The following is a 121,609-nucleotide window of genomic DNA, read 5'->3' on the forward strand; positions in this document are numbered from 1 at the left end:
GTTCAATCTGCGATCCCGCAAGCCACGTGGTGCTGCCAGGAAAAAAAAAAAGTCAAGGCTTAGAAATTTGATCCTTAGCTAGCAGTGTGACTTGGGGCAAGTTACTTAACTTCTCTGAACCTAAATTTCCTCATCTGTTGGATAGGAATAATAGTCCCTACCCTTAGAGGACTGTGGTGAGAATTTAATGTCATCACGCATATAAAAGTCCTCAGTAGGGCTTCCCTGGTGGCACAGTGGTTGAGAGGCCGCCTGCAGATACAGGGGACACGGGTTCGTGCCCTGGTCCGGGAAGATCCCACATGCCGCGGAGCAGCTGGGCCCGTGAGCCGTGGCCGCTGAGCCTGCGCGTCCGGTAAATGCCTAGCATATTGTAAACCCTCCTTAGACGTTACCTGTTATTTTCATGAGAATGGGGAGCCACAAACATGAGAGGGCTTTCCCTACTTATTTTATTTTATTTATTTATAAATATTTATTTATTTATTTGGCTGCTCCAGGTCTTAGTTGCGGCACGCGGGATCTTCAGTTGCAGCATGTGAACTCTTAGTTGTGGCATGGGGGAATCTTAATTCCCCAACCAAGGATCGAACCTGCAGTGGAAGCGTGGAGTCTTAGCCACTGGGGAAGTCCCTCCCTACCTATTTTAATTTTTCATCTTTGTACGCCTTTCACATAGTAGGTGCTTAGGGAAAGCTGGTTGGTTGTTGGAGGCCTTGCTGCCTTTGGGAGGCATCAAGAGATGATTAACCCCCAATTCAGGGTAGTCATTACCTTTGGGTGATAGATTTAGAAAGATGTCAAAAGTTGATGGCAATAATGATCTGTGGAACAATGATGAGGGTTCTTGTACTGCTACTCTTTTTTTTTTTTTTTTTTTAAACCTGGGCCCGTGGCAGTGAAAGCACTGGGTCCTAACCACTGAATGCCGGGGAATTCTCAGTACTGTTACTCTTTATATATTACATATATTTTATAAATATCTTATTTTACTCAATATTTTTAAAGTTGTTTTAAAACATTAATTTATTTTTGGCTGTGTTGGGTCTTAGTTGCAGCACGTGGGATTTTTCGCTGTGGTGCGCGGGCTTCTCTCTAGTTGTGGCACGAGGGCTCCAGAGTGCATGGGCTCAGTAGTTACGGCACGTGGCCTTAGTTGCCTCGTGGCATGTGGGATCTTAGTTCCCTGCCCAGGGATCAAACCCACGTCCCCTGCATTGGAAGGCAGATTCTTAACCACTGAACCACCAGGGAAGTCCCATATTTTACTCAATATTTTTAAAATCTTAAAAGGGAAAATAATATTTCAAAAAGCAATAAAGCAAGTAATTACATTGTGGTGATCGCAAATATCCACCTATTCAAGAAATAAAAAATAAAAACAGTTCTAACGAGCATCTGGGTAACTGTGAAAAGGGACAACGTTACGTCTGGATTTTAAAATCTGCCGAGGGATGTTTAGATTGGTACACTATTTTAGAAAACTAGCAAGATCTACTCAAGTTGAGCACGTGTTCTATGACTCGGTAATTCCGATTCTTGTTATATAGCACCAGTTCTGCAAACATCCGTGCACCAAAAAAAGGTGTGCAAGAATAATGCTAGCATTATTATTTGATGAACCAAATGTTCCTCAGCAGTATAATGGGTAGATAAATTGTAGTGTAATGGGATACTTTACAACAATGAAAGTGAATGGGTTACTGCTACACAGAGCATAGATTATATCTGGATCTCAGATATAATATCAAGTAAAAGAAGACAAACACAAAAAAGTACATGCTATACCATTCCATTTATATAAAGTTTGAGACAAGCAACCTCATTTATCATGTTGGAAATCAGGGGTTAGTGATACCCTTTGGGCAGGAGGGAGTGGTAATGATGGGGAGGGTTTCTGGAGTGTTGCTAATGCTCTATTTCTTGAGCTGGGTGGTGGTTACAGGGTTGTATTCATGTCGTGATAATTCACCAAGCTATACAGGTCTGATTTGCATACTTTTATGTATATTATACAGAAAAGGTTTAGTTAAAGCTATCTTTTTAAAAATCTGAAAATTGAAAAATAAGTGTTACGTAGCAAATGATGTGAACTGAGTTTCCCTGGTGGCGCAGTGGTGGAGAATCTGCCTGCCAATGCAGGGGACACGGGTTCGAGCCCTGGTCTGGGAAGATCCCACATGCCGCGGAGCAACTGGGCCCGTGAGCCACAACTACTGAGCCTGCCCATCTGGAGCCTGTGCTCCGCAACAAGAGAGGCCGCAACAGTGAGAGGCCCGCGCACCGCGATGAAGAGTGGCCCCCGCTCACTGAAACTAGAGAAAGCCCTCGCACAGAAACGAAGACCCAACACAGCCAAATAAATAAAATAAATTTATTTTAAAAAATTGTATTATAGGGACTTCCCTGGTGGTCCAGTGGTTAAGACTCCACTCTCCCAATGCAGGGGGGGGCCTGGTTTCGATCCCTGGTCAGGAAACTAGATCCCACATGCTGCAATGAAGGGCCCACATGCGGCAACGAAGATCGTGCGTGCCGCAACTAAGACCAGTGCAGCCAAATAAATAAATAAAAATCTTTTTTAAAACTGTATTATAATTTTCTCTTTAGTTTTGCTAAATTTGTCTTTATGTTCCTCTAGAAGGCTTGGGTAGGGCACAGGGAGTGACTCAAAAGATACAGACAAGAAATAGAAGTGTAGCTCCCCAATCATGTGTAGGGGTAGGGAAGAAATTTGCAAAGGAACAAGGTAGGCTAATAGGGAAGCTATTTGGATGATGGAAACATTAGGTAAATTGAGGGAAAAGGCTGGGGTGGAGAGTGGAGAGGAGCACTTTCTAATGCCTGCTCAGGGTTAGGGAGGGCGGGTGAGAGGAAGGAAGACTCAGTCTGAGGTTCAGAGAGGAGCAACAGTAAACTAATGGGGGCAGTTGGTGAAGGGACATGAAAGATAGAATGACCCCAAATCCCTGAATCTGCAGGATTTGACTCCTATGGGGAGATGAGTCATCTGCTCTTGAAAGCATTGCGTTGACTCATGCGTCTGCAAGGTGAGATGGGCCCGAGGGTTGGGAGGGGCAGGGCAGGGACAGGTGTCAGGGACTGAGGTCTGGGTCTGGGGTTCTGGTGGAGGGTGAAGGGGTAGAGGGGTGCAGGGCTTGTTCCTGGGCTCTAGAGGACATCTCTACTTGGGGATATGATTAGGTCCTGGCTGGGGGGGGTGTTGCTGAGCAGGACATGGCCTTTCTGAGAGGAGGGTGGATATTGGGGTCGCCGTGGGAAAAGGGAGCGATTGAGGCCCTAAATGCTGGACAGAGCAGTTTGGCCTGTACATGCAGCTTCTGGGTAGAACCTGAAGTGTACGGACTCAGGTCTTCCTACGCTGGGGCCACTTTTTCTTTTACTGTGAAATACAGAAGGTGGAGAGCATGCTCTGGTGTGTCCCACCCATGGGTGGAGGGATGTAGGTGTGAACGTCTGGCTTGGGGGCACGTCTCCTCTCTGTGAATGTGTTTGCCGTATGTCGCTGAGTGAGTGTGTCTGGACTGTGCATTTCTGTGCTGCGTGTGGGCCGATGGAGGGTCTGTTTTGTGGGTCTATGTAAGCGTGTCTGAGTTGTTCAACTTAGTGTGTCTGTGAGAGAGAGTTGTAGGTCTGAGCTGTGTGAGTGTCTTCGTTGTGGGGTCTGGGTGTCTGAGTGGTGAGTGGGTGATTGGGTAAGGGACAGGGGTGCCCTTGCTGCTGGTACTGGGTGCCCATAATGGGTACATGGCCGGTTCAGTTGTGGTGCCTTTCTTTGTGGCTTTAGGGAAAGGTCTGAGTGATGATGACTCCTAGACTGCTGTCCCTGAGTGAATGACCTCTCATTGAGTAATAATTAACTTGGCCCCACCGTGAGAAGAATCCAAACTGTGGTGGTGAGGGGGGTGGGGCCTGGTTGGGACAGGCCTCATTGCTGGAGAAAGGAGGAGACCTGAAAGGGGGTCCTATAGGCATGTGTGTTGTTATCATTCCCTCCTGCCCACCCTGCAGGTCAGTGACCTTGACCTGAGTGATATTCAAAATATTTAACAAACAGTGAGGCACAGACATTGACTAATCAGAATAGACACAAGCCATGCACTGAATGGAGCAGCCCCGGAAGCCGTGGCTATGTCAAGCGTTGCCCTCTAGCTGCTGGACATGGGGATGGATTCCAGGAGAAGGGCCGGCACAGAGGGGCAGGGGAGCTCCAGGCAGTGGCTATGAGCCAACTGTCATGGAAGTGTGTTTCAGACTTTAACAGCTGGTGTGGCAACTAAGCCTCCGTCTGCTCCGGTTTCCAAGCAGCCTCCAGGCCAGCCCTAATTGCCCTTGCCCCCTTCCATTGGGAGAACTGTGGACTAGACTCCTCTGTCGCTGAAGGAATGGGGGAAGTGAATGATCCCAAACTGAAGAAATTCCTGTAACCTGTCTGTTTCAATTTGGAAATGGGCTGCTTCATTTTCCTTATTGGCTATAATTGGCAGTTCTCACTGAGGTGAGAGGGAGGCCGGGGCAGGAGCTGAAGGAGGGGTCAGCAGGGGATTTGAAGACAGGGAGAGACACTCCCTACCCCCTAAGATAAAGGCAAGGACATGAGAGGGTCCTGAACTGACACTGCCCCCTGAACTCAGACCCACGTGAAATAAATCTCACCCCCAGAAATGAAATCATCATCCCACTCTGAAAAATTAAAATTCTAGTTTCCTGAGGTCTGGCTTCTGTGCCACTTATAGTTCCTTCCTCTTGGGCTCCCACTGACAGGGGCAGGGTGGCTCGGGAGGTGAACGGGTCCCTTCCACATGTACAAATTACAGTGACAGGCTCCAAGTGTATCACACCTTTTATTACAAAACCCAATAACTTAAGTCAGTTCTGTACAAAGTCAATAGGACTCCTGGCCCAATGAGCAGTCAAAACCAACCCCGTCCCAGGAAGGGATAGGAGTCTTGGCCCAGAGGCTCTGGGACCACCAAGGGCTGGCCAGACAGCTGGAGCACTGTGTCCAAACCAAGGAAGGCCAAGATGGGGTTGGGCTGAGTGAGGGCCCCATAGCCCACCTGGCTGGGCCGGGACCAGCTGCTCATGGGAAGCCTCTGGGAGCACCGGGTCACCCAGGGAACAACCAGGCCGAATCAGTGCTGCCAGCCTCCACCCAGTCTCTGCTTGAGCTGGAGCAGGTCACCTCAGCAAAAGCATGTCTTCGAGGAGGCCAGCGATGTCAACGTCTCCAATGACAGGGTGAAAGAACAGGTCTCCAAGCAGGCTGGGTGGAACGGACTTGAGGGTGGAGGCCGTGAGGAGGACACGAGCCAGGCGGCTTTGGCCTGCTGGGCACCAGGGCTCCAGGACCTCCCACAGGGCCTGGTGCGCCTCCTGCTGCAGGTGCCCGATGTGGGAGGAGGCGTGGAGGCCTGGCACGTCTGCGGGCAGAGAAGGCACAGATGGCTGGTGAGTAGCCTACTCTGACACCACGGGGCAAGACTGGCCCAAGACTGGAGGCCACCGGCTTGGCCTTTGAGGCCCCATTACTACCTCCTTCATTTATTTATTTATCACTTCATTTTTCCATCCTTTATGGAGAGGCAGTATAGAGCAATGGTTAAGACCCAGGCTGCCTGAGTTTGAATCCCACACTGCCACTTATTAACTGTGTGACCTTGGACAAAGTTACTCAACCTCTGTGCCTCGGTTTCCTTATTGGTAAAATTGGGATAAATAATAATACCTATCTCCTAGGCTTGTTATGAGGTTTAAATGAGCTAGTATATGTAAAAGTCTTAGAACTGGACCTAACATATGGTAAGTTAATATGAGTATTCACTATGATTATAATGAATTATAATAATGCATTCTACGAGGGCCTTTGGTGAGGAATTCTCATCTAGATGCTCTCCAGATTACAAAGAACACTTCCTCTATCCGTTGCTCTCCCAGCTGAAGTTTATGGGGACTCCTCCCTCTCCTCCCCCACACCCCTTCATCTTTATTCCTCTTCTCTATGTGGTCTTTCTGAACCCACAGAGTTTCACCTTCAGAACTTCCCCATGCAGTCCGCTCGTGAAGGCGTGACTGGGGCACAGCTGTGTCTGCCCACCCTCCCTTTCCCCACTCCCACCTTCCCTGAGGGTCAGGGCAATTTCTTAGGCAGAGTGGCAAGGACTAGATACTGATATGAATAGACCTGAGTCCCCATTCTTGCTCTGCCCCTACCTGGCTGTGTGGCTTTCACCAAGTCAATTAGCCTCTCTGAGCCTCTTTTGTGAGATGACTATTTGGTGATAATCAGGACCCAAAGTGATCACAGATGTCAAGCCCTTAGAAGGCGCTGTCCCTGGCTGGGCCCTGCCCCCCCTCCAGCCTTGGCCCATCCAGGAATGTCTGGGAGCTCACCAGGGTTGAAGAGGATGGTCCCTTTCAGGTAGGCATATTCTTTGGGGCCCAGCTCCAGACTCCAGAAGGACTCCAGGCAGCACTGAAGCCACTGCACTGCAGCCAGTGAGGGCTGGGGCCGATCCAACACCTGGCCATGGCCTGCACCGCTGGTGGGCTCCTCCAGCAGGATCTTCTTGAGTATGCTGGGAACTGGGAGCTCAGCCACTTCGAAGGTCACAGTGTCTTGGGCCAACCCAAGCAGGAAGAGGGGGCCCCAGCAGCACCGCAGCAGCTGTCGCCGATCCTGGGGGGGCAGCTGGCAGAAGGACGGCAGGTTCCTGAGGAAGGCCAACGTCTTGGCCAGAACATCCAAGGCCTCCCGGCAGGTGCGATGGGGAGTACACAGCCGGACGGGCCGGTGCTGCCTGCACAGGCAGCGGCCACGGGCTGGGGGCACAGAGGGCCAGTCCCTGACGCTGGGGCTCAGAAGTGCATACAGAATGGTTGGGCGGCCTGCAGCACCCTGGCATGGGCAGGTCCCTGGCTGGCTGGAGCTCATGGTTGCGGATCTGTTCCTCCTTCCTCCAGGCTTTCCCGCCCCCTGCTTTGTGCTGTGGGTGCTATTTATATCCACAAATGGGGGAGGAAGGGGGGAACCGCCCAACAACCTTGACTCCAGAAGTCATGTTCATTGAAAAAAAAAAAGAAACTCACACTGACCCTGGCAGGACCGGTGGGGAAGTGGCGGGGGAGGGAGGCCTGGAAGCTCCACGTGGCCCTGATATCACTTCAGTCAATGAAGCAGCGGGTGCAGGGCACAGGGTCACCTGCCTGCTGGCCCTGCTGCCCCTTATCAGATGATTCAAGTGGATAAACAGGGTCATTAACCCAGGCTGTACCAGGGCACCAAGGCCTCAGGTGCACAATCAGCAGGTGGCCATGGCAGATGGCCCTATTTGTGCCTGCAGGACTCTCGCTCAGCTAGGAAGCCAGCCCCAGAGCTGGACAAGCCTTGAATACAAGGCCCAGCCTGGAAGCGCCTTATCGCTCACTTGTTTGCCTAACCTTGGGGCCCTACTCCTGTTGTTGGTGAGGAATAGGCTTCGGGGAAGGGAGCCAGGATCCTGGGGGGCTGGGAGGACTTTGCCCACTGTGCAGTCTAGGAGGCTGCCTTCCTCTTCCTCCAGTTCTGGGGGGCCCTGCACGAATAAGGTCCTTAAGAGCTCTTTCTCCCCAGCCTGGATTCCTGGAGCTCCTGAGGGGCCATATCTGCTGAGAAGCCCTTGCAGAATGACAATGAAATACTGCTGTTTACTGAGCACCTACTATGTGCCAGGCACTTCCCACTCTAATATTCAGAGCTTCCTTATGAGGCACGATTCTTACTTTTTGAGACTCAAAGAGGTAAAGTGACTTGCCCAAGTTCACACCACTAAGAAGAGACAGAGCCCACACCAGTCTGACTCCAAAGTCCTTGCTTTTTCCCCTGGACCCACTGCCCCAGTTGTGCAGCCAGAGCTGGTGACTACCTGGGCCCCTGCCTTGCTGCTGCTTCCTGGTCTGCAGATGTTGCCCATTTATGATCTGGGCAGAAACGTTGCTCTGCCACCAACCATATGGCTCCCCTGTCCCAGGCATCTGTCTCAGATGCTGGGGCATGGGTTGTGAGAGCTCGTGGGAAGTTCCTTGGCTGCGTTATGTCTGTAGACCTTGGCAAGCCCAGGCTGGCAACCCTTCTGCTAACACACTATTGGGCAGCCATCACCATCCCTGGCATCTGTTCCTGGCTCTATCACTTTTCAGTTATGTGACTGTGGGCTGAACCCCAAATCTCTGTGGGCCTCAGAAGCTTCATCCGGGACAACGCCTGCTTGCAGCGATGCTGTGAGGACAAAGTGAGATCCTACGTGTTGAATTCCAAGCAGTTTCTGGCATACAGTAGGAGGACTTTGCTCCCCCTTCCCTCTGACTAAGGAACTAAGGCAAACAGGCCCCAGCAGACACGCACGCATCTTTCATGCAATTACAATTGCATAATAATCTTCATTCTTACGTTTATAAAGTTCCTTTAATGCCCTTTTATCTTACTGGGTCTTCACAACATCCCGTGGAAGGAGAGTCTACAGTCAGACTGTCTGGGTCTAAATTCTTCTTCATCACTTAACTGAGAGACCTTGGGCAAGTCTCTTTATATTTCTGCGCTTCAGTTTTCTCATCTTTAAAAGGGTAGTAAGAAAGCCCACGCATGAGTATTGGTTTTATGGGGCATGAAGCCGATACAATTTTGTAGGGCCTTCATTAAGAATAGAAAATCAGGTGTGAAAGTGAACATTTAATAAATGATAAAACAAATCAGTACAAAGTACAAACATCACAAACCCAGGAGAATAACAAAGTACTTTTACTGATCAATTGCCTGACAATATTTGCCTACATATTTTAGCTGCACACTCTTTGCTCTCCTCTTCACATGTTAATGATATTTATTTTGAAACTGACGCAAACACCGAAAGGTTGCAGGTACAGTACAGGGAACTTTTTTTTTACCTTGAACGCTTTGGAAGTAAATTGCCAACCTGAGCCCCATCACCCCCAAATACTTTAATGTGTAAATCCTACAAACAAGGACATTTTCCTACATAACCACAACATAATCATCAACATCAGGAAATTAACATTGAATAAAACCAGGAAGTTAACATCTAATCTCATTGAACATCAGGAAATTAATATCTAATCTCTAGTTTTCGCCTTTAATGCTCCAGTGAAATCATTATAGTAAAAGGGCTCAGTCCAGAATCACACATTGCATTTCTTCGCCATGTCACTCTAGCCCCTACTGGTCAGGAAAACTATCCTTAGTCTGTCCTTGCCTTTCACAACCTTGAAACTTTTGAAGAGTTGTTATTTTGTCTCATGGCTTTCAATTGGAGTTTGTCTGTGGCTTTCTTGTGATTAGACTGTCCCTGGAAGTGATGTTGTGTTCTTGATACACCCTGATATATCAGGGAGGACACATTTCCATTTGTCCCAGGGTTCACTTGGTCACTTGATGAAGGGGATTTCTGTCAGACTCTTCTGTATACCAGTTACTCTTTCCCCCTTTTTAATGAATCAGTATTTCTTTCTTTTTTTAATATATATATATTTATTTACTTATTTGGCTGCCCTGGGTCTTAGTTGTGGTACGCGGGATCTCTGTTGCCGCTCATGCGGGATCTTCCTTGCGGCATGCAGGATCTTTAGTTGCAGCATGTGGGATCTAGTTCCCTGACCACGGATCGAACCTGGGCCCCTTGCATTGGGAGCGAGGAGTCTTAGCCACTGGACCACCAGGGAAGTCCCTGAATCAGTATTTCTTGAGGAGGCACTTTGAAACTATGTAAACATTCCTCCTCATACATTGAATGTACTTGTGTGTGTTTGTATTTAACTATGAATTCGTGGTCTCCTATTTTATTCAGTGGCTTGTAGTCGTTACTATCGTTATTTATTTTGATGCTCAGATTGTCACAGACTTGGCCGATGGGATCCCCTTCAAGCTGGAGTCTATGTCCTTTTGACATGCCCCCATTACTCTTTGAACATCCTTTGTTTCCTAGTATATGAAGATATCACTTTTCCAGCCCCTGGAATCAACTAGTACTACGCGTAGCTCTGATTTAATCTTTTAGTAGAGAATAGTATTTAAAAACCATGATCTGGGGGCTTCCCTGGTGGCGCAGTGGTTGAGAGTCCGCCTGTCGACGCAGGGGACACGGGTTCGTGCCCCGGTCCGGGAAGATCCCACATGCCGCGGAGCGGCTGGGCCCGTGAGCCATGGCCGCTGAGCCTGCACGTCCGGAGCCTGTGCTCCGCAACGGGAGAGGCCACAACAGTGAGAGGCCCGCGTACCGCAAAAAAACCCAAAAAAAACAAAACAAAAAAACCCACCATGATCTGGGTACCAGAATCATATTTAGAAACGAAGATCTATTAATCGTTATTACGGTGCCACTGCTTCCCAGCCCTCCCAGAATTAGGGAATGTACACACACACACACACACACACACACACACCTTTATACCTATGTTTATTTACACATACTGAAAAACATGAGTTCATACTATTACCTGTAATATTAATCCACTATAATGGGATTCATTCTAGTTTTCGCCCTTTCTATATTATACCTCTCTTCTCTGACATTGAGAAATCTGGTTTTCATTATTTTTAACTTATTTACTCATTGGATCAAGCCTCCATTTGTAACCAATCTGCCGTCTCCGCCACAACCCTCTCTGCTCTAAGATGCCTTCCTCTCCCCACTTGGGCTCTGATACCTCGGGTCAGGTTGCCCCCTCCCACTCATGGACTTCTTCACCCTGCTGGGCCTGTCCCTCTATGCCAGGTCGCTGCTCTTTGAGGACACCCTCCTGCCCCTGCTGAGGCCACCGTGGTGCCCTCTTTCACTGGTGTGTGCTTTTCCCTTGTTCCTTTCTACCCAATAGTTTTAGGATGGACATTTTCAGGAAGACAAAGGAAGAGAAGGAGGTAGAGCTGTCAATGATTTTTAAAAATAAATTTCTACAGTGAGAATAGAGAGATGATTCTGTCTTTCCTCTTGCAATGTTAATTTTTTTAAGTTTTATTCTTGATAGTAAGGAGATGTAAAACATGCCCTTTCACACATAGATATATTGGGTTGGCCAAAAAGTTCATCTGGGTTTTTCCATAACATCTTACAGAAAAACCCAAATGAACTTTTTGGCCAACCCAGTATTTGCTACCTGTAGTACTGCTTGGAGGTTTGTAATCAGAATTTTTATAAATTCTACATTGTGTAATGCTTATTGGAAAAGAAAAACATGCATGGAACATTTATAATTGCATATGCTGCCTATTCCTTATAGGAGGGAACTTCCTTTTAGAGTTGGTGTCAATATGAAATGACAACTTAGTGATGAATGATCGAAAGAATTTTGCACAGATTTGCTTCTTGCTCCATACAAATCCTTGTTTCTCCTCCACCACCCGCATACTTCCAGGTGCCTTGGGAATAATTTATATTGGGAAGAAGGATAGAGTGGAAAAAAACAGTGATCTTGACCAGTTGTAGTTTAAATTTTTATTTTTTGCAAATTAAAAAGAAAAAAATATACATGTATTTGACCCTAAGAAGACATTGCTGGGACCTAAGAAGACATTGCTGCCTTGGAAGGGCCCATGCAAACGCAAGGTCCTGGAATTTGAGCTTCATTAGTTTCACAGCAAACCTGCTTCTAATAATGCGTTTCTTAGGTGCTGTGAGAACATAAAGTGCCTGGCACAGCAAGTGCTCTGTAAAAGAGGACAATTGTTATTGTTATTGTTGATGCTTTCACCCTTGTTTCCTAGAGGAAGAGGTTGAGGAAGAAGTTGAGGAAGAGGAGACCCAGAGGAGGGAGGAGAACCCTCACTGGGGGTCATGGAAAAGCTGGGCTGGAAGTTGGGATCCTGGGTTTTAAGTCTTGCTTTTTTTTGCGCTGTGAGCAACTGTGTTTTCTGAGCCCTGTGTGTGGTCTGAAGGCCAGGGTCAGCCCTGGAGGCCCTGGAGGGTGAGGAAAGGCCTCAGCTGGGATCTCCACAGCCTGGAGCCTGACTGGGGCCATTCACTCAGAGGGGTAGGAGGCCTCTTGGGGGAAGATGGTCCATCAGCTGCCCTCTATCTGAAGGGAGAGACACAGGTCAACCCTTAGGAGTCTCCAGTCTCAAGAGGAAGACACAGCTCTAGGAACCCCAGACCTAATTGGGGTGGCACAGGCCAGGCCCCAGAGACCCTAGTCTGATAGAGGAGATAAGCCTGGCTCTTGGGGGTCTTCAGTGTGATGGGGAGACACAGGCCAGCCCTGAGGAGGCCTCATTCTGAGGAGGGAGAGACAGCCCTGTTCCCAGTAGCTCTAACAGGGGAGCGTCGGTGGGGGGCGGGAACCCTACAGTGGAGCCATGGGGCTGAGTAGCTTGAATTTGGAAGCCTTTCTGGAGGAAAAGGTCATGACAACACTCTCTCATCTGTACAGCACTCTATGGTTTACAAAGTGCTTTCCCAATAATTATCTCATTTAATCGTCATGTGACAATGGGACGAAGGTGTTACTATTCAAACAGGGACAACAACCATCATCATTCTGAACAGTGACATTTACTGAGCACTTACTGCCCAGTGTCAGGCATTGGGCTGGGCATCATCTGTAAATTAAAGGGCGCCCCGCAAGGCAATGTGGGTGAAAGTGCTTTGCAGTCCTATGACCACGGTGCACACGTATGCTCTTGCTCTGTACAGAGGCCTGACTACTTGAGGATGCAGCTGGGAAACCCTGGGCAGCAGAGGGCCTGGGTTAAGGACTGGAACTGGGAGGCAGGGTCAGGACTAGATGCCTTTTCATACTCTGAACACGTCATGCAACTTTGTGCCTCCAAGCTGTTCCCTGTGCCTGGGATGTCTTTCTGTTACCCTTTCTGTTTGGTAAGTTCCTGGTCACCCTTTATGGTCTAGCACAGGCTTCACAGTTTTTCCCTCTCCACCTCTTTGGCAGAACAATTTGCTCGCTCCCTGAGTTCCCAGGTCATCAGGTTCACCCCCCAAATAGAGAACTTAGCACACGGTGGTGTAATCACACACTTACCTGCTGTTGATGGTGTTCAAATATAGATGGGGTCAGACTAGGGGAGGCTGACTTATCACCAAGAGGCCTTCCTGGGCAATGTTTATTATTTCAGTGAATTTACCAGGGCTCAAGATCAGGCCTAGGTCTCTCAGCGGGGAGTCACATCAAACAAGCACCTGGGTCTGATTTATAAAATCAGAATGCCAGTTCAGGGAGGCGGAACTCTGAGATAAGAAGTGGGTAAGTGTGTGGGCGCTGGAGTCAGGCTGCGTGGGTTTGAATCCTGGCTCTACCCTTTCAGCTGTGTGGCCTTGGGCACATGACTTCATTTCTCTGGCCCTGTTTTCTCCTCCCCTAAATGGAGATAACAACATAGGAGCATTATGTTAAGTCAAATAATGTTTATAAAGTGTTTGGTACGGTACTGGGCACTTAAATTTTACCAATAAATTTTACCAATATTTATTGAAAAGTTCTATAATGAGAGTCAACAGTAACAGGCACAGACCATTTATTCATTCCCCAAATATTTATTGAGGTTCTACATTTGAGGCTCTGAGCTGAATGCTCGGATGAATCAGACGGTTTCTATCTTTCTTGAAGTTTATATTCCAGGGAAAGGGGATGGATATAGAACCAAAATTCTTTCTTTCTTTTTAAAAATATTTATTTATTTGGCTGTGCTGGGTCTTAGTTGCGGCATGTGAACTCTTAGTTGTGGCATGCATGTAGGATCTAGTTCCCTAACCAGGGATCGAACCCGTGCCCCCTGCATTGGGAGCACGGAGTCTTAGCCGTTGGACCACCAGGGAAGTCCCTAGAACCAAAATTTCTTAACTGTATATTTCAATTGTGATAAGTAATTACACAGGATGAGCACAAGTTACTTTGAAAGCAAAAATCATGGAGATGGAGACTTAATCTGTATATCAAGGTCAGTAAAGACCTCACAGAGGAAGTGGCATTTGGGTTGAGACTTGATGGGTGAAAAGGAGTTGCTGGTAGAGGCCTAGGAACTAGGACAGGGCATCTGAGGAAGTAAAAGTGGCCAGTGAGGAGGGAGCCTGGTGTGTGAAGGGGAGTGTGTGGGACAAGATGAGACTGGACAGGTGGGCAGGGCCCTGATGTTGCTGCTCCTCGGAGGCCATGGTTGGGAGCTTGGAATCTATCCTGAATGCAATGGCAATAGGGCTAATTTTTTTTTTTTTTTTTTTGCGGTATGCGGGCCTCTCACTGTTGTGGCCTCTCCCGTTGCGGAGCACAGGCTCCGGACGCGCAGGCTCAGCGGCCGTGGCTCACGGGCCCAGCCACTCCGTGGCATGTGGGATCTTCCCGGACCGGGGAACGAACCCATGTCCCCCGCATCGGCAGGCAGACTCTCAACCACTGCGCCACCAGGGAAGCCCTAATAGGGCTAATTTTAAGCAAGGGAATAACAAAACCTGGCTTATCCTTAAGAGCAATTGCTCTGGCTGCTGGGTGGAGGATGGATTACAAAGTGACAAGAAAGGAGGTAAGGAGACCAGAGAGGAAGCTGTCGGAGTAGATGTCAAGCAAGAGATGATGCTGGTTTAGACTGGAGTAGTAACAGCATCTTGCTTCACACAGCAAGGTGAGGAGACAGAATCAAGGTATATTTTGGAGGGAGAGCTAACAGGACTTACTAATGGATTAGATGAGGTCAGATTTTGGCTCGTCCAAATGCATAGATGAGTGGAGGTTTGGGCTTTTGCAAATTGGTGCTTGAAGGGGCCATTTAGCTCAGTGGGGAAGACTTTGGGAGGAATTTGTGTGTGTGTGTGTGTGTGAGCATCAGTGTTGGCCATGTTGGTTTTTTAAAATAAAAATAATTCTTGAATATAATAGAATATCTATTAAGAATTCAAATTTCAGATTGTCTCATAAAGTTATAAATTTTTTATTGTGTTAAAATATACGTAACATTACACTTACCACTTTAACCATTTTTAGGTCTATAGTTCAGTGGCATTAAGTACATTTACATTGTTGTGCAACCGTCACCACCATCCATCACCAGCCATGTGAGTTCTGAGATATCTGTTAATCGACCCAAGTGGGGCTCTCCAGGAGCTCAGGAGAGGCCTGGGCCAGAGGCATCATGCAGTCACCTACAATGCCGCGGGCAACTAAGCCTGCGTGCCGCAACTACTGAGCACACATGCCACAACTAGAGAGAAGTCTGCGCACCACAAAGAAGAGCCTGCGCGCCACAACGAAAGATCCTGCATGCCTCAACAAAGATCCCGTGTACTAAGGGATCTTAGCACTAAGACCCAATGCAGCCAGCCAAATTAAAAAAAAAAAAAAAGAGAGATCACCTACAGACAAAGTATAGATAGAGGAAAAGAGGAGGGGATAAAGGACAGAGCCCCCAACAGTTATAAATCTGAGTAAGTCAGGACACTGAGAAAGAGTGTTAGTGAGGTGGGAAGAAAACCAGGTAAGTGTGGTGACATGGAAGCTCTATGAGTGTGCTAGGGCTGCCATAACAGACTATTACAGACTGAGTGATAAACAACAGAAATTTATTTTCTTACAGTTCTCAGGGCTGGAAGTCCAAGATCAAGGTGTTGGCAGGTTTGCTTTCTCCTGAGGCTTTTCTCTTTGGCTTGCTGATAGCTGCCTCATATGGCCTTTCCTCTGCTTGCTTATGAGTCCCTGGGGTATCTTCCTCTTCTCGTAAGGACACTAGTTATATTGGATTAGGGCCCCACCCTTACGAACTCCCTTAACCTTCATTACCTCTTTAAGTAGCCCTATCTCCAAAAGCAGTCACACTGGGAGTTAAGGTTTCAACATAGGAATTTGGGAGAAATACAGTTCTGTCCATAACAGAAGCCTAAGGAAAAAGAAAATTATTTCCAGAAGAAAGAAGGGGTCAACTGTGTCAAATGCAGGTAAGTCAAGTAAAGCAATAGTGGTCCACTGGCTTTGGCAATAAGTAGGTCATTGTAACCTTGGTCAGAGTATTAAAAAAAGACTAATTAGAGTAAATAAAAAAGAGATGGAAGGTGAGGAAGTGGAGAAACAAGCAATCTTTTCAAATTTTGCTGCGAAAGAGAACTGAAAATTGGGGTGGTAGGAGGAGAAGGTGGGGTCATAGAATAGTAAAAAAAGAAGTGACAGGCTTCCCTGGTGGTGCAGCGGTTAAGAATCCGCCTGCCAATGCTGGGGACACGGGTTTGAGCCCTGGTCCAGGAAGATTCCACATGCCACGGAGCAATTAAGCCCGTGCGCCACAACTACTGAGCCTGTGCGCCACAACTACTGAAGCCCGCGCACCACAACTACTGAAGCCCGCGCATCTAGAGCCCATGCTCTGTAACAATAGAAGCCACTGCAATGAGAAGCACATACACCTCAACGAAGAGTAGCCCCCACTCGCCACAACTAGAGAAAGCCCATGCGCAGCAACGAAGACCCAACGCAGCCAAAAGTAAATACATAAATAAATTTATTTAAAAAAAAAAGTGACATTGAATTGCGTTTATAAGTTGAAAGGGATGATCCAGAAGAAAGAAGATTGTGATGCAGGAGATTTAGAAAAGGATAATAAGAGTAGAATCCCTGAAAAGACTAAGATGATGAAATTCAATACAAAAGTAAAGTGGTTGGCCTTAGATGGCTGGGACCCGTCCCGCACATTAATTGAAGTGAACGTTGAATAAAGCACTCATCACATAATTTGCAGGGACCAGTTTAAAATGACAATGTGGAGTCTCTTGTTCAAAAATTATTGAGAATTTAAGAGGACTTCCCTGGCAGTCCAGCGGTTAAGACTCCACGCTTCCACTGCGGGGGGCAGGGGTTGGATCCCTGGCCGGGAAACTAGATCCCGCATGCCCCGGGGCCAAAAAAAAAAATTTTCAGGACTTCAGCAGAAGAGCATTAACCCAAGCACAGAGCACCTTATACGCTCGGGGACCCTTCAAATTTGTATGGAGTATGCGATGATGCCGGAGGTGGGCTGACATTCGGGCAAGTCCCTTCTCCTTTCTGGGCCTCAATTGACTCATTGAAGGGTTAGAAGAGATGACTAAGAACACTTTCCACTTCACTGTTCTACAAGCTGGGAGGTCATTCCCATAGGAACAAAGTTCGTGCCTTTTTAGCTTCCAATCCCGCCGGAGTTGGGCCTAGGGCTTTCTGGAAGGCTCCATAAAAAGCGTCTGGTGACCATAGCAACTCACCCCAAACTCAGGAGCCCTCGTCTCCGCCCACAGCTTCACTGACGAGCTCTTTGATTGGCTTAGCAAGTTGACCAATGGCCGGCGAAGCGGGCTGTTTGCCTCGCGGTCAATGGCTGCAGGCCGGAAGAGAGGCGGGAAGAGAGAACTAGCAGGCGGGCCTGGGCGGCGGGGCGTGTGCGTGTTTCCGGCTCCGCTGCGGAAGGCCGAGGACTAGAGCTGCTGGACCGGGCGCGACCCTAAGGACCGGAGAGCGCGGGACGCGTGTGCGGAGCTCAGATTTCGGAGCGTGGCTAGCGGCCGGCACGATGGGTGGAGAGCAGGAGGAGGATCGGTTCGACGGCATGTTGCTGGCCATGGCGCAGCAGCACGAGGGCGGCGTGCAGGAGGTAACGGCCCGTGCGGCGTTGGCTCGGCCTGGCCCACCCGGGATGCCCCAGCCACGCTCTCTCCGCCCTTCTCTGCCTTCAAGGGCCGAGATACACCGCTGGGCCTCGCGAGCTTTGGGATTCCCCCCCGCATTCTTACTGCACTCCAGCTTCCGGCCTGGCCTCCTTGCCTCAAGTCTTGCACTCGTATCAGTCATGGGACCCCGGGGCCCCTCAGTAGTTCCTGTCTTAGCAGCTCCGGCGTCCCTGCACCCGCCCCTGAAAAGACCCAGAGTCTTGGGATCTCTCCCCGCCCCCACGCTTTTTCTCCCACATACTTCTGGCCCCGTTTCTTTTCTGCTGGCCGCTCCCGAAGAGCATCCTTTAGGATGAACTGTTCTAGACATTGAGATTTGCATGTACCAAGACTTGGAACGAGCGGAAGAATGTGTGCGGTGTGTGGGGGTGGGGTGGTGATGTTAACACGTGGTCTTTTTAGGGCTTGAATGAGGGAATAGGAGACCTGTGTTCACAATTGTTCTACACCACCTATCATCTTGAGACCGTTCCACGTCTCCAGGCCTCAGTTTCTTTCTTTGAGACAGAGCTACGAATCCTTATTTCCTGAACTTGTAGGAGAGCAGTCTTGAAGTGAAGGACAGTGAGGAATTCTCAGTAATCAGGCTTGAACATTCAACAAGTATCTGTTGAGTGATTGATGTGTACAAGAACATAATTCATGCGTAGTGACCAGACCCAATAACACGTAGTGCATGAAGGATAAAAACCAACTAGTCGAGATTCTAGAGTTGGTTGTTTTGAACCATGGAAAGTTCAAAAGGTAGAAAAGCCTATCAAAATCAGTCTTTCTATAAAGAAACTGAAGGAACTAGCCCAAGATCATCCAAAAGTGTCCTGACCTAGAGGGGACCAGAATCCTTAGGCCAGTGTGTGCTTTCCACAGACCATTTCTGATTCTGTGTCTCTCTGGGGACAAGTTTTCATGGAGCTTTCCATTCCCATTCTCTCATTTAGGTGCCTGTGGTGACCAAGGACTCCTAAGCCCTTTGAGGTGGGAAGAGTGCTATTAATTTGGAGATGTGAAAGGCTCCCATCCCCCACCCCCCTAAATTGTTGACACAGTTGGATTTGGGAGTGAGTTCGTTTTTGAGTGAATTGAAAAAGTGTCTAGAAGCAGGAATTGAAGCCATTGAGATAAATTCTAGCATCAGATTTAGAACCACTCACTTGGGCAAATAAAAGGGCTTAGTTGGCGTGAAGGCTTCAAGGTTACTGCGCGGAGCTGAAGTGCTGGCCACGCAGGCCCTGAGGGCCCGCGGTCCCAGCAGAGTCTCCGTGGTGCACTCTATGGTGTCTGGAGGTTGTGATCCTACTGATGATGAGCAGGCCACTGGGCTGGAGAGGGAGGTCATGCTGGCTGCACGCAGGGACTAGACCCGTACAATATGCTCGCCCCAAAGGCAGCCTCAGGTACCAAGGAAGACCCTAATTTAGTCCCCTCCATCACCAATAAGTGGATAGTGGGCTGCATCTGTGAAGAAGACAACAGTGCTGTCATCTGGTTCTGGCTGCATAAAGGCGAGGCCCAGCGATGCCCTAGCTGTGGAACCCATTAGACGCTGGTGCCCCACCAGCTGGCCCACTGAGCCCCTGCACTAACTCACTCAAAATGTAATGTAAAGTTTCTTCTTTCCAATAAAGACTAGCCATTACATTGGCTTCTCCTCCAAAAAAAAAAAAAAAGGAGGCTTAGTTATATGTGCTAATCTTAGGTCACTACTAGGTCTTTTCATTCAGCAAAAATTTTATTGAGCATGTGCTCTGAGTCAGATCTGGTGCTAGGCATTGGGGCTGTAGACAAAGTCATGGTTCACAGTGCCTGCTTGTGAGGAGTTCACTCTCCCGCAGAGGGTCTCTTGCTCTGGGCGAGACACTGCTAAGCACCTCACCTCCATTACCTCCTTTGGTCCTCACAGAGGATCCTCACTTATGTCCCTAGAAATAGGTCCTGCTGCTGGTTCTGTTTTGTGGAGTTAAGAAACTTTCCCAAGGCCACAGAGCTAATGTGTATCAGTCTGATACCCAGACCAATGCTCTTAAATGACTTGGCTGCACTGATAACCCAGCCAGAGTTAGTTGGTCTTAACCTTCTTTGTTTTTTTTTTCTTTTGCGGTACGCGGGCCTCTCACTGTTGTGGCCTCTCCCGTTGCGGAGCACAGGCTCCGGACGCGCAGGCTCAGCGGCCATGGCTCACGGGCCCAACCACTCCGCGGCATGTGGGATCCTCCCGGACCGGGGCACGAACCCATGTCCCCTGCATCGGCAGGCGGACTCTTCAACCACTGTGCCACCAGGGAAGCCCCTTTAACCTTCTTTGAAGTGGCTTCATTTGTTCCCCTCCTCCTAGCTCTGCCCTAGTAACTCAGCCAGTGCCACTCTGGATGGGCTTTTTATTTTGTGGAGAGGAAAGCTGGATCCCAGGTGTTTCAAGCCCTGGATGCAGAGGAGTGTCCAATATCCTCAGGCTGCTTCTAGCACCACAAAAAATGTGGAACACATATACACATGCACACAAGAAATGAGAAATCTGCCTTTCAGGTGATCTAGGTAAGGTTAGGCTAGGCTTCCTGGCAGAAGTGACTAAGTCAGGGCCTGTTTTCTCAGTGGGGAGGCTCGGGGTGAAACAGTCCAGTCCCAAGTTCCCTTCTAGACTAAGAAAGTTAGCTTCTGAGTAGGTGAGGGGCTCCCAATATGGCATCTCTACAGCTTTGGTCTTTGTCTTCTTTCAGCTCGTGAACACTTTCTTCAGCTTCCTTCGACGCAAAACAGACTTTTTCGTTGGAGGAGAAGAGGGGATGGCAGAGAAGGTGAGTGTTGGGGACCACTGTCCCTTGGGCAGCTCTGTTTCTCCAGAAGAAGAGCTTACTTGGCCTTCCTTTGGCATAATAATAACCTATAGCAGAAGTAAAATGCCAAGGGCAAAGAGTTGGGGAAGGGAAGCGAGCTGTCATTTATTGAAGCCCTTCTCCTTGCCAAGTGCTTATCTGCCCTATCCCCATGGTCCTCTAGAAGTTTGAGAGGGGCAGATGTTACTATCCCCATTTACAAGTGAGGAAATTGGTCTGAGTTATGGGAGAGCCAGGGTTGTCCAAATATTTGAGCTGAGTTATGGGAGACCCAGGATTGGAGCCAGAGTCTGTTGTAAAACTGCCTTCTGCCCCTGACACCATGCTTTTTGGTTCCTTTTCCATTGAGGTTTTATCTAATTACCTAGCTGGGAGATGAGAGTAGGCAAATGTTAGAAATTGAGCTTAGAAGACAGAGATATAGGAAAACTCAAAGCCGGCTATCCCAGTCTTCCCAGATGCTGTAAGCAAAAGTTCAAGGATTTGAGAATTGCAGGGTTTAAAAAAAATTTTTTTTTTAATTGAAATAGTTGATTTACAATCTTGTGTTAGTTTTCAGGTGTACAGAAAAGTGAGTCAGATATACACACACACACACACACATACAGATATATATATATATATATATATACTTTTTCAGATTCTTTTCCATTATAGGTTATTACAAGATACTGAATATAGTTCTCTGTGCTATACAGTAGGTCCGTTTTTTTTTTTTTTTTTTTTTGAGGTACGTGGGCCTCTCACCGTTGTGGCCTCTCCCGTTGCGGAGCACAGGCTCTGGATGCGCAGGCTCAGCGGCCATGGCTCACGGGCCCAGCCGCTCCGCGGCATGTGGGATCTTCCCGGACCGGGGCACGAACCCGTGTCCCCTGCATCGGCAGGCGGACTCTCAACCACTGCGCCACCAGGGAAGCCCCAGGTCCTTGTTTTTTATCTGTTTTATATACAGCAGTGTGTTAATCCCAAACTCCTGGATTATCCCTCTTCCCCTTTCCCCTTTGGTAACCATAAGTTTATTTTCTGTGTCCGTGAGTCTATTTCTGTTTTGTAAATAAATTCATTTGTATCACTTTTTAAGATTCCACATATGAGTGATATCATATGATATTTATCTTTCTCTGACTAACTTCAGTTAGTGTGATAATCTCTAGGTCCATCCATGGTGTTGCAAATGGCATTATTTCATTCTTTTTTATGGCTGAGTAATATTCCTGTGTGTGTGTGTGTGTGTGTGTGTGTGTGTCTGTGTGTGTGTGTCTGTGTGTGTGTGTGTGTGTGTGTGTGTCTGTGTGTGTACACCACATCTTCTTTATCCATTCCTCTGTTGAGGGACATTTAGCTTGCTTCCATGTCTTGGCTATTGTAAACAGTTCTGCAGTGAACATTGGGGTGCATGTATCCTTGAAGACCATGTTTTTCTCTGGATATATGCCCAGGAGTGGGATTGTAGGATCATATGGTAGCTCTATTTTTAGTTTTTTAAGGAACCTCCATACTGTTCTCCATAGTGGCTGTATCAATTTGCATTTCCACCAGCAGTGTAGGAGGGTTCCCTTTTCTCCACACCCTCTCCAGCATTTATTATTTGTAGACATTTTGATGATGGCCATCCTGACTGATGTGAGGTGATTCCTGAGAATTGTGTTTTGTGGTATGGGTTCTGATACCTTGAACATCTTCTAATTCCTTAGGTTGTGATTATGTTTTTGAAGATTGGTGAATGATGTCACCTCACTGAACCGTGATTTTTATAACCTTGATATTTGTTTTCACTTAAATTTAAGAGACATAATAACAAGAAGGAGATATTTTGCAAACTGCTTTCTGTGGCTTCAGGGTTCTAACAAGCTGAAATGCTTGATAATGTGCCTTGATGGTCTGAGGCTACTCTGTTATAGACACTTTGGCCTGGTGTAGGAGTCCTGGGTTCTTGGTCTAGCTGTGTGGCCTGGTTGATTTGCCACCAATTCTCTGGTCCTTTTAATCTTCACATCTGTAAAATGGAAGAAGGAGGACTCACTGACCTGTAGGGCCCTTTGTGGCTCAAATACTCTTTCTGTATTAGCACTAGCACCTCCCATTTTTCTGTGGGCCACGACCTTGTAATATGTGCATTCATTCATTTGTAAACTAATGTTTATTGAGCACTAAACACTTTGCCTGTGTTAGCCACTATGACAGAGCCTTCAGGATTATAGAGGTGAATACAGACAATGGTCTTTGATTTCATGGATCTCACAGTGTAGCCCCCTTACAAACCGCCCCCCCCAAAAAAAAAGACAATGAAGAAGTGATGGGTGTTAGGGCGGAAGTCCTGGGAGCATAAAATGGGGACTAACCTAGGTTGGGGGCTCAAGGAAGACTTGATGAGAAAGAGGTGCCTGAGGTGTGAAGGATGAGTAAGATAGCAGGCAGAAGGGAGAGAGATGAATAATATTGAGAAGTGGTGTCTCAGGTGTCACGGGATGATGGTGTCACTGCTGTGTACTGGATGTCTGCTGGTCCCTCTTAGACCTCGTTATGCTCCTTGGCTCTTTGTTCCCTTAGAGTCAGCTCTTTCCCAGGAGGTTGGTCCAACTCTCAGGCAGGCAGAAATCTGTCTAGCCTTCCTGCCTGGTCTCCATTTGTAACACCAGTAACTTCTTTGTATTGGGGACCTACTGTGCACCAGGCCACCAGATGCATCGTTTCCAAGTGCGTTGGTTAAGAACATGTTCTCTGGAGCTATAGGCAGATGTGAATGGATCCTGGTCTCCCCCTCTTCCTGCTTGACAGCTGTGTGGTGTTGGGTGAATCACTTTCTGAGCCTCATTTTTCTTCCCTGGAAGAGGGGATAATCTTTCCCTCACAGGGCTGTTTTAAGGATAAAAAGAGGTCATATAGTGTGGCTGGCACATGAGGATAGAAGTTCACAGACCCTTTTTTTGGACCTCTTGGGACCAGATGTGTTTTGGCATTTAGAATTCATTGGATTTTAGGAGGCAATACAGTGCATATGTTGTACATTACGTACAGTACCCCAGTCCAGGGGTTGGAGCAGCATCATGTAATGAAACATTAATATTTCTACAGAGAAATGTGTATCAATATTTGTACCAAGTGGGAGATATGACTCCCACTGTAAATGACTGTAAATACTTTCATGCTACAAACTTAGAGAAATACAAAAATACTTTTAGTTTTTATAGCTTTGGGGCTAGGCATTATGGATTCGGATAAAGCCATAATGATCTAATCAGTATGTTATTGACATAGGAAGAGACGAATGGACTAGTGAAGCAGAATAGAGAATCCAGAAAAAGTCTAGCACGTATGAGGATTTAAGATGTGTCCCATAAGGTAGGTAATTCAGTTCAGTAGGCAAAGGACGATTTAATAATTCATGCTGCTACAACTGGCTACTGGTAAAAAAGCAAAACGTGTACCATACTGTACCATCTGTTTTACTCATATCTAAAAATAAATTGCAGATCAAGAAGAGCTTAGTAAGGAAAGCTGGGAAACTATGTATAACCTTGTGTGGAGGAGACCTTGCAAGGATAGAAACCTGGAAACTACAGAATAAAAGGTAGCTGTTTGCTTCTTCAAACATAGAACACATGTGTGGCAAAAGAGACGTAATGACATACGAAGTCAGTTGAAAAACAATAGATCTGGAAAAGATGCATTGCAGAGGACATAAAATTTAATAGCCAACTTAATATGCAGGTACTCTTGTAAATTGACAAGAAAAGGATAAACAGAAAAACGGGCAGTTCCATGAAGAACATGTGAAAAGATGCTTAAATTCAGTAGTAATCAAGGAAATGTAGGAGAAAGGAACAGTGAGATGCCCTTTTTTTTCTGGTCAAACTGACAAAAATATTTTTTTAAAAATTGCTTACAGGGATGTGGAAAAAAGGGTACTCTTCAGACATTGCTGGTAAAAGTGAATTATCATAGCTGTTTAAAAACTTTTTATTATAAAAGATGCTCAACATCACTAATCATTAGAGAAAGTCAAATGAAAATCACAAACGAGATGTCGTCACCTCACACCCATTAGGATGGCTTCTATCAAAACCCCAGAAAACACCAAGTGTTGGCAAGGATGTGGAGAAATTGGAACTCTGGTGCACTGTTGGTGGGAATGTAAAATGGTGCAGCTGCTGTGGAAAACTGTATGGCGGTTCCTCAAAAAATTAAAAATAGGGCTTCCTTGGTGGCGCAGTGGTTGAGAGTCCGCCTGCCGATGCAGGGGACGCGGGTTCGTGCCCCAGTCCGGGAGGATCCCACATGCCGCGGAGCAGCTGGGCCCGTGGACCGTGGCTGCTGGGCCTGTGCATCCGGAGCCTGTGCTCCGCGGCGGGAGAGGCCACAGCAGTGAGAGGCCCGCGTACAGCCAAAAAAAAAAAAAAAAATTAAAAATAGAACTATCATATGATCCAGCAATCCCACTTCTGGGTGTATACCCCCCCAGATTGAGAGCAGGGTCTTGAAGAGAGATTTGTACGCCCATAGCAACACTGTTCATGATAGCCAAGAAGTGGAAGCAACCCAAGCGTTCATTGATGGATGAATAAACAAAATGTCATATATACACATAATATTATTCAGCCTTTTAAAGGAAGACAGATAAGAGCACATATTGAATGATTCCATTTATATGAAGTTCTAGAACAGGAGTGTGTCTTCTCCCTCAGATGTGTCCCCCCGCCCTATGGTCAGGTTCAGGACCTCATGCCTTTGGGTTTAGCTTAAATTTCCCTCTGGGGTCTCCCGGCCAGGCTGGTGGGAACCACCCTTTGCTCCCCTATCGCCCAGCCTAGGTCAGGGAGCGCTGTGTTCAGGTATGCCCACTTAGCAGTCTGGGGCTGTTTTTTAGAACTGGCCCAACCCTCCTTACCGCTTCCCCACTCTGCTGGTCTGTGGTTCCCAAAGATGTGTCCAGTGACAGAAGCTTGGCTCTGACAGCCTGCCAGTTGGTACTCCTGCGTAGGCTACGTGCTCCCAGCGATCTCTACCTGGGGCTGGGCCTGGGTAAAGCTGGTGGGAGGAGACTGGGAGGAGGGGGTCAGAGGCTGCTGTGATTGGCCTTGACTGTGCCTGGTGGTTCAGCTCTGCCCTCATCTAACCTCCAGGAGCTAGGAAAGAACAGGACGGAATGGGACGTAACATGATTCACTGGAGCTGGAAGAGGGGATGGCTCCACTCCTGCCTCCCCTTGGCCACTCATTGGCAGATGGCTGGAGTTCAAGGTCCTGATTAGGGACTTGGGACCAAGGCCCTGTGGTGGAACAGCCTCTGCTGACGTAATTGTGCCATGACTGAGCCCTTCTGTTGAAGCAGAATGGCCTTCAGGTGGCTCATTTCTTTCTTACACCTCATTTTGTTAACCCATTTGGTTTGGGCGTTCTTTTGGTACCGTTTAACCTTGAAGAGTGTGGAGCTACTGCAGTGTGGTGTGAGGTTGGAAGTTTGAGGGTAAGAGGAGGGACTGGCCTCAAATGGATGAGAGGCCACAGGGCATTTGGCAGAACCCAGATCTGGGAGCCCATGGCTGACTCCAGTGACCCTGAGCCCCACGTGATTCCCCTCAGCTCTTGCAGATCCCTTTCTCCCTCCAGCTATGGCTCAGAGATTCTTGAAAGATGGTTTGTTGACCGCTGATCGTGTGGGGGGTGCCCTATGAGGCCTCCTCCAGGTGTGTGGGTTGACACAGAGTTGGGTTTCCTAAGTTGGGTAAATTCCTGAGCCTGCCAGAGGTGAAGAGGTGAAATTCAAGAGACACTTGAGCTGGTCCTGGAGGATGAGTAGGAGTTTGCCAGGCAACCTGGGAATTGGGGCAAGGATACTATAGGCAAAGAATAGCTATGTAAGACTGCTTTTAGAAATAATAAGATAGAAGCACAGAGAGATGACCTCAGGGTCACACAGGTAGGAGTAGACCAGGATCTCAAATGTAGGTGTGACTCTCACGTATGCACGAGAATTGGCCAGGAGGGCTTGTTAAAAATACAGATTGCTGGGTCATATCCCCAGAATTTCTGATGCAGTAGGTCTAGAGTGGGGCCTGAGACTTAGCATTTCTAACAAATTCTGGGTGACGCTGTTGCTGTGGGTCAGGGGAGCACACTCTGAGAGCAGCTGGTGTAAAACATGAGGTAGAACCATTTCTCCCATTGTATTTTCATAGCAGAGAAGGTGCTTCTCCCCACCTTCCACCAGCTGACACTGAGTTAGCCTCAGCCAGGTGACACATGTCATGAGAGCTGATGAAACTGGGGCTTAGAAAGTGTCAAAGTTGTTTACTTGTTCAAGGCCACAGAGCCAGACAGGTGGCAACAGTATTGGGGTTGCTGTTGGGCAACAGGAGGAGCCGCTAGCAGGATGTGCGTTGGAAGCATCCTGGGAAGGTTTCATGGGAGAGGTAGGATTTGAAATGGATAGCTTGCAGGCTGAGGAGAGGAGGAGACTACCTTTTCCCTTAAGAAAGGTCTCTGGCCTGAGAGCTGGGGAAAAGCTTCTCAGAGGGGCTGAGGCTGGAGCTCTGCTTCTAACAGCTTCACTCCACAATGAAGGACTTTTCAGAGCACTTATCGTTTGGTCTGCACAACGTCCCTGTGAGGTAGGGACTCATCCTTGCTGATAAGGAATCTGAAGCCCTTAACAGGTTAAGTAATTTGCCAAAAATACAACAGCTAGTGCGTGACAAAGCCTGGATCAGAATGCAGGCTGTCCAGCTTCAGTGTTGGGTCTTAGTCCCTGGACTGCCTTGTTTTTTTTAAAGTGGTCGCTGTTTGTTGAAGCAGATTCTTTGCAGGTATTCTTACTACAACTCAATGGTATAGGTGTGTATTAAATCCCATTTTGTAGATGTGGAAACTGAGGTTCTGAGTGCAGTGCCTTGCCCAGGCACTTAGCAAATAGAGATAGGACTGGCCTCACGTCTTGGGACATGTCCCGTCCCCTGATGCCTCATTGCCTTCTCTTCCTTCCTCAGCTTATCACACAGACCTTCAACCACCACAACCAGCTGGCACAGAAGGCCAGGCGGGAGAAGAGAGCTCAGCAGGAGACTGAGCGGCGGGAGAAAGCGGAGCGGGCAGCCAGGCTGGCCAAGGAGGCCAAGTCAGAGACCTCTGGGCCCCAGATCAAGGAACTGACTGATGAGGAGGCCGAGAGGCTGCAGCTGGAAATTGACCAAGTAGGAGTGGGCTTCTTTCCCCTGCCCCCCTGATCCCCATTGGCACTAGAAGTGGGTGCCCTCTTGCCAAATGTTTTGCCCTTTGCCACAGAAAAAGGATGCAGAGAGTCATGAAGCCCAGCTCAAGAACGGCAGTCTCGGCTCACCAGGGAAGCAGGTGAGATGGACTAGGGCTGCTCAGGACTAGCAGGGGGCTTGGGAACTTCTGGGGACTCTTCAGCCTTTCCGTTTCTCTGGAAAGCCTTCCCCTTCCCCACCCCACCCCTCCTTAGCTTTGGGAATCCTCCCCATACTTCAAGATTCCACACTGGACCAAAGTGGGTTAAAAAAAAAAAACCCACTGGCTTTAAGCCTTGGCAGGAAAGCCCAAGAGCCAGGGAGGGCAGTGCCTGTACAGGCACCATTTGGGTGGGCTTGGGTCTGTGGGCCCAGCCTGGCCCTTCATGGTGGATTACTCTGACACACCTGGGGCATGTTCCCCTCAGGGCTCCTCCCATTGACTTGAGTCCAGCTTCCCAGATAATCCTTGGGGCACTCATTTGGCTTTGCAGAAGTTCTGGTCTGAGACTAGGGTCTCAACCCTAGAGACACGGAAAAAGGTTGATCATTTGTCAGCCTGGTTTTATTTTAGAACAGCCCTGCTGATGGCCACCTCATGACCTGTTCTGTGCTGGGCTTTCTTCCTAAGTCTTTTGGCTTGAACTGCCAGCTGGGTGGGTCCCGTGGGTCCATCTCTGACTGTCACCGTCCCCCAGCTGTCACACGGTCTAGCAGTCTGAGCTCAGCCAGAGATCAGAACAGGTTTTACCTCTGGCTCCTAGTGGGCCGTGGACTGGGCAGGGACCAGGTCTGTACTGTTCTGTGGCTGTATGCCCAGTGCCAGCCCTGGGCCTGGCCCAGTGGGGTTCAGTCTAGGTCTGTCAAGTAAGTAGCTGAGCACCCCATCTGTGAGCAGGAGGCTGAGGAGGCTGAGGAGGAGGAGGACGAGAAGGACAAAGGGAAGCTGAAGCCCAATTTCGGCAATGGGGCGGACCTGCCCAGTTACCGCTGGACCCAGACCCTGTCGGAGCTGGACGTGAGTGCAGGGGCTGGGGCTGAGGTGAGGGAGCCAGCCCGGGGCCCCTCCTGACTGCTCCTGCCCCGTGCAGCTGGCAGTGCCCTTCCCCGTGAACTTCCGGCTGAAGGGGAAGGACGTGGTGGTGGACATCCAGCGGAGGCGCCTCCGGGTGGGGCTCAAGGGGCAGCCGGCGATCGTGGACGGGGAGCTTTACAACGAGGTGAAGGTGGAGGAGAGCTCGTGGCTCATCGAGGACGGCAAGGTGGTGACGGTGCATCTGGAGAAGGTGCGAGAAGCCCCGTCTCCTGGCCTGTGTTGTGACTTAGGGAGGGGGGCTGCTCATGAACTCGGAGACTGTGCTGGGGGCCTGATGGACATACCTTTTTTAATCCCCACAACGAGACTTTTAAAGTAGGTCTGTCTAGTTTTAGAGTCAGGAAAAGGGTAGCTCAGAGATTTGCCCAGGCTTTTGCTTCTAGGAGGAGGTGGAGTTGGGATCAGAAGTGTCCTTAGTCCCAAAGCCTTTTCCTTTCCATTAGGTTTGTACATGCATTCAATTCAACAAATACTTGAACACCTACTACGTGCCAGAGACTGTTCTAAGCACTGGAGAGAGAACAGTGAACAACACGTAGAAAACTGTGCCCTGAGGAAGCCTATGTTCCCTCCCTTACACCCTCAGAGAGCTGGGATTACAGACACCAGTAAATGAATGTGGTCTCTGTAAAGTGCTAGGGGTCCAAGGAAGCCCTCCATGGTACATACCACCTGACCCCGCCTACCTGACTGGCCTTGGCTGCCTCTGTGCCCTTGCACTTCCTCCCACCTGGAATGTCCTTCCCTGCTTTTTAATGTGGTTTACTGCATGTCCTTAAAGGCCTAGCCCATCCATGTATTGCTCTGACCTCTCCCTCCATGCTGGATGAATATCTCCCTCTGTACTTTTTTTTGGGTATAAATTTATTTAATTTATTTATTATTTTTTGGCTGCGCTGGGTCTTCGTTACTGCACGTGGGCCTTCTCTAGTTGCGGCCAGTGGGGGCCACTCTTCATTGCGGTGCGCGGGCTTCTCACTGCAGTGGCTTCTCTCGTTGCGGAGCACGGGCCCTAGGCGCCCGGCCTTCAGTAGTTGTGGCGCATGGGCTTAGTTGCTCCGGGGCATGTGGATCTTCCCGGACCAGGGATCGAACCCGTGTCCCCTGCATTGGCAGGCGGATTCTTAACCACTGTGCCACCAGGGAAGTCCTCCCTCTGTACTTTATTCTTTCCGTTATCATGCTGATTTGTGACTGTCTCCGTGTCTGTCTCCCCCGGCCACTGGGGAGGGCAGAGGTCTTGTTCATTTGCACCCTAGGTCCCAGTACAGGCCTTCGCAGGTCCCCAGTGCAGGATGTGGATGGGAGAGAGTTTGGTTCTGGAAGGGTTGGGTGGTGGTTCCCAGGGCACAGAGCAAGCCACCACCCATCCCCCGGTGGTCCTCTTCTTCCTCTCAGATCAACAAGATGGAGTGGTGGAGCCGTTTGGTGTCCAGTGACCCCGAGATCAATACCAAGAAGATCAATCCTGAGAACTCCAAGGTGAGCCCTGGCCAGTTGGAGGAGCTTCGGTTGGGAGGTGAGGGGCCTAGGTGGCCCCAGAGCTTCACCCATCCCTGTCAATGCCTGCCCCCCAGCTGTCAGACCTGGACAGTGAGACCCGCAGCATGGTGGAGAAGATGATGTACGACCAGAGACAGAAGTCCATGGGGCTGCCCACCTCAGATGAGCAGAAGAAACAGGAGATTCTGAAGAAGTGAGCAACTGAGAGATGGGGGTTTGGGGAAGGTGTCTGGGGCTTGGATCTGGGTGACAGCAATGAGTGTGTACTGAGCGGAACACAGGAGCTGCCCTGCCCCTTCCAGGATGAGCCAGCCAAGTTTATGGCTTTATAGCCTTGGCTTGCCTCCCGTAATCACTTGGTGAGGTCATCTTGAGGGCAAGGCCACCTCAGGGTAGGAAGGGGTAACAGGCGGTCATTGTCACCGACAGAAAAACAGTGCCAGTGTTGGCACCTCAGCTTTCAGCCTCAGGTCCTCAAATGGGCCTTAGAGAGAGTCCTTGGGGCCTGGCTCCAAGTTGCTCAGCGTTCTGAAGAGTTTAGACCTCATGTGGGGAGCTAAGAGAAAGGGACTAATTTGGGGGAGAGGGATGGCCTGTTTCACCTTCGTCCTACTTTCCCTCCCCAGGTTCATGGATCAGCATCCAGAGATGGACTTTTCCAAGGCCAAGTTCAACTAGCCCGTGTTTGCCCCCCTGAACTCTTGGGGCTGAACTCCCAGCTACCCACCTTCCTTTCCCACCCTTCCCTGGGACTTCTGGGCCTCAGGGCTGGGGCAGGCATGGGGCTGACCCACACACAGGTCTGAGGGCATCATGGGAAAAGGGCTGGGGCCTTGGGGGTGTCTTGTTTCATTTGGCCTGCTGTTACACATTAAAACTATTTACCCAATTCCACCTGTGTCCTCTCTTCCCTCTGGCCTTTCCCTGGGGGACAGGCCTCTTATGGCTGCTGCTGGGATCTGGGGGCTTGTCTTCTAGCCCAGGTTCTGCCATGTGATCAAGGGCAAGTCCTTGACCCTCCCTGGGGCTCAGTTTCTCATTACTTAAATGGAGGATTTAAACAAGGCTTTTAGTCTGTGTATGATTCTGAGCAAAAGTGGCCAAAGGGACCAGAACATATGTCAGATTCTCACAGGGGCCCATGACTCAGCAAAGTTTAAGACCAGCCCGGCTTGATTCCATTTTCACCTCTAAGACAATTTCCCACAGCAATGGGTCTGTCCTCTAGCCCTGGAGCAAGAGTTTCTACAACTACACTCTTATTTCCCAGGGGCAGAGGGCAGCAAAGGCTGGGGAGCCGCCCAGGCCTCAGATTGGCTGTGTGTGTGGTGGGGATCTGGCCGGGAAGGCAGGGTGAAGCCCAGTGGAGCCTATTGTGTGTCTCTGACCTGGACCTCTGCAGATTGTAGGGCTTCACAGTGAGCCACCGAGGGAGTGCCAGGGCTGGAGAGGTGTTCCCTTCGGTCCACATCCAGCCACCAGAGCTGACCCTTTGGTGGGAGAGTACAGGTCACAGCGCAGGGTGCCACAGAGGTCATGGTTACAGCAAGAATGTCTAGGTTGGCTTGGCCAGGGTGCTACGCTCTGTGGGCCGTGGGTGACCCCTGAATTTCTGGAACACAGCATGTCTGTCCTTTTGGCATTTCAGAATAGCTTGTTAAAGATTTAAAGAAGGTATGCAGTGTTTGGCTTTGTCTGTTTACCAAACTTATAAACCCTCTTTTCTGGGAATGCCAGTAGTAGTTCCCAAGGCTAAGCTTGGAAAATTGTGCTCTCGGGCCAAGGCTAAGATGGAAGGACTGTGGCATCACTCTCCTACTCTGTCCAGCAATATCCCTGGGCTTCAGTACCCTGTGGTCATTTTTTCTTTTCTTTCTTTATTGGATGCATTGGGTCTTCGTTGCTGCACGTGGGCTTTCTCTAGTTTCGGTGCGCGGGCTTCTCATTGCGGTGGCTTCTCTTCCTGCTTAGCACAGGCTCTAGGCATGTAGGCTTCAGTAGTTGTGGTGTGCGGGCTTAGTTGCTCTGTGGCATGTGGGATCTTCCCCGACCAGGGCTCGAACCCATGTCCCCTGCATTGGCAGGCAGACTCTTAACCACTGCGCCACTAGGGAAGTCCCACGGTCATTTTCTTCTTTTTTTGGCCATGCCATGTGGCATGGCATATGAGATCTTAGTTCCCCGACTAGGGATCGAACTCATGCCCCCTGCAGTAGAAATGCAGAATCCTAACCACTGACCACCAGGGAATTCCCGGCCTGTGGTCATTTTCAATCGCAGAGGCCTTGACCTGGAAGAGACAGCAGAGCCTAAGGAAAGGGGCCAGTTTTATCACTGGTACTGGACCCTGTGGTCATGGCCACAAGGGACCATCCTGTGTGTCCAATGAACAGACAAGTACAGTTTGTCCAGTCACTTTCCAAAGGGTGCCCATGAGGGCAATAGAAGGTCGGGGGTGGGGGCGCTGCAGGTGAAGTGGGGCAGTGAGGGATCCTGGACACCTAGCTTATCATCAGTCAAGACTGGGCTGCTGGGCCTGCTCCGGTCTCACTGAGAGAACAAACACACCCCTGTGTGTGAGGAGTAGCCAAGTAAGGTCCTTCTGAACCCAGCTGGGCTCTGATGTCCAAACAGGGGGAGCCTGCTTCTACCCCAAGCAGGTCAGCTTGCCAGCTTGGGGGCACAACTGCCAAGAGGCCAGCTTCCGGATACAGAGCCACAGTTACTAGCTGCATGACCCAGTAAATTCCTTGACACCTCTGAGCGCCAGCACCTGTGAAAGAATGACCCGCACTCCTGGGAGTGCTGAGCAGACACCCGTGACCCTGAGTGCTGCCCGCACCAGGGGGAGGTGGAGGGAGCAGCAGGTCTGAGGTGGGGTGGGCTGACACGTGCTCCGGGATTTGCGGAAACTGCAGGGATGGCCAGAAGCAGGCCAGCCTACAGGCAGTGAATTGGGGCAACAGAGGGAGTCCAGGCAGGCCTGCCTAGAAGGACCTCTCAACAATGACAGAAACCACTTGGTCAACCCTTCTCAGGCACAGACACTGTGACTGGCTCTATCTCCTAGAACTCACCGTGAGCCTGAGAGATGGGCATCACTGCTCTCAGTTTAGCCTTCTGACCTCAACCCCACGACACTAAGCCAGGCTGGATGCTCTATGCTGTCTCCTGCTCCGGGCAGCAGTCAGGCAAATGGGACGGAAAGGACAGTATCACGGTCAAGATGAGCAGACAGATGTCTATTAAGTTTTGTACTATAGTCACGTTAGCAGGTAGAACATCAGCCGAGAACCTAACTGCTCAACAGGACGTAACGTGGATCGGGCGCTGCCCACAGAATTCCCGAGGCCCTGCCTGCCCCCAAACCCAATCCATTTAAGACAAGCTTCTTTTACCTGTTACCTTCCCTCCCAGCTGTCCTGGGGAGGGGGAGGTTTGCATGATTGGTTATGGAGTGTATGTTACAGGGGGAGCATGTTATGGGGGCAGAGTCAGGATCCAGTTCCAGAAATTAACCCCTCAGTCTTCGCTTTCCATGACCTAGGCTTCCTGAAGACTGTGGGCAGGAAGGAACAGGCCCAGGCAGGGGTCAGGCCAGTGGAGGACCCGGGGGATGTGGGGCACCGTGGCCCAGTGAAATGCATGTGGTCCAGGAACCAGTCAGCCAAGGCAGGAGGAGCCAGAGTGGGCACTGCTTCTGGGCTCATGGCCTCCCTCCCACAAAGAGGGTTCTGGTCTCTCTCTTCATGCAGTAGATGTGCTTCTCTCAGAAGGGGTTGCGGCCCCTGGGCCCAGTGCGGGTTAGCAGTAGACCTGGAGCAGGGGTGCCCCTGAAGAGTCTGTGTCGGTGCCCTGGAAGGATGAGTCGTGGCTGGCTTGGTATCCTGAGGGGAAAGGGAGCAGGAAACAGAGGCTCAGAGATGGGGAGGGGCTCATGCAAGTCCCTCAGGCAGGGAGAAACCTGTTGAGAAGGAGCAGAGGGGGACTCGAGCCTGGGTCGGTCTGATCCTGGCTGGGTGATCCACTCAGTTTCTTGACCTCTCTGAACCCCAGTCTCGCTCTCTGAAGGGTAATGACCCTGCTCCCAGGGCTTGTAAAAGCCAAGAGGATAGCAGTAGAAACCACACATGGTGCCTTCTCAGCACCAATGGATGGCCCCCCTCACCCGCCCTCCACTTTCCTCTCCAGTGACCTGGGTTTAGATGCAGGTTCTGGGCACCTGCCCCCCTCCCCTCTGGTTCAGGGGTATCCCCCTGAATCTCTCCCAGCTGAACCTTTAAGCCAGTTTGCAGGACTGGGATGGGGTATAAGGCTGCTCAGGCTTCTCGTCCCTTTCTGATCCCATCCTCACCCACCCCAGGAGGAAGCTGGGAGAGGGACAGGTGGGGGGCTGCTAGGGCAGTCCCCTCTCCTCTCCACACTTTCATGTCAGGACCAAACCTGGGGCTCCATAAGGCCTCAGCTTCCTGGCGATGGCATCTGCGGTCGTCTCCTGGGAGATCTGCACTGTGAGTTCTAGGGAGGGAACATGAAGGGGCAGTGGTCATTATCACATCCTTTCAACCCTATTCCCCACTTCTGCCCCCAGCCCATTGAGAGAGCGGCCATTCACCCCTGGGCTGGGCTAGGGAAACGATGTTTAAAACAAAGACGCAGAGAGAGAGAGAGAGAGAGAGAGAGAATGTGTGTGTGTGTGTCTGTTGGTCTGTCTGTGCAGGGATGAGTGGGTGGATAGGGGTTTTGGTTAGGCCAGGCCAGGTCAGAGGTCCAAATTCGCATGGGTTCCTGGGTCCTTTTAACTAGGCTAGCTGGTTGGGCCTGAAAGCTACTCTGGCAGGTGGCGGCAGGGGACAAAGAACCTGTTAGGGGATGTAGAAGAGTGGAGAAAAAGGAGGAGGAAGAGCTGGGACCGGCTGAGGGGGGACCCACAGTGGCCAAAGACCCCAGTGCAACCCTCCCTGTCCAGAGCCTCCTCTACTCTGCCCCTCAGCCCTGTGGGGCCCCACCTACCATCCTGGCTGAGCCCTGAGCCCACCATGGTCTCATGGCCACTGTCAGGGGCAGGGGCAGCAGAGGCAGCCACCCTGGTTGAGCGCCCCTCTGTGGTCTGCGGGCGGGCACGGCTCTTTCGGGTACTGATGCGAATGATGCCGCGTACCAGGCGGCCCTCAGCGTCCTGCTCATCCAGGTGGTAGTCCTGGGTGATGCTGCTGATAAGGTCCGATATCTTACTGGTCTTCTCCAGGAACACAGTGTCTGAGGTGCACTTGGCCAGCTCGTCGATCTGGTGTACGCTGAACAGCTCTGTCAGCTTCTTGAAGATGAGCACATCGATCTCTCGGCTGGACATGGAGCCACTGCCTATCTCGGGCAGGTCCAGGTCCGACTCGTGGAAGGAGTAGTACTCCTCAGAGCCTCGGGGACTGCTGGCAAGGGTGCTGGGCAGGCTGTGCCGCGTGGGTGGGGGGTCGGCCAGTGGCTCCTTGCAGCAGGAGTCCGCGTCCAGGGCTGGGGAGGTGGTGCTGCGGTAGGGATACACAGGAATGCCTTTGAGCTTGACATCAGGGTAGCTGAAGCTGCTCCCCATGGCCGACTTGAGCCGATGGCCGTCCCGCCGGCTGGGAGGGGCACGGTCAGGGCTGGGGGGCACTCCGTTGTGCTCCTTGACCCAGCTGGCTTCAGCAGCCCCTTCAGGGGAGTCCCCAGCGGGCAAGCAGGGGCTGCAGCCCCGCACACAGGCTCCACAGCGCTGGAGGCAATCCCGGCAGCGGCGGAAGCAGAAGGCAGCCCGGCACCAGTCCCACACCCAGGGTCGCCAGAGCAGGCAGCAGGCTGGGGGCTCAGCAGCCTGCTCAGCAGAGCCAGAGATGAAGGTAAGGCTCTCGGGTCCATGGTGGCCGGGGTCCTTGGGGTCTGGCCTACGGGTGCGGCGGCTCGGTGGGGCCCAGGATGGCTCGTCATATGTCTCCAGGCATAGCTCCGTTGGCCGCTCCCAGGGTCCCAAGCGTGGGGGCCCAGATGATGGGCGGGGGTGTCCAGGGCGAGGCATGGCTCACCGCATGGTTTGCCGTAGCCAGGCACCTGTGGGGGAGAGGCCAGGAAGGAGTCAGGATCAGAGGTCAGCGGTGAGCTCCTGCGCTATGACCTGAGGAGCTTCAGACTTCTGGTTTCTGAGAGCTCTGTGATGTGGATGGGCCCAAGTATGCCCACGAGCCCTATCTAGTATCCCGTTGCTCCCCAGAGAGGAAGCTCTCTCTGTGGTCTAACTATGTATCAGAATCTCCTGGGACTTCACACCCGTTGGGATGGTTACTATTAAAAACAGAAATGACAGCCATTGGAAAAGATACGGAGAAGTTGGAACACTTGTGCATTGCTGGTGGGAATATAGAGTGGTATGGCTGCTGTGGAAAACAGTGTGGAGTTTCCTCGAAAAGTTAAACATAAAATTACCATCTGATCCAGCAATATCACTTCTGCATATATACTCAAAATGATTGAAAACAGGCACTCAAACAGATATTGGTACACCAATGTTCACGGCAGCATTATTCACAATAGGCAGAGGTGGAAACAACCCAAATGTTCATTGATGGATGAATGAATAAACAAAATGTGGTCTATACACACAATGGAATATTATTCAGCCCTAAAAAGGAATGAAATTCTGATACACGCTATAACATTGATAAACCTTGAGACGTTACGCTACATGAAATAAGCCTGACACCAAAGGACAAATATTGTTTGGTCCCACTTATATGAAATATCTAGAACAGTCAAATTCACAGAGACAGAAAGTAGAATGGTAGTTGCTGGAGATGGGGGAGAATGGAAAGTTAGTATGTAACGGGTAGAGTTTCAGTTTGGGAAGATGAAAAAGTTCTAGAGATGCATGGTGGTGATGGTTATACAACAGTGTGAATGTGTTTAACGTCACAGGACTATAACGTTAAAATTACTTAAAAAAATTAAAATGGTAAATTTTATGCATATTTTACCATATAAAAAGAAAAGTCTCCTGGGATCTCACTTTCTGGGCAACGGTCTCCCTGAGTTTCTTCCCACTGTTGGTAAGCCCAGCAGCACAGAGCCTCTGAGGCTGCTCAACAAATGCCTTTCCATGGACTTGCTACAGAACCTGATCATTACCACCTTCCCTTTCTTCCCCTCCTCTTTCAAATCAGACATGGGAATCAACAGGTCCCCGGTCAATGTTTCCGTATGGCTCAGATTTGCTCTCCTATCAACATTTAACATCAAGCACTGTTTTGCTTCCTTTGACTAGACGAGAAAGCCAAGCCTCAAAATACATCTTCTTTCCCTTTTCGACTTGGTTGCTAGCAAGCTCAGAGCTAAGATTTCACTGAACCTGGCCCTGTGTTAGGTACAGAAGAACCAAAAATGAATGAACTATAGGCGCTGTTCCTGTGATTCACACATGGTTTTGTAGGGAAAACAGATGCTTAAAAGCTCATGAGCTGGAACACATAGGATATATGGGGCATCATGGGAGTAAACAACTCTGCCTGCGGGAACATTACGTAGTGATGTACTTGGGAGGGTCCTTGATCACAGGTAGGAGTGTGCTGGGGAGTTACTATCCTTAGCCTGGATTTTCTGAGACATTAATCTCTTAACTTTTTATTTATCCCTGATTTAATGGCACTAGTGTCCTAGAGCTGGTGATGTGAAAGGAACCTGGGACTGGGCATCAGGATATCTGTATCCTAGTCCCAGTTCTGGCTCTAATAGGCAATGTGCTTTGGGCAAATCAATGCTACCTCCCTAAACTTGCCTACCACCATCTCTCACCCACATACTGTCAAGGCCCCCATTCTGGCCACCTCTACTCCCTTCTACTTATGGCAGCCAGGGACAATTTAAAACAACAACAACAAAACACAAATCTGGAGAAACTTGGCAGACACTACTTATCAAATGATCAAAGTTAACGTTATTAATAATGGGACAAACTGACATGATGTGTCTCCTGATACTATGCACTAAAATGGACACAGCATCGCTTATGGAGTAGTCCTGCCAAAAATGTGTAACCTGAATGTAATCATGAAGAAACATCAGACAAGCCCAAGTTAAGGCACATGACTCTAAATGGACTGTGTGATCCTAAATTGAATCCTGGATCACAAGGAGAAATTGGATAATTGGTAAAATTTAAAAATAGACTGTATATTATTTAATAGTATTACGTCAATGTTAAATTTCCAATGTTAAATTCAATGTTAAATAAGACAATGTTCTTATTCTTAGGCAACATATACTGAAGCATTTTGGGGTAAAGAAGCATGATGCCTGCAACCTAACCTCAAAGGGTTCCCCCCAAAACAGAAGGTATATGTGTGTAGACAGAGAAAAGGAGGGAATGTTAGCCATGGTGAATGCGGATAAGGAGGATACAGGAATTCTTTAACTATTCCTGCAACTCTTCAACCCATTCCCCCAGCCCCGCTTGGTCCTTCTCCAAGGACACTCCAGAACCTCAAGTCAGATGGGAGCCCCTCTCCCCACAGCATTCTGCTGGGCTCTTGGTCAGCTGAGTTGGCTTTGAACCAATTGTTTGAAGATAAGCCTATATGACCCCGAGGGGCAGGGACTGTGTCTGATTCCTTTCTGCATCAGTGTCTGGAACAGGGTTGGTACAGTAAGTACTTCAGGAGACTGATACATTCTGTGTGACCTCTGGGTGGAACCAGGACCATTAGGTAGAAAGAGAAAGGACGTAGGCTCCAGGCTGACCAGAGTGGGGGGAGCAGCAGTCTGGCGAGAGTAAGGTGAAGTCCCCCTCCAAAGGTGTGCAAACTGAAATTGTAATAGGTGACTTGAAAGTCCCTCACAATCCAGAGAGGCAAGCGGTTAAAAACCTTTGTCTGGGTTTGAGCAATGTTGGGGTGGGTATGGATTTATTCATTCACTCATTTAATGAATATTTACTGAGAGCCTGCTGTATGCCAGACACTTCTAAATTCCGTGGATAAAGTGGTAAAACAGACAAAATTCCCTAACCTCAGGAGTTTGCCTTCTAGTGAAAGAGTTAATTATTGAAAGCTTACATTATTCTCAGTGCTTTAAATGTATTCAGCTAATTAATTCTCACAACCCTATTTGTAGGTATTATTGTTATTGTTGTTATACAGAGGCACAGAGAGGTTAACTAAGTTGTCCAAAGCCACACAGCTGTTTGAATGCAAGTGGCCTGGCCCAGACTCTTATCCACTACCCCATCCCATCTATTATTTGGGAGGAAGGGGGCAAAGTGGTCAGCTGCCAGCTCCATGGGTGAGCCTGTGCCCAAGGAGGGCCTGCATAGGGAGAGCCCTGAGTCTTCCAGGCTCAGCCCTTGGATCAGGAGGGTGGGCACATCTACACTGTCTGAACCACACTGAGCTCTGGGGTACCTGGGGTTTGTAAGAACAACAAGAGGTTATTGTTCATGGTCTTGGTTACTGTCTCCTCCTCTACCTCCAAGGTTTTAGCAGTCGCTACCATTTATTAAATTCATCCAACAAATATTTTCTGAGCACCTACCATGTGCTCAGCACTGTACTAAATGCTGAGGAAGCAGCAGCAAATGGGCCAGAAATAGGCTCCAGCCCAAGAGGACTTTTGCTTTATTTAACACTCACAATTGCTCGGTAAGTATTATATCTCCACTTTACAGGTCAGGAATCTGAAGCTCAGAGAGGTGAAGTGACTTGCCCAGAGACACCTAGCTGGAAAGGAATGGAGCTGGATTTGTACTGTGGTCCACCAGACTCTGGAGCCCCTGTACTTTGCTCTGTGCCACACATCTCGAGGAGGGGGTGGGGCGGGGTGGGATGGAGGAAAGGGGGAGAAGACCTGGGGTAAGGACAGTGCTTGGCTTCAGTTTTCCCCTTCTTTCTAGGCCCTAAACCCTCCTAAAGTCAATCTCAACCCATTTTGTCCTGGCTCTATCTCCCCCTCACTGCTGCTGCCCCCACCTCCAAAATCCTAGGAACACCAGTCTCTTGGTTTAGCAGGGGCTCCTGTTGTGGCCTGGGGTAAGACTCCTGGCCTCAGTTTTCTTGTCTTTAACAAGGGGAGTGAGGAGTATCTTCAGGGGCCACCTTGAGGTTTAAATGAGATATTACTGCTCAGGGGCCTTAGAGCTGTGCCTGGCATCTGGGAGGGGCTGGGTCACTGGGCACCCCAAGGCACTGCAGGGATCCTCCTCAGGGTCAGAAGCTCCCAGGCCCCAGGCACACCCTCCCCAAACTTCTAATTGATGCTCTCCCACTCCCCCTTAGTCCCTGAGAACACACACACTCCGAGGTCTGTCTCCGTCCCATCCCCTTCTTCCGAAGGTGCTCAGGTCAGGACCGGTCGCACCAGCCTGTGTCCCACCCACTCGAGTCTTGCACACCCGGCCGAGAGGGGCACCCCAGCCCTGCTCACGAAACAGCCGTCGGCTCTCGTGCCTGGCATCCGTGCACCCTTGATCTCCTGCCCCAAAGGCTCAGCCCGGGACTCCCGCATCCGCGGGCACCGAGTCCCGGGGGCAAGGGAGAAGCAGACCCAGGCACTGCCGCTCGGACTAGCATAGCCCCTACAGCAGCAATGCCCTCGGGGCAAGCACCAGCTTCTCCAGATGCAGGGGCCCTCCTCCCGCGGGCGGACCCAGCCTCTCGACACTGTTCCTCAGGGTGTGCACGGCCCCCTCTCCCCTCCCGCCCCCGCCTCCCCGGCAAGCACGGCTCCCACCCCAAGCCAGCGCAGCCGTAAGGGCGAACACGGCCCCCTCACCCCAGTTTGCCCGCCCAGCCCAGGCGCCCGCTCAGGCCGCTCCCTGGCCGGGCCCTGCCCGCGCACCCCGGAAGTGGGAGGGTGGCACCGATGGAACGGGCCCCGGGATCCTCGCACGCTCGGGCGTAGCCTCGGGGGGTCTCTCCACACCGGTGCCGCCTTGGTTCGCGCCCCCTCGGGCCCGCGCGGGGCTTACCTGTCCCGCCAGGTGAGCCGCCTCCAGCTCGGCCCCTCCCCCCGCCCCCCTCGCCGCTCACCTGGGGCGCAGGTGAGCGTCTCGCGGGAGCGCTGCACGGGTCGCCGCTGAGGACACACTTCCTGCCTCCGCGAAGCGCCTCCGCCGCGCACCTGGGCCGAGGCCCCGCCCTGGGAGCTGGGCGGGCACTGCGGCCGGCCTCTGGCCCTCCGTCCGCGGACTGCGAGAGCAGCGCTCGGCCTAGTCCGGGTAAGTGAGGTGTGGCGGGCACGGTGGACAGACGCCGGGGCTCAGTTTGCTTTTCTGTTAAATGGACAGATGGGCCCAGCAATCTCTGAGCTGCTGCGGAGGACTTGCCGGGCCTTAAAGGCTAAGTTCAAAGGGCATGTCTCCTGAAACTCCTTCCCTGACCCCTACGCCTGTCTGGTTTTCTCTGTACTCTTTATCATAATACTCAGCACACTGTTTTCTTGTCTTCCGTCTCCTCCTTTAGCCTCTGACTAGGGTATGCTCTTGTTCACAAATGACCCGGGTGCCCAGAGCAGGACCTGGCACATCCTAGGCGCTCAGCAGATATTCTCTACTGATTGAATCGTTGGGACCTGATTTCTCCGTTTGTCCTGAGGCAGAACTGGGGGCCTGGTTCCTCTGCTCTGATCAGTTCACCTTCTTTTTTCCAGGAAGTCTGCAGAGGAAGACAGAGACCTCTGCTCTGGGGCGGGTGGAAGAGGAGACTGGGCTGTGCAGTCCTGAAACATCCCAGATCAGCAGAGTTGGCCACAATGGGCCATGATCACCGCATCCCATGGGGTTTCTGCAAGAGGCAACATCATTGGGTGGGAAGAGTCAGGGGTTGGATTATTCCCCTTAATACCAACTTAATAACAACAATAGCACCAATAAACAAGTGACTTTTAGGGAACATCTCCACGATCCATGCTAACCCCCTTACTTGCATAGTATTATTTAGTCCTTACACCTGAGGATAACATCTCAGGTGTTATCATTCCCATTTTACAGGTGAGGAAACTGAGACTTAGGACGGGGAAATGATTTGCTCAGGCAGTTGGCCCAAATGGTGTGACTTTGGGCAAGACACTTCCTTCTCTAAGTCTCATCTGTGGAGATAATAGTACCTCTCTCCAACTGGGAGAATTAAAAAAGATAATGGATGCAAAATGAGTTAAAGGATACAGGAAGAGATCACTGGGGTAAGGATTGGTAAGTGGGAGGAATTCAGTACTGCCTAGCCCTTTTCCCTCCAGGTGTACCAAAGATACACAACCTCCTAAGCCTAGATGGAGATACTGCCAATTAGGACAGTATCTTTGTCTGCCCTGTTTGAGTTGCCTAGTCCTCTCCTTGCCCAGCCAGGGTGGGACACTCCTTGGAAGCTAATTCCCATGGCAACTGGGGGGTTTCCTTCCCTATCTCACCTCTCAGGACACCATTGTCTCATTCCACAGGTGCCCTGCCATGTGCACAGAGTAGATGCTCAATTTCCACCAGAGACCCTCCTTGGCAGTCCCTCCCACCAGATCTTGTTCACATTCTCACCTGGGGCAAGTGGCCGTTGTACCTTCATTTGGAGCTCAGAAAGTGAGTCACATAGTGTACAATTGAACATCTGTGTGCCCTAAGACCCAGTAAGTGCATTCCTGTGTTACAGACACAAGAATTTCACACATATGCCAAGAGACATGTACAAGAATGGTAGTAGAAACATTGTTCACAGTAGCCCCAAACTGAAAACATCCAAATGCCACTGACAGGAGGTAAAGAGATGTGGAATAATTACATAGCAGTAGAAAATGAGTGAAAAATAGCAGTATGGCTGGATCACGGTGACATAATACTGAGTGAAAAAAATGCAAGTCCCAGAAGAGTGCATGTGGAATGGTATCCTTTTCATAAAGTTCAAATACAACTAGAAGTACTATATTTAGGCATAATATTGGGTTGAACCATATGAAGTTGCTGTTTTTGACCTGTTTTGACCTAAAAAAAGGGGGAGAAGGCAAATTCAGAAGGTTAAACGTAATTTATGTGTGAAAAAAAAAAAAAGGCAAGAGAATGAGGAACACAGAATTCAGAATAGTGATTGCCTGGGGGTGGGATAGTGGAGGGGTCAGGAATGGTGGGGAACCATAAGCAGATTTAAGTTTTAGTGATGTTCTGATTCTTGTGTTGGATTCAAGGACTTTCATTTTATCATGAATGAATGAATGCATGAAAAAAATAGCAACTTATGCTGTAACTAAATAATTAAGGGCACGGTTACTTGCCAGGTTTTCAAGGTAGCAAAAATCCAAGCATCTGGAATCTTATTTAGTTTTCCCCCATTCATTTATTCATTCCTTTTTTTAAAGATTAAAGTACAATTTACATACAGTAAAACTTACCTTTTTAAGGGTATAGTTCTGTGAGTTTTGAAAAATACATACAGTTGCATAACCACCACCACAAATCAAAATATAGGTCAATTTCATCACCCCCCCGAATTTCCCTAAACCCTTCTGCAATCAGTTCCTCCCCACTATCTCAGCCCTTGGCAACCACTGATCTTTCTTCTGTCTTCATAGTTTTGCTTTTTCCAGACCATGTTTAGTAAAAGTACATTATAAAATTCTGATTCTGTAGTACCTAAAATGCTGTAGGTTAATAAGTAGGAACATGATGATTGAAGCAGCTCAGAACTACTTTCTTTGTCTAGAAAGGAAAAAAAAGAAAAAAGGGGAAGGAAGGGAAATATGATCTCTGAACCTCCGCCTGCACTTGCTGATGTGTGAGGGAACCTTTCTCTGGAGCCCCTGCCTCTCACCAGCTGTGGGGCCCTGGAGAAGCCACTTCCCTTCTCCTCATCTGTAAAATGGAGATGATAATAGCTCCTCCTCCAGAGTGTTTTGTGGAGTACTTTGCAAAAGGCACAAGTTAGCTGGTATTTTAATCATAGCCACACTGAAACCTCTCTCCTCATCTGCCCTTCTCCCTCTCACACTCAAATACACTGGGCCTTGTTCCCAAGGGCCCATACCCCTGCCACAGTGTATACTGAAAAACTCTGTCAAAAACTGATGACAGTGTAGGTATATACCCAAAAGAACTGAAAACAGGGACTCAGACAGGTACTTATATGCCAGTGTTCATTGCAGCACTATTCACCATAGCCAAACGGTGGAAAACTCAAGTGTCTGTCAACAGATGAGTGGATAAACAACATATAGTATATACGCACAATGGAGTATTATTTAGCCGTGAAACGAATGAAGTTCTGATACATGCTACACCATAGATGAACCTTGAAGACATCATGCTAAGTAAAATAAGCCAGACACAGAAGGACAAATATTGTGATTCCACTTATATTAAATATTCAGAATAAACAAATTCATAGAGACAGGGATTAGAGGTTTCCAGGGGCTGGAGGGAGGGAGGAATTGGGAGTTATTGCTTAATGGGTACAGAGTTTCTATTTGGGATGATGAAAAATTTTGGAAATAGAAAATGGTGATGGTTGCACAACAGTGTGAATGTAATTAATGCCACTGAATTGTAACTTAAAAATGGGCAAAATGGCAAATTTTCTGTATATATATATATATTATATATATATATAATATATATATATATAATATATATATATATGTTGTTGTTTCTGTTTCTGACCCGGGATTCCCTGGTGGCGCAGTGGTTGACAGTCTGCCTGCCGATGCAGGGGATGCGGGTTCGTGCCCGGGTCTGGGAAGATCCCACATGCTGCGGAGCGGCTGGGCCCGTGAGCCATGGCCACTGAGCCTGTGCGTCCGGAGCCTGTGCTCCGCAACGGGAGAGGCCACAGCAGTGAGAGGCCCGCGTACCGCAAAAAAAAAAAACCAAAAAAAAACCAAAAAAAAACCCCAATGGGCTTCCCTGGTGGCGCAGTGGTTAAGAATCTGCCTGCCACTGCAGGGCACACAGGTTTGAGCCCTGGTCCGGGAAGATCCCACATGCCGTGGAACAACTTAGCCCGTGTGCCACAACTACTGAGCCTGTGCTCTGGAGCCCGCGAGCCACGACTATTGAGCCCGCGTGCCAAAGCTACTGAAGCCCGCGCGCAGCAGCGAAGACCCAATGCCGCCAAAAATAAATCAATTAAAAAAAAAGAGAAGATTAAAAAAAAAGCCCCCAATGGAATTCCCTGGAGGTCCACTGGTTAGGACTTGGTGTTTTCACTGCTGAAGGCCTGGGTTGAATCCCTGGTCAGGGAACTAAGATCCTGGCTTGGCCAAAAAAAAAAAAAAAAAAGCCCCCAAACTGATGACATTCTTTGAAAACAAAACAAGGTACCTTATGGGTCCAGCATTTAGCATAACAAAGGAGAGAAGTCTATTGGAGTGAAGTTTCCAGATAATAGTCCACCTCTCCTGTGCACTTCTCTTTACAGTTTACAAAGCAAACACCTTTAAATTTGAAACTTACAACAAAGGATCAAGCCCTAGAGGTACCCATGGTTATATTCATTTTACAGATGGGGAAACTGAGGCACATCAAGGTCCTAAGGCCATACTGTGAGTTAGTAGTGGAGCTGGGTGGGAACCCAGTCCTTCTGGCTCCCAGTTAGAAACACTGTGTCCTCCTCCTGGCCCTTAAAGCTGTCTTTGGGCTTCTTTCTAAGCAGAAAGTCCTGCCTTTCTAACCACCTGAGTTCAGTTTTTCCTCTTGGCCACAATTGGGGGCCACTGTCCTGATCCTCTGCTTCCACCGCTGTTGCTCTGTTCTGATCGATGTTTACTTTTCTGGTCTCCTTCCTCAGCCACCATTCAGGCTCCTGGACTGGTGAAAGAATGAGGGGGAGAGGGAGGTGTCAAGGATGTCTGGGGTTCTGGCTTGTGCTAGTGGATGGATGGAGATGACTGGGGAGGGCAGGTTTGGGGTATAAAAGTATAAACATGGAGTTAGACCTGTTGAATTTAAGGATTTGTGAGATGGCCAAGAAATATCATGATTGTATATATGGATGACATTCACAGTGATACTCAGAAGATATAAGACCTGCAGCTTTGGGTGTGAGGAGAAGCAGTGGGTCAGGGGAGTGTGGGCAGTGGAGTGTGGATCCATGGGTATGTGCTCCTTGCCTCTGGTGTGCTTCTCCCATAGGGGGCACTAGGGGGCAGCACTCAACGGCAGAAATTGCCAGAACTTCAGAGTCACAGGATCTAAGTTGGAGTCCTAGATATACCCCTGTTCAGCAGCAGTGTGAACTTATCTCTTTGAACCTCAGCGTTTCTCAACCTAAAATGGGATTCATGTGAGGTAGTACAGAACGGTGTTTCAGAGTTTGAACTCTGGAGCCAGGGAGCCTGAATTTATGTCCCAATTCTGCCACTTGCTAGCTGTGTGACTTTGACCACATTACTGAACTTCTCTGTGCCTCAGACGCCTTGTCCACAATGTTAAAGTAGTAATAGTTTCATGTGGTGATTACTACAGAGGCCAGCACATGGTAATTAAATGACAGCTATTTTATTTTAACCCCTTCTTCCTGCCCCCTCTCTGCCTCCCCAGCTATTCTGGGGCCAGGACTCTCAGAGGCCAGACCACTGCCTCTGAGAATAAGCAGGAGAACACATTACTATGACTGACCATAATCATCTGCTATGTGTTAGGTATATTATGAGCCTTATTCCCATTTAATCCTCACAATAACTCAGTGAATATAGATCCCAGCTCCTTATTTTATAGCTAAGAAAACAGAGGTTCAGAGATTTAAGCCTCTTGCCCAAGTTCACACAACTAGTTAAGGGGCAGAGCCCAGAACTGAGCCCAAGTTCTTTCTGTTCAGAGCCTGAGCTCTTTGCAGTGTCTCCTCGGGATACCACTGAAACTGGGCTCTGGAGAATGCCCCAGGCCCCAGCAGAATGGGGGAATTCTCCCCTCAAGAATTCCCTTCTGTAATCAGCTCTAATTCTACTTACCATACCTCTCTTTCCCAGATATAATTTCCTGGAATTCTGAATGGCATAAATGGAATGGAACCACCTGAAAGGGAACCCCATGGGAATAGAATGGTGGAGGATGAACAGAATTGGAACATGGAAGTTGAGGCTGTCTTGGCTCTTCTGATTGGTCAGTCTGTCTATATTTGTCAAACAGTGGGCCAATGACCATTCAGAGTTGCCTCTCCCCTTTCCTTCTTTGGCTAAAGGATGGTGTTCCTGGAGGCTGGAGAGAACCAGGGGAGTCCTGGAGTTATGCTGGGGAATGTTGGACAAGTAAGCTGGGCTCTGGGCTGGGCTGATAACGTGGTTAGAGGTGTAGTTGGAGCTGGGCTATAAGTGCTCTTGGAACTCTAGGTTGGGCTGTTGAGAGGGAGACCCCAGGTCCACCTGACACTGGGGGAATTATGGGGCTCCCTGGCTTTAGTTTGCATGGCACCCAGTTGCTAGGCCTGGAGGGAGCTGCAGGTTAAGAAGCCATCCTGTACCAGGTTGAGCCGGTGGCTGCTTCTTTGGTTCTGAATTTGGTTCTAAGCTCTAGTAGAGGTATTTTCTGCAGCGTCCTCATGCTGGAAGAAACTTCATCCAACTCCTTCAGTTTACTGATGAGGAAATAAGGCTCCTGAAGAGAATGGCTTTAGCTGAGGTCACATAGTGAATAAGCAGTGGGCCCTGGAGGAGGTGGTGTCAAGACAGGCTCGGTTCAAATCCTGCCTTTACCACCTAGTGCTTTGTGAGCTGGGGCAGCAACTCAGCCTCTCTGGGCTTTAGTTTCCACAACAGTAAAATCTATTCATTCAGCCCTTCTCTTGCCTAGCCTCTACCTCACCCCCGGTACTGCTCCCTCACTCTCTTACACACATACACACACAACACAACACACACACACAACACAACACACACACAGCGGCTTGGACACACATAGCCGATGCTGAGTCTCCCGGTCCCTCACAGGAAACAATAGGCAGCTCTGGCCACTGAACACCACCCCAATTTCTGGCTCTCTCCCCCCACCTCCAGCCAGTCTCACATCCCCTATTAAGCCTTCCCAGAGAGGCCCCAGCTAGAAGGCTGTCTCCCTGAGTTACCGCAGGAGGCTGTCTGAGCCCTCCTCTGATGCTTTCCCTCTCCCAAGACAGGAGCTCCCGGAGAGTAAAGTCTAGTCTGATTCATCTCTGAGTTCCCAGCACCCAGCTCAGGATAGGGTCCAAGGGCTATGGCTGGGAGTGTTTGTGGGAGGAGTAAGTGGAGGAAGCCCCTCCAACTCCTCCCCTTTCTCGGGAGCCCCCCCAAACCACTGATGTGGCAGAAAGAACCCTGGAGTGGGGGCTTACATAGACCTAGGATGAAAACTCAGCCCAGACTCTTCCTAACTGTGGGTACGTGGGACATGACCTCACTTCTCCAAGCCTCAGTTCCCTCTTCTATAAGTAGCCTTTCTGGGATGCGGATGTGTAAGCTGAGAACTGGAAGACTTAGACAGAAAGACCTAGAGGAAGAGTCTTCTGGGCAGAGTAAGGAGCTGGTGCGAATGGCGCAAGATGGAGATGAGATTGGCATGTTCGAGAAACAGAAAGGAAGCTAGCATTGCTGGAGCGCATTGAGCAAGGGGAGCGTGACTGGTCGTGGGGTGGAGACGTGGCGGGCACTGGACTGCACAGGGCTCAAAGGCCGCTGAAGAGTCTGTCTTTTAATCTAAGTGATATAGGAAGTAACTGGAGGGTCTCAAGTGGGGGGTGGTGACTTGATCTGACTAATACCCCAGAAGCTTCACTCTGGTCCCTGTATGATGATTGCTGGAGAGTAAGAGTGGAGTCAGGGAGTCCAGTGAGGAGGCTTTGGGAATAATCCAGGCGAGAGTGACAGTGGCCTGGACCAGGGTGTGCCTGGGAAGGAGGTGAGAAGTGGTCGGATACATGATATATTCTGGATGTGGATCCCACAGGACTGGATGTGCCAGACATTGGCAGAGAGGGCTCAGGATGGCCCTTGGTTCAGTTATCTATTGCTGAGAAATAAACCACCCCAAAACCTAGTGACTTAAAATGATATATTATTTCTAAAAATTCTGTGGTTCAGCGGGGGTCAGCTGGCTAACTCTGCTGGTTTTGCCTGGTGTCGCTTATGGGGCTGCATTCAGCTGGGAGCAGCGGGGGCTCAATTACCACGAGGGCATCACCTCTCTCAGGACCTCTCGTCACCTGGTCTCTTACCATTCAGAAGTCTGCTGCACAGCTCCACGAGTACATGCCTCAGGATGGCCCGTACTACGGATCCACTGGCAAAGAAGATCTTTAAAGGAGTTTTAGTAGCTGAACTGTGAGCATTTTTTGGAACATATTTTTTGTTTGAGAAGAAGAACACAAGCCAAGATTTCAGGCAAACAATGAACAAGAAATTCCCCTTCATCTTGGAAGTTTATTACAAATCCATTGAACATTCTGGAATGTTACACAATCAAGAGCAAGGTCAAGAAAAGTGACTTAGCAGCAAAAATTAGAAATTTGACCATCGATCAAGGTTTGCCCTATTTCATAGTCTCAGGCAAGGTTAAAATTCCAAAATTGACATGGATGGATTTTAGAATATTTAAGGTTAAATGTAAATTCTAACTAAGCCAGACGTTTTGTTCTTTGGACTAACTGTGAAGAAATTGATGGAAGGTTTGTTTATTATAAATGGAGTTTTGTTCACTACTCAAAATAAAGTGGTTCTCCTTAAAAAAAAACAACTCCCCTATGATTCTGAATACATAAACCTTTCAAAATAGATAAAATAGTAAAACTTCTATTTTAAATATTTATCACATTTTTTCTTTTTCATTATAGTATATTACAAGATATTGAATATAGTACCCTGTGCTATACAGTGGGACCTTGTTGTTTATCTAATTTATCCCCCTCTTCTTTCCCCTTTGGTAACCATAGGTTTGTTTTCTATGTCTATGAGTCTGTTTCTGGTTTGTAAATAAGTTCATTAATATTGATTACATTTTAAGTCACACATTTAAAATCATATTATCTAAAAACATATTAACTAGAAATATTGCTTTTATCCGTTTTCACTTTACCTGAAACAGTATTCAAACGTTACATAAATGTCTCTGGTATTTACTACTAGAGCCACTTTGGAATAAAATTCGTCATAAAATTCAAAAAACAAGCAAACAAAAAAGAAGCCTAGCTGACCTTCACAGCGAGGCACCTGGCTTCCAAGAGGACAAGCCCCACTGTGCAAGTGCTTATCGGCTCTTTGCTTGCTTCACACTTCTTGGCATCCCATTGGCCAAAGCAAGTCACATGGCCAAGCCCAGAGTCAGCATGGGAGGAGACACACAAGGGCATGGATACATGGAGGCCTGCTTCATTGGAGGCCACCAAAGTAACAGTTTAGCACAAACCCCTGGGTTTGTGGTTTAAGGAAATGGGTGAAATTCAAGGGTAGAGGGGAGAAAACAGGGTTTGTCGGAAGTGGTAGGGTGGTGGTGCAGTGTCCCGCCCCCAGATCTCCCAAGTGAGCCACTGAGGAGGAGAGTAGGCTTGGGAGAGCCAGCAGCAGTGGACAGTCAAAGTCCCTGGCAAGTATGGTGAGGCAGGGGAGGGGGTGGTAATCAAGGTAGAGAACCTGAAAAGCCTCTAGGCCATTCCCTCACTCAACAGGCATCACTGAGCCCCTGCTCTGCGCCTTGCCCTGGTCTGACTGCTGCAGACACAGAGAGGAGTAAGACTTGGCATGTGACCTTGGAAGACAGATCATACCCACAGGTGCCAACACAGTGTGAGAAGTGGCAGCTTAGTGCTGCAGTGGAAGGTTGTCCAGGGCATTTTGGGGTCTCAGGGGAGGGATTCCAGGAGTGGTTCCCAATGGAGGAGTACTAGAAAAATAAATAGACAAGACAGTGGAGCTGGAGTAGACAGAGGCCAGACTGGGCCCCAGCCTGGGCCCTATAGCTGCCTTCTAGCCGTGGCAGTGAAGAGGTGAAAGCAGGCCCACAAGTAGGCTCTGGGAAGACCACCTGCAGATATTATTCCTCCCATTTTATGGATGAGCAAACTGAAACTCAGAGCGGGTAAGTCATTCAACCGAGATCCAGCTCCTCACATCCTGGGCTTCTTTCCACACTGTTCAATTCTTGCTGAAATCATAGGGATGGTTGGGAAGGGCAGGATTCTCTCTTGAGCTTGCAGGGATGTGCCCAGAGGCTGGCGTGGGAGCTGCTGTGGAGTGCCCCTCCCTGGGTCCTGGCTTCATGCCACCTCCCCTAAGTAAGGTAGAACCCTGTGAGGAGACATTAAGGGAGGTGGTGACACAGACTGGGGATGGGCAGACCCAGACTTGGAGCCCCCAGTCTGAGCAGGCTTGCCCTCAGGCCCCTCCTGTGGAGTCCCACCCTCAGGGACCCTCTGTCTGAGGGACGAAGGATGGAGGGCAACTGTGTGGAGGTCAGAGGCCTGGGCCAGGGGAGAGCATGGGGTACCTCTGACTAGGGCTGGGATGGGTTCCCTATAAAGTGAGGAAAGGTGCGGAGTTGCCAGGTTTAGCCCTGGGGGCTCAAGTGAGGGGATAGGAGGGAGGCTGGGAGCTTAGAGTCTTGCTTCAACCTGAATGACCTTGAGTTTGTCCCACTCTTCTAGGCTGGTGCTGTGGGTCCCAGCGCTCCGCCAAGTAGAGCCACTAGCACAGGAGCTCCATAATTCACGAGCCAGCTGGGCTCTGGCCTCCCTGCAGAAGGGAAAGGCAGCCTTGCATCCAGCCTACCCCCATCCAAGCCCCACATCCAAGCTGCTCCTTCCTCCCAGCTTGTCTGGGGGTGGCAGTCGGGGGAGTGTCTGCTGAGCCCAGGCCTAGATACAGGAGGAGGGGGCGCATGGAGGAGATGGAGGTGGTGGGAGGGGAGGTCCTGGCATCTGATGCGCTCACAGCAAAAGCTTCTTTTCCTTGGAGCCAGGGTGCTCTGCAGCAGGTGGGGCCGGGGAGGGAGGCTGGGGGGAGGGGAAGGCAGAATCAGAGAAAGACCTGGAAAGGAAGATAGAGACACACCTAGAGAGAGTCAGAAAGAGACAGAAGCGAGAAAAAAGGCTGAAGCAGGTGTAGTGGATGCACACAATCAGGTAGGGAAGATACAGGCTATTTTTAAAAACCCACTCAGAGCCCTCATTCCATCTGGCTGGTGGGAAATCCGGTTTCCATTATTGTTGGACTCTCTCAACCCATGACAGCCCATAGGGTTGGGCCAAGGCCCAGAGGTGTTACAGAACCAGACATGAACAAGGTCCTTCAGTCTGGTCACCAGGCCTCCCTGGTCACCTGACCAGCATGACCCTATCAGGTCAGGGACTGTGCTATTCAGTGCCAGCCATGCTTGGCACATGGAATCTTTGGTGATCTAAGGGACACTCAATATGTCCCTTCTGAATGCCACTTGTCCCCTTGAATCAAGGGCCTAGATCCATCCATTTCCTGGGATCGGGAAGCCTGAACTGCCACTCCCACCCCTTATCTAAGAGGTTGAGAAAGAGCCTCCCACTGTGGTCCCTGGAAGCTCTGGGCAGTTTTCTGTCCCAGAGCCATACCCTTGCATCCCCGTGGACCCTGGGTCTGGGAATCTGTCCCTTAGCAGAGTCCTTGTTCCTTAGCATCCTACAGCTGAGCAGCTGAGGCCAATGCAGTGGTCCTTCTGGAGCCTGGAGGATGATCCCCAGAACCTCCACCAGCCACCCCTGTGGTGGTTGGGGTGGCAGACAGGCAGAGCAGGACCCTCATTGTGAGTGAGCAGGAGGGACTTGATCCAGAGCCAGATGGTCATTAAAGTATTCAGAGCAAATTTACCTGTGCCTGTGGTCGGCCAGGACCTACCCTGGTCTTTAAGACCCCCCCCCCGACACCCACCCATGACCTGGTCCTTACATATTTTATTGTAAAAATTTTACTGTGAAATATACATATAGAAGAATATATGTGTGTATATCCAAGTATATATACATACATCTAAAAATATAAAATATATGTATTATTTAAACAGTAAAAAGGAAGACACCCACCACTAGTTTAATGGGACATTTCAGTACTTTTGAAGCTCTCTGTATGATCCTCCTCTGTGGCCTCCCCTTTCCTCATCCTTCCAGAGAAAAACATCCTGAAAATAGTGTTAATCATTCCCTTAATGGTGTTAATCATTTGGGCTGATTTATCCACTGGACACAATAAGCATCGTACCTAGGAGTCTCAATACTTTTAGGGGTCCACAAAAACGTTTTAATTTCTTTTGTAATGAGAGCTGATTTATGCTGCACACTTTAAACTTGTACATAACTGTATGTTAATTATATCTCAATAAAACTAAAAAAAAAATCAGAGATGATTGAATAAATGGAGAGAAGAGACATTTTCCTTATGGAATTCCAAATATATGTAGATAACCTCCCCTCCAGGAGGGGGCACTTTATCAGCTTAATGGTGCTTTATACCTAGTTTGCTGAGAATTATTTTTTCTTTCTTTTTTTTAGTTTGCTAAGAATTTTTAACATAAAAAATTGAATTATCAGGTGCATTTTCTGTATAGATTGAAATATTCACTTGGTTTTCCTCCTCTAACATTAATATGATTAATTACACTAGTAGATTTTCTAATGTTGAATCAAACTTCCTAGAATAAACTCATCTTGGTCATGATGTGTTTATTATCATTTTTTTCTGTTATTATTATTTTTTTTGGTTGCACCGCGTGGCTTGCAGGATATTAGTTCCCCGACCAGGGATTGAACCCGGACCTCAGCCGTGAAAGTGCTGAGTCCTAACCACTGGACTGCCAGGGAATTCCTGTGTTTATTATATTGTAAATACATTGCTAGATTTAGCTTGTTAATCTTTTGTTTAGGGCATTGACATCTATGTTCTTAAGTAATATTGTTCTGTAATTTTTCTTTCTCATACTCTACTTGATCATTTTTGATATGAATTTTTATTTCTCCACGAATTTGTCTATTTTACCTTTGTTCTAAATTTGTTGTCATAAAATTGTTTCTAATGTTCTCCAGTTATCTTTTAAATCTCTGCTATAGCTGTAGTTCTGTAGTCCTGCTCTTCAAATTTAACATTGTTTATTTGTGCCCACGCTCTAGAGCCCACAAGCCACAACTATTGAGCCCGCGTGCCACAACTACTGAAGCCCGCGTTCCTAGAGCCAGGAATTTCTTCCTGGCTCAATCTTGCCAGGAGTTTCTCAGTATTGTTTCTGTGTCAGTTAGGAATTAGATTCAGCTGGAAGTATCAGAACCCCCCCGCCCCCACCCCGCCACAGCACAACAGCTCACTGTTCTACCATCCCTAGAGTGAGGCCCTGGTCTTAAGGTCCTTGATGGCATCCACCACATCTGTGTTTCTGACAGCAAGGTGGAGAAAAGAAAGAAAAAGGTAGAGGCTGTGGGTCACTTCTTCCCACTGGCTGCTTAACATCTGAGTGCCCCAGGCTCAGTCGTTTGTCCTCGCCTCTCCTCTGCCTTCTCTCCTCCCATGGTCATCTCATCCAGTTAAATACTGCCTATCTGACTCCGAATTCACACCTGCAACCCAGCCCTCTCTCCTGAGCCCCAGACATATAAAGTCAACTGCCCACTCGAAATTTCTGCTCAGATATCTAATTGACATTTCAAACTCAACATGGTCAAACTTTAACTCCCTAGAAAAGAAAAATCCAACAAAATGCTGGAGCTGGGAACCCAAAGGGTCCCTTTCTTCTGAATGCTTCCTGATTGCAACTTGGCTTCCCCTCCCCAAATAGAATAATCTTCAGCTCCTAGCACTCCACTGTTTAATGGAACTAAAGCAGTATTAAAAAAAAAAAAAGGCAATTGAGTAGTATGGAATAGACTAGACCAAGGAATATCAGCCTGCCTCACATGTAATTAGGGTGAATATTGCTTGTGAAATTTTTGTCTGCATGCCGGGTTCTGGTGTAAAAATGTCTTTTTTTCTTCCAGTTCTATGGAGATATAATTGACGTACAGTGTATAAGTTTAAGGTGTACAGCAGAATGGTTTTTTTTTTTTTTGGCTGTGTTGGGTCTTCCTTGCTGCGCGTGGGCTTTCTCTAGTTGCGTTGAGCGGGGCATACTTTTCGATGCGGTGCGCGGGCTTCTCATTGCGGTGGCTTCTCTTTTTGAAGAGCACGGGCTCTAGGAGCGCGGGCTTCAGTAGTTGTGGCACGCGGGCTCAATAGTTGTGGCTCGCGGGCTCTAGAGCGTGGGCTCAGTAGTTGTGGCTTGCGGGCTCTAGAGCGCAGGCTCAGTAGTTGTGGCACACGGGCTTAGTTGCTCTGCGGCATGTGGGATCCTCCCGGACCAGGGCTTGAACCCGTGTTCCCTGTATTGGCAGGCAGATTCTTAACCACTGCGCCACCAGGGAAGCCTGGCAGGCGGATTCTTAACCACTGCACCACCAGGGAAGTCCTGATTTGTCTTATATACGTCATGAAATGATTATGTTGTGAAATGTCTTATTGTGGGTTAAATTTAAAAATTTTGACTGGTCTAGGTCTCAGGGTTCAACAGGTGCTTTCAGGGCAAACACCAGCTACAAGACTCATTTACTCTTGAGGAATTGCCCTTTCTTGTCACTTCTGACTTCTGTTAATTCCCTTACTTTGTAATCAGCTCACTGATGCTTTACAAGAAAAATTTTAAAAATTTATCCATCACTTTTAAGTGCCATATGTGAGGAAGCATTTCTCTGCTCCCCTCTTCTGCCATTTTGCTGGAAATGCAGCTCTCTTCCTGAGGGTCTATCCCATCTCATTCCATTACCACAGCTCATTATATTCCAGCTTCACTTGCCTCCTTTGTGTTCCCCAAATGCGTCAAACTATCCTGCAAAGAACCTTTGCACTTCCTGTTCGCTCCACCTGGATCGCTTCTCCCTAGCACTTCTAAAGCACTCCTTTGCTTTCTTCATCAATCAGGATTTGTTCAATTATAAGTTCAAATAGCTCAAAATAGCTTAAGAAAAACAGGAGAGTCTATCATCTCACTTAAGTGAAAAGTCCAAGGGTACCTTCAGGTACAGCTGGAATCAGGTGCTCAAGTGATTTCCACGCTCATCAGGTCTCTGTTTCTGGGCTCTCCTGCCGGGCACCAGGCCCACACTTCCTTTGTGGTGGCAAGATGACTGCTGCCTGCAGCTTCAGGTTTATAGTCTACTTGGTCAACAATTCGTGGGCAAAGAAAGTTTCTCTTTCTCAATAGTTCTAGTAAACTTCCAAGTACTGAGTTTCACTGGCCAGGTCAGGATCATAACCCCATTCCTGGAGACAGGCTGGGGTCAGCCCCACAAGAAACATGCACTGAGCATATAGGAGAAGTGGTTCCCCCCAAAATATAAAGGCATTGTTATCAAAAGTAGGACATAAATGGTGGGAAGGCAAAGCCCAGAGCTGCCCACTCCAACATCCTAGACTTCTCTATCTAAAGTATATTGCTGGGGTCATGCCCTACCGTATCACCCTGTTTTCTTCCTTCAAAGTATACATGTAATGCAATCTGAAATGATATTTGTTTTGATTCTTTATGGCCTTCTCTCTTCCTCTGGATTGAGCATGCTCAGAGGGCAGGGACCTTACCTGTCTTGATCACTGCTATATTTCTAGCACTTAGAAGTGTCTGGTACATAGTAAGTGCTTAATGAAGGCTTTTGGTAGGAATGAGTTTGCTGGACAGCCCATCCTCTCTTGCTGTCTTAAGAATCTCCCATGCAGGGACTTCCCTGGCGGTCCAGTGGTTAAGACTCCGTGCTTCCACTGCAGGGGGCATGGGTTCAATCCCTGGTCGGGGATCTAAGATCCTGCAAGCCGGGCAGCGTAGCCAAAAAAAAAAAGAATCTCCCACGTGAGTTTATTCGTGCAAGGCAGCCATATTTCCCCTTCTACTAGGTCAATCCCATCGCATACAAAGGTGCTCCTAGCAGCTCCCATCTTACAGAACCCCTGCTCAACCCCCTTTCTTGCCAGCTACCACCCTATTTCTCTGCTTTTCAAAACAAAGCTTACACAGAAGGATGGTCTGTGTTTGCCATAATTGCTTCCTTAATCTCAATTTATTGCTCAGCCCACTTTTCTGTTTCCCCCCTTTATTGACAACCATCCCTGCTCAGGCTCCTTTGCTGGTTCGTTCCCATCATCCTGGCTTCTAAATGTGGTGTCTCAGACTTCTGTTCACTTCTCCATCAATACTTTTTCCCAAGGCCACTCATCTTATCCCACGGCTTCAAGTACCATCTATGGATGACTCCCCAAATTCAAGTCTCCAGCTCTGACTCTCCAGTGCTGACTTCCAGAAGCTTCTATACACCTGCCTACTTATCATGGATATCCAACTTGGGTCTTGTGAAATAATAGAAAAAATATGCATATTGGTGTCTGCCCCCAGTTCCTGACACAGAGCTCCTAAACCCCTTGAAATTTCCTGGGTCATGGGAGCATATTCTGTTCTAACGAGGTGACTGTTGGTGGGTGCCTGAATAGCTTCAGGAAGGGAGCTGGTCACCAGAGAGACGAATGCATGATTAGAAGCTTGGAACTTTCAGCCCCACCCCCACCCCAACCTCTGGGAAGGGCAGAGGGGCTGGAGATTCAGTTAATGATCCGTCATGCTCATGTGATGAAGCCTCCATAAAAATCCCCAAAGTACAGGGTGTGGAGAGCTTCTGGGTTGGTGAATATACCCACATGCTGGGAGGGTGGTGCACCCCAACTCCATGGGACAGAAGCTCCTGTGCTCAGAGATCCCTCCCAGATCTCACCCTACGTATCTCTTCATTTGGCTGTTCATCTGTATCCTTTATAATAAACTGGTAAATGTGTTTCCCTGAATTTTCCAGCTGTTCTGGCAAATTATTGAATCCAAGGAGGGGGTCGTGGGAACCTCTGATTTGTACGTAAGTCAGACAGAAGTTGTGGATAACTTGGGGGGAATCTACTACTTGTGATTGGTGTCTCAAGTGAAGGGCAGTCTTGTGGGAATAGGTCCTTAACCTGTGGGGTCTGCGTTAACTCCAGTTAGTGTCAGAATCGAATCACATTGAATTGCAGGACAACCAGCTAGGGTTGAAGAATTGGTTGGTGCAGGAAAACACACACACACACACACACACACACACACACACATTTAATGACCAGAAGTGTCAGAAGTGAAGGATTCTGTGAATAGAGGATTGAGAATAGAGAAGAAAAACAGAAAAGATTTTCCAAAATAGGCATCCAAAACAAAATTCTTTCCAAAGGTTTACCTATCCTCTATGTGTGTAGACCTTTACTAACTAGTAAAATATATTTTTTTCCCTTTCTGTGTTACTTTTTTTTTTAATTGAGTTTTGCTTTTCTGCATCAGACTGATACAGAGAGCACGATTTTACAAGTCAGACTTTCATTTTCCAGTGCACAGTAACTCAAACCATAACATCTGAATGCTGCTGTGCTAATGTCAATTATTTTAAATAATCTTTCCATGTTTTTTTGGGGGGGGGGCCACGCTGTGCGTGTGGCATGCGGGATCTTAGTTCCCTGACTAGGGATCGAACCCGTGCCCTCTGCAATGGAAGTGTGGAGTCTTAACCACTGGACTGCCAGGGAAGTCCTCTTTCCACCTTTGAAACTGAATGTATACCCCTTGCAAGGTATACTCTTTCTTAGACTAAAAAATGGGAAGATACAATGGGCTATTACTATAGACTTCTTTTGTTCTTTTTAAAATTTTTTTTAAATTTAATTTTATTTGTTTATTATTTTGGCTGTGTTGGGTCTTCTTTGCTGGGCTTTCTCTCATTGCGGTGAGCTGGGGCTACTCTTCATTGTGGTGCATGGGCTTCTCATTGCGGTGGCTTCTCTTGCTGTGGAGCATGGGCTCTAGGTGCGTGGGCTTCAGTAGTTGTGGCGCGTGGGCTTCAGTAGTTGTGGCTCGCAGGCTCTAGAGAGCAGGCTCAATAGTTGTGGCATATGGGCTTAGTTGCTCCGCAGCATGTGGGATCTTCCCAGACCAGGGCTTGAACCTGTGTTCCCTGCATTGGCAGGCGGATTCTTAACCACTGCGCCACCAAGGAAGTCCCGACTTCTTTTGTTCTTATTTTTGTAATGAAGCAATTATCATGCAGGGGGAAAAGAAAAGAAAACCTCTTGACCTTGATTTCTCTACGAAACCTGTTCCTCCCCTGGTCTTTCCCATCTCAGTCAAGAGTACCACGCCTAATGGTACCTCACTCACCCCCTCACTAATCATCCACAAGTCCTCTCAGTTCATCTCCAAATAAAATCCAAATCGTCTCTCCTCCCACCTCTTGCCATTACTCCTGGCCTGGCCTCCATCCTCTCTCAGCTGGATTACTGCAGTAATCTCCTAACTGGTCTCCCTCCTCCTCCTCTTGTTGCCTTTCAGTTCATTCTCTACATGGCTAACAGCATGACCTTTTAGAGACAAATCAGATCCTGTTGATCCCCACTTAAACCTTTCAAAGGCTTCCCCTGCACTTAGCATAAAACCCCAAATCCTCACCCTGGCCTCCAGACCCAGCTCCTCTGATCTCAGCTCTCCCCATTTTCTGGCTTACAAGGCACTGAACACACTGATCTTTCTGTCTCAGGACCTTTGCCCATACTATTTTTTCTGCTGGGAAATCTCTCTCCTCAATTCCACATAACTGACTCCTGCTCATCTTTCAGGTTTCAGCTTAAATGTCACCTCTTAAGGAGAAGCCCTCCTTGACTCCCCTTTCTATCATGTAGCCAGATTTTTAAAAAACATTTATTTATTTTACTGTGCCAGGTCTTAGTTGTGGCACGCGGGATCTTTGTTGTGGCGCACGGGATCTTTGTTTTGGCACGTGGGATCTTTAGTTGTGGCATGCGAACTCTTAGTTGCAGCATGTGAGATCTAGTTCCCTGACCAGGGATCGAACTCGGGCCCCCTGCATGGAGAGTATGGAGTCTTAGCCAGTGGACCACCGGGGAAGTCCCGGGGAAGTCCCTCACGTCACCAGATTAGACCTTGTTCATGATTTCTAGGGAAGCACTACGGCCTAGTGGTTGAAAACAGGCTCTGGAGGCAGACTGCCTGGGTGTTGAATCCCAGCTTGGCCACTCCTTGACCATGTGGCCTTGGCCGCATTTACTTAACCACTCTGTCCTTCAGATTCCTTATCTGTAAAATGCAGTGTGTTAACAATATGCCTCAAAGGATAGGTACTCTGTACATGGCCCAGAGTAAGTGTTAGGTAAATATTGGCAGGTATTTTATTGCTCCTTCGTGGCACATTTCTTGGGATTTAATTAGTTTGGTTTCTGAAATGTAAGCTTTGTGGGAACAGGGTTTGTGCTTTTCTTATTTACTGCTGTGCCCCTAGCACCTTGCACAGTGGCTGGTACACGGTATGTGCCTAATTACATTGCTGAATGAATGCACAAAGGCAGACTCGAACTCACCCCTTTTGGAGCTTACAGTCTAGAGAGCATGGAATCTAACCTTGTCCTTCTTACCCTTCAACACATGGCCATTTTAGAGCTGTGAAAACTGAGACCCATAAAGGTGGGGTGATTCGAGTAAAGCTTCAAGGGGGAAGGGGTATTGCTCTTTCCAACTTTCCAGAGGGAAGTAAAACTCCTACTTGTCAGAAACGTGATGAAGCACCAAAAGCACATGGAACGAACAGAGCCCTACATCCGCTGTGAACACAAGTCACAGCCTTTTATTCTAGGAATAAGAACCAGGGCAAATTTTTCATCACAAGAGAAATTGTAAAAGAAAAGAAAGAAAAAGAAAACCTGTGAGCTCTCTGGTTGGAGTAGCAGGATGGGTTGCAGTGCTGTTGACTGAGATGGCTGACACTGCAGCTGTGACTTCCTGGGAAAGATATCCAGTGCCCTGTCTGAGCTGCTGTCCTCCCCCCACCCAAACATGCTGTTCATGCCACATTTAGGAATCCAGCGGCTTCATTTGACAAATGTGGGAACAGAGGCTTAGCAAGGAGAAGGGACTTGCTCTAGTCCACATGATGAATTAAACTCAAGTTTTCTGACTTCTAGCCCAAGATTCCTTTAAGCTCTAATTAATATAAAAGCTCTTAATATGAGAATGGAGAGAAAGGGGAGGTGAGGGGGAGGAGAAGTTTGGAAGAAGGAAGAGGTGTTGGATCAGGTGCCCACTGGCGGGCAGGGGCACTGACAGGTATGTGGGGCAACCAGAGTCCTTGTGGGGAGGGCAGGGGAGTCTGCTGAGGAAAGAGGAGATGGAGGCTGGGGCCTAGCTGGGTTATTTTCAGAGCTGCTATCTTTGTCTGCATCTGCTAAATTATTAAACTGATATCACATCCTAGAGGGTGCCAGCCCAGGTTGCCAGGAAGAGACTGAAAGGGAGGGGTTGGATCTCTGAGCAGAGGCCTTGAATCTTCTAGGCTGGGATAGAAGTCGACTTTTCAAGCCTTAACCTCCTGCCCCACCCCACTCTCAGCTGATGGAGTGGATCCTGCTTTGGGCCACAGCTGCACTTGCCATGCCCTCCGTAAGGTTCTGTCTCCGCTGGCTGCTGTCCTGGAAGGAGAGTGTGTATAATGGACAGGACTCTGAAACCAGGTCCCCCCTCGGCTGCCTCTTCTCTTTCAAGGTCTCTGACTCAGACCACAGAGAGACATGACTCGCTGTGAGACCTTGGACAAATCCTTGATCTTTGTATGTCTTTGTGCCATAAGTATTAGTGGTTCCATGCCTCAGGCCCTGAAGTTCACAGAGAAAAAGTGCATTTCTCAGGGTTGTGCAGCTAGGAAAGAACTGAGCTTCAATTCAAATTCAAGTCTCTCCAATTCCAGATGCCTTTCCTCTCTATTCTTTTTTTTATATTTTAGTATTTTCTCTATTTCCTATCTTTCCTACAAAAGGAATGCATAACTTTGATGAAGATCAGAAAAAAAGAATAATCATTATAATTTAAAAGTGTATTTTCTAGGGCTTCCCTGGTGGCACAGTGGTTAAGAATCCACCTGCCAATGCAGGGGACACGAGTTCGAGCCCTGGTCTGCGAAGATCCCACGTGCCATGGAGCAACTAAGCCCGTGTGCCACAACTACTGAGCCTGCGCTCTAGAGCCTGCGAGCCACAATTACTGAGCCCGCGTGCCACAACTACTGAAGCCCGCACACCTAGAGCCCGTGCTCTGCAACAAGAGAAGCCACTGCAATGAGAAGCCTGCGCACTGCAACGAAGAGTAGCCCCTGCTTGCCGCAACTAGAGAAAGCCCACGTGCAGCAATGAAGACCCAATGCAACCAAAAATAAATAAATTAAAAAAAAATAATAAATAAAAGTGTATTTTCTAATTCCTAATGTTGTGTTTGCCAGGCTGGTTGTGCCCTAAGAGGTGGTTGGCTGTGTCCCCTGCCCATTCTTGGGAGCGTGGAGCTCAGGGCAATTAAGGAAGCTGGGAAGGAAGCTGGCAGATGCCAAAGCTCTCTAACCTCTGATCCTGTACACGTGCTGTTCCTACCCTGAATCCTTCTCCCTTCCTGTCCCTCCGCCATCTGTGCATCCATCTCACACTTTGATTCATCCTTCAGGTCTCAGTTTAAATATCATCTTCTGCAGGGAACTCTCTCTGATCCCCTCCCCACCCAGGTCAGTGTCTGCTCTGCGTTCGCACAGCCACTGTGTTTCTCCTATCCCAGGAGATACCTCACTGAACTGCAGTCACCTGTGTCCTCCCTAGGCTGTGTGCTCTCTGAGGGCAGGGCCCCATCTGACCACTGCTGTACCTTCAGCAGCCAGCTCAACAGAGAAGGTAATGATCAAGTTTGTTGAATGAGTGAAATAAAGACTGAATGGATAAATGAATGAATGAACAAGGGGACGTCTCTATTCTCAACTAGCTCTGTCTACCCTTGTATTATTTTTCAATTCAAACAAATATCATTTGAGTGGCCTTATGGGGCCAGGCACTCTACCTAACTTCAGGGAATCTCATGCTAAGCAAAACCAGTCTAAGGAGAGACTGTTAAGTAACTAAACTATAAATAAATACATACTTATATATGACTAGTGGGAAATGCCATAGAGGATAGGAACAGGGGACATATCAGAGAACAGCAGGGAGGTGAGCTATGACTTTGGGGTGGGTCACATCTGTGTTTGAATCTTTGGCCACTTATCTGCTGTGTGACCTTGAGCGAGTCTCTTCACTTCTCTGGGCTTTGGTTTCTCATCAGGAACAAAGGCTGCTGATGCCCCTCCTTTAGGGGTACTGTGGAGAGAGAATGTTCATCTATTCAACAAATATAGGTTGAGTATCTCCTTCTATTCAGAGAAACAACTTGCCCAAGGTAACCCAGATGGGCAGTGTGTGTGGGATTTGAACTCAGATCTGACTGGTTCTCTGGATCTGGCTGATGGTGGGAGGTGGGGGTAAGTCCTAGTCTTGTTCCTCTTGGTTCATCCCCAGAAGTTGGGAGCGGTGATCTGCCTGATGCAGGCAAAACACCTGTAGATCTCCCCACGGTGATGGGGGAGGGATCTTCTGCACAGAGAAAGACACAAAGTTTGATGACACAAAGGAGATCATTCAAAGGGATGAACCATTCAGCAGGGCATTCCGTCGTCCCCATTGAGCCCCTCTGACTCCCTGAACCTCATCCTCCTCACTGAATTTCCCTTCTCCCTCTGTGCGCCTCTAGCACCAATGCACCCACTAAACCCCTCTCCCCTCACTGAGCCCCTCCCTCACTGAGCCCCTCCCCTCGCCCTGCCCTGAGCCTCCGCTACTCCCGTCACTGAACACCCTCCCCCTCACTCCCTCCTTCAAAGTCCTCCTCCCTTACCCTTCACTGAGCTTGACGCCCCCTCATGGACCTCACCGTCCTCTCTGAGCCCCTTCTGAGCTGCCTCTCAGGAGCCGAGCTGTCTCGCCCACGAATCCCAATCACTCAATCTAAGGCACTTAAAAGCACTTAGAGAACATGATGCGGGGGTGGGGCGGGGTGGTGTGGGGGTGGGGTGTGCTCCAACGTCCTCCTTCTCCTCCACATCAAGCCAGTGCAGCGCCCCCATCAGCCTCCTCTTCAGCCTGGGGCGGTAATCACACTGGCCACACTTTCGGCAGGTCCCCTGAGCCCACGGTCTGCTGCAGTTCTTCCCAATTGGTCTCAGCTGGTTGCTGGCCCTCCAGCCCCTGCCACCGCCCAACACAGAGCCCTTTCATTTCTGATGGCACTTTCAAGTGGATGGCAGTGTCATGTTGTCTGGGTCAATGTTTGGAGGGGGTATGGCAAGATCACTTCCGCTGTGGGAAAAATGGCTAGAGCTGAGTTCTATCGTTTTGCCAGTATGACTAAAGTCCCAGTTAAGCAGCGTCCCCTCAATGACAGTGAGAAGACCCAGGTATCTGAGTTCCCGGAGGGCATGCATGGATGAGCTTGTCCCTTTCGGCGGTCCAGATTGAGCCACGGACCTTGGGCAAGGCTCCACTACACCTTCTGGGTCTGTTTCCCGCTGTGTGTTAGGTGTGGGGACACCTACTGGGAGGAGCAGACAGGAGCAGGGGCTTGGAAAGAATTGTGCCCACTGCGGGGTGGGGCTCCCCTGGGGGGCCACCGAGATTTGCGAAAGCCGTGCCAAGCTCAGCAGCAGTGCTGAGGTTTGTTCTGCAAGTGAAGGGCTTGCCTGGTGAGGAACCAACACTGCCAGATCCCCACTAGGAGGCCAGTCGCCCCTCTGTGTTAACCTCTCCATGGCCGCAGGGAGATTGGAGAAGGTGGTCCTGGTGAAGTTTGCGGCCCAGGAGACCAGGTAGAGCCGATTCAGCCAAGGGGCAGCGTTTGGTATGTGCAAGGAGACAAGCCTCCTGAGTTGTGTCTCAGGCTTTCACTGTCACATAGTGTGGCTTCAGGCAAAAGCCTACCACAGGTGGGGACTGGAGTCCATGATTTATAAGCACTAGCTACTAGAGCTTATGACTCAGGGGCCAGGCTAGAGAAGATGCGGTCCCCTTTCCACCCAAAATTTGGAGGAGGTGGATAGGGACTGGATGCCCTAGCAGAGCAGCCTGGGTCGAAGGACCAGGGAGCTAAAGGGTTTGGGCAGTGTCCTGACGGGGCGGGGCAGGGGAGGAGGGTTCAGGGCATGCTAGTCTTTGATTGGCTGTGCTGCCCTTCGCTCCGCCCCATGGTCTATAAGACGCACCCGCGGCTGCCTTGGCGCTAGTGTGGGAGCTACGGCCGCGTCTCTCTCTGTTTTGAGGCCTCCATCCTTCCCAGCGTGGGGGACAGCCGGCCAGACCCGCGGACCTACTGCTGCGGACCGCCGGGGGGCGGGGGATGCCGGGCTGCCGCATCAGCGCCTGCGGCCCGGGGGCCCAGGAAGGGTCGGCGGAACCGGGGTCCCCATCGCCGCCGCCCGGGGAGCGCCTATTCTCCCCTCAGCCCCCGTCCCCAACTCCGACCTTGACCCCGACCCCGGCTCAGGCCTCACCGCAGCCCGAAGTGGCCCAGGAGTCGGCGGGCTCGGCCGAGGGGCAGGAGCTGCAGCGCTGGCGCCAGGGCGCTAGCGGGGGCGCGGGGCGCACCGGGCCAGCAGGGGGCGCGGGCGGCGGCCCGGTCGCGGCGGCGGCGGCGGCGGCGGCAGGGGGCCGTGCGCTTGAGCTGGCCGAAGCGCGGCGGCGACTGCTGGAGGTGGAGGGCCGCCGGCGCCTGGTGTCGGAGCTGGAGAGCCGCGTGCTGCAGCTGCACTGCGTCTTCCTGGCGGCCGAGCTGCGCCTGGCGCACCGCGCCGAGAGCCTGGGCCGCCTGGGCGGCGGCGTGGCGCAGGCCGAGCTCTATCTGGCGGCGCACGGGTCACGCCTCAAGAAGGGCTCGCGCCGCGGCCGTCGCGGCCGCCCGCCCGCGCTGCTTGCCTCTGCGCTCGGTCTGGGCGGCTGCGTGCCCTGGGGCGCCGGGCGCCTGCGGCGGGGCCACTGCCCCGAGCCCGATTCGCCCTTCCGCCGGAGCCCGCCCCGCGGCCCCGCCTCCCCCCAGCGCTGACCTCCGCGCCGGGACCTCTGGCCACCCCGACAGGCCATCGCCGAGGTGCCGACCGACGGATTGTGGACGCCGGCTGGATGGACGGCGTCACCGACGCGGATGGACAGATTGCCCGACCCCAGGAGGAGACAGTCGGGGGGCCGAGGGCCCAGTAAAGAAGGCTAAACTGAGGTGCGGTCTTAGCGGCTGGTGTATCCGTGGGGCGGGGCGGGGCGGGGCGGGGCGGTGCAAGGCTCCAGACCTTAGGGTTTCTGGAGTCCGCTGGGTCCTTAATAAAGCTGTCCGCTTTCTGTTGCCGCCACTCCCAGACCTCCGGCGGAATGAGGTAGTAGCACCAAGTCCCCATTATAGAGTTGGACAAATGGAGGCTGCTCAGATCCCAGAAGGGGTTTGCCAGCAAACTTTTACCTGTTGGAGCCTCCTGCACTGACGCAGCACCCCACCCTCACCTTCCACCAGCGCTGCATTTCCTGGGTCCCTTGGGGCTGTAAGAAGAGTCTTGCCCTTGAGGCTGCTGCTTTCTGGCACTACCCTCCGGGAGCCCAGAATAATGAGGCCCCGGGATGGGGTGGGGGCTGGCACAGCGATGTACCTCTGAGTTCTCTTCTCCTAAGCGCCTGTTTCCCATTCGGGGAGATGGAATCCCAGAGAGGCTATGGATTTGCTCCCATCATACTTATACTTAGGACCTTCCACTTCTAGGAGACAGGTCTTTTCTCAGGCCCTCATGCAGCTTCGCTAAGAGTACAGTCTGACTCAGATGACCAGGGTGGGGTGTTTGGTGACTGCCTGAAGCTTTGCCGGCTCTCCTAGGGGCTCCCTCCCAACCTGTCACTAAGATGGCTCTGCCAGGGATGGAGCCAGGTGACATCTTCTAACAGGCCCCAGGGGGGCAGGTATGTCATTGGCTTCTAGATTCTAGAAAGTGGGGCCTTAAAGGGCCAGACCCGAAATGAGATCTGCTTCTCTTCCTTTCCACACGCCCTTCAGGCCCCCCGTTCCCCTGCCCCACTCAGCTGTGAATGGCCTGGCTGCTGCTTTGCTGCTCACTGGCTGAGTTGACTGCAGCCTCACTTATCAGTCTGTGATGTGGGTATCTTCACCTCTTGGAAGGGTTGTAGTGAGGTTAACACAGGGCAGAGGTCTATCTTTTTCCATAAATCATGGAAGAATGTTTTATTCTCTTATATCACACCTAGAAACAGGCACTGCTTTTGCTGACCGAGCCTAGGAGCTGATTTAAAGTCCTCATTTTACGGAGTGGCAAGGTCAGCTAGGGACAGAACTAGGTCCTAGGCCTGTGTGTGTCCTTCTCGCAGTTTCTGTCTGCTGTCCAGGGGCAGGGGCTAGATAGAACTGGTGTCAGCTTGTCTGCCGTGTGACCTAGAACAACTCTGCCCTGTCTTTGGGCCAGTTTCCTCAGTCCTCTGAATGTAGCTGTCCCTCCTCATGTCAGGGCTTAGGAATGGCGAGAAGAGTGTAGAATGAGATAATTAAGAGTCACAGGATTCTGGTGTAATCCCAGAGTCCTCAGGGTCAGGTGTACTGCTCTGAAAGGCAGAGACCCAGGGGCCCTCACCTGTCCTTCTCCCAGCTAACTCTTCCTCTCCCCAGACCAAACTTTTTGCCTGGTTTCTCAGCTAACAGCCAGGACTTCCTGAACCCATTCTTAGCTGGGGAAGGGAAGTCCAGGAGGAGGTCTCACAGACTCTGAGAGCTTGTGGACTGGGAGAGCAGTGAGGGGCCCTGGCATCCTCTGGCCTCCCCAGAGAGAGAGGACCTTCCAAAGCTACTTGGGTCATTTGGGATCTAGAGGCCCAGAAAGGACAAGGACTCCCTGGAGGTGACACAGTGAGGAGCTCAGGCTTCAGTGCTGGGCTGCAGCCAGGACTGATTGTTTTCTGGGTTGCATGGGAGAGGGACACTTGGTCCAGAGAAGCTTTTAGCTAATGGTGTAAAGTGCTCTGTGTCACCACAATTTTGCCTTTCTCCGGGATTTATTGGTAATCAGCTTTGTCCTGATTTTGGTGTGGGGGGGCGGGGTGGGTAGGGAATTAGAGATGGCTCTTGCTGGAGATAGTGGTATATGTAGGAAATGGAGATTGGTCCTAGTGTCACAGGCAGCTCTGTCCCCTCCCTCCACTTCCAGATGTCCCACGCTTCTCACTAAGGGCCTCGGCCAGGGCACACAGTGTTCAGTGACTTGAACCCCAGCTCTTGGTTCAGTGCTCTCTCCACTACTCCTCAGCCAGTTAATAAAAGTCACCTTCCCACCACTGTCTGGCCCACCCAGGGCCCCTCTAGAAGGCTTCATATTCTCCTCAATCAACAAACATTGATCTCTGCTCAGTCCCGGGGCTCAAGAAGTAGCCCTGAATCAGAGGGTCTCTGTTTCCGAGGACTCGTGTCTCTCAGCCCTCTTCTAGGCAGCCTGCCCTGGCCATGTTGGAGGGCTGTTTTTAGGCCTTCACAAGTAACTATAGCCCCTGGTTATATACTGCATCCCCACCCTGAATGGCTTCCTGAACACTTTCTAGATGGCCCAGCATTCTAGCCCTGGGGACGGGACTGAGTACAGGGGATCCTGGGGGATCTGTGCCCTGAGGACATTGATTGCCACCAGTGCATCTGGAATGTCAGCTGAAGGAAGTGAGGGGCTGGAAGACCAGTTCAGGGTTTTAGTCAGGCCCTGCCCCTCCCGTGGATGAGCCCTTTCGCTCTCTTGGCTGGTCCCTGACAAGTGAGGCGCCTCTGGGCGGCGCCACCAGAGGGCAGTGTGGGCTGCTTCTCCGGGCGTGCGGGCAAGGCCTGGAGCAGGGTGGGAACCCACAGTGTCCCCGCCTCCAGCCAGCCTCTTCCCTTGTTGCCCAGGCTTCTCAGGCTTTGAGCTTTAAAGGTCTGGCAGAATGTGTGGGTACTGGTGGTCACTTAGAGAAGGGGCGGCCTCTGACCTCAGAGGGAAGGACCATCAGGAAAGACTTTCTTGGAGAGAGAGGTTGCCCCTGTTGGCTGTCACCGTCTGAGTAAAAGCCCAGAGTAGTTTCACTCCTCCCAGATTTGTTACCCTGATAATTGATCAGAACACCCCATCCTGCCGCCGCCCCCGCCGCCACCTGGGAATCAAGGTGGCTTCCTAGAGATTAGGCTGAAGCGACAATTCACAGCTAAAGTGCTCCAGGCCTGCAGTGGGCAGTCTCTAGGAGGTTCCCTTTGCCTAACAGCCAGGTCCCTGGAGAAAAACCCAAGGTCCCAGTCTTCTCCGAGCTGAAGGAGAAGCAGAGCCTTTACCTCCTCCCATGCTTTACAGCCAGCACGGGAGGAGGTATTTGGGAAAGCTGGGAGATCCCCAGCCTGTTTCTTCCCACATTAGACCTTGACCGCACGCTGGCTAGGAGTGATGGGGGAAGGGACTCCTTGGTTGTGGCACAATATATTAACCACCACCTCTATGCCAGGCACTGTGCTAAGCACTTTACACCCATTATCTCTTTCAGTCTTCCCAGCTACTCTGCAAAGTAGGAGTTAGCCCCATTTCCACAGATGAGGAAACTGAGGGTCGGGGGGGGGGCAGGTGGCTTGCCCAAGGACATAGAACCTCTGAGTGGGGGACACCTTAAACATTAGGCTATGTGGCTTTTCATTTATCAGGCTAATGAGGGTTTCTGAACTCTCACCCTTTGAGTCTGGGTACAGTGAACCCTGGTCCTTGGTTCTGGGGAGGGATGTGATCAGACATTGGAGGGGTGGCTTCTGCCACCCCTCCAAGGTCTGGGCACACCCCCAGAGGCTGGCTCCCCTGCTTGGTTGTCTGGGCTTTGGGGGTAAGTCAGGCTGAGTCAGCACACGGGGCTTCAGGCAAGGGCAGGCCAAGGATGCTCAGGGCCTGGGCTTGCCTTGGAGGCTGCCTCCTCTCCCTGCATACGTGGGCTGGCGTGTTTGGTGCCAAGGAGAGCAAAGAGCCTGGGATGGCAGAGGAAGAGGGTGACAGTCTCCATGGTGGGGCAGAAAGTGTCCCGTCTTAGAATTAGACAGACCTGGGATTTAGTCCTGACCTGGAGCTTCTCAGCTGGGAGACCTTGGGCAAATGACTTCCCTTCCCTGAGCCAGTTTCGTGTGTGTGTGTGTGTGTGTGTGTGTGTGTGTGTGTGTGTGTGTCTGTGTGTCTGTGTGTGTGTCTGTGTGTGTCTGTGTGTGTCTGTGTGTCTGTGTGTGTGTGTGTCTGTGTCTGTGTGTGTGTGTTTTATGGGGAGTTAGGGAAGAGATTATTTCTGAGTATTAAATGAGAGGTCACACTAAGTGCCTAGCACATAGAGGAGGTCTGTAAATGTTCAGTGGAGCCAACCTACCTAGCCCAGGAGGAGCTGCCAGGACAGAGCCCCCAGGCAGTGTGGGCCTTTGCTTCTCCAGAGCATCGCCATATCAGGCATCCCTGGAACAGTCCCCCTTCTCCCCCCCATGACAGTCCCTGAGGAGCTCCATAAGGGAAGAGGTGGAGGAGGGGGCAGGCTTTTTATCCCAGGAACATTCCATTCCAGCTGCTCAGACCAGTGGGGATCCCAGCCAAGGACAGAGGCCCGAGGGAGCTCACCCCAGGAGCCCCCACCCCTTCCAGGGTAGGAGCGAGTGGAGCCTGATTCCAAAATATTGCCCCTGCACCTTCTCTCCACAATGGCCCCTCTAAAGGAAGTAGATGTCGAAGGGTTTGGGTGGGGCTGGGTGGCTATGGGAGAGACAGTTAAAGCTCTTGAAATTATTCTTTCCAGCTCCTCCCAGCTCCTCAGAGCCTCGACTCGATCTGACTCCTGGATTCTGCGCCTTCCCTGGGCACCTCCTTCAGGAAGACTCCTCTCATTGACCCTACACAAGCATGGCACTCTCCTCGCTTCACAGTGGCAAGGGGCTGGATTCTGGGGAAGTTGCCGATACTATGAACTTCTCTATATATGCTGCATTTGACTTTGGCTTACACTGTACAACTGAAGATGTTACGACAAGTCCTTGAGACGCAGTCAGATCGTTTAAGAGTGCAGCAAAGCTTTCCAATGTGAAAGGGAAAAGGATCTCTTTTAGAAATGTCATCATTCTTTAACAAGTCACAGTGCAGCTGGGGTCCCCATTTTGGTAGATGCTGTTGCTTCTCAGTCTAACAGCACCAGGAGGCCTGTTTGAGGGGAAACATTGCTGTGAGCAATCCCTCAGTCCCCCTCATTCACCGTCCTTGCCCTCTCCAGGTGGGCACGTGCCTGCGGCCCCTCAGAAAGGTAATGGGCTGCTGGCTCCCGGGGGACACACCTGTTTCTCAGGAAGAGGCGTTGGCAACATAATTCTAAGTTTTAAATGAAAAAAGGGAGCACATTTATTCAAATATCCTGATGGTAGAGGGAAGGGGGCCACGCTGACTCACACAGAACCCAGAACTTGTAGAGTTCCGCAAAATGAACGCATATAGGGTCAGTTCCTTGATGTATACATTCAGGAAGAATAAATCTCAGCGATGTGAGACAAGCACGCGTGGTTTTGAGGTTTACTCTGTGAGTGGCGTTGCCGCCTTTCCTTTTTGTGTGTCTGTCACGGCTCTTTAAGCTGGCAGTTCCGTGAGCAGCTTCTGTTTAGTTTCGTTTGGCAATCTGGGCCTGCTTACTGATTTGCAGGCTGACTTCTCCCTTGACCTGGCTCAAAGTTGACCCTCTTTATGGAGTCTTCCCCAAATAAGGATGTGTTGAGGAAACTACACACAAAGGGGTGCGAGCGCGTTTGCCATAACACGGCAGCATGGTGATCCGTGGAGGATTGTGTGTGACCGTGCTGGTGAATGGATGGACCTGTCTGTCACTCAGGCTCCCAGCAGGAGACACAGCACCCTCAAACTGGGCAGAGACTTAAAAAGGGACTATTTCCAAAGATGGGGGCTGGGCTTAAGAAACTAACAAGGTTTATGCAGCTCTCCAGGGCTAGCAACAGGGAGAAGCCATTACAACTCCTGGGCCTGAAGGGGTAAGAGAGGAGAGGGGAGGGGAGGGCACACGGACCCGGAGAGTGCAGCTGTGTGGAGAGGGCCCCTGAAGGGAGCAGTGGTCTCTGGTTGAGAGATGTAGGCAACCACGGTGACCTGATGGGAAGGGAGCAGGGGGAATAAACACCTTATTCTCCTCCTCCCTCCAGTATCTCCTGCTGGGGACTCTCATTGGCTGAACCCAACAGAGAGGTAGGGAACAAGGGGGCCATTGATGCACAGTCCGTAGAGGTCAGCCTCCCAAGGGCACAGAGCCTGAAGAAGGGCGGAGAGTGGGACTGGAAGGGCCGACATATGCAACTGCCTGAGGGCATTATCTTCCATTCCCTAACGTTCACTGCAAGGCTTTTTCTCCCTCTGGAGCTCCCCCCACCCACCATGGGTCACAGCGGGAGAGTGGACTGTTGCTTGGAGAGCACTGTGGGGTTGGGGATGGGGGATGGGTATTTACTCCCTCAGCCTTCCTCTCTCTGGCTCTGATTCCCAGTTCTTGATTCCTTCCTGTCCTGGCATCTTAGATGGCTGCAGGAACTGTCCATGAGAGAACAATGCCAACCACTGAGTCAGTGTTTTTTTCACACCCGGAAACACTACACCTCTCCCAAACACACCCCCGGGCACACCTGCTGCCACATGGGCCTCTGACATAGTCACCACAAGCCATGGTTGGTGTCACAGTTGCATTAAGAAAATGTACAAACTTGGCAAACAGTAATGCAAACTCTTTTTCTGTCACATGTATCTACAGGAGACATACTGTCACGCTCATCCATGTGAAATCAGAGTGTAGGATGGGGCAGGGGTTAACAGCAACGGCTCTGGGGGCAGACAAACCTCTGACCTCTCTGGCATCAGTTTCCTTGTCTGTAAAATGGAAATTCTTGCTCTTCTCTCGTGGAGCTGTTGGGAGGGTGCACCGAGAGGGTGTGGTTGGGGAGAACTTAGCAAAGTGATAGTTGTTAGTGGGAAACTCCTGTCTCCCAAGCCTCACGGGGAACGCCTGCGCCTGCACAAGGTCAGCAGGACACCATCAGGCGGCGCGCGCCCTTCCCCAGACACACCTGCCGGGAGCATCTGTACATTGGCAAGTCCCCTCCGCCCAGAATGCTCTTTCCCCAGACATCCGCATGGCTTGCTTCACACTGTCTTTAAGTCTTTGTCCAATCAAATGTCACCCTTTAAAGGAGGTTCACCCTTTTTAAAATTGCAAACCCAGCACTTCCAATCCCTTACCTTGCTATGTATATTTTTAGCCATTGCTGACCTTCTAAGACTATATAATTTAGTTTATTTTCTTTCTACCCCATTAGAATGTAATCCTCACAAGGGTAGGGATCTTGGTCCTTTGTTTGCTGATGTGTTCCCACCCCTGGAGGGGTGGCTGGCACACGTGGGCTGAATCCAGTGCACACATGCGTGTGCCGTGGCTTTCTGGCTCTCTCCCCTCTGAAACGAGCACGTCCAGGTGAACCCCACTCCCCACCCCAACAAGCTAAGCCTGTGTGCTTACATTGGGAGCATTCCCCTCATGCCCAAAGCAGGAGCTGGGACCAATTTAGTCCCCCCATCCCAGGACCCTAGTTGGGTAGGCACGGCCAGCATGGGGTGGGAGGCTGCTTTCGGTCACCAAGCAAAGCAAGCCTTTCCACTCATCCTTCCAGCCATTCTGAGCCCAGCAGGGACCCAGTGAGCAGGTGAGATGGCTGGACTCACCCAGCTGACCAGGGGCCTCCTCTGCGGCCTTGTTTTTTCCACCCTGGCTGGAACCATCAAAGCCAGCACTTCAGAGGCCACTAATGAGGCTGAATATGTTAAGGACTTTGCAACCCTTGGATCAAAGAGGCTGGGTAAACAGTGGGCAGCATCCAGGCCTGTGAGCGGCTGATGCCCTGAGGCATCAGCCTGCTTGAGAGCTTATGGCTGGTAGCTGGCACTCACTCCCAGACAGGCCCCAGATGCATTTGGAAAGGAGAGTCCCTACCCCTCCAGGGGACCTGCTTAGGGCAAGCCAGAGTATGTCCATCAGCAGTAGGGGGTGAGAGAGGAAGCTGGAGGATTGAGGGAACCTTTCCCAGCAAGGAGGCCAAGCCTCGGCTCTGGCTCTGAGGGTCCTAGAAGCCTCCCAGTCCCAGCTGCCACCACTAGGAGGTGGGTCTCCAGTCCAGACTCACCCTACTTGTTCTCCACCTGCTTCCTGGGAAGGGTTAGGGAAGGGTGAGCAGGGCTGGGGTCAAGCAGCCCTGAGCACTGGAGTGTGAGGCCAGGTCCAGGGTCATTAGGACTCCAGGTAGGAAACTTTGAAATATTTGCTCTTTAGCAAGAGACTTGCTGAGGTGATGTCCAGGGGCAAGTCACACCTGTGTGGACAGGGGCTCCTAGGACAGTTGCCAAGCTGGGCTGGTGCTGGGGGAAGGAGGAGCATTCCCCAGCTACAGCCCAGGACTCAGACCCTGCCCTCCAAATGTCTCCTCTCGCCACATGTCCCCTCCTATAATACAAGCCAGACTCAGGCTGGGGGAAGCAGCCACAGACCCCACAGACTGTGGAAGGTCCTTCTCCCAGGAGAAAGCATGGTACTAGGTTCAGTGTAGACAATCTTTATTGGCAGGTGTTAAGAGTGCTGAATAGTAGCAAGTACAGAGGGATGGGAAGGGAAGCGGGGCGTGGCTCTCCTCCCCCTCGTAAGGACCCTGTAACCAGGCCAGGGGGGTGGGAGCACTTGACTGTGGCTACTTTGGACCCAGCACCCTCTGGAGAACAAGCTCCCAGGCAGGAGGGCTCCTCAGGACATGGGGGAAGGGAGCTGTACCCCGGCAGGGGCATGGGCTGTGTCCCACCCCAGGCTGCTTAGTTCCTGTCCACTGCACACCTCAACCGACAGCTTGGGGTAGAGGTGTTAGGGGACTGAGCTAAACCTATCCCTTTCCAAACCTATCTGCCTCATGCCTCAGTTTCCCTCCTCCTAGTTAGTGGCCCAGCCCAACCCAAAGTGAGTAGTTCCCATAACATACCATATTTTAGCCACTGTGTGGGCTGCAGGCCCTCGGAGGCTGCTGGTTCCACTGTGGGCTGGCCCTACCCAAAAAAGGCCCCTTCTAGGCCACAGAAATCAACCTGAGATGACAGGCATTGAAGCTACCATCCCAAACATTCTTTGTCTCCTGAAGGCAATTGACCCCCAAGACGAATTTCCCCTGCACCCCACAATCATGCTGGTCCAAAAGTGTAGTGCAAATAACCAAAAGGTCCATTTACCAAGAATCTAAGCTTGGCCTTCAGCCCACAGGGGCTTCACTCGGGGGAGGAGTCTGGTCTGTTCAGTTTAAGGCCCAACGCTGCAGCAGTGCTGGGCTACCTGGCACAGGCTGCCTGTCTCTGGTCATGTTCTCCATGCACTTCTGGAGGCCCCACTCCATCTGCAGAGGTCTAGTCCTTTCTGGCCAGGGTCTGAGTCAGTTACAAGGCAGCCAGGTGGGATAGGAGGCGTGGGCCCGGGACAGCAGAGGCTGCACGGGGGTCACATAGTAATTGACAGTGGTGGGCACGACCCCATCAGGGACTGGGGAGCGCCAGGCCAGGGAGGCCATGGCCGCCGGGCCCTGCTCGGCCAGCGCCTGGAGCGCCAGCGTGGCGATGAGGGCCAGTGTCTGGCGGCGCTCGTGGCTCATGAGGCACACTGTGCTCTCGTTGACCACCCGGTGCAGCGTCACCAGGCAGGCGTAGCGGCGCGCCGAGTCGGCCCCGCTGAAGTGGGCCTCGAGGTAGCGCTCCAGCATGCGCTGCTGCTCAGCCAGGTCCGGGAAGTCGATGAAGAAGCGGGAGCACATGTAGCGCTGCAGGGCGCTCACGTCGGTGCTGGGCCGCGGCCGTAAGCCCCGCACCAGCAGGTGGCAGTACTTGAGGAGGCCGCCCCCTCGGATCTCTTCGGGACTGCGTGTGGCGATGATGCGGTGCCGCAGGTGGTCCAGGGCCTCTGCGAAGTCCCCATACAGGCTCTCGCCTGTCACCGTGGGGTGGAAGGCCTCGGACATGGGTGTGGAGGAGCACTGGCTGAAGAGCAGCAGGGAGTCCAGGAGGATCTGGAAGGAGTCTATGCTAAACTCGAATTGGCGCCTGACCGAATCCACGAACTTGAGCTCCACGTTCTTACCGCTCTTGTTGGACAACGAGATGAGGCTCCAGCGGTCCGCGTCTGTGCACACTTTCACCAGCTTCTGCACATAAGCCTCCTTGAGTGTCAGGGGTGTGATCTTGGCCCGGCTCACGCCGGCCGGCAGGAAGTCCAGCAGGCAGGCCAGCACCACCTCTTTGGTCAGCTGGAAAGACGCCTCGCTGCGCAGGTCCACGCGGAACACCAGGTCCAGGTCCTTGTAGCCCAGGCCACTCTCGGGGTGCAGCACGTGGCTGGCGGCCGAGCCGTGCAGCCGCACACCGTGCACGCGCAGTCCCTGCTCCTCCAGGCTGCTGCGGACAACCTGCAGAGGGGATGGCAGGAGGGAGAGGTATCAGCGACCTGGGCCCCTGGGGTCCGCTGTGGGCTTCCACGTAATAATCACAGTGACATCAACCGCTGTCGACCACTTATCAGCTGTTGTGCCTTTGGAAAATCATTTAATTCTCTAAGCCTAAGCCTCTATTTCCTAATCTAGAGAGTGGCCCCTTTGGAGGAATGACTCAGCAATAATGATAACACAGACGCGCATAGAATTTACTAAATGCCAGGTCCTGATCTAAGCACTTTATACATTAGGATATAAACTCACGTAAATCTTACAGTGACTCTGTGAGGTGGGTATTATTACTCCCACTCTACAGATGGAGAAATGGAAGCACAGAGGGGCCAAGTAACTTGCCCAAAGTCACACAGCTGGTGAATGCAGAGCTGGGAATTAAACTCAGAGTTCATGTCTTAACCAGTATGCAATTCCACCTCTCAAAAACTTCAAGTAAAACACTTCGCTTTGTGCCAGACATGATGCAAACTGCTCAAATGTGTTGGGAATGTAACTGGCCGTTCACATGCGTTACTACATTAATGCTCACAATAATCCCGTTTGAGTATTACTCCAATTTACAGATGGGGGACCTGAGGCACAGAGAGGTCATGTCCGAAGTCAGAGAGTAGTCGGGCTGAGACTAGAACCCAGGACAGTTGGATTCTCAAGTCCACGCGTGCTCTTTTGACTATGACACATCCATCTATCTTTACAAGGACACAGTGAGGCAAATATTAGACTAATTTTACAGATGAGGAAACTGAGGCTTATAGTGGTAAAACACTTAAGGCTCAGAGAGGAAGCCATTCAGAAATGGCAGGGCTGGAAGTTGAAACCCAAACTCTTTCTGCTCTTGGGTGAGGGGATGGGTCAAAATCCCTGGACCCGGACATTCAGTGTTCTCAGCAGCCCAGAGTACTTCACACACCGAAAGTGACCAGGCAGCATTCTTACCCTGAGCGATTCTGCAACCCCGCCTTGCTGCCAAGTCAGCTCCAGACCCGGCTGCTCTTCAGGCCTCCCAGGGAGTTACTACAAAGAATGCACGTCAGTGCTGAGGAGGCAAGCTGCAGTGGGGCAATCTGAGGCGGGCGGCTCCTCCAGAAAGCTTCCAGGAGGAGGACCCTGACTAGGGGAAGGTATTATCATGGCTATGGGGGTGGAAATGTCTGGCCCTCAGGGACCTGCGGGGCCAGGCAGCTGGGGCAGGGGAAGAGGAATATTGGCCCTGCACCTATTGGGTGCCAGGCGTTGGACCTTCTTACCAGAATCTATGGGGAATAGAGCTTTAAAATCTCCCAGTTATAGATGGGGAAACTGAGGAGTGAAGTTACCTGCCCAAGATCACCCAGAGGTGATCCAGGTATGGCTGACTCGAAAGTCTATCTTCTTTCTACCACATTACCAGCCCAGGGTTTGGAAGGAGCAGAGGCCAGAAAGTAGGGTTCTAATCCTCTCTCCCTTTCAAAGTTTCAAAGTGAGGGCAACCCTCCAATCACGGAAGCCCAGGGCCAGAGTAGCTAGGGAGCAGGAGGGCAGGGGTTGGGGAAGCCTGGCCAGGCAGACGGGGGAGGCTGGAAGTAAGGGGCCAGTTGTTGCAGTCCAGCCTGTGGGACTTCTAACCCACACTCTGGCAGCTGGCAGCTGTGCCCATGTAGGCCAAGGGGAGAACTGGGCCAAAGACTTTGTCCTAAGGACCCTGGCAGACCTGCAAAGTAGACCAGCCCCCTCTCCAAGTCCCATTAGAGCTGACTGGGCCTTACTCAGTGCCAGCTCCTGCCCCCAGGCTGATGCCCACCCTAGGGCATGGCATCTGGCCTGGTGAGTAGGTAGGAGTACCCTTGTTAAATCGCCTGTGTCAGGCCGTGGGGCCGGCCATGTCAGCCAGCCAGCCAGCGGCTGTTGTCTCTTTCCCAGGTGTGACTACAGCCAGCTTGGCAGGCAGTCCCCAGATAGATACCACCACACCCAAGGACTGCAGGGCAGCTTGGAGCCTCCTGAATCAGACTTTCCAGCCACGGAGGGGGCAGTGGCTGCACCTTCCTTTCTTCTGTACCAAGGCCCTCCCCCAAACCACTCTGCTCCCAGGCTGCTGCTGAGACCTGCAGGGAGACCATAGGTGCTGTCAGCCAGCAGCCTTACGAAACTTGAATCCAGAGCCACTCTCTAGCTGCAGCTGGAGAGATCAGAGTCTAATTCAATCCTCTGGACCCAGACAGGGCAAAGGACTTGTTTAGGGTCACACAGCCAATAAGTGGCTAAACTTAATTAAAACCAGTCCAGGAGCAGGGGGCCTCCTACAGGAGAGTGGGTCCCTCTAGCCCAGGGACAAGCAAGAATAGCATCTCTAACTGCCCAGATCACTGCTGTAGGAAAATCTTGTGGGGGTAGAGAGGGAGAAAGGTTCCAATTCGTGAACCATCGGACAACTCAGCACTAGTGAGAAGCCCAAAATCAACAAACAGCACCTCCCACCACACACACACACACACACACACACACGCACACACACACACACACACACACACAAAACCAGTACCTCCACCCCCCTGCCACATACACACACACACACACACACACAAAACCAGTACCTCCACCCCCCGCCACATACACACACACACACACACATACACACAAAACCAGTACCTCCACCCCCCCGCCACATACACACACACACACACACACAAAACCAGTACCTCCACCCCCCGCCACATACACACACACACACATACACACACAACCAGTACCTCCACCCCCCGCCACACACACACACACACACACATATCCCAATAGTTTGTGAAGCTGCCAGCTGCACGTTCCTGCCAGGAGATGGACTTTCTTCACACCTGTTTCCTTTGGATTCTGGAAGCAGAAGGGGCGTTGGAGAGCAGTTCAACCCATCCCCATTGAACAAATAGGGACACTGGGCCCAGCAAAGGGAATTGACAACTGTCCAGGCCCTGAAGCCAGATGTCCAACCTCCCAGTCCAACTCTGAAGTCGCCACTTCCCCCTCCCCACCACAGCCGGCAGCTCCCTGTTTTGTGATATTTCTGACCCTAGTCTAGGACCGTAGTACATTGTACTATTATCACATTGTAGAGTCAGCTCCTATTGACCGGCAGTCTCCCCCACCTGGCTGGAAGGCAGGAAGGCTGGGTCCCAGTCACATCCATGCCCCTAGTGTCCTGAACAGGGCCTGGCATAGAGCAGACACCAGTAAAGGCAGTTTGGACCATACTGATAGGGGCAGGGACTTCCCCTCCAGGGCAGTGCATGGTGCAGAGGTGAATTGCCGCACTGGGCTCATGCCTGAGACAATAGTCCTAGAGATACAGCATTTGGGGCCCCAAGGTTGACCTGACTGTCAAGGGGAGAAAAGCCTCAACTGGTTTCCTAATTACCCCCTGACAGTGGGGCAGCCAAGAAATGCCTCAGTGAGCACCACTGATGAGTCAGCCCTGGGGAATCTGTCCCCACCCTCTCCCATTCCTTGGGAGGGAGGGCGAGGTAATCCCCCAGCAAGCACCACTCCCCCTCCGTGGAAGCTAAGGCAGAAGGAGCAGGGTGGTGGCCTGCTTCACCTGGCTTGCATGGTTCACTTCCCCAGAAAGTTCATCTGCTGGCAGGAATATGCAGGAATTGTGGCTAGATTTTCTGGTTCCTTCTATCTGCTAACACCTAGAAGTTGAGTCTTGGGAACTGCGGAAGAGGTGGGAAAACCTTGAACCTGCAGTAACCGACTCCTGGGAAGACCCAAGATTCTCTGGGTTTGATTTTCCCCTCTAGGTAATCTTAGGCAGCTCGCTGCCCCTCTTGGGGCCTCAGCTTCCCCAGCTATAAAGTGCATACAATAATGACCATCTTCTGGTATTTCAGGGCATGACGGTGCCTGGGCTAACAGGTGAAAGAGCAATTTTAGGGTTGTTGAGAGTCAGGTAAAGGGAAGAGGGAGTCTGTGGAAGAGGAGAGAATTCTCTTCTGCTCCTCAGGAGAGAGGTGGGGCTTGGGGCCAGAGACTCGGCCCTCATTTCCAATCTTGGGGAGGGAGAGAAACACCTAAATTGGACACCTGATGTTGCCCTCCAGCATGCAGGCATCAGGTCTGGACTGGTGCTTAATCTCCTCCTGCCACAACCCTACTTGAGAGGGAGTCCTTGCTGGAATTTCTCAGCTTTCCCACCTAGCGAGGGGGCTCTTGAGCCATGCGCTGTGGGAACACAGGACAGAGTCTGCTCCTAGAACCTTGAGAGAGGGAAGAGGTAGAGAGTGAGACCCGGGGATGACGATTTAGAGATGAAAAGAACTATTTTGGACTCAAGCATGGACATCTACCCACCCAGGGCTGCCTGGCATCTGTTGTCCCTGCAGGCGGGGTTGCTCTTCCTTCACGGCCAGGTCCCTCCCTATTTCCCACCCCTCTCCCAGCCAGGGCCTAGGTGAATGGTCCGAGCGGAATTGGGGCTCCTTAAGGGGCGGGGGACGGGAAAGTCAAGTGGGGAGAGAGTATGAGGTGCAGGGGGAGGAGGGTATGGACTACCATCAATGTCGTGCGATTTTGTTACAGCCCCTGTCCTTCTCTGAGCCTTGTTTTCTTAGCTTTCCAGCAAATCGAACAGACTCCGGGAGCCTCCCAGCCACGAGAACCTCAGCCCCATATTCCCGCCCAGCGCCTCTCACCTGCACGATCTGCCGGGGCTGCACGCTCAGCGTGGGGAAGTTGCCGCGCCCATGAATGGGAATCGGTTCGCTCAGGAGCGCATCCAGCCGCTTCACCTGCGGCCAACTCAGCCCACTCAGGTGCCGTCCGAGGGAGGCCGATGCAGCCTCCGGGTCGGGGCCGCCGCCTGCCGGGGCGGCCGTAGCCACCGCCGAGGCCGCAACGGTCTCCACCTGTGCAACCGCTCGGTCTGGGCTCTCCGCTCCGCTTTCTGAAGGCATCATTGGCCCGGCCCCGGGGCCCCGACGGCAGAAACCGGAGGGCGGTTAAAGGGAAGAGGGCAGGGAGAGCGGCTGGGCCGGGGCCAACGCGGAGGGCGCGGGGCCGGACGGCAGCGACAGCGAGGCAAACCCAGGGCACACCTCCGACGGCAAGGACCAACAGACTCTAAAGCCTGTGGCCTGGGGCCCAGCCGACTCTTATAGGCCGCGGGCGACACGCCCATTGGTCCCGGCTGCTGTCACACAGCGGGAACCGCCCCGCCTCTCGGCGCTCCTACCATTGGTCAGCAGAGCTTTGCACGTGAGCCACTGGTCGCCAGGAAGATTCCGATTGGCTGGAAGGCACGCCCCTGCCCCGCCCCTCCTTCTCCGGCAGAATTCCCTCCTTTGGTCCTTAAAGAACTCCTCTTCTCCGTGATTGGCCCGGGCGGAAGGCAGCGCCTGGATTTAAAGGGACTGCGCCCTCCAGGGGCAGACGTTAGGGAAGTGACCTGTGGAGTTTGTAGCGGAGTCGGACCACCAAGATCCCCCCCCCACCCCCGCTGGAAGGAATTTCGAAATCACCCGGCCTGGTGCTGGTCATACGCTATTTTCAGAAGGCCAGAGAGATTGTGCCACTTGTTCAACTCCACACAGTGCTCCTCCTGCTCTCCGTCAATCTTCCAGAGTTGAGAAAAGGTAACAAGCTTGTATACCGTGGAAGGTACTTTTTTTTTAATGTGACTTATTTGGAAATAGGGTCTTTAAAAAATTTTTTATTTATTTTTGGCTGTGTAGGTCTTCGTTGCGGTGCGCGGGCTTCTCATTGCAGTGGCTTCAGTAGTTGTGGCTCGCGGGGTCTAGAGCGCAGGCTCAGTAGTTGTGGCGCACGGGCTTAGTTGCCCCGCGACATGTGGGATCTTTCCGGACCAGGGCTCGAACCCATGTCCCCTGCACTGGCAGGCGGATTCTTAACCACTGCGCCACCAGGGAAGCATAATAGTTTTAAACTGTACTCTCTTGAGTACATCACTGCCTGGCCAGCGTTAATGTTTTGGTTTAGGGGTGAGGAAACCTGCTCAGAGAAGGGGCCTGACTCTCTCAAGGTCACACAGCAGGTGAGACGGGGCCCTGGTGCTGAATCTGCGCTATAGAATCAGTGGGCGCATGCTCTTTCCACTACACTTGAGAGACCTAGGGCCTTCATGGGGCTGGAGGTTGGAGGGAAGCTGGAACTGGGGTGTTGGTCTTCTGGCAGGAGCTTCCTGGGTAGCTGGTGGAAGTCTTTCCTGCCAGCCTCTTACCTTTCTCAGGTCCTGTGTGACCTTGGGCAAGTCACTTAACCTCTCTAAGCCAGTTTCCTCATCTGCTCCAGAGAAGGGACTCAATAATTTTTTTTAAAAAATTTGACTTGAGGGGCTTCCCTGGTGGCGCAGTGGTTGAGAATCCGCCTGCCGATGCAGGGGACACGGGTTCGTGCCCGGGTCTGGGAGGATCCCACATGCCGCGGAGCGGCTGGGCCCGTGAGCCATGGCCGCTGAGCCTGCGCGTCCGGAGCCTTGTGCTCCGCAACGGGAGAGGCCACAGCAGTGAGAGGCCCACGTACCGCAAAAAAAAAAAATAAAAAAAAAAAATTTGACTTGATTATTTATAGTTGGCAAAACATTTTCATATATTCTATTGAAATAATACGTTTCCGTGTTTTTCTCTCTCACTTTACAGAGCCTAGTGGGATGAGGCTTATTATTGTTGTTACTTTTAATCTTTTTTTCTTATTTTAAATATATGTGCTTGTGGCAAAATTTTAGAAATTGAGTCTGATTCATCTCTGCAATATTCTCTTTTAAATTAAACATCATTATTCTAACAATTAATTAAATATCATTCTCCTAACACCCCCATTCCATAAGGTAGGCTGGGCAAGGAGCAATGTGTCCAATGTACAGACAGAGAAACCAAAACCTAGAAATGGTAAACTACATTCCATGGTCACCAGGTTGTCTCAGACAGACCTAGGACTAGATCCCAGGAGCCTGACTCTCAGACTAGAGCAGCTGCTTCCTCTGTCTGGAGGCCAGCCCAAGCAAGATCCTGCCCTCGTCCCCTCCCTCCCTCCCTCCCTCCATCTTATCTGGGGTCAGGGACTTCCTCTGGCGTCCAGGGTGGGGACCTGCTATTTGCTCCACTGCTTGGCTTTGTGACTTCGGGCAAGTCTCTTGCACTGTCCTCAGCGCAGTTGCTTGCTATTTTGTTTTACTATCTCTTGAAAGATAAGAAATAGATAAGAAATATACTTCAACCAAACCCAGAGTCTCCAAACCCTTGACCTATCACTTCCATGCCCCAGCAGAGGAAGGAAAAGAAAGGAAACTAACATTTACTGGATAACCTACTATGCACCAGATACTTTATATACGTGATCTCTGATTCCTAAAAATACATCTCAAGAAGTGGCATCATTATCCTCAACTTACAGATGAAGAACCTAAGGTTTAGAGAGGTCAAGTGACATGCCTAAGGTCATACAACTACTAATTGGCAGTGTGAGACTTGAACCCAGGTCTCCTGACTCCAGAGCCCTAATTCCCTCCTCTTCTTAAAAGACTTGGCACAGATCACAGAGTCATGCTTGGCATAACCCTGGATGAATGGACCCACAAGATCCATTCATCCATTCATGTATTCATTCATCAACCAACACAGATATACTAAGTACCTACTGTGTACCAAGGGCTGGGCTAGGCCCTGGGATATGATAGGCAAGGTCCCTGCCCTTCTCAAACTGACATTCAAGTGTAGTAAGACAATAGTCAAGTAAGTAAATAAATAAGACATTTTGAATAGTGCTAAAAAGAAAATAAAACAGGGACTTCCCTGGTGGTCCAGTGGGTAAGACAGTGCCCGCCCAATGCAGGGGGCCTGGGTTTGATCCCTGGTTGGGGAGCTAGATCCTGCATTCATGCCACAACTAAGAGTTCGCATGCCACAACTAAAGATCCCGCATGCCGCAACTAAGACCTGGCACAGCCTAAATAAATAAATAATAAGTAAATAATTTTAAAAAACAGAGAAATGGAAGAGAGAGCAGCCACAGGTGTATGTGAGTGTGAAAAATATATAGCAAGAGAGGGGAAGAGAACTAGAGAGATCAATGTACATCATTAGATGGTGTAATCATGGAAGTCCTCCCTAAGGAGGTGACATTTCCATTGTGTCTGCTGGATCCACTTCTGCCCTATCTCCCCATGCTTGTCCCTGGACAGCCAGAGCAGCAGAGAAGGTGCCAAGCTACATATTCCTAGAACTCTGAAGGCTTTAGCTGAGAGGCCCTTTGGCAATCATTTTGTTTACTCTCTTCCCACTTTGTAGATGGGGAAACTGGGGTCCAGAAAGCAGAAGGAATTTACCCCAAGGAGACTGGCTAGGGCTGGAACTACACAGGGGCAGCGCCTTGTGGTGTGGGCTGGTGCTGTGCCCACCCCATACACTTGAATTAAGTTCTCTAAGGAAGGAAACTTAGAGATCTCTTTTCCTCTCCCCTTCCTTCTGCCTGGACTAGGAAGACCAATTAGTAAATTCATGCACTGTGAATCACCCTTCTGTTGACACTTCTATTTCCAAAGCTAATTGGTCCAATGTTTGACCAATCACAGGACCTGAACTTTAGTGTTGGGGGTGGTGTGTGACTTGGGGGTGTAGGAAGAGGAGAGAGAAGACAAGAGCAGGGGTAAACTCATAGCGTTTTTCATTTTCACCAAGACCAACTTTTAATTGTTCCAATGAATGGAGGGGATAGTGACAGCTGAAGTACATCCTGAAGAGTCCAACTGGCTTTCAAATTTTATATATGAGCCTTTTCCCCCCTGTACAAATTTCCCGTCTTAATTCTGACTCCAACTGATTTTAAAAGGGAACTTACTCTGTATAATAATTGACTCATAGTGACACACTTTCCCTATCTGGGCCTCAGTTTCCTATTCTGTAAAATGGGAGAGAAATAGGAGTCAGGCTCTTCCATTCACACCTTCTATGATTTAAGGTGGTGGGAAGGGAGAAGAGGTCCCAGGAGAGCCTTGGTCCCTACATTGGCCCCTCAGCTCTGGGACCCAAGGGAGGAGCATCCTGGGATCAGCCCACATTACTGAGTGCATTGTTCCTAGACCCACACCAGGCAGTTTCCACACAGTTTCTCATTCAATTTTCAGAACATAATCTTTTGACATAGGAGTCATCTTTCACTTTGCACGAGAGAAAACTGAGGCTCAGAGAAACTAATTAATTTGAGCATGAGTTGGTGAGTGGCGCTTCATATCCAGGTCTGGCTGAATCCCAGGCACATGCCCTACCCAGGGTCCTGCCCCTGAGGATGACTTGGTTTGTTCAATTACACACAGATAATCCTCCCCTATGGAGAACACCCATTCCCTCCTCCCATGGTTCTTGTCCTCCACCCTGCCTCAGTCCCTCATGGCCAAGGTGATTTCCTAGACCTTGTCATTACCAACAATTATGCCCCTACCCTGAGTAATTTCAATATCAAGTATTCCATCCTCCTGACACCACCTTCTGTCTCTTCTGCTCACTCCCTCTAGAACCCTGACTCCATCAGTTCCGGATCTACCAGGACTTCAATCCACTGATCTTCCCACCTTTTCCCCTACTGTTGCTCGCCTCCCTCATGTCCTGACTTTCCTCCTTAACCAGCTTAGATTCTGTGGACCATAATTATAATTACTTCCTTGCATACGCCCTCAACCCCCTTGCGCCTTTCTTGTTAAATTGCACTCACCTGGCAGAACCACACCCTGGTTAATCCAACTCTGCACTTGCACCCACACAGTTGGCAGAAGCTGGAGGAAGACACACAGCCCTGCTGACTGGTCTCACTTTAATGTCACACCCACCCTCCTCCAGGGGACCCTTTGCACTGTCTCAAGATCCTACCATATGACCCAGTCCTGTCACTCTCCCATGGTCCTATAGACAACTTCTTACCTTCTCCTCTCTCCTCGATCCCTGAAAGCTCCTCCCCCAACCCTCCCTCAGCTGTTGACCTCCCTTCCTACCTCACTGAGAAGATAGAAGTGATCAAAAGAGAATTTCTGCAGACTCTCAACACCTCCTCTACCCAATCCCTGGGTCTGTGCCTCATTTTTACCCTCCCTCCTGCTACCTTGGATGAACCCCATTTGCTCCTCTCTGTGCTTCCCTTCCACTCATACACCAGATCTCCTGCCTCTCACCTGCTCAAGGACTTCACTTGGGCCATTTCCCCCTCTCTACTGGTTCATTCCAATCAGTGTTGAGACATAATTTTTTTGCATCTCAGAAAAAACCACAACAAAACCAAGAAACCTCTCTTGACCTCACATCTGCATCCCCTCTACCCCATTTCTCTATATAGATCTTCCTTGACTTAGGGTGGGGTTACATCCTGATAAACCCATGGTAAGCTGAAAATATCCTAAATTGAAAATGCATTTAATACATGTAACCTACTGTTAACTAGGTTTAGCCTAGCCTACCTTAAACGTGCTCAGTACACTAACGTTAGCCTGATGTTGGGCAAAATCACTTAATACAAAGCCTATTTTATAATTAAATGTTGATTATCTCATCTAATTTATTGAATACTGTATTGAAAGGGAAAGGCAGAATGGGTGTAAATGTGTCGGTTGTTTCCCCTTGATGTGATGTGGTCATATGGTTCAATGGGAGCTGCAGCTCGCGGCCACTGCACAGCATCACGAGTATCAGACCCAATATCGCTAGCCCAGGAGAAGACTAAAATTCAAAAAAGTACATTTTCTACTGAATGAGTATTGCCTGTGCACCATTGTAAAGTCGAAAAATTGTAAGTAGAACCATTGTAAGTTGAACCACAGCAAGTTGGGCACCATCTGTATAGCAGAACTCTTTGAAAATGTTTGCTGCCTTCGCTTGTTCTCTTCTCACTTGAACACACTTTAATAAGGCTTTTGTCCCCACCACTAGACCAAGACTGCTTTTTGTCGAGGTCACCTGTGACCTTCACGTTGCTTAATCCAATCCTCAAGGGGTTTTGGCCCCACCGTGCAGCTTGCAGGATCTTAGTTCCTCCCCCAGGGATTGGACCTGGGCCCCAGCAGTGAAAGTGCCCAGTCTTAACCACTGAACCGCCAGCGAACTCCCCATCACATTTTTTTTTGGAAATAGGTTTATTGAGATAAAATTTAGCTAATGAATTATGTGGGTGAAGTATATGATGGCTAACGTATACTTCACCCATATAAAGTGTACAGTTCAGTGGTGCTTGGTGTACTGACAGAGCTGTTCAGCCAGCACCATAATCAATTTTAGAACATTTTCGTCACCCCCCAAAGAAACCCTGTGCCCTTTAGCAGTCACTCCACATTTTCCCCCAACCCCTTCAACTCACAGACAACCACTAATCTACTTTCTGCCTCTGTATAGATTGCCCTATTCTGGGCGTTTCATATAAATGGTATCATACAATATGTGGTCTCTTGTGACTGGTTTCTTTTACTTAGCATAATGTTTTCAAGGTTCACTTATGTTATAGCATGTATTAGTATTTCACTTTTTCTTTATTGACAAATAATATACCATGGATATATGGATATACCACATTTTATTTATCCACTCATAAACATTTGAGTTGTTTCTACTTTTGGCTATTATGAATACTGCTATGAATATTCATGTACAAGTTTTTTTTTTTACTTTTTTTTTCTTTTTAAAGAGTAGTTTTAAATTCACAGCAAAATTGAGAGGAAGGTACAGAGATTTCCTGTATAAACTCTGCCCCCACATATGCATAGTCTCCTCCATTATCAACAAAATCCCACCAGAGTGGTACATTTGTTACAACTGATGAACTTACATTCACACATCATCATCACTCAAAGTTTACATGAGGGTCCACTCTTGGTGTTGTACACATACAAGTTTTTATGTGGACATGTGTTTTCATTTCTCTTGGGTAAATATCTAGAAGTGGAATTACTGGTCATAGGTAATAAGGTAACTTTATGTTTACCCATTTGAGGAACTGCCAGACTGGTTTCCAGAGCAGCTGCACCATTTTACATTTCTCACCAGTGGTGTATAAGGGTTACAATTTCTCCATATCCTTGTCAACACTTGTTATTATATGTCTTTTTTGTTTGTTTTCTTTTGTGGTATGTGGGCCTCTTACTGTTGTGGCCTCTCCTGTTGCGGAGCACAGGCTCCGGACGCGCAGGCTCAGCGGCCGTGGCTCACGGGCCCAGCCGCTCCGCGGCATGTGGGATCCTCCCGGACCGGGGCACGAACCCGTGTTCCCTGCATTGGCAGGCGAACTCTCAACCACTGCGCCACCAGGGAAGCCCCATATGTCTTTTTGTTTATAGCCATCTTAGAAGTAGTATCTCATTGTGGTTTTGATTTGGATGTCTCTCATCGCTAATGATGTTGAATTTCTTTTCATGTGCTTATTGGCCATCTGTATCTTTGGAGGAATGTCTATTCAAATCCTGTACCCATTTTAAGTTGCTTTTTTTTGACTGTGCCATGCAAAATGTGGGATCTTAGTTCCCCTACCAGGGATGGAACCCGGGCCCCCTGCAGTGGAAGCACGGAGTCCCAAACACTGGACCGCCAGGGAAGTCCCCTAAATTGCATTATTTTAAAAAGTTATTGTTGGGACTTCCCTGGTGGTGCAGTGGTTAAGACCCTGTGCTCCCAGTGCAGGGGGCCCAGATTCCATCCCTGGTCAGGGAACTAGATTCCACATGCATGCCGTAACTTGAGTTCGCATGCCGAAACTAAGGAGCCACCTGCCACAACTAAGACCCGGTGCAACCAAATAAATAAATAAATACTTTAAAAAATTATCTTTAAAAAAATTGTTGAGTTCTGAGGGTTCTTTATATATTCTAGATACAAGTCCCTTATCAGATATATGGTTTGCAAAATTTTCTTCCATTCTAATTGTCCATTCTTAATCCTCATATTTTCCTAGATCTATAAATTGCATGTGACACAGCTGATCATTCCCTCCTCTTTGAAATACTTTCTTCACTTCGCTTTTAAGATATCTTACTATCCTGATTTTTCTCCTATTTCACTGACTACTGTTTTGTGGTTTCCTCCTCATCCCCTCAACTGCCGAACAGTGAAGTGCCCAGGCCTCACTCCCTGGTCCTCTTCTCTTTGCTTTTTCTTTCTTTTTTTTCTTTTTGCGGTACGCGGGCCTCTCACTGTTGTGGCCTCTCCCGTTGTGGAGCACAGGCTCCAGACGCGCATGCTCAGCGGCCATGGCTCACGGGCCCAGCCGCTCCGCGGCATGTGGGATCTTCCCGGACCAGGGCACGAACCCGTGTCCCCTGCATCGGCAGGCGGACTCTCAACCACTGCACCACCAGGGAAGCCCCTCTTCTCTTTTCTGTCTACACTCACTCCCTTGGTGATCTCATCCAGTTTCAAGCTTTAAATGCCATCTCTGTGCTTGCAAATCCCAGATTTATATATTCCAGCCCAGAGCTCTCTCCTGAACTCCAGGCTCGTTTATTTAATTTTACACAACACCTCTACATGTATCTTTATGGTCTCCTCAAACTTTGCACATCAAAAGCTGAATTCTTTTTTTTTTTAATTTTGAAAAATATTTGTTTATTATTTTTGGCTGTGTTGGGTCTTTGTTGCTGCGTGCGAGCTTTCTCTAGTTGCGGTGAGCAGGGGCTACTCTTCGTGGCACTGCGCTGGCTTCTCATCGCAGTGGCTTCTCTTGTTGCAGAGCACAGGCTCTAGAGCGCGCGGGCTTCAGTAGATGCAGCACGTGGACTCAGTAGTTGTGGCTTGTGGGCTCTAGAGCACAGGCTCAGTAGTTGTGGCGCACGGGTTTAGTTGTTCTGCGGCATGTGGGATCTTCCCGGACCAGGGCTCGAACCCGTGTCCCCTGCATTGGCAGGCGGATTCTTAACTACTGCGCCACCAGGGAAGCCCCCAAAACTGAATTCTTGAACTGAATTGCTCCTCCCACAGCAAATGGCAACTTCCAGTTCTTGGGCTGAACACATGAAGCCATTTTTTATTCCTTTTTCCTCTCACATCCCACATCCAATTTGTCCGCAAGTCTTGTTGGCTCTACCTTCAGAATACAGGCAGACTCTGACCCCATCTTGCCCTCCACCCAGCTTGCTGCCACCTCCGTGGGCATCACCCCCTCCCCTGGATTATTGGAGCCTCCCTGCTGGCCCCCCTGCTATTGCACTTGTCTCCCACAGTGTGGTTTCAACCCGGCAGCCAGAGCGATCCTTTTAAAACACAAGTCAGATCATGTCATTTTAATGCCTCCATCTCACTTGGAGTAAAAACCAAAGTCCTCCACTCACCACAAGGCTCCATGGGACACCCTACCCCCATCTCCTCCCACTCTCCCCTCGCTCATCTGCTGCGGGTACACTGGCCTTCTTGATGCTCCTCTCCCACCTCAGAGCCTTTGCAAATTGCTTTCATCTGCCTGATACCCTCATCCCCTCTTGGCCACATGGCTTCTGCCCAGTTCCTCCAGGTCTTTTTCTCAGTGTGTCCTTTTCTCAGTGAGCCCTAACTACCCAATTAGAATGGCAGTCTCCCCTCCCCACCCTCTCCTCTGCTTTATTGTTTCCATAGCACCCAGCACCATCTACACATCATGCTACACATCATACCTATTTATTGCCTGTTTGTCTGTTGGAACAGAAGCTCCAGGAGGGCAGAGATTTTGTCTGTTCTTGTTTTCTGTGTATCCCAGCTCCTGGAGTCTATAAATATTCATGGGACGAGTGAAGGGATGCTTGAGGGAAGGAGGAAGGAGCACTCTTCCAGAACCTGATCTTGCAGGGAGTGGTGCAGTACGGCTAGAGACAGATCTCTGAGGAGGGACTTGAACGGAGTCCTCCTCAAGGTCATGGAAATTTGGTTCCTGTTTCCAGCCAAGGAAGCCTGGTGAAGTAGGAGCCAAAAGCTTGAGTTCCTGTTCCAGCTTGGCCTCTTGTTGGCTGTGTGCAACTGGGTGCAATCACTCCCTTTCACTGAGCCTGGGTTTTCTCATCTGCTCATTGGGGTATTATGACCTAGTCTCAGGGCTGGCATAAAAGACCCAGTGCATGAGGGGTCCTGGCATGTAGTCAACACTCAGTGCATGCTTACTCTCCCCAGAAGCAGAGCTAATTTGCTAATTTGCAGCAAGGTTCAGATAGGTGTGGGGTTTTTGCGGGGGGCGGGGGAGGAAGGAGGAAGAGAGAGTGAGACCATAGCGGCAGATGAGGCTCTGGGAGAGAAAGAGGAGGCTGAGGGCTAGACCCTAAAGGACAGGGAGAGACACCAGAAGACAGAGCTGTGAGCAGGGCACTCTCAGATCTCACTTCACTCACCTATGCTCATAAAGCCCCACCCGACCAAACTCATTTGCACCCGTCCAGCCCCTTGGGGAGGCAGGCGGACATGACTGATGACTGATTACACCCATTTCGTGGGTGAGGAAACTGAGGCTCAGGAGGTGGCAATATGCATCTCTGTCTCATCTCCCTTGCTAAAGGTGAGCTCCTCAGGTTCAAGGGTTGCCCACTTCCATTTCTGTCTCCTCAGGGCTGACGCTGCCAACTGAAAACAGGAGTGGGTATTCATCAGTGGGTTTCCAGCCCCAGCAGACCGCACACCCTCTTTTATAATAAATTTCTTGCAATATCTCTTTCCTGTAATGGAATGAGATTCACAGATAAAATATCCTATTCACACACTCAAAATTTTGGAAAAAAAAAAAATCAGGGCTTCCCTGGTGGCACAGTGGTTGAGAGTCCGCCTGCTGATGCGGGGGACACAGGTTCGTGCCCCGGTCCGGGAAGATCCCACATGCCGCGAAGCGGCTGGGCCCGTGAGCCACGGCCGCTGAGCCTGCGCGTCCGGAGCCTGTGCTCTGCTATGGGAGAGGCCACAACAGTGAGAGGCCCGCGTACCGCAAAAAAAAAAAAAAAATAATAATAATAATTTAAAAAAATCAAGGTAATGCCCTAACTGAAATGTAGAGAAGAAATGAAAGGAAGGTAATCTGTTTTTTTCATGATTTAATTTTTAATTGATATATAATTATAAAACATTACTTAAGTTTCAGGTGTGTGACATGGTTTGATATTTGTGTACATTGTGAAATGATCACCACGATGTCTAGCTAATATCTATCACCACAGGTAGTTACAATTTTTTTCTTGTGATGAGAACTTTTAAGATCTACTCTCTTGGGACTTCCCTGGCGGCAGTCCGGTGGCTGGGACTCCGCACCCACCACAGCCAAAGATCCCACAGGCGGCAATGAAGATCCCGCAGTGCGGCCAAATAAATAAATAAAATAAATATTAAAGATTTACTCTCTTAGCGACTTCTGAATTATGATGCAGTATTATTAACTTCAGTCACCATGCAGGACACCCATGATTTATTTATCTTAACTGGGAATTTGTAGATATTTATTTATTTATTTATTTGCTGTGTAAATACACAGGCAGACACTTGCAAAACAGGGCTTGTCAAATTGAAATGTGCATAGGAGTTACCTGGGGATCTTGTTAAAGTGGAGATTCTGAACAGCAGGTCTGGGGAAGGACCTGACAACCTGCATCTCTAACCAGCTCCCCAGTGTTGCCCAGCAGCTGCTCCACTGGCGCTGGCGGGAGAAGGATGCTTCCCGTTCCCTGGGCCCACGCACCACTCTGCCTTCCCAGCAGGACCTCTGCCCAGGGCCATCCCCTCCCCAGGCCCAAGCAAGAGGCAGCCCTGTCAGGACGGCCCAGAACAAACACTGCCCAGGAAAGCTCCCGCCCTGCTGCCAAGCCTCATTCCCAACACCCATGTGGCTGGGTGCCCGCTGCCGAGACAGCAGTTCCCACAGGAGGAGCCTGCCCTGGGGTATGGGCCACTGGGGAGGGAGGGAAGCCCTGGGAATCAACGTCTGAAGGGGTGAGGGCTTTGTGTCCCTGCCCCACTGCTGCTTGGGCCACTAAATCCCAGTGCATTGTTTTCTTGCCCTGAGTGCCCTCCCATCCCCCTGTCTCCCACTTCTCCCTCATTCCCTTTGCCCTCAGTCTGGCCTAGGCCCCTGTAATGGGGAGCCCAGATTAATCTAGCCGTTCCCTATCCCAAGAAACTTTCAGGCTGGAGGCCAGCAGACAGGCAAACAGACACCTTTCACCTTTAAGCAGGTATTCTGTCAAAGGAGGTATGTGGAAGGGAACTCATTTCCAACCTTTTGGGTGCCAATCAGAGAAGGCTTCCTGGAGGCAGCAGGAGCCCAGCAGGGCGTGAAGGCTGTGGAGGGATGCCTTAGACAGCCCTCTCTCCCAGAGTCCCCGCCTGGACAGGGCCTACTGATTTGGGGCACCAGCAGGGGCATTGCTGCTGTGAAGATTCCAGAGGACCCCATTTTACGGGCTAGGGTAGAGGAAAGAGAAACTGTGTTTGAGGCCCAGCTGTGCCGCTGACATACTGTGTGCCTTCTGGGGAAAGCCTTTTTCCTGTCTGGGCCACCATAAAGGGATGGGATCTGGGGATCCCCAAGGCCAGTCTAGCTCTAAAGCCTGCGGTCCCTTGGTGACCAATGAGGAGGATTTATCACCTCTGAGGTGGGGAGGCCAGGCAGCAGGCTTATGCAGGGCTGGAACTGGCTCTGGGCAGGGGGAGTGGGTTCTGGGGAGACTCTGAGGCGGTCTCCCACCCGAGAGCTAGGCCAGACTGTTCTACTTTCTGGGCTCTGCTGGAAGGCAAAACATTAACCCATGACAGCAGGAATAACAAATGACAACAGGAATAACAGATGCCCCTCCCTCCCACGAGGACTGTGCTCCACAGCTTACAAAGCTGTTTTCTTGCTACCATCTCATTTGATCCTCACAAACTTGGCGTTAGTGCCATTTGACAGATGAGAAAACTGAGGCCCAGAGAAGTCAAGTCACTAGCACAAGGTCTCAGAGCTAAGAAGACATCCCAGGACTTAAACCCAGTATCCCATACATGGTTTTGGGAAAGTTTCCTGAATCTCCTGGGTCTGAATTGTCCGTGAAGTACAACCCTTGAACATGGGGCCCTAAATTTCCACCAGGATCATTAACTTTGGATATTAGAGCTGGAAGGCTAAATCTCTCACTGTACAGGTGGGGAAACTGAGGCTGTAGAGAGGAAGGGTCTTGCCCATTTGCTAGGTAAGGTCCTGGCCTCCACCCCTAGGTTCTCAGATGAAGTTCCTGGGGCTTTTTCAGCTCCCTCTCCTCCTAGTGATCTGGAGGCCTGTGTCTGGGCACAGTGGGGAGGGAGGGTTTAGTGCAAGAATCCTCCAAATCAAAGAGGGAGCCTGACAGGAATGGGGAGGGCTTAGGCCTTAGAAAATATGCTTTGCCTTTAGGCTTTATTTCCTAAGATGAAGATGTGTCACTAAAGCAAGGAGGAGATGGTGGTGGGTTTTAATTTCACTGTTTGCTTCCCAGGCAGGCTCTCAAGCCGTGACTGCAGAGGTGGCCGGTGCTCAGACAACCCCTGGCCAGGTCTGCCCCCCTTTGGGCTCAAGGCCCCGGCTTTGACGTGATTTCAGTGGTGAGCCTGTGTCAGTCACAGATGGAAATGGGAGTGTGTTTTCTGTGGCCCGATCATAGCCCAACCCAGAATAAGGGTGAGGTTCTGTTTGGGCCTGGGTGGAGATCTTCGTCACTGGGCTCAGGTCCAGTTTATGACCAAGGTCAGGGCTCATCCTGGGAGCAAGGAGCAGGGAGCAAGGAGAAGCAGCCCTTGGTCCCTCCCAGGGCAGACTCAGCCCAGGAGGGTGGGTCAGGCAATCCGGCTGGGAGGCCACCGGCCTTCCTTTAGGCTCCTGGACTGGAGCAGAGGCTCTGGTGAAGGTGATGCCCAGGCTCTCTGGTCTACCATCAGGTGTGTCTTAAGGAGAGGTGACCTCCCACCTCCACCCAACATCCTCCAACCAGACAACCTGCCCACCAGGACTCTGGACTCTCTCTGCTGGTCCTGCTCCAGGCTCTGAAGTTTACAGAGGCGAGTGGTGTGGATCATGGTCCCTAACTGTCCTCAGGGCTCTGTCCAGAGGCAAGCTGATGAATTGGCTAGCTGGGAAAAAGAACCAAAAGCCCTCCACTGTGGCTGATTTCAAGCCACCCGTGCGATGTCACTGCATGTAGAGTTGGGAAGAGACTCACAGAATCAGCTCTTGCAAGCAGGTAGGAGCCAGCTCCAGCACACCACTGGCTCTGTCCCAGGACAGTCCCACTGCCGTCCACAGGGCAGGTAGGGGCTCGGGTCCCACTAGCTCACAGGGGCAGGGTGCCCTCGAGGGTTTCCTGTCCTGTCCTTGTGCCTGTTGGTGTGAAGGTCACGGTGATTATGATCGTGACTGACGTTGTGATTGTGATGGTTGAGGCTTCACTTGCTACCACTGACCTCAGTCAAGGAGGTGCCTCTGTCCCCCGAGGGAAGCTGCCAGGAGGTGTGTGCCCAGGAGTGCGATGGCCGACTAGGTCCTTCCCAGGGCTGTATCATGGCTCTTTCCAGGACACTGGAAGCCTGATGTGGCCTTATGGACAGATGTCCTGCCATCTCCTACTTCCCCTGTGCGTCGATGACCTAGCCTCATACCTCACTGAGGAAACAGGAGCCCAATGTATGGGAAGCCCAGCCGTTACCTCTACTAACCCTATACCCCTCCCTGCACTCGGCCCATCTTCTCCTTCCCTACTCATTCCTGAGAATGAGGCCCTCCTCTTATCGAAGGATGGCGCTTAGTGGCTTCCCATTAATGGGAATAAAAATCCCACTTCTTTCCCTGGCTGATTTTATTTTACCTTATTTATTTATTTATAGTTTTGGTCCTGCCACATGGCATGCGGGATCTTAGTTCCCCGACCTGGGATCGAACCCGTGCCCCCTGCAGTGGAAGTGCGGAGTCTCAACCACTGGACCGCCAGGGAAGTCCCTCTCCGGCTGACTTTAACCTCACCTCCTCCCACCCTGGCTTCCTGTGTTCCAGCTACTCGGGCCACCTTTCTCTTCCACAAGCACAGGATGTTTGTTCCGGCCTCAGGGTCTCGGAGTCCACAGTCGCCCCAGATCTCTGCACAACAGCTTCAGCTTCAGCTCAGAGTCCTTCCCTGACCTCCCCCTCTTAAGGGGCTCCCCCAGTTCCTCTCCATCTCATCCTCCTTGTGTTTCCTGCCCTGCAGTGTTCTTGTCTACTTATGTGTTACGGATTCGACTGTCTTCCTCATTAGATTGTAAGCTCCACGGTGCAGGGACCTCATTCTCTGCTGTATCTGGTACCTGGTCTGTGCCCAATAAAAGGAAATGGAATAAATGAATAGATGTCTGTGTTTCTTCCCTCTTTGTTCTCCCTGGGTCATTGCTAGCATCTTGTTTGAATGTCCAGGCCTGGTTTCTGCTCTGTGCTGGGCTATAAATGGAAGGGGCAATGTCCCAACTGTACTTGGCCGGAGTGCAGGGCACTTGTGGTGATGGCATCAGAAGTTGGTAGGTGATTGCAAGGGGCTTTGGGTCTGACCAGTGTTGAAAGGTCCAGATGCCACTGACCTGGGTTTGGTTTTAATAAAGAAGGCAGCATCTCCTCCTAGCTTCATGCTATCATTACCATCAGGCTTCCTTACTGGGTGGACTTTTGTTGGTTTTTGGCTGCCCTACATCCCAACCCCCTTTCTCTTTAGGGGGAAGCCCCCACTACATATGTCTCGATGGACATCCTACTACTGAAGTTAAGGGGACCACAGGCCCCTCCTCCCACTCCTTGGCAGATGGGACATGGGCACATGACCTGGGCTCGGCCAAGTGGATGCCTCAGCCCAGAGCTTTGAATCTTGAGTGAGTGATGCAAAGATATGAGGGTTTAGGGCTTCCCTGGTGGCTCAGTGGTTGAGAGTCCGCCTGCCGATGCAGGGGACGCGGGTTCGTGACCTGGTCCAGGAAGATCCCACATGCCGCGGAGCGGCTGGGCCCGTGAGCCACGGCCGCTGAGCCTGCGCGTCCGGAGCCTGTGCTCCGCAACGGGAGAGGCCACAACAGTGAGAGGCCCGTGTACCGCAAAAAAAAAAAAAAAAGATATGAGGGTTTAGAATTCACTCAGAAAGGTGGCCTTTGGTAGTAGTGGTCAGTGTGGTGTCTGATGGTGACAGTTCTATCTGGGTGTCTTGCTGAGGGGCTTGGTCTGTCCAATGCTGTCACTTCCTTGGTTCCTGCCCTTTATCTCAGCCTGGATCACCGGGCTTTGTGTCCATTCTGGGAGCTCCCCAATATCTTTTGTTTCTTCATAGGTCAGCCAGAGTCAGGTTCTATTGCTTGCACCCAAGAACTCTTATTGCCACCTACCTCCACCACTAGACATTGTCATTACCACCATTCCCATCAATGCCAAGACCAAGCACCCATCAATTTAGCCCCATAATCTTCACGAGACACCATCACCATCCATGTCTTGTGACCTCAAGCATCAATAGCTTTAACCGTCTTCAGGCTCTCAAACTGTATTTGTCAGGGTTCAGTGCAGGAAACAGAAACCCTGCCTTAGTGTTTTTAGCAGGAAGGTATTTAATAGAAGACAATTGTTCCAGAGGCCGAATGAGCCACACCTCTAAGAATGGCTCCCAGAACCATACAGAACTGATCCACCAAGAGAGTCACTGTGAATTCAAGGACACGCCCCTGAAGCTTCAGTCCAGGAATCAGGAAGCTGCAGGTGAGAAGTTGCTACCACCACATTCACAATTGCCACTGCCTCTGGGCAAGCAGGAAGCTGGACCTGATACCAGAACAGTGCTGCAGAAAAACCTCCTGTGACCGCAAACTTGCGGGCCGGCAGAAGCAGCCAAAAGGGAGCAAAAAAACAAAAACCAAACCCCCAAAACCCCCACGACAACAACCAAATCATAAATAGTGCTTATTATGTGGCCAGCACTCTTCTATTATTATCCCTATTTTATGAATGAGAAAACCGAAGCACGGAAAGGGCTGCACCTCACTTTAGGCTTCCAAATCTTGCTGGAGTGAATCTAATAAGTGGAGCCTGTTCCGCATATAAACACTGCAAGGGAGGGAAATGTAGTTGTTAGCTTTCCAACCTCCCCGTCTAGGAGGGTGGGATGGAGGCTGAGAGAGCCCAGCCACAGGATCTACCCTGTAAACCATCACTACCACTGTCACCTCTCCATCAACGCTATGATCTGCTTTTTTCCCCCCCGAAATAAACTCTGCTTTATTCAGATAGCAAAAGGTTGAGAATCAAACATTATATTTTATCTTATTTTTTTGGCTGTGTTGGATCTTCATTGCTGTGTGCGGGCGTTCTCTAGTTGCGGCAAGCAGGGGCTACTCTTGTTTCGGATCCCGGGCTCTAGGCGCACGGGCTTCAGTAGTTGTGGCGCGTGGGCTCAGTAGTTGTGGCTTGTGGGCTCTAGAGTGCAGGCTAAGTAGTTGTGGCCTGCGGGCTCTAGAGAGCAGGCTCAGTAGTTGTGGTGCACGGGCTTAGTTGCTCCACGGCATGTGGGATCTTCCCAGACCAGGGCGCGAACCCGTGTCCCCTGCATTGGCAGGCGGATTCTTAACCACTGCGCCACCAAAGAAGTCCTCAAACACTATATTTTAAACCTCATTTGCACATCTTTGAAACCAGGGGGGACATCCCTGGGCCAATCACCTGGGATGACCTTGGCTGACAGACACCTGGATGAGGGAACCATCCCCTTAACCACCATCAAGTCATTACCAGCCCCGTCACCTCCTCCACCAACCCTGAGCTCTGACAGCTGTCACCTTTTCCGTCACTTGACAAACGTCATCATCAGTGTCACTACCACCATTGTCATGATTATCCCCATTACCTCCATCCCCAGCAGCAGGGCGGTGTTGAGCGGCCATTGAGGTCACTTCCTTGCCTTGGTGCTCCAAAAAATAATTGCTTAATTAGATGATTGTGCTTTGAGCTATTTCCTCAAAGTAGGAAATCTTCCCAGGCTCCGATGAGGCTGGGGATGGTTTATACACTGGAGGGGTCTGCCCCTGTGAGTGTGGCTGTGAGGGTCCAAGGCAAGCCTCTGGGAGGCCATTCCATCCATCCCCCTGCCTTTGTGGTGGAGAAAAGCAACATAGTAATTAGGAGTGCTGGTCAAGTTAGTCTAGGTCAGCTTAGACAAGTGACTTCACCTTTCTGGGTCTCAGTTTCTTTATCTGTAAAATAGGATCGTTCTTATAGAGGAACGTGGGGATTAGAGGTGATGTAAATAAGGCACCTGGCACAGTGCTTAGGAGGCTCTCAGATGAAGGTCACTAATACCTTTTATTTCTTTTATCTAACACTTATATAGAGCTCACTTCGTGCCAGCACTGTTCGGAGCACTTGACAAAGTTCAGTTCATTAACTGAAACTTCATAAGAGCCCGTAGAGATAGGTACTATTGTCTTTCCCTTTTTATAGTTGAGGAAACTGAGGCACAGAGAGGTTAAGTAGCATATCCAAGGTCACACAGCTAGTTAGTGGCAGAGCTGGGATTTTAGCTCAGGGTGTCCAGCTCACATCTGAGCTTTTGACGCTGATGCTCTCTGGCAGCAAGTGTTTCTTCCCCGTCCTAAAAAGCTCCCCTTCTGCCCCATCCAGGTTGGAGAAGACGCTGCCCTTTTTGTCCAGCAATTGGAAACGGGCCTCCAGAAGTCACTGTGTCCAGTTTCTCATCTGGGACAGAAGCACCCGCATTCACCCTGTCCAGGGCCTCCCGTCCCTCCCAGCCAGGAAGTCTTTCCTGTTGTCTGATTTGGATTTGGGCTGAGGCAGCAGTTTCCAGGGAGGAACCACCTGGGCTGAGATACCTCGTAGTGGGGACCTCAGGAGATGTGGTGGAGGGAGGGGTCTTGACCCTGGGCTCTCAGCCAGTGGGATGGGGGTGGAGGGGGTCTGGGGTGGGTGGAGCTCTGGGGCAGGCCTCCCTGTTAGCTGCTCTGCAGGAGGCCTTGTCTCCCCACCCACCCCATGACTGCATCGGAGACCTCTCAGGCCCCAGTGAGCTCCAGGTCCCTCCCCAAGCCCCCTCCTCCTAAGCTCCTGCACGCCCCACTCAGGCCCTGCCATGTCCTCTGGGCCCCCTCTTCTTGGTCCCCATCCCTTTTGCCCTCTCAGTGTCTGACATTGTTGTCTGCTCCCTAGATTCTGAGACCCCGTTCTGCCCAGGCTTCCCTCCCCCTGCAACCCTCTTGGTCTTCTCTCCCTCTTACTCCATCGTGGGGGGCTCCTTGGGGAGCTGGCACCAGGGCCTGGGCATCTCAGTCACCACAGCCTCAACATGTCCCAAACCCACCACATCTTCTCGCTCCAAATTTGGCCTCCATCTTAGCCGGGGACCCAAACAGAAAAGAAAGCTTGGGGTCTCCCTAGACTTGCCCCCTTCTCCCTCCACACAACATCCCGGCCATCTAACAGGTAGTAAGCCCTTACTGCATACCAGGTGAGGAGCTCCTGGGGCTGACCAAAGCAGGTTCCTGGGCATGTATAAACACTCCTGAAGCTTCCGCAAATACAGGGATGGGGAAGAGGTTTGTAATAAGTCTGGATTTTCCACAGTTAAGCTGGGGTGAGGAGGGGCCCTCGGGAGGGTCGTGTGAGGGGGCTGCTCGTGGATGCTGGGGTGCACCACTCAGAACCCCCTACAGGACTCAGGTACTCGTTCCCCCAGAAACCACCTAGTATAAGATTATGTCCCCTCCCTGGGGGCAGCCTGGATTCAGGGACTGGTCACCGGGGAAGCTCAGGGGCCTGGTCCCCTTGCCTCAGTTGGGATTAACTCTGAAGGGCTGTCCCAGCGCCTTGAGGAAAACATTTCTGACACCCCACCACCTATTAGGCCTCTTGTTCCCTCATGCAGAGACTTCCTGTATTTTTCATTCATAGAACTTCGTCCCAACTTCATAATTGTCTTCATTCATTTGTTCAATACCAGGAGTGCTCCACGCACTGATACACCAGTGAACAGGAGGCAAAATTCCTGCTCTAGACGGGAGACAGGCGATAGCACGTGTATAGTGTAACGTGAGGTGGTGACCTGCGTTTTGAAAGAAAGTGAGGAGGACAAAGGATAGAAGGAAGGAAGATGCACTTTTTGTTTTTAGAAAGAATTTTTTTTGATGTGGACAATTTTTAAAGTCTTTATTGAATTCGTTACAATATTGCTTCTGTTCTATGTTTTGGTTTTTTGGCTTCAAGGCATGTGGGATCTTAGCTCCCCAGCCAGGGATCGAACCCGCACTCCCTGCACTGGAAGGCGAAGTCTCAACCACTGGACCACCAGGGAAGTCCTGGAAGATGCTCTTTTGAGATGTTAACATTTGAACGGAGGCCTGTGTGGAGTGAGAGAGGAAGTCACAGTGACGGGGCCTGGAACATCCCAGGAGAGGGAACAGCAAGTGCAAAGGGCCCTGAGGCAGGGATGTGACCATGAACTTGAGAAACAAGGAGGCCAGCATGTCCAGGATGGAAGGAGCCAGGGCCAGCTGCATGTGCTGGATTCCCTGTTCCTTCATCCCACCTCACCGGTGCCCTTGGGCAAGAGCCTGCCCTGTCCTGAGATTCAGGGTCTCCATCAGGTGCAGCGGGGGTGAGTCATCCTTGGCCACTGCTGGGTAGGCCTGTTGGGGCCCCTTATCATTTTCTCCCCTGGCCCCCCTCTATCGTTCTCTCCTAGCCCTTAACCCGATTTCTAACTATTTTTATGTGTGATTACTCACTGTCTGTAAGGTCTCTAGGTGCAGGGACAGTGCCTGCCTCATTCACCAGGAGATGCCCAGAGTCCAGCACTGTGCTGGTTTATACAGGAGGCACTCAGTAAATGTTGAATGAACGAATGACACCACCTTATAAATTATAAAGCAAGAGTGATGGGAAATGCTGTGATGGTTGTAAAATAATTGCTGACTACACAGGCAGAGGAAGCTGCCCAGCAGGAATCTAGCCAGTGTGTGGCTGGGGTGGGGGCGGCTGGGAATCTGAGCAGCCTAGTCCCCACCCCACCCCTAACCCTAGGACTTGGTAAGACTGAAAACAACACTGATAACAACAGTCATTTCGGCCATGCTACCTCATTTAATCTGCATAACAAAGTCACCGGGTGAGTACTACCATTATCCCCATTGTAAAGATTTGGAAGCTGAGGCTCAGGGATTTTAAGGAATTTACCCAAGATAAATAAATGGTGGGGCTAGGATTCACCTGGGGCCAGGTCTGTCTGAGGTCATGGTCCATCAGAGGGTTAGCAATGACACTCTCCTGCTCCTCTCCTCACTTTTACACTTTTAAATCTTCCCTATCGCCATGTTGCCTTTTCCAGACTCCCTGCTCCAGGCACCTCTCAGAACCTGTTTATCTATCTGTAAAGTGGACACATCAATCCCTGCCCATTTCATAGTGACGGCCCATGAGGATGAGGACATTCTGTACATTGTCAAGGGCTGGGTGGTGCTGAGGTAGTGGAAGACGCAGCAGGGACCTGCCCAAGGCCACCTCGAGGTGGCAGGTGAGCATCCCTGGGTTGTGGCTGGGCACTGTTGGTGAGTGAGTGTGAGTGTGTGAGGGTGTGGGTAAGTGTGAGTGTAGATCAGCCTCCAGGGGACTCTTGGAGGGCAAGAAAAGCCCCCTCTGCTTCTAACGTAAGGCGTCCGAAAAAGTAAAAAGGCTGCATGATACATGGTATATTTTATTTTATTTTATTATTTATTTATTTTTGGCTTGTTGGGTCTTCGTTTCTGTGTGAGGGCTTTCTCTAGTTGTGGCGAGTGGGGGCCACTCTTCATTACGGTGCGCGGGCCTCTCACTGTCACGGCCTCTCTTGTTGCGGAGCACAGGCTCCAGACGCGCAGGCTCAGTAGTTGTGGCTCACGGGCCTAGTTGCTCCGCGGCATGTGGGATCTTCCCAGACCAGGGCTCGAACGCGTGTCCCCTGCATTGGCAGGCAGATTCTCAACCACTGCGCCACCAGGGAAACCCCAACATGGTATATTTTAAATGTTTACATTTAACAAATGAATGCTTTTAACACACAGAATACAATGCAATATAATTGTGCTATTCACAAGATAATTACAGGATTTATAGAAAATATTAATTCATTGTGCACTGCAGGGGGTATGGTCAGGTAATGAGACACAAGTTTAGATTGTCCTAATGAGCAGTCTGTGCTTCTCTCCCATCGTGTACCTTTGTCACTACATGTTATATCCTCATTTGGGCATCTCAACAGCCTATAAGGCCCTACTCCATCTGGCCCCCTCCTCCCCCCACTCAGCCCACTCTCTGGCTTCTTCACGGCTCTTTGAATCAAGGCAAGCAGTCTTGCCCCAGGGCATTTGCCCTTGCTGTCCCCTCTGCCTGGGACCCTCCTTCGTCAGATACTCTCATGGATTACTTCCATCATATCTTCTGGTCTCTATGCAAATGTCCCTTCTCAGGAGGTCTTCCTGTACCATCCTATTTAAAATTGGAAACCATCCCTGCATTCCCTATTCCCTATCCCATCTTTATTTTTCTCCCTAAAATAACTTTTCAACATCTCATCACCACACACAACACACACACACACACACACACACACACACACTCGGTTTATTGTCTAGCTGCATCACCAGGGCTGCTAACAGCTGGACCATAGTAGGTACTTAATAAACAAGAATGAATTACTGGTTACATCAAAGGGTTCTATCTGATGCCCTGTCTGTGAGGCCCACCCCAGTTCCTTGATCTGGTGCCCATGCATTATAGGACGAATCTCTGCTATCTCATGGGGGTTGGACATTTGGACCCCAAGGGATGTCCTGGTGCTGCCATCTGAGAGACACTGATTTAAACCTGATGGGGAACAAAGTGAGAGAGTGGCGTGGGCATATATACACTACCAAACGTAAAACAGATAGCTAGTGGGAAGCAGCCACATAGCACAGGGAGATCAGCTCGGTGCTTTGTGACCACCTAGAGGGGTGGGATAGGGAGGGTGGGAGAGAGGGAGGGAGACGCAAGAGGGAAGAGATATGGGAACATATGTATATGTATAACTGATTCACTTTGTTATAAAGCAGAAACTAACACACCATTGTAAAGCAATTATACTCCAATAAAGATGTTAAAAAGAATATCTACATTAAAAAAATAAATAAATAAAAATAAACGAGATGGGGACTGTGATCCCCTGCAGCTCCCGAGTCTCAGGCCATTCCCCAGTGGCCTCTGGGACCTACCTACTGCCCCCTGGTGGCTATATCTACCCCTGAAGTGCATCTGGTGTGGGTAACCATTCAAGAGTCCTAAAGGTTACTGTGTGCCAGGCTCTAAGACTCATGTCATCCTCATCTTATTCCCATTTTGTGGTTGAGGAATCGGAGGCACAGTCAAGGGAGGGTTTTGTTTTTAATGGCAAATCCCTGATGAATTCCCTGCAGACCTCTCTTCCTCCCTTTATGTTCCTCCTAAAGGCTTAGAATTTGCAGTGCACACCATGCAGGTGCTTGCTTGAGCTGTGGCCTCTATCTGGAGTGCCTTTCCCCTTCCCTCCTTTATATGTCTCAGCTCTGCTGGTTGTCCTCAGGGCTTCAGGGCAGGATGCGGTTAAGTGCCTCCTCTGGGTCTGAAATCTCCTGTGCGTCCCTCTGGTAAAGCACTGAGGCAAGGTGGGCAGTTCAGGAGGAGGGGGGGTGCGGGGGGGGAGCAGGAACCACTCCTGCCCTTTACTGAACTGCTTTCCTCACCAGGCCATCAGCGCCTTGAGAGCAGGGGCACATTTTCGGGTTTTTAAAAATCTTGTATTCATTCATTGATTAATGAGTTCATTCACAAATGTTTATTGAGTACTTATTCTGTGTTCTGAGATTGATTTTGAGCTCAGAGACGCAGCATCAGTGCTGTGAAGGGGATTAACAGGGACTGAGACGGAGGATTACAGGAGATCCCAGTGCCCAGTGTAGGGCCTGGCAGAGTCAGCAACAAAAACGTTTGAATTAGAGCCGAAAGGCCCGAAGGCCAACCAGCTGTTAAGGGGCAGAACCGACTGCTTCACCGTCCCTCTTCAATACAGAGAGAAGCTCTTCTGGTCCACTTCCTAGCTGTGTGGCCTTGGGAAAACTCCTTCACCTCTCTGTGCCTCCGTTTCCTCATTCGTAAAATGGTATTAAGTATTACCTCTCTTTTAAAGCTGTTCCAAGAATAAATGTGGTAAAGGCCTGAGAAGTGCTGAGCACAGAGTCTGGAATACAGTTAGTGCTCAATACATGGCAGGGAGAAGATGAGGAAAAGGATGGAGACCAGGAAATTTGGAGGAGTGTTGGCGGGCCTCCCTCTGCCCTTGGATCACCCGCTCAGCCTGGGTGGGCAGTTTCACAAATGGCCACGAGGTGGCGCCCAAATCCCAGTTATTTAGTTGTCGGTAATTTTTTTTTTTTTTTTCCTTTAGCAGATGAAGCTCTTTAGGGGAGTTGGGTCCAGAGAGGCAGCTGGGCTCCTATGGCTTAGGATGGGTGGGGGCTGGAGTCTGGTCATGGTGCCCCTTCCAGCCTCTCTTTCGTTTTGGTTTTTCTCTTGGGGTTTCCCTGTTAGTGTTCAGGTATACAGTCCACCCCACCCCCAGTGTCCGCCCCCCGACCCCCACCCCGACTTTTCCCCTCCCCTCCCAGGGTTGGAGTCCAAGGCCTCTGCTAAGTAGGCCACGATCCTTGACTGCCAGCTGATGGGCACCCTGGCCCCTCAAGCCATTTCCCCTTCCCTTTCTCATTCACGAACGAGGCTAGGTTGTAGGGATTGGGGGACACTTAACTGAACACGTCCCATAGGCCTTGCAGGGTGGGGAGCCAGAGGAAACGACCCTGTTCCTAATATTCTGGGGGTGGGGTGGGAGGTCAGAATAGAAAGCAAAAGAGACAAAGGGAAAACATGCAGGAGTTACTTAAGACTTCCTTCCCATCTGTATTTGCATCGCACCGGAAATATCCTCATTGCACAGCTGTGGAAACTGAGGCTGAGAAGTGTTAGGCCACGTGCATATATTGCCCTTCACGTACACCGGGCTCTCTCATCAGCAGGGGTTGTGGTCCACATTAAGTATATTCATAAATTCATTCAACAGCATCTACCAAGCTCTGCAGATCCAGTGAGAATCAGACCTAGCCCCGGCTCCCGGGCACGACCAGTCTGGAGGGAGAGGCTGGCAGGGAAGCACACAGGGCAGTTTGTCCTTGAAGTCAGTGCTGGGGGCAGTGGGGACCCAGAAGATGCAGTTGCTGGTGCCACCTGAACAGGTTGGGGGCACGATGGGAAGGAAGGTCTGAGAGATCTGTAGATTCCTTGAAGACCAAGAATCTACTCAAGTGTAATTTTCAAAAAGGGAAAATCATGACCTTCATACAAAAAAAAAAAAAGAATGTGTGTCAAAGATTTTCTTTAATTCTGTAACTGACAAGAAACCAGCAAGGTGTTAAAAGTAGTTCAAATGAGAATGTTTTCTCCTGGACGAAATTCCTTTGCATGGTTATAGATAGGAATCATTTGCTTGCTACGGGCAGGAATCAATTGCATTATTATCTGTTTTCTACAAATTACTTCTATCCCTAAAGAGTTATAAAGTCAGTCAAAGACACCCAACAGCACACAGTCCTAAGGATCAGATCATCATCAGAGGATGCTCAGCCTTCCTCTGAAAGGACCTAGGACTCTCTTTTGCTTTTTCCAAGGGCTTTATATGTTTTCTTGACTAACCCTTAGAAGGATCAGGAAAAATCAGGTAGCAACTGTTCCTGAGGGAGTAGGTCATTTGGAGAGAACCTGGTCCCCATCCTTCCACCATCCTCTTCTGCATCCAGGTGACAGATTTCCAACTCTAGCAGGAGCTGTCCAGTCAGTGCCCACCAGCAGGTGGCACTGAGGCAAATTCTCAGCAGCACGGTAGGGAATTCTGGGGCTGGGAACTGGGGACTGACTCCCAGTTTTCCACCACTGCTGGCCTTCGGGAGTCAGGTTTCAAGACTTGAGAATATCACAGGGCTGTTTCCGTGTGAGCTCACCTAGAGCCGTGAAGTCAGTCATTCACTGATTCAGCCATTTTTTCATTCAACAAACATGTGGTCAGGCCCACAAATCATGTTCCTGAGATTCTCCAGAGAATCAGTTCTTTTCTTTGCTGCCAGGACTCAGAGCGATCTGAAATTCTGAAAACTCAGAATCACTCCACTGCACCCTAGCCCTGCCTACACATGTGTCCACTTCCCTTGGAAAATTCACCTCATCAGAGGTTGAATAAAAGCTTTACTTCTATAATCTCCTTTTAAGATCTTATTATTCCCATTTTCCAGGTGAGAAAGCAGACTCCTCCTCTTCTGGGGCTGTCCTGGCTGTGTGGGAAGGCTGTGCCCCCAACCCTTGAGGACCAAAGATGGCTGAGATGCCACCCCAGACCTCACCATTTCCCTGGCCTTCCCACAAGTTCACACTCACAGAGGCCTGCAGCATAAAAGGCACCTCCTCAGCCCTTCCCAGGGGTCATAAGAGTTCTCCAAAATGTTGTGGGGATAACTACAAACTCAGTGCCCGCCCGACTCAGCAGACAAGGAGCTCTGGAGTGACCTCACCTCTCTCCTCAGCTGGGACCCCTGATCTGGGGTAGGGGCAGCCGGCCCAGGGATGGAGATGGGCAGGTGGAGTCCTGAAGGTCATTGTGGTAGTAAATCTGCGCTGGAGCGTGAGAGTGGGGGGAATGTGGCATTGGGCCACCAGAGGGCGCACCTGTCCCACTGGGCACTGGGCAGCGGTTTCCAGGAGGGTCCTGCCCTGGCTCCTTGGCCCTGCCCTGTATGCTGGGTCCAGTATCGTGGAAGAAAATCTTCCTCCCATCCTGGGAGGTGGAGAGTGAGTTAGGGTGAGGGTCCCTGCTCCCACCATGACAAACATCCACAGGACAGAGGTCACCACAGTGCCGTTGTCAAGCCCCTCCGGAATTTCCCGAAAGAGGAATCTTTGAGAGAAAAGAGTGGGACTACATGGGAGGTGGATCCTGAGGGAAAAGGGCCCTGGTCTCTAAGTACCTTGGGCCTGCAGGCAGCGAGATATGGTGGGAATGTGGTAGAGGTGGCGGGGTGCAAAGCATGTGGAGAAGTAGAGGACAGGAAACGGAAGAGGAATCATGAAGCTCTCAGAGGCCTACATTTCCCTGAGGGAAGTGACGAGCCCAGACAGGCCAGGAAGATTCTCCACGCTATTAGCACAACCTTGAGTCTCCCTTCTTTCCCGAGAAGCGTGCAGCCTGACTCAGCATCCAGGACAGCTTGTACCAATGGCTTGGACTCCTTTGCTCTAAAAAATTGGGACATCCCTAAGTTGTTCCTTCAGGAAGGGTCCCTGGGCTTTTTGCAAAGGCCATGTTTCCTTTCCTCAGAAATGCTCTGAGAAACTGCTAGAAATTCTGGTTTGGCGAAGGCTGTGCAGCTGAGAAATGGGCCCCCTCAGTGGTCTTGACCAGATTTTCTGGTTTCTTCTTCTACCAGGAGAAACCAACCAGGGTGGCCTCCTTTGGACTGGTAGGTTCTCTGGGACCCTTGGATTTACCTCAGGAGAAAAAAAGGTGCATCTCTCACTATCACTAAGATGGGCACTAAGATGGGCACTAAGATGGGCACGTTGGTGCTGTATGATGGGGCAGGCCCTAGAGCCGGTAATATTGCTGAGGGCTGAGAGTCTCACTGGGAGGTATTTATTCAGGAAAGAGGTTTGTTCTGTGCAGGAATAAAGTATCTGAAATATTAGGGAATGCCAAGACCACGTTGCATCCCCTTTCCCTTTCTAGAATCTTCCTGGGACTCTGAGAGCCACTCACTTATTCAAGAAGCTTTCTTCTTGCTTATTCTTCCCCTCTGAATATACTACCGGCATCTGGCATCCATTTATGGGCTTCAGAGTCACTTCAAAATGTGGTTCAAAGACTACCTACTTAGGAAGCTTGTTTAAAATCCAGGCTCTAGGGATTGGGCCTATGAATCTGTATTAAACCGACTCCTCAGGTGATCCTAATAAATAAGGTTGAGAAGCACCGCCTTGGAGTACTTCAGATGTAGCCCACAAAGTGGCAGAGCTCTATGGGAAGCCACTTCTTCACCCTCATCCCCTCCACTGCCCCCTGACCATCTCCTGGATCTAGTTCCAGCACTCTCCAGCGACTCTCATGTCCCTCTCCTAGCAGGAGCTTGGACCTCTGAGACACACATCTTTTGTTCTGAACCTACTTCTGCTACCATCTTTTGTTTTTTTCCTACCTTCACTTTCCTTCTGTTCTGATTCTCTCCGATACTCTTTTTTTTTTTTTTTTTTAGCAGTACGCGGGCCTCTCACTGTTGTGGCCTCTTCCGTTGCGTCTCAGCGGCCATGGCTCACGGGCCTAGCCACTCCGCGGCATGTGGGATCTTCCCGGACTGGGGCATGAACCCGTGTCCCCTGCATCGGCACGTGGACTCTCAACCACTGCGCCACCAGGGAAGCCCTCCGATACTCATTTTTAATTTAATTTTATCATTTAAAAATCTTTGTGTTTATATAAACAACCTGAAACAAATTTTTCGGAGCTAGGTGATGAATATCCAAATGAAGGAATGAATTTCAATTGTCCCTAATCCTAGGGGATTATTAGTCCCTATGCAAATGGACCTAATGAGCACTGCACTAGGATTTCTAATTATCCTTAATGAGCTTCCAACATGCATGGGGCATAATAGGGTAAGGTGGTTGTTACCTAAATGGCCCAGTGAATCAAGCCTCTGGTATCTATACCCTCCCACATTGACTCTGGGCTTGACCATGTGACTTGCTTTGGCCAGTGGAATACCAGTAACCATGATACAAACAGAAGCTTGAAAAGTGCTGATACTTTGGGGCTTTCATCTTGGAACTCTCATGGAATCACCATGTGAGGAAACCTAGCTTGGACTATCTTCCTTGAGGATGAAAGACCACATGGAGAGGGAGGCCCAGCCATCCCCACTGTCCTAGCTGAACTCAGCCCTCAGCCATTCCTCCAACTGAATGAAGCTGCACAAGCAAGCCCTGGAAAAACCAGCAGAAGAATGCAGCCAAGCTACAGAATCATGAGAAATAATAAAGCATTATTAAGTCCTAAATTTTGGGTGTTTTGTTATGCAGCAATAGCTGACTGATACATAAGGTCATAGTAATAATCACAGAACAGTACTTCTGTGCCACTATTTCTACCTGATATTCTGTAGCCTCATGTATATCTGCTTTAGTGAAGCAATACAAAAATACACTGGCTTAAACAAGATAATTTCTTTTTCTTATATGTAAGAAGTAGGCGGTTCAGGGCTGGTGGGGCAACTCTGCCCACCCTCAAAATGGCTCTTCCATCTTTGGGTCCAAGGTGACTGCTCAAGCTCTTATTATCTTCCCACCAGCAAGAGAGAGAAGAGCAAGGGGAGGGCATGCCCAATGCTTTTAAGGGCAAAACCCGGAAGTGGCACGTATCACTTCTATTCACATTCCTTTGGCTAGAACTTGGGCATATGGCTTCACCTAGTTGTAAAGGAGACTGGGAAATGTATTTTCTAGCTAGGCAGGATGTGCCCAGCTAAAATATGGCAGTTCTTTTTATTAAAGAAAGGAGAAACTACATAACATTGTAAATCTACTATACTTCTATAAAATAAATTTTAAAAAAAAAGAAAGGAGAAACTAAGTATTTGAAAATAACTGGCAGTCACTGCCATAGTCTGCCTGCAGGGTGAGTATTATCATCAATAACTATGAGTGTCCTATATAATACGTGGTTTTATCCTCACTGTAAATCAATAATGGAGTCAAGTTTTGTTTTTGTTTTTGTTTTTGCGATACGTGGGCCTCTCACTGTTGTGGCTTCTCCCGTTGCGGAGCACAGGCTCCGGACGCGCAGGCTCAGCGTTCATGGCTCACGGGCCCAGCCGCTCCGCGGCATGTGGGATCTTCCCGGACCGGGGCATGGACCCGTGTCCCCTGCATCGGCAGGCCGACTCTCAACCACTGCGCCACCAGGGAAGCCCTGGAGTCAAGTTTTATGTACAAATTGGTCAGGATGATTTAGGCTGCAGGTAACAAAATACTCACTAAATTGTTGCCTAAAGAGTTGAGAGTTTTATTATCTTAAAAGGTCTTGTTTTGGAATCAATACTGCTGTCTTCTTTCTGCCTTCTCGTCTTCTATTGATATGTTAGGGGTTCCTCCTTCACGGCTAAAAGATGGCTACAGTGGTTCCAAGCATCATATCCACAGATAAAAATAATAATAACAGCTATCATGTATCGAGTGCCCATCATGTGCCAGAGATGTCTGAACATTTTGGATGTATTTGCTCATTTGATCTTCACGACAACCCTATGAGGAAGGTGCCATTATTATTTTCATGTTGCAGATGAGGCAGGAAGATCAAGTAACTCTCTCTAGACCACACAGCTAATCAGAGCCCAGCCGTGCATTTTTTTTTTTTTCTTTTTTCTTGCAGTACGCGGGCCTCTCACTGCCGTGGCCCCTCCCGCCGGCTCCGGACGCGCAGGCCCAGCCGCTCCGCGGCATGTTGGATCCTCCCGGACCGGGTCACGAACCCGCATCCCCCGCACCGGCAGGTGGACTCCCAACCACTGCGCCACCAGGGAAGCCCCCAGCCGTGCTTTTAACCCTGACTCTGTTTTTAATGGCTCAGCTGTTCGGTCAAAGACAGCATCTCCAAAAAAGAAAGCTGGGACAGGCCTTGCTCTAAAATGGCTCTCTTTCCTTTTATTAGAGAGGGAAATCCTTCCTGAAGCCCCCAGCCCACTTCCCCTTCTGTCTCATTGGCCAGAAGAGGGTCACAGGCCTAACGCAACCCAATCACAGCAGAGGGGAGTGGGAACACATAGAATTATCTTTGACAAGTCATCAACTCCGCCCGCCCCCTTCCGCCCCCCCCTCCCCACCGCTCGCCGCGCGCGCTTCTCTAGGTGGGTACGTTGCCCTCTCACCTGAACACAACAGGCTTCTTTTAGTAGGGAAGCAGGGGGCAGAGTCTGCCCCGATGGCAGAACCCAGGCTTGCCTGGGGGTTCCCAGTTCATCAGGATTGAAATAAATTTGACTCAGACCCCATCCCTCACCCTCCCCAAGACTTCTGCAATTTCTCAGGCTTACAATTGTGTGGCTCTGTTTTCCTGCTTCTGCTGAATTCTAGCAGCTGTTCCCTTTATTTCTGCCCTGGAATTGACGCAAACGTTGGATGCAGCCCATTTCTTCTCCCAAGAAACCATGAGTATCAGGCTGCTCTAGTGAGCAGAAGCTGTTTGGGCCTCTGGAAGTCACAGCGCTGCTCAGCACACAACTGAAAGCGACATTATTAAAATCTGTGGCCTCCAGGCCTTCTTCACTCACGCTTCATCCCAACACCCCCAACCCTCTCTGCTGCCCTCGCTGGGCTGCCTGCTGCCATCTGCTGGTTCCCGCATCTCCACCTGCCCTCCTTCCTTCACGGCCCCCCCACCTCACCGCCCACAGGGGCTTCCCCTGCTCGGCTCACTTGTGACACCAAGCAGTTTGAGTGACTCGGCCTTCCCCAGCTTCTCCTCCTAAACTCGGCTACCTGGCTACCTTTGCCAAACCCAACAAGGGGCCTCAGAACAAAAGGGCTATTTATTTATTTAATTTTGGGCTGCGTTGGGTCTTCGTTGCTGCGCGTGGGCTTTCTCTAGTTGTGACGAGCAGGGGCTTCTCTAGTCGCGGAGCACGGGCTCTAGGCGTGCGGGCTTCAGTAGTTGTGGTGCGCAGGCTCGGTAGTTGTGGTTCGCAGGCTCTAGAGCGCAGGCTCAGTAGTTGTGGCACACGGGCTTAGTTGCTCTGCGGCATGTGGGATCTTCCCAGACCAGGGTTCGAACGCATGTCCCCTGCATTGGCAGGCGGATTCTTAACCGCTGCGCTACCAGGGAAGCCCAGGACCTTTTATTTAAAGAAGCAGGATCTACTCTCCAGAGAAGGAAGCTGTGGTTATAAATAACAATGGTCCCCCCTCTGGATTCCTCTGGGTGAAATCGAAATTTCACAGTAAATTGACAGCCAAGAGGGTCCTCCCCCTGTCGGGGCCTCAGCATCCTTAAAGTTCACCATAAAGGACACAGTCGCTCTTCCAGAACCTGAGAACTGAAACCAAACTGCATTAGAAAGACACTGTCCGCCTGGAGCTTTCTAAACCCCTGTCCCCACAACTGGTGCCTCTTGATGCCTCTAGGGGTTCCCCGCCCCGACCAGCAGGTTACCTGCTTCTGAGACTCCGAAGCCTCTGTGATTCCTCGTGTGAGCCTGCTGTGAGTGATTCTGAGAGCCGAAGAAGTAGGAAGGGTCCTCAGCCCAGCATCTCTCACAATATTGCTAGAATCATCCCAGGGCCAGCATAGCTCAGAACCAAACTGCAGTCCTTGCCCAGCCCACGGGAGGCAGAGTCCCCCCCTCAGGCCTTAGCTGTCTTCTGTCTGCCCCCAGGGTTTGCTCAGATCAGAAGCACCCCCTTCCCGATCTGGTGGCTCTGACTCAGTATCCTTACTCCCAGGCTCTGTACAGGCGCATTTCTCTGACTCTCCTGCCCTGGGCCCACTGATCAAGGGTTTGGCCACTGGCGGGACTAGGGCTGAGTTGGGGAGGAGTGGGTGGAGGGAGCCCATTGTTCTGATTGAGGCATCGAGGAGGGAGGCGTGTGTAGGAGAGAAGGCAAGGAGGAGGGGAGAAGAGCTGGCTGGGCCCTGTGAGGGGTGAAGAGCCCTGAGAACTCACCGAGAACCTCACTGTCAGGGCAGCCCCAGGGCTTTTAAGAACAGGAACGGCTCTCGTGCTATTTTCCACTGTGCGCTGCGTCTAAAGTCTCGCTCACACAACAGCCGGTACCTACGGTTGCTCTGTGAGCTGGGGAAAATGTTCTCCGTCCCTCGTCCCTCACTTGGGTCCATTCCAGGGCAGAAATAAAGGCCATAGCGACAAGAAATCAGCAGAAGCAGGACAGTGGCCATGAGAACTGGCAGAGATCTGGGGGACGTCTTCGTAGAGCCACAGCCCATCTCCAACCCAAGAGGCTGGTCAGAGGCCGGGTTACATCTTGGGGGCAGACATTTGTCCCCCTCCTCCTGGGATTCTCAAGGTGTGGTCCTGGGATCATCATCAGCAGCAGCAGAAGCATCTGGAAAATGCAAATCCTTGACCTTACTTGAGACCTACCTAAGCAAGCCTGGGAGGTGAGGCCCAGAAATCTGTGTTGTAACAAACCCTCCAGGGGATTCCAAAGCACCTGGAGTCTGAGAAGCACATCAGAGCTAACAGAAGCCTGATTTTGTCCAGGTCTTGTATAACTAGGGCGTTTCCTTTCCTCTCTGCCACTTATTCATTTAGGGACAGATGTGGAACCCAGTTCTGGTCAATGAGACAGAGGAGGTTCTGGAAAGATATCCCATCCCCAACCCCCTCATAAAACAGGAAAGACATCTGCCTTTGCCCTGTCTTATCACCTTTGAACACTGTCAGAAGCTGTGTACAGAGGGGTTAAATGTGGGCGCTCTGCAGTCAGGCTGCTGGGGCATGAGTCCCAGGGTAGAGGGCAAAGGGAAAAATGGAACAAAATTGTAATAGTCATACTGCTAACATTTATCAAGGGCTTTTCATATGCCAGGTGCTGTTCTAAGTACTTCACTTAGCATATTTCACCCTCATAGCAGTTCTAAGAGGTAGGCTCTGTTATTCCCATTTTATAGATGGGGAAACTGAGGCACAGAGAGGTTTAAATGACTTGTCCAAAGTCACATAACTGATATATGGAGTCAACAATTCAGACCCAGGCTGTGGGGGTGGGCTTCAAAGGCCACATAGGAGATCTTGGCCTTCTCCTAAGTGCCGCGGGAAGCTGTTGAAAGATTGTAAGCAGGGGTGCAGCTCTGATTTGCCTTTTAAGAGGCACTGAAGCACTTTGCTCATAAAATTTTCCAGGTGGCTGGGGACGAGCCAGATGCACTTGCAGGGCCTGTTCTTCAGCCTTTTTCACTTGCCTCTGAGCCATCAGCCCCCTTAGCAAACCCAGAGGCTTGGGTGACTGTGTGGGACCAGGGTGACTCATGCTGGTGGAGGTGGGAGAACCACAAATACTAGTCGCCCTCTGGGGAAAAAACAAATAGCACCAAATCACTGTGATATAAGTTCAATACAAGAATAGAAAGATGATCTTTGGAGAGTGGGATTGTAGGTGATTTTTTTTCAATCTGAATTTTTACAGTTTCTACCAGTTGACCATGTATCACTTGTTATTTAAAAACCAACTTTATTATGCAGAAAAAGGAAGAAGAGGGGACAAACAGCCCTCTCCGGGTGGTTGGCTTCTGCTGGTACCATCTTTCGCTGAAATAGGCATAATGATGGCTAATTCTTAGAGACTGTTGATAGAGAGTGTGCTGGCCCCTTTCTCAGTGCTTTCTGTGACATATTAACCCATTTAATCCTCACCAGGTCACAAAGCTGAGGAGTGACAGGCTAGAGTCCAGCATTTCAACCACGTACTCTGCTGCTTTTCTGGAAATTGTTTCCAAGTCCCCTGTGGATAAAAGGCCTGTCCTCCTTTCCTCTCTCCATAGTGAAAGCGGCCTCCATGTTGGGCAGCAGGATCATTCAGGTGGTGGGTTAGGAGCAGGGGAAATTGAGGAGACCGACAGGAGTGTCCCGCAGTAGTTTGAATCCTTGGAAGCCCAGACAAAACTCATTCTTCTTGTTTGTGTCAGTGCACAGAACATCAGCCTAGACCCCAGGCTCCTGGGACTTTCATGGTACGTGTGGGTAGAGAGGGGTGGCTATTTGAGAGCTGTAGACATCCAAGCATTGTGGTTAAAAAATGTGTGGCTTCAAATCCTAGCTCTACTATTTACCGGGTGTGAGACCTTTGGCAAGTACCTTGTCTTTGTGAGTCTCAGTTTCTTCATCAGTAAAATGAAGATCTTGACAGTTGTCAGTGTTAAATGGCATAATATAGGTAAAGCCCTGAACATAGTGCCTGGTGCGTGATAAGCACTCATTAAATGATGGTTATTGTTGTTACTATTCAACAAGCATTTAGGGAGCAACTACTTTGTGCCCAGCACTGTGCCAACAGCAAACACTCCTGGAGGTCCCAGAGCCCAGGAACTGCACCTCCAGGCTCCAAACACCCACAGACATAATTTAGCAAGAAGTCAGAGCTAGCGACCCCTAGCATGACCACGGGATGGGGTTTGAGTGAAACTTACCTCAGTCTCACGGGGCTCCTCTGCTGACACCTGGCTTATAGACATTACGGCAGCACATACCCTTTCTTTCTGGCTGGCAGAAGTCTGACATGGTCAAGGTTTGGGGGACACAATGTATCCAGGTCTCGGGGGTAAATTGTGTCTGGTCTGAGCTGAGTATGGCTTACCTATTCTGTTTTGCCAGCAAAGAACTTGATCAGAGTCACTCAGGAAGTAGCTGGCAAGGCTAATCTTTCAACTGGTGCAGTTTGGGGGTGAGTGTGTGACTTCATTCTGACAAACAAGGAATAGTAGGACCTATGTCACAAGATTGTTGGAAGAATTGAATTCATGGTTACACACAAAGTGCTTAGAACAGTTACTGGCATTCATAAGTATATGACTGGGGTTAGTAGACTGGTTTTATCTTCCTCTCCCACCACCCTTTCCTCTCTGTTTCAGCTACTTTACACACTCTGTGCCTTAAATCACTGTTTACAAACAAATATCTATATTTCCTGATCTACCTTACGACAGATCTAGCCATTTAACTAAGCTCTGGCTAATGGAATGTAAGTAGAAGTTGTTGTTTAACGTCCAGGAATTGCCCTTAAACAAGACTGTGCCATTCTCTTCCCCTTTTCTTTTCTCCTACTAGATGAAATGCAGGCATGATGGCTGGAGCTGGAGCAGCCATTTTGGACCACGAAGCAAAGCTGAATGTGGAGGATTTGGGACCAACAAGATAGAAAAGTTTAGGTTCTTAATGATTGTGGAACCACCATACCAGCCTGAATCCAGGACATTCCTGGACATTCACATGAGAGATGGAAACTTCTAACTTCCCTTTTGTTTAGGCTCCTGTTGTTTTGGGTATCTACCCCTCACCGATGCAGTGAATCCAGACTGATTCAGGAACAGAACTTGGATTTGGACCCAGGCTTGCCTGTCCCTGAGACACCCCACCAGGTGCATGGCAGACTACCTGAATCAGAATCATGGGTGTGGAACTCGGTTAAAATGTGTATTCCAGGGCTTCCCTGAGTGGCGCAGTGGTTGAGAGTCCGCCTGCCGATGCAGGGGACACGGGTTCGTGCCCCGGTCTGGGAAGACCCCGCATGCTGTGGAGCGGCTGGGTCCGTGAGCCATGGCCGCTGAGCCTGCGCGTCCGGAGCCTGTGCTCCACAATGGGAGAGGCCACAACAGTGAGAGGTCCCAGCGTACCGCAAAAAAAAAACAACAAAAAAATCTGTATTCCAGAGTCCCACATCAGCTCTGCCAAGTTAGACTTTCCAGAGTTAGGGCCTGGGCAATTCTATTTAAAGCAAGATGCCCACCCAGAGGGTTCTGATGTACACTCAAGTCTGAGAACATGACGTGTCATTCTGTTTCCTCTTGCAAATCCTAAGAAAATCAGAAGTCCATTCTGATCCTTTGGGTAGAACTAAAGGTAAGTAGAACTCAGGGGCCTAAAAATAACAGAGGACTCTGGGTTGGAAGGGGGCTTGTGGACAGAGGTCAGGAGTCAGGAGCCTCAGGTAATCTGCATCTATCCCCCGAGGCAAGGGGCTGTGCAGCCCTCTCTGAGGTCGAGGACGCAGCTCTGTTGCGGTGGGGGGTAGGGGTGGCTGCATAATGTGGAGGGTCAGCCATCTCCACACTCCTGCCCTCACACATGGCAGTTGCTCCAAAGCTGGGGTCGTCTGAGTCCCTGAGTGTCTCTGGCATATTGAGATGCCCTTAAGGAGCCCAGGACAAGCCCCAGGAGGCAAATCTCAGCTCAGGAGCCTGGATTTTGGTGCAAAGCTGTTTCCCCCTTTGCCAGCCACTGTTCTCCTTCTGAGAAACAGCTCATGCCTTTCATAAGCTGGTGGGCCCCAGGGGAGACTCAAAGCCTGACATGAGGTACCTGGGGACCATGTGACGAGAGCTGCGTGCTGTCTGACTTTGCCACAAAGTCAGGTGTGCCCAGCAGCATCTGTCACCAAAGGGAGAAGGCACACAGGGAGAGAGACCGGGCCCAGGCACGTCCTGAAGCCCAGGCGAGCGCTAAGCAGGCAGCTAACTCCCTGGAGGCCCTTCCCCAGCTTCCAGCTGCCCCTCCCTCCGCCCACACCTCAGACGCAGGTCCCCCAGGCCCAGTTGCCCAAGGGTTGAAAACTCGATCCTGTGCCATGTAAAGAGCTCGGGGGACACTTGGCCGAATACTCGGTGAAGATGGAACTCACGGGCAGAGCGCCCACAGACAGCAGGTCCCTGGTGAGACTGGAGGCACCATGGGACAGAGGGGCCCTGGTCCCCACCTTGTTCTCCCTTTCACAGGCGAGCGTGAGAAGGACCTTGGGGTGATGGCGTGAGGGGAATGAATGCTAAGCATCTGACCTTAAGCGTCAGCTATCTGGGAAAGCCAGCCTGGAGGCCTTGGGCGCCTGTGCCCCACCTCATCATCATCCCAGGAAAGGCTGAGCTCAGGCACAGCCCCTCCTTCAGGGACCCAGAGCCACTGGTCCCAGCTTGCTAGTTGCCAGGCAACCCAGGATGAGCCTTCGAGGTCATTTCTCAGACAATCCTGAGGTCTCTCCACAGGCTGCTGACAGATGGTTCCACAGCCACCAGCCCAGCCGGAAATCGATTGCTGCGGCACTGCTGCCCGTTTCCGACGGCGACAGAGACGAGAAACCTTTTCAGGGTTTCTAGCAGTACATTTCGTTGTCCGTTTTGCCTGGAAGGAGAGGCGGCTTGAGGTCAGGCTCTATGTCAGTTCAGGGCAGTGGCTGGTCTTGCCAGGGGGGCAGGGATTTGGAGGGAGGGAGATCGGAGGACTGGTGATAAGGAGGTACTCTGTGGTTGGCCTCTCAGGATGGGCCCGGATTGCGAGAGAACGATTGTCCCAGGTGACTGTCCACCAAGGGGCACCCTTGAATGGAGGCTCAATATTCAGGGGACGCCTGTGGGTGTCATTCTCTTCCCTTCTCTGTTTTTAGGACCTGGACAAAATTAGAGAAAATATTGTAACATCCACTAGGCCTTACCTTTGATACTTCTAATTGCAGTGAGAAATTTTAGGACAAAAGAGACAAGTCATGGCTTTTTCCTGTCCTGTTATCCTGACCCAAGAAAATGCTAGCAACATTTGGCCACTATTCCCTGGGGACAGAACTAGTCACAACTAGATTGTGACTCTTACTCATTCCAGGCAGCTTCAGAGGTGACATCTCAGCATGACTTTCTTGCCTTCTCTGAGGCACGAAGAGCTTCAACTTTCTGATAGAAATGTTAAACTGCAAGCCAGCATTTTTTTTTTCTAGGACAAGGACAAACTCCCTTAAGAATTTTGCAAACATTACATGTTCTCTTTCCCCTTGTTGCAATATGTATAATTTATCTTATGGTGTTACTTGCTTAATAGTCATAGTTTGTTAATTTCATCTGTTTCCCAAGAAGAGGACAAATTGTTACATGGTGACACCCTGGGTTCTGAGAGTCTCCATAAGCCACAGCTGGTCAAGAACCTCATCAGTGGAGGAGCAGCAATTTGTCCTCCTGCAATAGAACCTTATTGTAGAGTTGGATGTGCTTCCCCATCCTCCTTCTTCACCTCCATTCTTTTTTTTTTTTTTTTTGTGGTACATGGGCCTCTCACTGTTGTGGCCTCTCCCGTTGCGGAGCACAGGCTCTGGACGCGCAGGCTCAGCGGCCACGGCTCACGGGCCCAGCTGCTCCACGGCATGTGGGATCTTCCCGGACCGGGGCACGAACCCATGTCCCCTGCATCGGCAGGCGGACGCTCAACCACTGTGCCACCAGGGAAGCCCTGCACCTCCATTCTTAAACTTACTGAATGGCAGCGTTGGGCCTTGTCTAAGACAGCATGGCCACTACAAAGAAGCTCATGTTTCTGTGAAGACCAAAGGCATACAACAACAGGCCAGTGCCCATGAGGTTCAGTGGTCTTTCCTTGTACCCCCACGCAGGACTAGGTGGCCTTGAAGCATGGGGAAATGTCCCACTGCAGGCTCAGTTGTGATATGAGCTGAGAGACACCTCCACATGAGACCTGCTGGCCTGAAGATGGTGGAGTGTTCTGAACCAGTATCAACATAGGATGCTAGTTCTCCTGGAGTCATACACGTGGGTCTGGGAGCCAGCGCGGGGAGGTTGGAGCGGTACATACTCAGTACCCAGGAGGAGAACTGGGTCCATCAAGAGATACAAAAGTGATTCCTCTGAAGTGGAAGCTGAGACTGTCACTGGCCACTGAGAAAACAGGTAATGAGGTGGATTACGGTGTTGGCTGGGTGTTGACCTTGACTGTGGAGAGGAAATGCAGGCTGCCATAAAGCAGAGACAAGGAGGAACCTGGAGACAGCCCGGGGTGGGGTGCGATCATCTGGACACCTCCTTGTTCCTCCGGTCCCAGTGGTAAAAGTAAATGGAGGGGGCTTCCCTGGTGGCGCAGTGGTTGAGAATCTGCCTGCCAATGCAGGGGACACGGGTTCGAG

General features: G+C 50.3%; 5 protein-coding genes, 2 long non-coding RNA genes and 2 pseudogenes across 8 annotated transcripts; 5 read left to right on the forward strand and 4 right to left on the reverse strand.

Annotated features, from left to right (window-relative positions):
- Positions 1-4,852: 4,852 nt before the first annotated feature.
- On the reverse strand, positions 4,853-6,979 carry NR0B2 (nuclear receptor subfamily 0 group B member 2). The gene is made up of 2 exons (XM_067711790.1): positions 6,415-6,979; positions 4,853-5,444 (listed from the first exon to the last, which is right to left on the reverse strand). The coding sequence occupies exons 1-2, from the start codon at positions 6,953-6,955 to the stop codon at positions 5,203-5,205; spliced, it is 783 nt and encodes a 260-aa protein (XP_067567891.1). The 5' UTR covers positions 6,956-6,979; the 3' UTR covers positions 4,853-5,202.
- A 10,428-nt stretch (positions 6,980-17,407) lies between these two features.
- On the forward strand, positions 17,408-31,261 carry NUDC (nuclear distribution C, dynein complex regulator). Its single transcript, XM_067724979.1, has 9 exons — positions 17,408-17,620; positions 20,411-20,488; positions 27,513-27,716; positions 27,808-27,873; positions 28,672-28,791; positions 28,865-29,059; positions 30,268-30,351; positions 30,447-30,565; positions 30,999-31,261. Exons 1-9 carry the CDS (start codon positions 17,540-17,542, stop codon positions 31,048-31,050), a joined length of 999 nt encoding a protein of 332 aa, XP_067581080.1. The 5' UTR covers positions 17,408-17,539; the 3' UTR covers positions 31,051-31,261.
- Positions 18,860-19,334, forward strand: LOC137212360 (cytochrome c oxidase subunit 5B, mitochondrial pseudogene; annotated as a pseudogene).
- Positions 31,262-33,599: 2,338 nt separating the features above from the next.
- On the reverse strand, positions 33,600-41,450 carry KDF1 (keratinocyte differentiation factor 1). Its single transcript, XM_067724978.1, has 4 exons — positions 41,357-41,450; positions 35,386-36,456; positions 34,816-34,890; positions 33,600-34,259 (listed from the first exon to the last, which is right to left on the reverse strand). The coding sequence occupies exons 2-4, from the start codon at positions 36,422-36,424 to the stop codon at positions 34,177-34,179; spliced, it is 1,197 nt and encodes a 398-aa protein (XP_067581079.1). The 5' UTR covers positions 36,425-36,456; positions 41,357-41,450; the 3' UTR covers positions 33,600-34,176.
- An 8,115-nt stretch (positions 41,451-49,565) lies between these two features.
- On the forward strand, positions 49,566-49,988 carry LOC137210170 (protein CEBPZOS-like; annotated as a pseudogene).
- Positions 49,989-59,037: 9,049 nt separating this feature from the next.
- Positions 59,038-66,496, reverse strand: LOC137218356 (uncharacterized). Of its 2 annotated transcripts, XR_010940673.1 has the most exons (3): positions 66,366-66,496; positions 63,515-63,594; positions 59,038-59,436 (listed from the first exon to the last, which is right to left on the reverse strand). It is a non-coding gene; the product is annotated as an uncharacterized lncRNA (long non-coding RNA). The 2 variants fall into 2 exon arrangements; XR_010940672.1 differs by lacking the exon at positions 66,366-66,496 and having other exon boundaries at positions 63,380-63,519.
- Positions 65,522-71,872, forward strand: TRNP1 (TMF1 regulated nuclear protein 1). Its single transcript, XM_067724980.1, has 2 exons — positions 65,522-66,535; positions 71,128-71,872. The coding sequence occupies exon 1, from the start codon at positions 65,663-65,665 to the stop codon at positions 66,362-66,364; it is 702 nt and encodes a 233-aa protein (XP_067581081.1). The 5' UTR covers positions 65,522-65,662; the 3' UTR covers positions 66,365-66,535; positions 71,128-71,872.
- A 3,086-nt stretch (positions 71,873-74,958) lies between these two features.
- TENT5B (terminal nucleotidyltransferase 5B) lies at positions 74,959-81,976 on the reverse strand. Its single transcript, XM_067724981.1, has 2 exons — positions 81,553-81,976; positions 74,959-76,852 (listed from the first exon to the last, which is right to left on the reverse strand). Exons 1-2 carry the CDS (start codon positions 81,814-81,816, stop codon positions 75,830-75,832), a joined length of 1,287 nt encoding a protein of 428 aa, XP_067581082.1. The 5' UTR covers positions 81,817-81,976; the 3' UTR covers positions 74,959-75,829.
- A 3-nt stretch (positions 81,977-81,979) lies between these two features.
- LOC137218359 (uncharacterized) lies at positions 81,980-97,149 on the forward strand. Its single transcript, XR_010940674.1, has 3 exons — positions 81,980-82,491; positions 95,289-95,470; positions 96,670-97,149. It is a non-coding gene; the product is annotated as an uncharacterized lncRNA (long non-coding RNA).
- The last annotated feature ends 24,460 nt before the right edge of the window (positions 97,150-121,609 follow it).

The sequence above is a fragment of the Pseudorca crassidens genome, chromosome 2 (genome assembly GCF_039906515.1).
Source record: "Pseudorca crassidens isolate mPseCra1 chromosome 2, mPseCra1.hap1, whole genome shotgun sequence".
In the NCBI taxonomy this organism is placed as follows: domain Eukaryota; kingdom Metazoa; phylum Chordata; class Mammalia; order Artiodactyla; family Delphinidae; genus Pseudorca; species Pseudorca crassidens.

What these genes read in the sequence shown, in the direction of transcription:
- NUDC (XM_067724979.1), top strand. Translation starts at nt 17,540, where the DNA reads ATGGGTGGAGAGCAGGAGGAGGATCGGTTCGACGGCATGTTGCTGGCC. An exon ending in ACGAGGGCGGCGTGCAGGAG is followed by an intron (nt 17,621 to 20,410) that starts GTAACGGCCCGT and finishes GTCTTCTTTCAG; the next exon opens with CTCGTGAACACTTTCTTCAG. An exon ending in TGACGGTGCATCTGGAGAAG is followed by an intron (nt 29,060 to 30,267) that starts GTGCGAGAAGCC and finishes TCTTCCTCTCAG; the next exon opens with ATCAACAAGATGGAGTGGTG.
- TENT5B (XM_067724981.1), bottom strand. Translation starts at nt 81,816, where the DNA reads ATGATGCCTTCAGAAAGCGGAGCGGAGAGCCCAGACCGAGCGGTTGCA. An exon ending in AGCCCCGGCAGATCGTGCAG is followed by an intron (nt 76,853 to 81,552) that starts GTGAGAGGCGCT and finishes TCCCCTCTGCAG; the next exon opens with GTTGTCCGCAGCAGCCTGGA.
- TRNP1 (XM_067724980.1), top strand. Translation starts at nt 65,663, where the DNA reads ATGCCGGGCTGCCGCATCAGCGCCTGCGGCCCGGGGGCCCAGGAAGGG.
- NR0B2 (XM_067711790.1), bottom strand. Translation starts at nt 6,955, where the DNA reads ATGAGCTCCAGCCAGCCAGGGACCTGCCCATGCCAGGGTGCTGCAGGC. An exon ending in GACCATCCTCTTCAACCCTG is followed by an intron (nt 5,445 to 6,414) that starts GTGAGCTCCCAG and finishes CTCTGCCCGCAG; the next exon opens with ACGTGCCAGGCCTCCACGCC.
- KDF1 (XM_067724978.1), bottom strand. Translation starts at nt 36,424, where the DNA reads ATGCCTCGCCCTGGACACCCCCGCCCATCATCTGGGCCCCCACGCTTG. An exon ending in CTCAGGGCTCAGCCAGGATG is followed by an intron (nt 34,891 to 35,385) that starts GTAGGTGGGGCC and finishes TTCCCTCCCTAG; the next exon opens with AACTCACAGTGCAGATCTCC. An exon ending in GAGGCCTTATGGAGCCCCAG is followed by an intron (nt 34,260 to 34,815) that starts GTTTGGTCCTGA and finishes CTTTCCCCTCAG; the next exon opens with GATACCAAGCCAGCCACGAC.